Genomic DNA, 144,179 nt, shown 5'->3' on the forward strand with positions numbered 1-144,179 from the left:
AATAAATAAATAAGCGAGAGGACATACAAATGGCATATACATACATACACACTCATACCTATATATATACATACATAGACATGTATGTGTGTGTTATTATAGGAGATAACTTATTCATCTTTCTTACTGGCAAAAATTTAAGACTGCTAATACCAAGTGTTAGCAAAAGTATGGGGAATTGTCCAAGGTATTCACACAAGTTGGTGGGAATATAAATCATTTTAGGGCAATTTTAAGTACATATTAAAATTTTAAAAGTACATATCCTTAAACCTAGCAATTCACTCTTTGAATATTTATTGAAGAGTCTCAGTTGGTTAAGCATCTGACTCTTGATCTCAGCATCTCAGCTCAGGTCTCAATCTCTTGAGTGATGCCTACTTAATTTTTTTTTTCTTTTTTTTTTTTTACCCCAAAGAGATACTCCTGTATAGCACTAAGAGTCATAAAGAATTTTCAATGAAACATTGTAATAACCAAAACAAATGGAAACACTGTGTGTGCAACAAGAGACTGGTTAAACCATTACCTCCATACTACAGGCCACTGTTTGGCAGTTATAAAAGGGAGATGGCTTTATTCGTACTGATGTGAGAAGTTCTCTGTAATGTGTTAATGTGAAAAAAGATGTAGAATAGTACAAATCATTTGATACATTTATGTTTTAAAAATCTTACAACTACCTATTTCCACATGAAATATATATCCATGTAAAATACACAGGAAAAAAGTCTGGAAGAATACATAACCAAAGTGAAACAGTATGTATCCCTGGAAGGAGAGGACTGGGATTTGGGATAATGGTCAAAGGAAATTTTGGATTTGTCTGTCATTTTTTTAAATGAAGATTTTGATCTCTATTATTTACATGTTTTATAAAGTAAATGCATTCATGTTATTTAAGAAGTCAAAACAAATGAAAACAACCCCACCTCACCCCATAATTACACTTGTAGGTTTTATGTAGTATCAGTTTTATTTCATTTTTTTAAAAGCTTTTTATTTTTTAAAGCTTTTTATTTTTATTTTAAAAGCTTTATTTTTATTTTATTTTATTTATTTTTATTTTTTATTTTTTAAAAGATTTTATTTATTTATTTGACAGAGAGAGAGCACAAGCAGGGGGGAGCAGTAGGCAGAGGGAGAGGGAGAAGCAGGCTTCCTGCTGAGCAGGGAGCCCAATGCGGGGCAGAGCCCAGGATCCTGAGATCATGATCTGAGCAGAGGCTTAACCCACTGAGCCACGCAGGCGCCCCTGTAGTGTCAGTTTTTTTTTTTTTTAAAGATTTTATTTATTTATTTGGCGCAGAGAGAGAGAGAGAGACAGAGACAGAGATCACAAGTAGTCAGAGAGACAGGCAGAGAGAGAGGGGAAGCAGGCTCCCCACTGAGCAGAGAGCCCGATGTGGGGCTCGATCCCAGGACCCCGAGATCATGACCTGAGCCGAAGGCAGCAGCTTAACCCACTGAGCCACTCAGGCGCCCCTGTAGTGTCAGTTTTAATGAGTCAACAGTGTGCAGCACCTGAGTGGCTCAGTTGGTTAGGTGTCTGCCTTCGGCTCAAATGGTGGTCTCAGGGTCCTGGGATCACAGTCTCCCTGCTCAGAGGGGAGTCTGCTTGTCCCTCTGCCCCTCCCCCTTCTGTGCTTTCTCTCCCTCTCTCTTTCAAATAAATAAAATCTTTAAAAAAATGAGTCAGAGGTGTGATAGGGTAGGCAGTGAATCTAAGGATGCCTAAGGCTCTCCTACAGTCCAAGTCCACAACCAACCAAGTGATGTTTTAGTTCTCCTTGGCTCAGTCAGGCCACATCTGGACCAAACTTAGGCACACTGACATATTTGAGCTCTTCTAGAAAGCAGCCAGAGTCATGCCAGGAATGCACATCATGTCAAGGAGAAATAACTGAAGGAAGGGAGATTGTTTAGGCTAATGAAAAGAGATGTAGAGATATGTAGAGCATTTGATACATGAATAGTTCTAAAGATTTATTTGAGAGAGAGAGAGGGAGAGAGTGCGAGTACATGCACATAAGCCGGGGGAGGGGCAGAGGGAGAGAATCTTCTAGCAGAGTCCTGGCTGAGTGTGGAGCCCCACATGGGGCTTGATGTCACAACCCATAAGATCATGACCTGAGATATTACCTTTCCAGTGGCAATGTCAGCTTTCCTGACATTGAGATGATGCATTCTATTTCTATGGCCACCACATCTCCTCTCATTCTTTTGTTTTCCAGAGGTCCATTCTATGCAGAATCCTTTGCAAAGAATTCCACTATGCTTCCACAAAGTTATTTTGAGGATTTAAACTGGCTCCATACTTGCAGGACTAATGTATATTTGACATTTTGTCAGAAAGGAGTGCAGTTACTATCAAGATGTAACTGTTTACTTGGTGATCCCAGGCTTTGTTGCTAGCCAAACTTTGCCTTGAATTCTCTCTGCCATGAGTTATACTCAGTCTAATGAACATCCTCTACCCAGAGACAAATATCAAATGCTTCAGTGGCCCCTCAAGGCCTCTCTTTCTAGGCTTGAGGAGAAGAGAGAGGTGCCTCTGACTGCTTCTCCTTGGGGTTTGGTGCAGCTCACAACAGGGCAGTAGCTGTCTCCAAAGAAATCTATTATATCTTGGTACCCCGCCTAAAACATCCAATTTAATTTTTTTTTTTTTTTAAAGATTGATTTGAGAGAGGGGCGCCTGGGTGGCTCAGTCAGTTAAGCATCTGCTTTTGGCTCAGGTCATGATCCCAGGGTCCTGGGATCAAGTCCTGTGCAGGGCTCCTGCTCAGTGGGGAGTCTGCTTCTCTCCCTCTGCAGCTCCCCACCCTCCACTCGTGCTTGCACTCTTTCTCTCAAATAAAATCTTTATTTTTTTAAAAAAGACTTTATTTATCTGACACAGAGAGAGAGATCCCAGGTAGGCAGAGAGGCAGGCAGACAGAGAGAGACAGGGAAGCAGGCTCCCCACCGAGCAAAGAGCCTGATATGGGGCTTGATCCCAGAATCCTGAGATCACGATCTGAGCCGAAGGTAGAGTCTTAACCCACGGAGCCACCCAAGTGCCCCTAAAATCTTTATTTTAAAAAGATTTTAGTTGTTTATTTGACAGAGAGAGATAGAGAACCTGAGCCGGGGGAGTGGCAGGCAGAGGGAGAGGGAGAAGCAGACTCCCCGCAGAACTGAGAGCTGGACTTGGGGCTCAATCCTAGGACCTCAGGATCACAATCTGAGCTGAAGGCAGATTCTTAACCAACTGAGCCACCCAAATGCCCCTAAATAAATCTTAAAAAAAAAAAAAAAAGATTTGAGAGCCAAAGTGTGCAAGCAGGAGTGGGGGGAAAGGCAGAGAACTTTAAGCAGACTCCCCACTGAGGGTGCAGCCCAATGTGGGATTTGATGTCATGACCCATGAGATTATGACCTGAGCCAAAACCATGAGTCAGGTGCCTAACCAACTAAGTCACCCAGGCATCCCTCAATTTAAAATCTTACCAAGGGGCACCTGGCTGTAGAGCATGTGACACAATTTTTTTTAAAGAGTTATTTATTTATATGGGGCAGAGGGGCAGAAGGAGAGGGAGAGAGAGGCTCCAGCAGAGACTCCCAGCTGAGTGAGGAGCCCGATGCTGGGCTGGATCCCATCAACCTGAGATTGTGAACTGAGCCAAAATCAAGAGTTGCATGCTTAACTGACTGAGCAACCAGGAACCCTGAGCATGTGACTCTTGATCTTAGGGGCATGAGTCAAGTACTACACTGGGTGTGGAAAAGATAAGAAAAAAAGAAAAAAAAAAAAAAAGAAATGAAAAGAGGCACCTGGGTAGCTCAATCTGTTAAGCGGTTACCTTTGGCTCAGGTCATGTTCTCAGGGTCCTGGGATCAAGCCCCACATTGGGCTCCCCGCTCAGTGGGAGTCGGCTTCTACCTCTCCTTCTGCCTCTCCCCTCAGCTTGTGTGCACCCTCTCTCTCAAATAAATAAAACCTTTTAAAAAATTAAAAAAGGAAAAAAGGCACTCTAAGTGCTTTGTCAATAAATAAATAAATAAATAAATTCTTATTAAATATAGGGACCCCTGGCTGGCTCAGTTGGTGGAGTGTGTGACTCTTGATCTCGTGGCTTGATCTCGTGGTTGTGAGTTTGAGAGCCACACTGGGTGTGGAGATTACATAAAAATAAAATCTTTTTTTAAAAAAATATTTTATTTATTAATTTGACAGAGAGAGAGATCACAAGTAGGCAGAGAGGCAGGCAGAGGGCGGGGGCGCTAGGGGGGGGGAGCAGGTTCCTTGCTGAGCAAAGAGCCCGAGCGGGATGCGATCCTAGGACCCTGAGATCATGACCTGAGCCCAAGGCAGAGGCTTAACCCGCTGAGCTACCCAGGTACCCCCAAAATAAAATCTTATTAAATATAAAACATAACTTGGTTTGTCAATTCTGCTTTACAGCCTTCCCTGTTTCCTCCCTGGGGTCCATGTGATTCAGTCATACTTCACAGGCCGACTCATAGAGTAGTCAGCAAGTTGTTCTGACATGGTCTGGGCATGTTCCCCTTTAGCAATTAAAAAAAAAAAAAAAAAAAGGTCAACCCAAGGCCTAGGGCTATACAGCAATTCCACTGGCCATGAGATGGAAAGTTCAGGACTCTCTCCTGGCTCTAAACCTAGTTCTCCATGAAGGTTGAACACAGGCTACTGTGGTTTCGTAGAACAGCCATGGACTTTGGAGTCTGTCAATTACCAAGTGACCTTAGATAAATTACCTTTTCTGAGCTTCATTAAAGTTTTATAAAATATAAAATAGTCTTTTAATTCAAAATTTAATTTTTAATTACACAATTAATACATAAATATTCTCCTTGGAAAAAACAAAACACGACAGATGAGACTAAATTTCCTTGGATCACCACCTTCAAGCCCACTCCTTAACCCTCTCCCCAGTGGCCTCCCCGAGGTCACCACAATTCTCAGTTTAGTATTTATCTTTCCAGGCTTTCTTCTTCTTCTTCTTCTTTTTTTTTTTTTTTTTTTAAGATTTTACCCATTTATTTGACAGACAGAGAGATAGAGATCACACATAGGCAGAGAGGCAGGCAGAGAGAGAGGAGGAAGCAGGCTCCCTGCAGAGCAGAGAGCCTAATGCAGGGCCCAATCCCAGGACCCCGGAACCATGACCTGAGCCGAAGGCAGAGGCCCCAACCCACTGACCCACCCAGTTGCTCCCAGGCCTTCTTCAATCAAACTTTTTTCTTTCTCTTGCCGGGGGTGTGTGGTGGGAGGGCCAGAGGGAAAAGGGGGGAGAGAGAATCTTAAGCAGTCTCCACAACCAGTGTGAGCCTGACACGGGGCAGGGCTGGATCTCACAGTCCGGAGGTCATGACCTGAGTGAAAATCAAGAGTCAAAGCTTAACCAACTGAGACACCCAAGTGCCCCTCAATCAAATCAGTTTTACCTGTAAAAATAGGATAGTAATATCTATTCCATGAGCTAGAACAGTGGTGAAAATGCAAGTCCATGTTTTCTTCTTTTTCCTCAGTGTGTTGGATGGAGCTAAGACCTCCTGCAGGAAGAGAAATCTTACCTATTTCTTGGGGGGGGAACTGCCTGCCCTCTATGTGGTATTAGAAAATACCAATTTTTTTTGTCTGTCTCCCCTCTCCCCCAAAATTCAACAGACATCATGCACAGAATCTACAGTAGGAACAAGCCTTGGCTTGTTACACTGACAGAGCCAGCTGCCTCTTGGATAGAGGTCTGCTGGAGGAGGGTAGCCAGAGCCTAAGGTCCAGAGAGCATTTTACCTTTTTTATTCTTCCATTTTAGCCAGGCAAGGATAAGTTATTGTCTTGTGTCTTCTCTTCCCTGTGGCTTTCATTTTAAATTCCAGAAAGGAAGAGATCATACGCCCAGAGTTTTTCCTCCGGAATAGCTTTCTGACTACAACAAAGACAAAAAACAAAGCAACCCCTTCCCCCTGCCCCCATTCTGCTCTTCTGTCACTCCACAGGACAAGGGGTACTCCCACAATCGCTTTTTCCTACTATCAGGGAGGAAGCACAAGCCAAGATTTCCAAAGGCACGAATGGTTTGTTCCCAGGTGCCCCAGAGCAGGATTTTATTTTAGTGTAAGAACAAATTCCATTTATTGAGCATCTTTTTTTGCCAGCCATGATACAAGTTTCTTTACATATATCTAATTAATTCTAACAAAAGCCATATAAGTTTTGTATTATAATTATCTTATTACAGATGAAGGGATTGATGCTCAGAAAGGTTAAGTACTCTGTTTTTCGGGGGAGGAGTGGCAAAGGAGAAGGAGAGGGATAGAGAATCTTTTTTGTTTTTCTTTTTTTAATTTATGACAGAGATGTGAGAGAGGGAACGCAAGCAGAGGGAGCTGGAGAGGGAGAAGCACGATGTAGGGCTTGATCGCAGGATACTGGGATCGTTACCTGAGCCAAAGGCAGATCCTTAACGACTGAGCCACCGAGGTGCCCCAGGGATAGAGAATCTTAAGCAGGCTCCGTGCTCAGTGTGGGGCCCAATGCGGGGCTCGATCTCATAACCCTGACATCATGACCTGAGCCAAAATCAAGACTCGGACGCTTAACCCACGGAGCCAGCCAGGTGCCTCCCCCACCCCCCGCCAAGTGATTCTGTTCTGAAACTGTGACTTCCTGAAGCAAAGGAGATATTTAAGAATAGTACTTGTCAGTTAAGTGGTATCTGGAAGCAGGAATAAGAAGCATGGAAATCTGTGGAGAACAGAAGAGGTAGGGTAATAACAAATTAAGAAAAATGCGTGCCCCGGCAAGAACTGCCACTCACCCCTACCACTAAGCCTGGGCCATGCTTTTGGGGTGTGTGTAAACAAATCTCTATAGTAACCATCTGGTTTCTGTCTTTCTACGATAACACAGGCTTGCATGTGTCTAAATATGGGCACTGGTGAGGATGAGTGTGGCTGGGGAGGGGATGTCGACGGCTGAGTCAAGAGAAAATTGTGCAAAAAAGGCAGATTCCTTTGGTATGCCCTCATCTACCTCTCCCAGCCCAGCCCCAAGGTAGGAAAAGGGCTTAATGCCCCGATCTCTCCTTGATTCACAGTAGTCACAGTTAAGAGCTAAGGTCTGCATAAATTTTGTCTTATTTTAATCAAGTATGTAAATTCTCATGCAGTCAGGGGGATCCCCTTGGTGAAAGAAGGGGAGGGTAGAAACTTTTGCTTCCCTTTCCACCCCAGGTGCCACTTTCGGGGCCACTGAGGGTAGAAGTTGGAGGATCCCATCTGTTGAAGGGATGGTAGCCCCAGAGGGAAAGGTGAAGGAGAAAAGCCAGGCACAGGGCTAGGGGAGTAAGGATAGGCACTGGTGAGAGGATTAAATGGGACCAGGACTGAGGTACAAGAGCCCCTCAAGTCAGCACAGCAGATCTCAACCACAGGACCCTAGGGGACATTTGGCAATTTGGGGGGACTTTTTTGTTGTTCTGACTGAGCATCTAGTGGGCAGAGGACAGAGCTGTTAACATCCTAAAATACACAGGACAGCCCCCATAGCAAAGATGTGTCTGGTCCAAAACATCTAGTCTCAAGGTAGGGAAACTCTGAGTTAGAAGAGCCCTCTCGCTGGTCCGCAGCAGGACACCAGCATATATTACTAGGAGGGGATACCACGGACGGCAGCTTGTTCGCCTGGACCCTGAGTTCCTCTCAGACTTCCAACCCAAGTATTTAGTTTGTTTACTTCTAATTAAAGTAAATGAAAACCAGAGTCCCAAATTTGCTGTGAAACCATCTTCTATTTTTTCTAATATTTTATTTATTAGAGAGAGAGAGGGAGAGAGAACGTGCACAAGCAAGGGGAGCGGCAGGCAGAGGGAGAGGGAGAAGCAGGCTCCCAGCTGAGCAGGGAGCCCAATGCCAGGACCCCAGGATCATGACCTGAGCCAAAGGCAGCCACTTAATCAACTGAGCCACCCAGATCCCCCTGAAATCAGCTTCTAGAGAAGAGAGCTTTGGGTATAGGAAAAGCTGCCTGACAGAGGCTGTGCAACTGGGCAAAAGGTACCATCTCTTGGCCTCAGTTTTACCATTGGTGAAATGAGCACCCTGAACACAACTTGTTCCAGAACTTGTCCTTCTGACTATTTCCCATAGTTGTACCAGTTTGGGTCATTGGAAAAGGAAATGACTCAGAAATTTGAGGAGGGAAGTCTGAGGGTGACTCAGACTTTCCTACTCATAAAAGGTGGTCCAGACTGGACCTTAATGCTGAGCCAGGACTCCCGATCACTGAATGATGCCAGGACTTCCCTTTCTATGTTGAGTAGGTGGTCTCATTTTAGGTAATTTTAACAGTAAGTTGCTTCTGCCAACCAACCCCCCAACTCTGCCCTCTGCCAACAGGTCTGCTAATGCATGAGCACTTTCTCTCTAGTTGAAAATATAAATATTCTAGCATAAGAAAATATAAATATTCTAGTGTAGTATCAGTTTGATGTTACTAACTGGGTTTGAGGCTGTAAGGGAGGTAGCTGGCAGTAGGTCAAGAATGGTGCTTGTTCGTTGGCATGGAGCCCTAGCAGTTAATTTGAATACTTTGAGAAAAGTTCATATACTGTGTCAATTCTATTTAGTTTGAGCTTTACAACTAATAATAATAATAAATAAATAAATAATAATAATAAAGATTTAATAGCCAAGAGTTCATATTTTGTATTAATCTCTTATATCTACTTATGATAAATATGTCAAAACAAAGTTCAAAAAAAGCCCATCTAAATACACGAAGCACCTCTGTCACCAAACTTCCATTTATATCAAAACCTTTTTTTTTTTTTTTTAACCTGAAGGGGCCACTTTACCACAGTGTGGTTATCAGTATTGAATGTTCTCTTCCTGTCATGAGGAGACGATTTTAATGTCTTGAAGAAAAGCTATCCTTGGTTGGTAAGAGTATTTGGCTCTTATTTGTTCTTAGTCATGTGGTTCATCTAAAAGTTTTCCAAAAGAGAGGCCCAGTTCTGTCTGGGGAGTAACCTTCCCATGTTGTTCTCTCAGTAGTTTCATCTCTCTGCTTATCCACTATTGCTGAAAGAGGTCAACTCTTGGTAATTTTTTCTGAGTATTGATAGACTCACAATGAGCAATTTCTTCAACAGATAATACTTACTGAGCACATATTATGTGCCATTCTTGATGGCGGGGATATGCCAATAAATAAGACAAAGTCCTGGTAGTTCAATACGTACTTGTGAAATGAGTGAAGGACCCTCTTCCAGTTGTCTGCTTTAGTCTAGCCTACTTGTTCCTCTTTGTAATCAGTTTAAAACTACTGCTCCACTCCCTTTTTTCCCCTAGAATGCCTTCTCAGAGCTGGCATGTTTAACTTCCCACTCAGCACCTGTCACTCAGGCAGGCCTGAGACTGGGCTTTATAACCCACTGGGGCCTTCAGTCAACATGGATACCAAACAACTTTTAAACCAAAGCTGGGAACCTTAAGGTTAATTCATTGCAAAAGGGGTTCCCATCTCTCTATAACCTTTGGATTCTGCCCCAGATGCAGAACTCTCCCACTCACTTATACATTCACCTCTGGTCTATGCATTTCTCTGATGCCTCACACAGAAACTCTTTAGAAAATTTCCCTCAACCCACTCATTCAAATTACATCTAGGTTTCCCCTAAGACACTGCTTTGTTTGCAGCCCTAGAGGTTTTTTTTTTTTCTCCCTTCCAATATCAGGAAGTGGGGAAACTGAAGTACTGTTAGCTCCCTAAGGTCATTTTCAGGTCATTATTCTTCCAAGGTATTTACATGCCATTCCTCTTGCTTTGGAGTTCATTCCATCAGGCTAAACTCTCCTTTATGATCTTTGCTGATCTGGTCACTTCTATACCAGGATGGTACTAGGCCTGATCTTCTCCCTAATCCTGCATAATTCTGGATTCATTCCAACAACCTGATTTACTGATCCAACATTCCACACCCATAATTCTTCTTTGTTGTTATTTTCTAAGCTAAATGCTTTAATCTTTTATAAAAAAAAATACAGTTGGGTTTAACAAAAGGTAACAACAAAACCACAAATATATGAGCCACCTACCTTTGCAGCTGGATGTAGGAGCTCCCTTGTTCTTTAAACATTCTAATGACCTTTATTTTTACTCCACTTCAGACCCCCGTTCCTACTACCCATGTCATTACATAGAAGAGTTCCAACTCTAAAATCTTCAATTTTTAACGTCATTCTACCAGGTCCCAAGCTTCCAGCTTAATCACTTCTTTGACTTCTAAATCACCAGCTCTTTGACCTTATCACGACTCTTCTTGACCAGAGTTGATCATACTTTCTTTAGCCTGCCTTCTTACCCGGTCTGAATCAGGTGGATTTCTTGAACTCTCCTCCAGCACCTTTCATCCCCTTTTTCCCTTGTGAGTCCACTCCCTGTGTCTACAAATCATGATCCAGGAGCTAAACGATAATGTATCTTCTCTGTTTTTGTACCCAGGCAGCTGGGTGTTGCTAGAGAAAGTAGCAGAAATATATAGAATGGTTACCATTCCAGTAGATTACACATTCCAAGCGTTATACAGTCATGGTTTCCAATCTGTTAGGCCCTCAACACTGTTCCCTAAACCTTTTACTTAGTAGTATTGTCAGCTGTCTTCCATTCCCTTCCCTTTCATCCTCTCTTCTAAACTATGGACACTCTTCTTAAGTCCCCTAACTCCCACCTCCCTGTCAACTAGGAACTTTACATCTCCACCAAGAACAATGAAGTTGTCAGACAAGGACTCCCATCCATCAGCAACCCCCAGTCACAAATGCTGTGAGTTTACCCATTGTTATATTTTCACTTTGAGTCTCAAGCAGGCTGCAGTATACATCTTACTACTCGAGACCAATTTCCTACTTAGCTGGCTTTCCGCTAGACTAACCCTAGCACCTCCCCTTGCATAGTGGTTGGTGCATAATAACTGCTTAATAAATGTTTGTTGAAGTATTTAATTGACCACATCCACCTGAACTCATTTTCATCTACTCCTTTCTCTTCAGAACCCAAGTTATTCTCTTCTGAGCTTCACCTTTTATTTGTTCCTTTCACTCAGTCAGTAAATGTGCCTAAATCATGCCCATCCTAAAACAACATCAATCTTCCCACACTACTCAGTTCGATAGACAAGATTCTACCTCTACTGATCCACTGACACTGGTGGATCAAAATGGTTACTAACTGCCAAATAAAATGGACATCCTTTAGTCCGTTTCTTAAAAAATTTTTTGAGATTTTTATTATTTTTAGAATTAAAGTGACCTCTATCAAATATATGCTCATTGCCAAAATCTTGGAAAGGGAGTCCAATGCCAGGACCCCAGGATCATGACCTGAGCCAAAGGCAGCCACTTAATCAACTGAGCCACCCAGATCCCCCTGAAATCAGCTTCTAGAGAAGAGAGCTTTGGGTATAGGAAAAGCTGCCTGACAGAGGCTGTGCAACTGGGCAAAAGGTACCATTCCTTCCATCACAGGAAGTGGACATACATGTGGCACATTTCTTTGACATTTTTGGGCATTTTTTATTACAGAGGTGAGACAGTCTAATTTTTTGCTTCATCAACCTCCAGTAGCATTTTACATTATTGACTGACCCAGTTCTTCCAATAAACTCTGCCACTGCGCACCACCATATCTTCCTGCTTCTCCTATTTTGTTGGGCCCTTTTATTCCCTTCACATGTTAGCTTTCATCAGGGTCAGGCCTCCAGTCTTTCTGCTCTTATATGCTTTCACTTCCATGGTTTTACTAAATAGATCTTGAAATCCAAAGAATCTACATTTCCTATTTTGACTTCTCCAACCTCTAGACTCATAAATCCAATAACTTCCCAGTCATCTACTCTTGGATGTCCTAGAGGCACCTCGTAACATCCCTTCTGCAACACTGAACTCATTATCTTCCTTGTTAAACGTGCCCTTCCAGTAGTGGTGTCTCTCTAAGGTTATGGTAGCATCCTTTACCCAGTAACCCAGGCCAAAAACCTAGGAATTTTTTATTAGAGTCCCGTCTCTTCTCAAGTCACATGCCCCCATCAAGTTCTGTTGATTGTACTTTCCGTGTATTATCTGTTGAATTTGTCCACTTTTCTTCATCCCCACTGTCTTTACCTTTTGTAGTTCCCCAATCATACCTAACCTATAACGCTATAGCGACACAAGAGTCTGTCTTACTCATAACTAGCCCATGGTAACAGTTAACTAAGTGGAGTGTCTGCACTTGAGTTTCATTGCTGCTTCGAATTTATTCTGACACCAATTGAATCAGTGTCTTTCTCTTCACAACAACCATATCCCTTAACTTTAACCTCTTAACAGCACCTCTAAATACATCGATTTTACCCTCTCCAGTCTCTTGCCCACACTGTTGTCAGAAAGATTTTCCTCAAGAGCCAATCTGATTATGTCATTCCCTTGCTCAAAATCTCAGCAGTTTCTCATCACCTCCAGTATCAAGCCCAAAGGCCCCTTTGTGATCGGACTCTCGCTTTCCTCCACCCATTTCTCTGCACCCCTTCTGCTGTTTGGTATGCTACAGCTACTCCCAATTATTATTATAATAATTATTATTTTTTAAAGATTTATTTATTTATTTGACAGAGAAAGATCACAAGAGACAGAGAGGCAGGCAGAGAGAGAGAGAGGAAGCAGGCTCCCCGCTGAGCAGAGAGCCCGATGCGGGACTCGATACCAGTACCCAGAGATCATGACCTGAGCCGAAGGCAGCGGCTTAACCCACTGAGCCAGCCAGGCGCCCCTTATTATTATTTTTTAAAGATTTATTTATTTTAGGGAGAGAAAGAGAGTACACAAGCAGGGGAGGGACAGAGAGGGGAAGAGAGAGAGAGAGAGAGAGAGAGAGAAAATATCCAGCAGATTCCCTGCTGAGTGGGCCCAGACTCTTGGCCCTGAGAACATGACCCAAGGTGAAACCAGGAGTCTGGACACTCAACTGGCTGAGCCACCCACACGCCCCTCAGTTATTTTGGGGTCCCAGAATGCAATACCTCCAAATCTTTTCACATGCTGTCCTTCCATTTGGAAGACCCCCTTTCCCAGTCTAACCCCTTTACATGACTACGTCCTACTACTCCATATCAGCTTATAAGCCACTCTCTGTGAAAGGATTTTCCTGACTATTCTTCCACCTCCAAATTAGGTGTGTGCTTTCAGAGCATTTTGTGCTTATCCCCTCTTTCCCATTTGTATTCTAATTGTCTGCCTACCAGGCTTTATTACATCCTCCTACAGTCTGTGAGCTCCTTGAGCGCAGAAACCACATCTCATGTGCTGTTACAATCCCTGAAGGGCTTTACATGCCTTATTTTGTTTAATCAGCACAAACACCCTTTACGGTAGGTACCATATCATTCCTATTTTACAAATGAACTGAAGCAAAGAGAGTTGAGGAAACTTGTCCTGAGTTACCAAAATAGATAAAAATCAGAATTTAAAAACCAGACAACTTAACACTAGAACCAGTCGATTGCTAAATCCTTCACCTTTAATTTAAATCCCTTCTCCACACAATTTGGCAGTAACCTCCCTGAAACACAGATCTGACCAGGTGTTTTCTTTGCCATCCCCTCAGTGGTCCCTAGGACTGCCTGCCTGCCATATCCTCCATCATCTGGCTCCTGTCTACCGTCTTGGCTGTGGATCAGCCCCTCCCTAGGACTCAATCTTGTTGCTGAAGCACCACCATTCCACACTGTCTCGTTCTTCTCTAAGCGTTGGTCTATCAAAAATGCCCCTTATCTCCTTATCTTTTTGGAGAAGCCCTGTTCCTCTCTCAGAACTTACTTCATGAAAGTCTTCCTGATCACTCTTTCCCCAGCCCTTTGCAGCTATTGGAGTGACTCGTGCCTCCACTCTCAGAAGCTATGGGACTTGGGCAAGTTATTGTTTTAGTTTCCTCATTTGTGTAATGGCAGCAGGATGACCGCCTACTCAGAGAACTGCTGTGAGGAATAAATGAGAGGATGTAAGTTAAGCACGTAGCATGGGGCTTGACACATCCTAAGTACTCAAAACATTTAGCAATTACTTACTCATCCCTCTATCTCTATGTAGCTAGGCCTCTACAACCCAAGTGTAACACTATAGTGTGGTTTCTTCAGGTGGAAAAAGAAAGTACCCACATATCACTTTTATTTTAGCACAGTGACTGGCATATTTTGGACTTTTATTAAGTAATTGAACTGGGCCTTGAAAGACGGGTGGTACTTAAATAGTCCAGTTCAAGGGGCACCTGGGTGGCACAGTCGGTTAAGCCTCTGACTCCTGGTTTTGGCTCAGGTCAGGAGATCTAGCCCCAGGTCAGGCTCTCTGCTTCCTATCCCTCTGCCCCCACTCTCTAAAAATAAATCTTTAAAAAATAATAGTCCAGTTCAATTTCCATTTCCACCAGTAATATTTACCTAATGATTCTAGCCCTTTGGATTTTCCCTTCTGAGAATCTGTTTTTATTTTTTAAGATCTTATTTACTTATTTGACAGAGAGAGAGAGTGAGAGGGCACAAGCATGGGGAGAAAAAGGCAGGAGAGGGAGAAGCAGACTCCCTGCTGAGCAGAGAGCCCATCCCAGGACCCTGGGATCATGACCTGGGCAGAAGTCAGACACTTAACCAACTGAACCACCCAGGTGCCCCTGCAATTTTTTAAAAAAAGATTTATTTGAGAGAGAGAGAAAACCCAAGCGGACTCTGCCCTGAGCGTGGAGCCTGATGCAGGGCTCAACCTCATGACCCTAACTAAGATCACCACCTGAGCGGAAACCAAGAGAATTCTTTTACCACAGCCTGACAGCATGATGCTATGGTCTTGCATCATATGTTGAAGTGTTGTTTCAGTGAAGCTCCAAGTTCCTCCAGGGCAGACACCATCTCTTATATTGTCTATCTGCCCAACAATAGCTGATGTTTCTAATTGCAAAGTGAGTGTTCAACAGTTAGATGTGAATGAACAGATTGGCCCAAGCATTGGATGCCTCTACCTTATCATTAGTGAGTCCCCCATCTCTAAGAAATTTCAGCTAGCAACTTATCTCCTGATTCTCCTTCCCTTGGCTCTTGGCATTCTGCTTAGAACATGAATTTGCATTTATTTTTGTGCTTCCGTCCTGGCTTAGCTTCCCTTTCCTTGGTAACTTCCCTCAAGGCCCAGTAGAGGGCACTACGCACCCCAGGGCTGCTTGTGTGGGTGCTGCTCGCTCACTGCAGATCTTCTGAAAGGCAGCTCTCCAAGTTATTTGTCTTTTGCCCGAGTTTTTCCATGCCCAGGCCACATCAGCTTAAAATAAATGCTGCTGGACAATAATCATGGTGACTTCATCCCTGCCACCCTGTGTATCAGATGGCTGAGAGGCTTGTCAGCAGAATCATCACTCAGCCATGTTGGAGGGAACTCTTGACTCCATTCTTTGGAATATGGGCAGGAATTGCACTTTGAAGCAGTGCAGAGCAGTCTGTTCTGGTTGCATGGCGGCACAGTGTGGGAATGAGGGAGAAGGGATGGCAAGGTTTTATACTGTAACAGAGACTATCACAATCCTTTCTTGGCACCCCAGGATTCCTAAGACTACAGCTTAAAACCAAGGACCAGGAAAGCCAGGTCCTTGGTTTTAATAATGGAAAAGTCATATAAAAGCCTAGATAGAAGGCGCCTGGATGGCTCACTTGGTTGAGCATCTCGGCTCAGGTCTTGATCTGAGAGTCCTGAGTTCAAGCCCAGCACTGGGATCCATGCCCAGCATGGAGCCTATTTAAAAAAAAAAAAAGCCTAGATACTATCTCAAGCTCTTCAGTGAACTAACTCTGCCACCTTATAAGTAATTTATCTTTATACTTCTACTTATCTGTATTAAAAATGAAACTGCACTGAATGATCCCACATTCAGCCTCACTGATCTCACTCCCCAGCTGTATCCACCTGGCAAGCATACACTAGAGATGGCATGCTCAAAAAGTCATGGGACTGGTTTAAGGGGAATAAGGATGAGAAGACTCGCTAACCCCACCACAGTAAACATTCTACAGTGTGTGTGTGTGTGTGTGTGTGTGTGTGTGTGTAGCTCCTAGTTTTGAGTTTATAACTTCTGAAGTAGTATGTGAACTTCCACTTAACTTTTCTTCCACAAAGGCAATAAACCCCACAAAGGCAGGGAATGTTTTTAATGCATCTCCATACCACTAGCTTACTCAGAAAGGCCAATGGTTGGGAGGCATCACAATCCCCTGGCTAAATCAGGAGAGAACAAGTCAGTAACATCCTGAGTAGCTGAACATATTTGGAAAACTTCTGATTAAGGAGAAAGAATGAGTTAGATGCTGAGAACAACATTCCTAGTCCGGTTTGGAAGTATCCTTCCCCCTCAGTGAGCTCAAGAGTTGTCTGGAATATCTAGGCCTACTGGACCTTGTTTATCTTCCTTGGTGCATACTCATTTGAGAAGCCAATCACATTTGGGAAAATATACTCTCCTACTCAAAGCTGCATAAAATGGGCAAGTAGACTACCACATGTGAATGTTGTGTGTGTCAGGGAGACAGAGGTGAGTTTTTTGGTATCTTTCTTTTCTACAATACATTCATAAGCAGTTTTTAAATTCTTAAAGTGGCAGGATTCTGGCCATGCTTGGGAAGTGGTGAGGAAAGGAGTCACTCTGCCCCGCGCTGGCCACAAGCAGAAAGGCTTGAGTTCCTTTGGGCTTATTACTAGAGGTCACATTTCTCCTTCACAGACAGAACTTATGAAAGAATGGAAGACTGAAAAGGGAAAAAGCGAGAGTGGGCTTTTCTTTTTTGCTTAGCCTGAACTAAACTCTAGGTGTTATAAACTATTTAGATCAAATCCTTCATTTTGTGAGCCAAAACCTGAGGCTGATGCATCTTCTACATTAGCTATAGAAACAAAAGGACAGAGAGGAGTCAGGAAAAGTTCAGATTTATATGCTAACATCCCTAATTCCTTCTCCCCGAGTGATGGAAGCAGGGAGCCCAGTCATATCCCATATTAAGGGCCCCTATTCCTTAGAACTCAAGGCCCCACACAGCTTCTTCCCTGAATGGTGTCTTATTTTCATTTTCTTCCCTTTCCCCAAACCCCAATAAAACACACCAACTGCTTCAGAATATTTCTGGGTTGTGTTTTTTTGTGGGTCGTTGTCTTTTTTTTTTTTTTATTTCAAATACTGAAAAAGTCTCCTGGGCTCTGTGGGGCTCCCCACGCTCATGGCCCCCTTTCCCCACACTCACTGCCCTTCTCCCCACAGCAAATCTATTTCAAGGACAGCACTTTTTTCAGTGAACAATTAACATTAACTGTGTTCTCAGCTTGCTCTGCAGAACCAGAGGAGCTGTTTCCATCCGTCATATATAGATGGACAGTTTTTTTTTTTTTTTTAATCTGACACCAGATCCCCAGCCACATCCAAGCAAACAAGGCATTTTTCTACAGAGCTAAATTAGAACTCCTCATCTGGAGTCTATGCCATTCCTCCCCCTCACACCCATCCCACACCAGCCACATGGTTAGGAAGGATAGTCAGGAATGTTTTTATCAACTCCAAGCCCTATTTCATATCCCCCACAAATTTCCCACCCCACCCTCTCAAACACCACACCCACACCCCCCCCCCCCCCCCCCCCCCCCCCCAGGATTTCACTGAGATTTCTCCCAACAGTTATTTGGAAAAAGGTAAAACAAAAAAGGTTCAGGGTCTTGGTGCTCAGCCCAAGGGGCTCCATGCGCTGGGACACCGACGGGCAGGGGCTTCTGCCTCTCCAGCCCGCACCCGAGCCACCTCCTGACCCCTGGCTGCAAAAGCAGGGAGGGGGAGGAGCCAGCACAGGACCCAGGAGGGCAGCGTCTCAGGATCTGGCGGAGCCCCGGGCAACATCATTCAACTTGGCCACTGCGGACGAACACAGAAGAAGAAAAAGAAAACACTGTCAAGTAATAGGGGAAAAAACCCGATGTTCCATCCCAGTCCCTACCCCATGACTCTTCCATACTTAACAATCATTAGGCTACCTGGCACAAGCCTGAATCCAATCCACTGAGAGTTGAAGAGAAGACAGAGAGACAGAGGAGAAGGGAGAGGGAAGAGGGAGAAAGAGGGCCGAGGAGAGGGAGAGAGACGGAGAGAAGAGGAGAGAGGGAGAAAAGGGGAGGGGAGAGAGAAAGAGGGGGAGAGAATTTCAGTTTTTTTCTATCCGCAAAACAAAGTGTTCTCCATCTTTCTGGAAATACCCATGAAAGCAATACAGAAAATTCTTTAGACAAGATCAAAATAACTCGAGGTGTGCAGGAGATTAAGCTGCCTGGCTTAGGGCAGGCTTGGTTTCACAGGCATGGCACAGCCAGCTGCAACAACAGCAGAGGATAATGGGGACACACACACAGTGATGAGGAGGGGACAGCATGGAAGCTGGGGCCTGGCAATACACATGTTGTTCTGAGTGGATTTAATAATCTAGGTTTAATCGAAGTGATTTGGATTTGGATTTGGGAATGACCCTTCTTTGCCATGAAGTGATGTATTTCATACTGTAGAAACAGGTGGCAAATACACAATGTGGCTCGTTTCTTTGTTTTCTTAGCCTTGAAGACGACCAGGTACAGAGAGCAAGCAAGACCAACAGTTTCTGATTTCCCTATTTCCTCTGTTCCTTCCTAAAAAAACAGACTCGTGACCTCAGTCTTGAGGATTCAAATGACCAATAGAGAAGGCAGCTCGGACAGAAAAGAAAAAAGTACAAAATTCGAGAGGATCGGAGATGAAGAAAATGTACAAAATTATATATATATTTATATATATAATAACATGACATATCTATATGTACAACATGGCTGCGACAGTTGAGGAAACTATACAAGGATGTTCAGCAATTTCCCCTTCCCACACAGACTTTAGACTAAGGAAGACAGCATGAGGAATGGAGCAAGAAACACAAAAATTATATACAAGTGACAGTCAAAGGAGTCTGGGGGCCAGGGAATACAGGGATCCTGCTCTCTCCATTCCTTCCTCACCAACTCCCTCCTATCCAATCTGAGTGACAGCCTGAAAAGTGAATGGCCAGTCAGGAAAGAAGTATACACACCTGCCATCACCCCACATGTGCATCAGCAAGTTCATGGTCATTCTCATCAGGCCAAATGTTTGGCGTATCAGAATTTATGAGGTGAGAGGGCAAGAGAGGATTACAGAATCTTGCTCTCCTGAACAGTTGGTTCTTTTCCTGGCTGTCTCTATGCTAACCAGCAGTAGGATTCAGGCCAAGTTAAGTAGGTTGAAGGTGCCGGCCACTAGCACCACTCTCCCCCACCTGCTCACGAGTCCGCATTGCTGCTACTCATTGCACAGGGGCTGAGTTACCTACCTCTAGGATGGCAGAGCTTTCTCTCCCTGATCACCTTCTTAAGGTGAATCATCTTCCTAAGAACCTGCTGCTCTAGCCTTGCCACAGTTCCAAGGCCTGGAGGCTGGCTTCAGCTTGTCCCTTTTCTTTTGTTCTCCCTAACAACACACCTGGCATCTGACTACATCTGAAACGTGGAACTCCACCACATATGTGTGACTGAGCATGTGTCCTCAGGCCCACAGCTGGGCTGCCACAGCAGGTTTTTGTAGCAAAGGTTCAGACTGGAGGCCAGGAGAGTGGGTGGGGCCAGAGGCAAGAAGCTTCCATAGAAGCTAGCTAGCTTAGAACTTTTTCCTTGACCCTTAAGACTACGATACTTCTGAGGCCTTCTTGACTGAATCTGTACCTCCCAAATCTCAATGTCCTCTCTCCGCATGCAGTCCTCAAATGGTTCCCCTCTGTGGGCTCAGCCACAGGTCTTCCTCATTTAGTTTTACAAAAATAGCAAAGACTTTTTTTTCAGCTGGCAGTTAAATGAATTTTAAATTTGAATCAATCCTATCTATATTCACTTCTGTTACAGATGAGGAAATAGAAATCCATAGAGGTTAAATGACTTGACCAAGTTTACACACCAGTTCTGCTCAGAGGGCAGCTAGAACCCACATATCTTAACTCCAAACCCAGTGCTCTTTCCACTACCCCATACTTGCAAAAGCAACATGCTGGAAGAGAGAGAGAAGGTACCCATTTCATGTAAATGATGTGCTCCAATCTTTACATTATGTAAGAGCCAGGGCCAACTGTCAGAGACTCTCTGAGTAAGGGAGGTTAAGTGGGCACTGCAGTTTTAGGCAAGCAAACCACTTTTTCTTTTTGAGGATTCTCTAAACCTGCCATAATGGAAACACGAAGCAATAGCAGCCTAAGGGAAAAAAACACTTAGAAGCACAGAAAACAGATCTCATTCACTCTACCTTTCCCAGCTATGTCAGGTTAGCCTCTGGATGTAAACCTACCGAATTATTCCCAAGACTTAGCCCAGCCAATTTTGGGATAGTCTCTTCCAAAAGGAAAAATCACATCTCCGCAGTTTCTCATACAAAAGAAAAAAGAGCATTTGCAGCAATATCCAATCCTAGTCTCTCACTCCTGGCTCCCTACCTGGGCTACAGTGAGGGTGTGGAAATGTCAATTTAATCAAAGAAATGAACTCAGAACCCCTTTCCAACCCACATCACCTTCTTAGCAGCCCCCAGCAGAATCACAGTCATTTCTGGCTAGCAAGCTGAGAAGAGCTAACTAGCGCTCATTCCATCCCTGCTTAGGATATATAAAAGTCCAGTGGGTGAGGAAGGGGACAGAGGGGGGGCCCAGGTTACCCCGCAAGCTTGCTGGTGACGAGAGAGGACTTTCTCTGGGGAAGATCCTGTGGGGTGGGGATGTGGTCGCCAGTCACGAGGTTCTTGTCTGGTCCTGCACTTGGCAGCTGCTTATTCTTCATCTTGGCTTTGGCCATGTTGTAGTCTCCTGAGTCAAAGTACTTTTGCTAAGAGACAAGAGGGATGTTTTAAGTGAGTGAGGAACTCTGGCCTACCTCAAAAGCAAGGAGACTCACATCCATTATAAACCCTCATCATCTTAGATCTTTCCAGTCTTCCTTGATTAACCTCATGCACACAGAGTTTAGCATTAAGTACATGTACTATGTCTTCTCCCCTTTGTGTTCTGACCTTTTCAGGTATGTAAGTAGTTTCCTTGCTACAGTATAGATTTTAGGAGTTAAGAGATAGCCCCTACATCCTTTATACACCCATCAGTACTGTATGGTTCAACCAAATTACTGACTATTCATAAAGGCTTACTGAGGACCGGTCAGTGTCCCAATGATCTGGTGCCAAGGAAATAAATAATAAGATATAAAGAAGCATCAATCTGGCAACCTCAAGTCAACAATCTCAAAATTAGAAATGATTCCCTCAGACCATGAATAGAAACTGGGCTTATTCATGAGGATAATGTACTTTTCCTCTGACTCCCACTGCTCCCACACATGTTCCATGGCTGTGACAGCCTGCCCACGCCTGCCTTGCCTACAGCAAGGTAAACTGCAAATCAGCATCACATCATCATCTGTGACTAAGACTCAATAACTAGGATTCTCCACAGGGAATCTGTTTTACTGTCCATTTCATCCATACCTAGGAACACACTCCAGTCTAATGACTTATAATCCCTCAGTTAGTTTTAGGTACCTCTGGGGACAGAGAAACCTGATCAGGAGCTATATGGCTATGAAGGCGCACCCTCTCTTGGTGAGGAGGGCTTGGTGAGGAGGGCTACCCTGGATGAAAAAATGTCTCTTGAGGGAGTACAGTTAATGACTGGTACTAATTTCAAGGGTCTGAAGAAATCTATTCATTTCAAGTTGAAGAAGTCTAGAGGACAGATGGTATGATCTTTTTTTGAAATCATGCACCCCAAAATTTAGCTCTCATCTTAAAAAGTACAGTCCTAAAACTCCCACCATCTAAACACACATATGCCTGGGGAAGTCAGCATTTCAGTTTCTAATGTCCTTCTTTCCCTCAATCCCCTAATGCCCCTATACCCAAATGTTTCAACATTAAGCCTTAATATCCTGTTTGGTACCATATCAGGGATTTATAATCATTTGCCTTGCTCTTTACAAGTTTCTAATTGCTCTCTACTACTGCCCAACAACAAAACCTCCAGATAAGCATTTAGGAGAAGCTCTACAGTTGTCATCCCAAAAACCCCCTTTGGCTCCAAAATTCTTATAAGAGATTGTGTCCCATACCCCTTTCTGGAGTCTCTTCATGAGGAAGTCAGAGCCTCCAGGCTTTTGTCCTAGGCTTGGATATTTGGCCTTTAGCTTTGCCTCCTCGGCTCTCTCAGGGAGAATACCTTCTTTCTCCTGTGTGTCCTGGAGGAAACAAATGGGCCAATTATATTAAAAACTGAGAAGCAACTGCTTCTAATATCTAATAACTTTTATACTATTAACTTTTCCTAGTGATCCACCTCTTGTAAACATTGTTTCTGTTCTGCTCCCAAATAAAGCTAGAACTTTGTTCAAATCCATGAAGTTCAAAATGACTGTATTGTGAGGAAACCCAGTGCCCCCCCCAAAACCAGCTGCTTCTCACACTACACCTAAGGAACCACCCCGACCTGGGAGTATTGGATTAAAGATAACAGCTAAACAAAATACTTCAATCAAGAGCACACTATAGCTCATTAAGCAGAGAAGCTAGGGAAGACAAAGAGAGAAAAATGCTAACCAGGGCTTCTGGTAACCCAAGATGAATAGGAAAGTTCCCTGGCTGTCCCTAACACGCAGTATAGGTCAAACATAAAATTAAATGGGATAATTCTACTGAGATGTTCTCTTTTCCAGAGTCTAAGGTAGTCATCTGATGAGTCTCTCTATGGAGGAGACTGGAGCTATGTGGCCTCCAAAAACCTCCACCTTAGTAATGGAACAACATTGCTTCAGTATTTCCATAAACATTAGGTAGGAAGGTGACAGGTAGACAGAGATGAAAATGACACTATTTTTAAGCTCAGGAAAATTAAGATATAGGAGGTTCACTAGTATTTACTCACAGTTGTTGCCAAAAAGTCAACACCTTCCCAAGTGGGGCAAGTGATGGAAATTTGGGGAACATGCCAAGAGCATTCAATTGGTTTGCAGGAGGGTCACACTGTTGTTATTACTCTTTTGCTTTTTGTGAGCCCCGATGCTCTTTTCTTTGATGGCTTTTTTTTTTTTTTTTTTACAAGAACCTAAAGCCAAATTTGTGGCTCTTTTAATGCAATTATATTCCCTTCCCTTGACAATCCGGCAGTTATAACCAGCTGCCTTTCACGAACCTCTGAGCTCCGTACTAAATGTTGTAAGTCAAATACAAGCCCCAAGAAGAGATTTACTTGGGGTATTTTCATCAGAGAATTGTGGGTGAACTAAGTTCCACCGCCCTGGAAGTCGGGGTGGTGGTGGAAAGAGGGTGGCGTCTTTCTTGTCACGACTCTTTTGCTGTCTTTTCTAGGTTTAACCTCCATTATTCTTTATGGAACTCTAGTCCTCTTCAAGCCTATTCGTTCCTGACTTGAGTGTGGGCAACCGACCATCCCTAACCGTCAAAATAGGTCTCTCGAGAAAGTTGCCGCCTTAAACTAGCCATAATAGTTACTTCTTCTTTCTTTTCGGTGCCGATCTTTTAAACATCTTTACCTCCACCTCTAGCTTTCTGATGCTAGGCCCTGGCCCGGGTTGTTGGGTCATTTACCCCCACTGACCAATAACACACATCGCTTCCCAATACCACCGGCCCCCTTTCATTCACCCAGTGTTTCCAAACACCCGCCCCGTGCCCAAGCTTGGCCAATGACAGCACAGCTTCAATAAATAGAGCGGTAGGCTTATTGGCCAATCAGAAAGAGCAAGGCACTGACTGACAATGGGCCCAACCAATCAGCGCCAGAGCTGCAAGCTGTGTTGAAGCTCACCCGGCGTGATGCAAGTAGTGGCCAACCCCTGTAGAGCTTGAGACCATGGCGACCAATCCGCACTGGTGGGAGACCGTCTCCCGCCCCTCACAGTCGCCCCCGACTCGCCCGCCCGCACCCCCTCCATTTCACCTGCTTCTCCTCGCCGGTCTCCTCCGCAGGGTTCTCCTCTTCTTGTTTCTGGGACATGGCGGGACCAGGACTGTGGAGTGTAGGGGGCCCGGGAAGTCAACCGGAGAAGGGAAGGGGGAGGGGAAACGGGGACAACCTGCGCTGCTTCTTCAGCTCCTGTCACTAGGGTTGCTCAGTCAAAATGGCGGCCCTTGCCTGTGACGTTGTGTCCGCCCCTTCCAATGGGAGCCAATGAGAGTGGGGTAGCTGGGACAATGACGTAACGATCTACCAATAGTTACTGGCTAAAGGTGGGTTCTTTGGAGGCGAAAGGCAAGCTGGAACACCAATCTGGAATGAGAGTGAGCCCCAAGGACCAATTGGAAGCCCGTGGGGGATCCTAGGGGCGGCGCTGCTAGCCTTGGCATTTTTGCTCCTTTGGTGGGACCAGATTTCCATCAGCTCTAGCGCTTGGTGCCCGGAAGGTTTTGCTGGGCTTCGAATTGGAGAGCGGAAGGATGGAGACCGTTTACTTTCAGATGGAGAGGATTAAGCTTTGCGCAGTGTTAGCAGAAAATTATCAATCTCCAGAAAATAATTTGGAGGTCAGGGTGCACCTTAAGTTGGTACTGATCACTATTGCGGATGTACTTGGCGTGTGGTACGGAGAGACTGGGACCCCCAAACCAAGTTGTCTTGCACAGATGGCTTTACGTTCCATGATTTAACTCATCTGTACAGTTTTATACTTGTTCAAGGTCAGCCCATGGAGAATAAGTTCTTGAAACGGAAAGCACAGTTCTAGGTACATGGTAAACATTTAGTAAATACAGTTAACATTAGTTAATGTATCCTGAGTCACAGTTCAACAGTATTTGAGTGTTTGTGTGTAGATGGTAATGTATTAGTTTTACAGCGGTACATACAGAGTAAGACAGTCTCTGCCCTTAGAAAGCTTAGTTTAGTGGGCATGAGGGGAGGGTTTTCACAGTGTGCCAGGTGTAGCCTAAATCCCTAAGAAGAGATTTTAGACACGTCTTACTGGAGCCTTAGTCCACAGTTTTATATTAAAAACAAACATTAGTTTAAGACTGATAACACTGCAAAAATTCATACTAAAATTTAATTTTCCAGGCAGCTTCTTGTGACAGTCTTGGGGCTATCTGCTCAATTTTCTGTATAATTAGGTGTACTTCTGGAAAAGTCCGGAAGCACTGTAAATCACAGATTATTATAAAAGGCAAAATCTGGTAAGCATTGAAATAAAAGTGTTAAAGTGCTTATAGGGGTTCAAAGGAAGACTAATTCAGTTTAGATTCCACACCCCCAGCCCGCAAAAAGACTTCATGAAGGGGGTGGTATTTGAAACAAGTTTTTTTTGTTTTTGTTTTTAAAGAGAGAATGTGGGGCATGGGGGAAGAGGCAGAGAGAGAATCTTAAGCCAGCTCCATACCAGTGCAGAGCCTGAAGTGTGTTGGGGGGTGGAGGCTCCATCCCATTACTCCAAGATCATGATTGGAGCCAAAATCAAAAGCTGGACCCTTAGCCAACTGAGCCACCCAGGCACCCCAGAAATAAGTTTTAAAGAACTTAGCAGTTTGCTGGGTAAAGATGAAGGCAAGAAAGGTATTCTAGGTACAGGGCTCAAAATGAAGGCCAGAAAAACAGAACTGAATGCAGATATGTAGGGCTTTAAATGCCAGGATAAGGAACTTGTGAATAATTTAGTAAGCCATCTGAGACATTTAAAATTTTTAGGCCAGAGAGTGGCAGATCAGAACTGCCCTTTAGGAAGATTAATGTGGAGGTAATGAATAAAAATAATTCAGAATTCCAGGCAGAAAGACACCAGAGACCTGGCCCTCTAGCCAGGGGTGTACTGCAATATTCTAGGTGGGAGATAATTGGGATTTAAACTAGAGAGTGCAGTGCTTGCTTCGGCAGCACATATACTAAACTAGAGAGTGTAGAAAACTCTGAATCTAACTGAGAAAGTCTTTGGCAATGGAGTATTTGGGATTAACAGCTGAATGCATATAGGTAATTAGGACCCCATGTGCTTCAGGATTACTACAGAAACAATAAATTCAAGAAGAAGGGTGCCTGGGTGGCTCAGTCATTAAGCATCTGCCTTTGGCTCAAGTCATGATCCCAGGGTCCTGGGATCAAGCCCTGCTTGGTGGGAAGCCTGCTTCTTCCTCTCCCACTCCCCCTGCTTGTGTTCCCTCTCTCGCTGTGTCTCTCTTGTCAAATAAATAAAATCTTAAAAAAAAAAAATTCAAGAAGAGGAGTCAATGTGGGAATGGAATTGGAAATGGACATAAGATGAGGTATTTCATTTTGACTTTTTAAAACCAGTGGGCCATTTTGTGGAGATATCCAGGCAATGAAGCCTTAGATAAAGACTTCTGAGATCTCCAGAGCTAAATATTTCGAGGTCTAGGAAATGTAGACCTAGAGTTTGGGAGAAAAGTAGAAGGTAATTATGAATAAAACTTCTTCACATAAATGTAAATAAAGTTGTGGAAGCAGATGATATCACCAAAGGAGAAAGAGATAAAGAGCCCCAAGATGGAAACCTGGGCAAAAGGTGGCAAAGGGACACAGACACACAAGATCAAAGGGGTAAGAAGAAGAACGAGGAAAAAAGTGACAGAGAAATTAAAGATGGAGAGGACAGGGGCACCTGGGTGGCTCAGCTGGTTAAGCATCCAAGTCTTGATTTCCCTTGGGTTAGATCTCGAGGTCCTGGGATCAGGCCCTGTGTCACCCCCAACTTCCGCTGAGCTCTGTGCTTGGCAGGGGCTCTGCTTGAGGATTCTTTCTCTACCTCTCCCTCTGCCCCTCCCCACAGCTTGTGTGTGTGTGTGTGTGTGTGTGTGTGTGTGTGCTCTCCCTTTCTCTCTAGAGTGAATAAATAAATCTTAAAAAAAAAAGATGGTGGGGACATAACTACTTGCATGTGGTTAAAGAGTGAGGAAGTGGTAACAGTATTGAACAGCAAGGCAAAGAAGGGAATCAGAGCAATGAATTGAAGAGGGAGCAGTAGAGGATTTTCTTTTTTGGAAAACAGTAAAGATTCAAGCACGTTTTCAGAAAAGGTAAGGATCTAATTGAGAGAAACTAAAAATGTAATTATCCATTTTAAAGAGGAGATAATGAAAGAATTAAAGTCTCAGAAGAGATCATTAGATCAAGAGGGAGAGAGGCAGACAGGCTGGAGGGGAAATGTACAGAGAGATCTTGAAGTAGCTAAACATTTAGGGAGGTTACATTGAATGGCCTTGCTCTCTGAGATCAATCTTTGGAGAATAAAAAGGATGGAAGGGTGGGATAGAGAATCTAGGGAAAATGGGGGGTAGTAACAGCACTATAGAAAATAGCAATGGTTCAAAACAGCAAGAAAGATCTGAGATTGGATGGGTCTGCATTTGTAATAGTCCTAATCACCGGGGCTTTGGTCACTAACTCCTGACTGCCTTGGAATGGAGAAAACAGACATCCTGTTAACAAGGGCAAAGGACTGCAAAAGAAGGAGCAGTGGAGGGAGGACAATGAGGAAGTCTAGATTGCTTTGCTGGTTTGTTGGTCATCTAGGCTTTTCAGGAAAGACAGAATAGAAAGGAGATGAAGAACTAGCCATGACACAGGTGAAGCTCAGATTTGGTGGGAATGACAGGAGGAGGCAGAAGAGTAGGAGGTTGCAGTGAGAGGGGAATTTCACTGTGTATCTAAGAAGGTGGAGAAATTATAGGTTATGATGAGCTCTAGTCTATAATTATAATTGATGGCAGATATGGCATGGCTATAAAGTCACTGACTTTGATGTGATCAAGTAAATGTGAGGTCACAAATGTGGAAGTCTCAGAGCATAATCATAGGGAAGGAGGTTAGGATGGGGTAACTGTGACCTCTATGTTGAGAATGAGCTATAGGTCTCCAACACATATATGTTATTTAAATACATAAGGCACCACATTGTAATAGGTAAATATCTATGACATTTACCAAATAAGTTGTATTTGTGTTTATTATTTATTTATTTTTAAATATTTTATTTATTTGACAGAGAGAGAGATCATAAGTAGGCAGAGAGGCAGGCAGAAAGAGAGGGGGAAGCAGTCTCCCCATGGAACAGAGAGCCCAATGCAGGGCTTGATCCCAGGACCCCGAGATCATGACCTGAGCCGAAGGCAGAGGCTTTAATCCACTGAGCCACCCAGGCACCCTGATATTTGTAAGTGTTTAAAAGAACATCTCTGGCTGAGCTGGTCAAGGAATGTTTCAGACAAGGTAGAATCTAAACTGGGACCATAAGGATGAATAGGAAGGTTGGAGATTGGTAGGCAGCAGGAGGGAGGAAAGGAAGACAATTTAGAAGACCTCCTTATCTTATAAAAGATTAGAGGGTAAATGGGGACAATGGGAAAGGAAGAAAGAAACTATAGCAAGAATAACAACTTCCTCGGGGAAGAGAGATCCTACTAGCCCAATCTGTATTTTTGAAAAACTCCCCAAAGAGAGTCTACAGATAAGGCTGATCTGGGAACCTGTGTAGAAACAGCAAAACACGAAGCTGTTTAGGTCGCTGGGGTCCTGAGGAGATTAGTAAGTCATGCTAAAGTTTTGGTGTTTCATGAAGACAAAGGAGAACCCAATTTCAAGCAGGAAAATGGTACTGTTATTTTTTTTAAAGGTGGCATTATGAACTTAATATTTTATTTATTTATTAAGATTTTATTTATTTAATTTTTAAAAAAGATTTTATTTTATTTATTTATGAGAGGCACAGAGAGAGTGAGAGGCAGAGGCAGAGGGAGAAGGCTTCCCAAGGAGCAGGGAGCCCTATGTGGGACTTGATCCCAGGACCCTGGGATCATGACCTGAGCTGAAGGCAGATGCTTAACCATCTGAGCTCAGGCTCCCTATTTATTTAACGGACAGAGAGAGAGGGGAACACAAGCAGGGGGAGTGGGAGAGGGAGAGGCAAGCTTCCCGGTGAGTAGGGAGCCTGATGTGGGGCTTGATCCCAGGACCCTGGGATCATACCTGAGCCAAAGGCAGACGCCTAACAACTGAACTACCCTGGTACCCCAAGAAAACAGTATTGTTAGACTTGGGATTTGGAAAGATTTAACTGTGGTAGCTGCATGGAGAGTGGTCTGGAGGGAGGCGGGAGACCAGCTTGACCTCTGACTATGGTAGCCCGGGCAAGACTTGAGAGGCTTGATCAAAGACAGAGGCCATGTGAACATAGAGGAGCTAAAGAGACAAAGGATATTGGATGTGGGGAATAAAGATGAGGAGAGAACCAAGGATGAATCCCAGGTTCCTCAGTGAAGTGCCATTTACAGAAAAGCAAGAAGAGCAAATTGGAGGAAAGGAGTAGGGAGAGAAGGGAACTTGAACTTATCTTTCAGGATTTTTTTCTTGTCTATGTCTGAATTTTTCAAGTCAGGACCTAAATCTGTTCAGAGTATGAGATGGGATATCTGGGAATAATACTAAAATTTGTCAGTGCTTTAGCTACATGCTACAGAAGAATGGCCAATAAAAAGAAGTGAGACTGCTGACATATCTTGGTTTAAGACCTATGCTGTTTGCGCCCTCTGATGGGCTAAACTGGGAATAACAGGAAATTAACCAAGCTATATCTTCTTGCCTCCTTTACAAACTTATATACTTAGAATGGGCCTGAAGTGTAGCCTAAGAAAAAGTAGTGATCAGAATAGTACAGAGCTAAAGAAAAAAAAATTTTTTTTGAAGATTTTATTATCTGACAGAGAGAGAGAGAGAGAGCACAAGCAGGGGGAGCAGCAGGCAGGGGGAGAGGGAGAAGCAGGCTCCCACTGAGCAGGGAGCCCAATGTGGGGCTCAATCCCAGGATCATGACCTGAGTTGAAGGCAGACGCTTCACGGACTGAGCCACCCAGGCATTCCCTTTGCTCATTTCAAAGTCTTTTATAATTTTTTCCCTGAAAACAAAAAAGCCCCTCTTTTCATAAATACCTCATCTTGGCCTTCCATTCCATTGAAGTTCCATTGAAGTTGCATTAAAGTGCCAACATGTTACCCAGAAGATACCAAATCAGTTATCAGTTGTCATTGTAAATTTGGATTATCACATAAACTTTAACTAACAGCTACAATGTGAAATATTGGCCCAGGGAAGGCCCTAGAGAAAATCACAGAAAAGGAAGAAAATGTACCTGGTGTCAGCTACTGGTAGTAGCTTTCTCTTTGTTGTAGTTTTTGTATTTAAAAGAGTCTTCAACTGAAAGGGGACAATTATAACCCCAAGAATGGATCACTAATGAAACTTAATGTGCTACCCAAGACTTGTAAGGGAGTGAAGCAAAGGGCTTTCAACCTTAAAAGGCTGTCAGTGGAGGTGGGGTGGGTAAAGAGGTAGGAGGCTGGAGCAGGAGAAAGAAGGTTTATTTTTATTTTTATCTGGGGGAGAGGGAGAGCGAGAGAAAGCAAGGGAAGAGCAGAGGAAGGAGTAGACTCCCCCTTGAGCAGGGAGTCCAACACAGGGATTGATCCCAGTACCCTGGGATCATGAGCCTGAGCTGAAGGCAGACACTTAACTGACTGAGCCCAGGCACATGAAAGAGAAAAGCTTAAGAAGAGTATCACTGTTGGGTTTCTTGGGCAGCCAAGCAGGTAGATTCTCTTTCTTCAAACCTCTGTTTTCCCTCCCTCCTCATCCTCATTCCCTCTTCTTCTTTCCCTCTTCCCTTCTCCTCTTCTTTTTTAGATTGTCTGGACCTCTCCTTTCCAACTTCTTTTCCTCCATTAGGCTTTTTCCATTTATCTGAGAAACACCGTTAAGGTAAAACTGGTCAGTGCTGTTGGAAGTTACCCTCAGAGGATAGTAACTGGGAGGGAGCACAAGGCCAGTTTCTGAAGTGCTTGTAATGTTCTGTTTCATAATCTTGGTGCTGGTTACATGGGTGTGTTCAGTTTGTGAAAACGGAGCTGTACACTTATTACACGTGTACTTTTCTGTAAGTGTATTTCAATAGAAGTCTTAAGCTAAAGCAAAACAAACACCCCCCACCCCGGCCCCTGCTGCTTGTTTCACTTGCTTCAGGTAAGTGACTGGATAATAAAAGGGGGTATAGAGAAGTGTACAAAGTGATCTGCACATTTTTGCCCACAGTCACCAGCCACTGTTTCCAAGGTCTCATGACTCCAGTTTTGGCTTATTGACAAGGGGCAGTGGCAGTACTAATGGAAAATCACGGAAGAGCCATCCTCATTACCTTAAACAAACAGACAGACAAAAAGAATCAAATACACAGAAGAAACTGGGAGAGGTTTGGGGAATAAAGAAGTCATGGGGTGAAAAGTACAGCGTAAGGGGGCGCCTGGGTGGCTCAGTCAGTTAAGCGTCTGCCTTCAGCTCAGGTCATGATCCTGGAGTCCCAGGATCAAGTGTCCCATCGGGCTCCCTGCTCAGCGGGGAGTCTGCTTCTCCCTCTCCTGCTTCTTCTCTCCCTGCTTGTGCTCTCTCTCAAATAAATAAAATCTTAACCCACTGAGCCACCCAGGCGCCCGCAAATAAATAAAATCTTAAAAAAAAAGAAAAAAAAGTACAGCATAGGGAATATAGTCAGTATCTTGTAATAACGTTGTATGGTGACACATAGTGACCACCCTTACGATAAGGAGCACCGTGTAATGCATAGAATTGTTGAATCACTATGTTCACCTGAAACTAATATACATTTATGTCAACTACACTTCAATAAAAAAAGTCATCCTTTTTTTTTTTAAAGATTTTGTTTTTTTTATTTTAGAGAGGGAGGGAGGGGGAGAGAGAGAGAGAGAGAGAGAGAGAGAGAGTGAGTACCAGGGGAGGGAGAGAGGGAGAGGGAGAACTCTGCGTTGAGCCTGGAGTCAGACTCGGGGCTCAACCCCAGGACTCTGAGACCATGACCCGAGCTGCAACCCAGTCAGATGCCCAGGTGACTGACCCACCCAGGCACCCCCCAAAATCATCTATTTTTAAAACATGTCTTATATTGCCAAAAGCATTTTAAAATAAGCATTTGCTCAGTTTTTTAAAATGTTCATGATATTCTTAAGAATCTGGGGTGCCAGGGTGGCTCAGTAGGTTAAGCACTGGCTCTTGATTTTGGCTCAGGTCATGATCTCAGGGTCCTGGGATCAAGCCTGGTGTTGGGCTCTGCACTCAGCGGGTAGTCGTCTCTGGATTCTCCCTCTCCTTCTCCCTCTGCCCCTCCCTACTGCTCGAGCTCTCTCTCTCTCTCTCTCTCAAATAAATGAGCGAACCTTAAAAAAAGAATCCATTCAGCTATTCTGCTACCTTCTGTACTTTTCCCTCTTTGATCATAACCATCTCTCTCACACCCAAACAAGTTTAATTTAGTTGTTGTTGTTTTTTAAGATTTATTTTATTTGAGAGAGTGAGAGAATGAGAATGGGGGTCAGGAGGAGCACAGGGAGAGGGAGAAACCCAAGCAGATGCACTGAGTTCAGAACCTGACACAGGGCTTGATCTCACAACCCATGAGGTCATGACTGGTGCTGAAACCAGTCTGACGCTCAACCTATAGGCACCCCTAATTTAGTTTAATATAAATCAGTTTAACCTAAGTTATCTAAGAACTTCTTGGCCTCCACCTGGAGTTTAAGAAAAGCTGAGGTGACAGAGCTGGGGAGAAATTTTTGTTTTTAATTTTAGACTAACTCAGAAATATTTTGAGGTATTATGACTAAATATCTGGAAATCTTTGAAGAAGTACTCAACATGTGAGTGGGAGGAATTTCAACATCTCTGAAATGCAAGAAGAATTTTGGTTTTGAATTTTTTCCCCTCAAATTAGGAAAATGACGCACATCTACTGGGCTACTTATGTGGCAAAAACATGTAGATTTGGTCAAGAAGTCCTTCTGAAGGGGTAAAAGCCCCTAGATTCCTGATTTCTCAAGTAAGTCCAGATAAAATATGGTATTTTATCTGAACTTACCTCTCTGGCAGAGAGGTTCAAGTAGGTTGAAAAAACCCAAAGTAGTGGACAGATTATTGATATTCAGGGAAAAAAATCTACACAAAACATGTCTATTTGAAGAGCTCTTAGGGAATAGTTGATACCCCCCTTCCCAGTTGAATCTACTTTTTTTTTTTTTAAGATTTTATTTATTTATTTGACAGAGAGAGACATGGAGAGAGAGGGAACAAGCAGGGGGAGTGGGAGAGGGAGAAGTAGACCTCCCACAGAGCAGGAAACCCAATGTGGGGCTTGATCCCAGGACCCTTAGATCATGACCTGAGCCAAAGGCAGAGGTTTAACTCACTGAGTCACCCAGGTGCCCCTACTTTTTTATAATTTGGAATGTAAAGGGAACTAATGACAGTAAGTTGGACTGCTAGAAATGGGAGATTTCTGCCAGGAGGTGATCTTGCTTTGTCTGACTTATATTCTGAGATAATTAATCTGCTTGCTGGGAGAGATGGCTCCCTTTCTCGCTTAATACACAGTTATGTCTGTCTCTTTTTACTGGAACTCAATGAAGAGAAAAGGAAGACAGACCAAAGCCTGGGGAAGAATTGGGGACAAAGGAACAGAGATCCATGTATACATGTAATAGATAACAGGAAAAAAAGTTCTACCTAATTTATTTCAGCATTAAAACAATTATTTTTATTATTTAGGGAGTAAAACATTTTTAGAAATCATGAATATGTGTCTACAGGCATTTTAGTTATGTGGAAAAGTGGAAGAACAAATTTTTAATCTTTTTTTTTTTTTTAAAGGTTTTATTATTTGACAGAGAGAGAGATCACAAGTAGGTGGAGAGGCAGGCAGAAAGAGAGAGAGGAGGAAGCAGGCTTCCTGACAAGCAGAGAGCCTGATGCGGGGCTGAATCCCAGGACCCTGAGATCATGACCTGAGCTGAAGGCAGAGGTTTTAACCCACTGAGCCACCCAGGCGCCCCCAATTTTTAATCTTTTAATTAGAATCTTCTTCACAGTTTTTTTAAAAATTTGATGTCAGAAAAAGGGAGAGAGTAAAATATTTACTGTTATAAAAAACAACCTTTTAACTTAGAATTCTATATTCAGTGAAATTATCCTTCAAAACGGAAGGATAAATACCTTCTCAGACAAAAACTGAGATAATTCATGTGCAGCAGATATGCCTTGTAGGAAATATATATATATTTTTAAAGATTTTATTTATTTGACAGAGATCACAAGTAGGCAGAGAAGCAGGCAGAGAGAGAGGAGGAAGCAGGATCCCTGCTGAGCAGAGAGCCCAATTCGGGGCTTGATCCCAGGACCCTGGGATCATGACCCAAGCCAAAGGCAGAGGCTTTAACCCACTGAGCCACCCAGGTGCCCCACCTTGTAGGAAATATTAAAAGCAGTTAGAAGCAAAATGATATGTCAGAAACTCGGTTTTATAGAAAGAAAAGCACCAGGGAAGGAATAAATGAAGATAAACAAAAATAATTCTCTAGTTTCAAAAAACTTTTAGTTTACAACTTAAATATATTCCCTTAGAATGGTATCTTTTAGAAATTTAAAGACATGTGAAAAGCACACATATTCACACACAAATTCCAGCACATGACAAATTATTTTGGACATACTGTTGTCCTGCCTCAAATAGTTCAGCTCTTCCTCCTCAACCTGGAAAGATTCTTCAAAACCGAGTTTAAATGGAGGCAGGAGAGAGTAATGGTTAAAAGCATGTATTTGAATTTACACTCTGCATTGTGTCCTTAGGCAAGCCTTATTACCTGAGTTTTCTTTAAAACAACCTTACGGGATTTTAGTGTTGTGAGGAATAAATAACATATAAAGTAGCATAGTACCTCACAAATGTGCAGTACATGAAAGCTACTATAAATTAATACAACTCCTCTAAGTCTGTCCTACTGGTCCCAGGAAGAAGGTCACTTCTTTCTTTGTGTGTCCAAATATTAAGATTTGGGGTGCCTGGGTGGCTCAGTTGGTTGGGTGTCTGCCTTTGGCTCCAGTCGTGATACCTGTGTCCTGGGATCAAGTCCCACACCGGGCTTCTTCTCCCCCTCCCTCTGCCCGCCTCTCCTCTTTCTTATGCTGTCAAATAAAAAAATCTTAAAAAACACAACAAGTATTAAGTTTCTATTAGAGCACTAATCAAAAAGTTTCCTATTTGTCTACTTTAATGTGAGTTTTTGGAGGTGAAATTGTGTCCTATACAACTTTTTATTGTCAACACCTAGCAAGTGCCAGTTATTGGCAATTTTAAATGCCAAATTTGTAAGTACTCAATATTTTGGGGATGAATGAATTACAGCAATAAAATATCAAGCAGTGGTCTCAAAATTTAACATGCAGCTTTTGGAGACCGTGTTTAAAATGCAGCTTCCTAAGCCCGTAACCTACCAGAGATGGATTTACTACAAACCTGCTAAATATTAGCAAGGTAAGCCTCACCCCAAGGTGATTTTGGTACAGTACTCTTTGCACCACATTTTGAAAAACATTACATAAAGGTAACAATGCTTTGTTTGAAATAAAATAAACAAGTATAAACAATTCTAGTAAATATATTTCTTACTGTCCCCTGTGCTGTAGACATTATAAAGAAGGGAAGAACAATAAGCCAATTATAAGCACGATTATCTTTTTTTTTTTTAAGGATTTTATTTATTTATTTGACAGAGAGAGAGATCACAAGTAGGCAGAGAGGCAGGCAGAGAGAGAGAGAGAGAGAGAGGAGGAAGCAGGCTCCCTGCCGAGCAGAGAGCCCGATGCGGGATTCGATCCCAGGACCCTGAGATCATGACCTGAGCCGAAGGCAGAGGCTTAACCCACTGAGCCACCCAGGCACCCCACAAGCACAATTAGCTTTTTGTAGATGCCACTTTTAGGCAACAGGCTTGAGCAATGGAAATTTGAGCAAGGCAGAATGGCCCACCATTACCCCCTGAATACAGACAGGCCCATCTCAGGTGAGCCACCTCAAAATATCCAAAGGCCCTAGCTAACCAATGGGCTACTTACAACCAGGCACAATTACCTAAAAAGGGAAAATTCCCTATATCCATACCCCCTCACCTTCTCCCTTTAAATACAGTCCCCACAGTCTCTGCTTTGTTGTCCTGCCCACCACTCCCTTGCAGTGTATTCAGTAAACTTCTATCTCCTTTGTTCTGCTTCAGGTGAAATCCTTTCACCACATGCAACCCCAGATTCCACCCTATTAGGCTGCCTCACATTCGGGGGCTCCATCTAATTGGGAGAGACACCATACTGTTAACTCTGTCACAGTGAGGTATGTTACCTGTGTTGCTAATTTAAGACTTCCAGCTCTTAGGTGAGCTTAGGTATCACTTGCAAGTAAAACATACTTCTTTTCTTCATGATAATAATGTTATAATTGGGTAAATTATTTTGATTGAGAAGAAGACACTATTCAGACTACAACATTAGCTGCTCTTCAGATTAGCCTTGATGTGCCCTGCCCCCCAGCCTATATATGTTACAACTCTATTTGTGTATTCCTAATTTTCTAAACAGGATGAAACAGGATGGTCTCCTGGTGTAAAGGGATAGTGTTACTGGCCTTGTGTGGAATGTTCTTATTTCCAATTAAAATGACTGAAGTAAAAAAAAAAAAAATGACTGAAGTAGTACAACCAGAGAACCAATAATTGATATTTATTATATAGAAATGTGAAGGCCATATGCATTAAAGGAGAAGGTGTTTTGCAGTGAATACAGATTCAAACTGAAGATATCCTCATTGAGATACAATATAAAAATAAACACTGACCAAGAGTTGCAAGAAAGAACTCAACTCAACTTCTACTCCCCACCCCCCCAATCAAGCTGATACTTTCCACAGGAAAACCTGGTTTCAATTCGTGCTGAATTGTTCAAATGGAAAGGAAAACTAAGTCAGGTAGATACAATACTTGGACTGCTTTTTGTACTTTCAAAGAACCACATGGAAACTCTACTCAGGCTCACATTTAGAATTCATTTCACACTAAAATTTGTATCTCTAGTCACATAAGCAATACCTGAAGTGACAAACTTAATTGAGTTAATTGAGTTGGGGAATTCTGTGGGGCTAAACAAGTTTAGGGGAGATGAAAGTTACAATCATTCATTCAATTACTGAAGATCTGATATCAGGTCTGGGTTGGCTGTATTAGCCCTCTGACAATCTGTTTCTATGTAATGGTCAAGAGGCATGATTCATTAAAAAAATTTAGCTTAATAAATGCTTTCCAAACACTAGGACGTTGCATCCGCAAGCTTTTGACACCAAATTACTCTTCCAATAGGATCTGTCTTCATCTTCTCTTTGCACTCACCACTGAATTGAAAAAATTGAAACTTTTTAGAGATTTGGGTAGATAGATGGCTGTGTTGAAACAAGACTAACAACTAGGAGGATAACTGTGGATTATATATGGACAAAAATACTCTTAGGACGCTTAAATATAGACAGAATCTATCAGTTTACAAAGTAAGTTGAAAATAGGGAACAAGAACATCTTGAATTTAGATGGAGTTTCTGGACTCGGATGCTGCTATTCAGCAACTGAAATTTATAACTTCCTCAATTCAGTCAGAGACATGTAGAGTAATCTGGAGGAATCAGGACAGTCATGTGCTAATGGGTGGAAATTCTCATGCTGCCTCCCTCGTAAACCCTACTGCTGACTGAAGGACATGAGATACATGGACATGAGAGATACATTTTTTTTATTATTATTCAGACTTTGTCCTAATGAATGAGGTGGTAGGATAATGCTAAGAGAGAATATAGAATATATTTCTGATTCTAGGCTGTGAGAACAGGCAATCAAATTTGCAATATTCTCATTAGGTTAGAAAAGGAAAAATGAAAAAATCATTAGTGGGACATACAATCCCAGAGACCAGCTGCTCCAAATATTACTATTATCTCCACTGCCCCTTATTCAAAGAGACAGTTATTACAATAACTACATTACTTAATAGAACCTGAGAGACAAAGGCTGTGAAAACATGTATTTAAGGTAGAAATCAGGGGCGCCTGGCTGGCTCAGTTGGTAGAGTATGTGACTCTTAATCTCAGGGTCATGAGTAAGCCCCACATTGGGCATGGAGTCTACTTTAAAAGAAAAAAAAAAAAAAGGATAGAAAACAAACTTTTTTTTTTTTTTTTTTTTTTTAACAAACTTTAAAAGATTTAATAAATGGTTTGCTCTAGATCTCATTCACATTTTCTGACTGGAGAACTCCCAAATCCCACTTAGATATTCCTGCTTATCCAAAAGCATACTGATGGAAGTAAACCAAGAAATGAGAGAAAATGATTATTGGATATATGTGGATTGACCTAGTTTATTCACCTCTGTAGTGGAAAAATAAGGAGAAATAAAGTATGTTTACAATGGCTAAAGTTTATGGAGAAGCGCTGAAGCTGCTATCCCCAAATCACAAGTCTGATTCAAGAGAAGGAAAAAAGAAATGATGAAAAACATCTCATCACACAAAACTCAGTGTGGTGTCTCTGACAGTCACCAGCCAGCAGGGGAAAAAGAAACCCATCCACTGGCTTTAGGATTTATTAAAGGCTGCCAGCACAGCCCAGATCATCTCTGTGGCACTGTGCTTTGTCCCCTCCACTTCAGGGTCCAGTTCTACTAGGTCCTTGGCTCGATTCATTGCCACATCATACTTGTCATCTGTCAGAGAGGAGAAGACATTCTCTAGCACGTCAGAGGAGTGGGCTAGCACCAGGAGTGCTAGTGTTCGCTTGTCCATACGCTGAGGGTCATTTACCCACCGCTCTAGGACACTATCTTGAAGTTTTTTCACTAGTCGCTGTTTCTCTGTTGTATTGGTCACTGGATGAGTAGTCATGTCAAATAGGAGGAAATTCTGCTTCTCAGTGGTTAGAATACCCTTTTCTACTAGGTTCTTTGCAATTCGCTCTCTTACATTTCTCAGCTGGTACTGTAATTTGAAGGGGTTCCATGTCTCACCTTTGGGGAAAAAAAAACAGAAGACTTGAACAACCCTATAAGCCAACTAGACCTATCAAGACATCTACAGAACATTCCATCCTAACAGCAGAATACATACCCTTCTCAAGTGCACATGGAACATCCTCCAGGATAGACCATATGTCAGGCCATAAAATCAGCCTCAATAAACTTAAAAGGACTGAAAGCATCCAAAGAATGCTATCCAACCACAACAGAATTAAATTAGAAATTAACAGACAAAAATTTGGGAAATTCAAAAATATGGAAATTAAACAACATATTCCTAAATAACCAATTGGTCAAAAAAGAAATACAGGGAAATTAAAAAAATACTTTGAGTTGCATGAAAATGAAAACACAACAGACCAAAATTATGGGCTGCAACTTAAAGCAGTGCCAGAAAGAAATTTATGACCCCAAAAGATATATTAGAAAAGGAGATGTCGGGGCACCTGGGTGGCTCAGTCGGTAAGCATCTACTTTCAACCAGGGTCCTGGGATCAAGCCCTACATTGGGCTCCCTGCTCAGAAGGAAGCCTGCTTCTCTCTCCCACTCCCCCTGCTGTGTTCCCTCTTTCACTGTGTTTCTCTCTGTCAAATGAATAAAATCTAAGAAAAAAAAAAAAAAAAGAAAAGAAAGAAAGAAGAGGAGATGTCAAATCAATAACCTAACTTTCTACCTTAAAAAGGTAGAAAAAGAAGAGCATATTAAACATGAAGGAAGCAAAAGAAAGGAAATAATAAAGATTAGATAGGAGATAGACAGAAACAATGAAAACGATAGAGGAAACCAATAAAATCAAAGTTGTTCATTGAAAAGATCAACAAATTGACAAACCTAGACGGACCAAGAAAAAAAGAGAGAAGACTCAAATTACTAAAATTAGGAATGAAAGAGGAAACACCACCACTGACCTTAAAGAAATAAAAAAGGCAGTAAGAGGACACTATAAACAATAGTATGCCACAAATTAGATAACCTAAAAGAAATGGACAAATTCCTTGAAACACACAAATTACCTAAACTGACTCAAGAAGAGAAAATCTGAATATATCTATAACAGTAAATAGACTGAATAAGTAATTTAAAACTCCCCCCAAAAAGTGTAGTTAAGATGGGTTATTGGTAATTTTATCAAATGTTTAAAGAATACTTATAAATAATCCTTCACAAACTCTTTCAAAAAAAACAGAAGAGGAGGGAACACTTCCTTAAGTATTACTCTGATATCAAAACTAGACAAAGACATCACAAGAAAACTATAGACCAATATCCCTTATGAATATAGGTACAAAAATATTCCACAAAATACTACAAAAAAAAATCCAGCAACATATAATAAACACCATGTAACAAAATTAGGCAGGACTTACCTAGAAATGCAAGGTTGTTTTAATATCCAAAAATTCAATTATGTAACACATCATATCAATAGAATGAAAAGCAAAAACCAAATGATCATCTCAATCAACACACAAAAAGTATCTGACAAAATCCACCATACATACATGATAAAAACACTCAACAAACTAGGAATAGGTAGACACTTCCTCAACCTGACAGAAGGCATTTACAAAAAACCCGCAGCTAGTTTCATACTTAACGATGAAAGAGGCACTTAGCAGTGCCTGCTAAGATCAGGCACAAGACAAAAAATGCTATTTTCATCACTTCTATTTAGCACCATACTGGAGATTCTAGCCAGGGCAATTAGGCAAGAAAAAGAAATAAAAGCATTCAGATCAGACAGGAAGAAGTTAAGCTATTTTTATTTTCAGATGACATGATCTCGTATACAAATCTTGTATACAGAAAAATCTAAGGAATCCACTTAAACTACTGCAACAATTACATTCAGAAAGGTTGCAGGATACAAGATTAATATACAAAAATCAACAGAATTTCTATTCATTAGCAACAAATAATCTGAAAATAAAATTAAGAAAACAATTACATTTATAATAGCATCAAAAAGAACAGATATAGGAATATATTTAACAAAAGTAGTGTAAGACTTATACAATAAAAAATTACAAAATATCATTGAAAGAATATAAATGGAAAGACATCCCATGTTCATGGATTGGAAAACTTAATATTATTAAGATACCAATACTCCCTCAAATTGATCTACAGATTCAATACAATTCCTATTAAAATCCTACCTTGCTTTATTACAGAAACTGACAAGCTAATTCTATAATTCATATGGAAATGTGAAAGACCCAGCATAGCCAAAAAATCTTGAAAAAGAAGAATAAAGTTGGAGGACTTGTACTTCCTGATTTCAAAACTACTGTAAAACCAATATGAAAAAAAAAAAAAAACAACCCAAAAAACAAAAGCTGCAATAATCAAGACAGTGTGTTACTGCATAAGAATAGACATATAGATCAAAGGTAGAGTCTGAAAATAAATCCATACATTTATGGTCAAATGATTTTTGACAATGGTACCAAGATAAATCATAGGGAACAGAACAGTGTTAGGACAAACAGTGCTAGGACAACTGTATTTATATCTTCATGCAAAAGACTGAAGTTGGAGCTCTACCCCATACCATATACAATTAACTCAAAATGGACAATAGACCTAAATGAAATACACAAACCTATAATTTCTTAGAAGAAAATGCAGGAATAAATTTTTTAAAAAGAATTTACTTATTTATTTGAGAGAGAGAGAAAGAACACGTGTATGCAAGAGAGAGTACATGAGTAGGAGGGGGAGGGGCAGAGGGAAAGGGAGAACACTCCCTGCTGAGCCGGAAGCCCAATTCAGGGCTCAATTCCCCAACCCCAGGATCATGACCTGAGCCAAAGGCAAATGCTTAAATGACTGAGCCACCCAGGCACCCCAGGAATAAATCTTCATGATGTTGGGTTAAGCAATCATTTCTTAGATATTACACAAGTAATAAAAGAAAAAAAGATTAATTGTAAAGTACTAAAATTGAAAACTTTATGCTTTGAAAGACACTCTCAAGAAGTAAAAAGATAAAGAATGGAAGAAAAGTTTTGCAAATCCCATATATGATGAGATTTGTGTCTAGAATATATTTGAAAAGCACAACTCAATAGTAGAAACGGTAAACCTAATTAAAAAGTAGGTGAAGTATTTGAATAGACAATTCTCCAAAGAAGATATACAAATGGCCATAAATACATAAAGATGGTCAACATCATTAGTGTTAGGAAAATCCAAATAAAAATCACAATGATATACTACTACTCTTTAGGATAGAGAAAATAAAAAAGACAGAGAGTAACAAGTATTGATGAGAATGTGGAAGAATGAAAATGCATACATTGGTGTGGAAATATACAATGGTGTAGCCACTTTGAAAAACTGGCCCCATCCCTGTCCTTAAGGTGTTTAAAATCTAGTATGGGGTGATAGTGGGGAGACAAAAATAATATTTGAAGTGGGCCCTAATGACAAACTCAACAGGACATAGATGATAAGGTTCTTTAAATTGTTAATAATTGAGGTATGACATCAGGGATGATGACAGAGTAGGAAGTGCCAGACATTCATCTCTTCACCTAGACAACAATTATACTAGAACCTAGAATCTCTCTCTTTCTTTTTTAAAAATTAGGCTCCATGCCCAGGGTGGAGCCCGACACAGGGGTTGCACTCACAGTCCCGAGATCAAGACCTGAGCTGAGATCAAGAGGGGAGGCCTCACTGACTGAGCCACTCAGGAGCCCCTAGAATATATCTTTTTAATAACTATTTGGAACTCTGAATCTATTTGAATGCTTAGAGGTTCCAGGCCAAGGCCTGAGTGGCAAAATGTGGTTTATATTGGCCAATTTCAGCTTTCAGCACAATAGTGGCTACTTAGCCCCTACCTCCCAGCCCCGTGAAAGGAACCCACAGGGAGAGCAATCTGTGGTTTTGGTGCAGCTTGCTGGAATCAGAGTGGACAATAAGAACCTTGTCCTTGAAATATCAGGATCTGTGTTCTGATTATGGACTGCAGTTTCTCATGGCTGACGTGAAATTAGAAGCTGGCTGCCACTGTTCAAATCCCCACCAGCAAAAGGTGGGGGGGATAAAAAGGATATAAAGGATAAGCACTGTGGGGTTGTTTCTGTTTTTACATTAAAAAATGTATCCTTGCTCAGGATAAGATGTAACCTCACAAAAAACCCGAGTCTGAAGCTTTCTCCTCAGTCTGATCTATAGCACAAAGACACTGTGCAACAGCAAACACTGGGGAAAGGGGAGAATCTGATTTCCAAAATCACCACATTGTAAGAATCAAATGTTCCATTTTTAAGAAAACAACAACAACAACAACAACAAAAAAAAAACCACACGAGGCATACAAAGAAAGAGGAAAGTATTACACATTCAAAGAAACACAAGAAATGGACATAATATGTTCCTCAGAAAGTATAGATATCAAATTTACTAGATAAAGACTTGAAAACAACTGTCTTAAGATGCTAAAAGAGCTAAGAGAACACATGGATATAGACAGGGAAATGACATATAAACAAATGAGAATATTAATAAAGAGAAATCATGAAAAGGAACCAAAAAGAAAGTCTGGAGCTTAAATAATAGCTGAAATGGAAAATACATACATAGGGCTCAAAAGCAGAATTAAGTAGGTAGAAAAAGAATTAACAAACCCAAATATAGGAAACTGAAATTATATAGTCTGGGGAACAGAAAGAAAACAAATGAGAAAAAGTAAACAGAACCTAAGGGACTTCTGGTACATCATCAAATGGACAAATATATGCATTGTGAGAATCCCAGGAGGAGAATAGAGAGAAAAGGTGCAGAAAGACTATCTGAAGAAATAACGGCTGAAAACATTCCAAATTTAACAAAGGACATGAATCTACAAATCAAAGAAGCTTAATGAACTCAATGTCAGATAAAGCATCCATACTGAGACATATTATAATCATATTTTCAAAAGCCAAAGATAAAGAATCTTAAGAGCAGGAAGAGAGAAGTGAGTCATCATATACAAGGGATCCTTAGCAATATCAGCAGATTTCTCATAAAAAAATTTGGAGGCCAGAAGGCAGTGGGCTGATATATTTAAAGAGCTAAAAGAAAAAAAAAAAAACCCATCAAATGAGAATTCTATATCCAGAAAAACTGTACTTCAAAAATGAGGCAGAAATTAAGACTTTCTTAGAGAACAAAAACCCAGGAAGTCTCTTACCACTAGACTTACCCTGAAAGAAATACTAAAAAGCAGGGGCTCGGTCTTGCTTTAGGCTCAGGTTGTAATCTCAGGATTGTGAGATCAAGCCCTACATCAGGCTCCATGCTCAGCACTGAATCTGCTTCTTTCCCTCTCCCGCTGTCCTTCCTCAGCTCATGCCCGCACTCTAAGACAAATAAATAAATCTTTAAAAAAAAAAAAAAAGAAAGAAAGAAAGAAATACTAAAAAGGAGTCCTGCAGGTTGAAATGAAGGGAAGCCAGACAGTAACTAGAAGCAGTATGAAGAAATAAAGATCTCTGATAAAGGTAAATACATGTATAAATATAAAATGTGGTATTGGTTTGTACACTACTTTTAATTTTCTCTATGCTTCTTTTTTTTTTTTTAAGATTTATTTTAGAGCGAGAGTGCAAGTGAGTGAGCATGAGCAGGGGGAGGGGCAGAGGAAGAGGGAGAGAATCTCAAGCAGACTCCCTGCTTAGCATGGAACTGACTTGGGGCTTGGTCCCACAACCCCAAGATAAAGACCCAAGCTGAAATCAAGAGTCGGACACCCAACTAACTGAGCCACCCAGGCGTCCCTATATGATTTAAAAGATAAATACAGGGTGCTTGGGTGGCTCAGTGGGTTAAAGCCTCTGCCTTTGGTTCAGGTCATGATCTTAGGGTCCTGGGATTAAGGCCCGAATCAGGCTCTCTGCTCGGCAGGAGCCTGCTTCCCACTCTCTCTCTGCCTGCCTCTCTGTCTACTTGTGATCTCTCTCTCTGGCAAATAAATTAATTAATTAATTTTAAAAAATAAAAGATAAATACATTAAAAACACTTAATCTATGTTATCGGGCACACAGTGTATAAAGATATATTCTGTGAGATCCAAATATAAAGAGGGTGGGATGGAGCTTTATAGGGGCAGAATTTTTTTTTTAAAAGCTTTTATTTATTTGACAGAGAGAGAGGTCACAAGTAGGCACAGAGGCAGGCAGAGGGAGCAGGGGAAGCAGGTACTCGGCTGAGCAGAGAGCCCGAGGCAGGGCTTGATCCCAGGACATGAGACCATGACCTGAGCCGAAGGCGGAGGCTTTACCCACTGAGCCACCCAGGTGCCCCAGAGCAGAGTTTTTATGTTATTAAAGTTGGTATAAAATCAAATTAGGTTGTTAAAACTTTAGGATGTTAAAGTCTACGGTAACAATAAAGAAAATACCTACATGAAAGAAAATGAGCGGGAATACAAATGTTTCACTACAAAAAATCGCCTAAACACAAAAGAAGATAGTAATGTAGGAAATGAGAAACAAAAGTTATAGGTCATATAGCAAAGAAACAGCAAAATGCCAGAAGTATCTCTTTAGGAGTAATTATTTTTATTTACTTATTTAAAAAAGATTATTATTTATTTGAGAGAGACTGAGCAAGAGAGAATGAGTGGGGGGAAGGGGCAGAGGGAAAGAAGAAGCAGGCTCCCTAAGCCCAACATGGGGCTTGATCTCAGGACCCTGGGATCGTGATCTGAGCTAAAGGCAGACACTTAACCAAATGAGCCACCCAGGCACCCCTTGAGTAATTATTTTAAATGTAAACAGATTAAGCAATTCAATTACAAGACAAAGATTGGCAGAATGGGTTAAAAAACATCAACCAACTATACACTATCTATAAGAGACTCACCTTAGTCACATTATAGACCAAAACCCCTTATGAATATAGATGCAAAAATCCTTAATAGAATATTAGCAAATCGAATACAACAGCATATTAAAAGGATTATTCACCATGAGCAAGTAAAATTCAACCCAGGAATGTAACGTAAGAAAATCAAATAGGGAAAGGATCAGAATACTTTTTTCAAAGAAAATATAAAGATGGCCAACAGACACATGAGAAAGTGCTCAATATCACTAATCACCATGGATGTGCAAATCAATTCACAATGAAATATCACCTCACACCTGTTGGAGTGGCTGTTACCAAAAAGACAAGAAATAACAAGTGTTAAAGAGGATGTGGAAAACAGACAACTTTTGTGCACTGTTGGTGAGAATGTAAATTGGTGCAGCCACTACATAAAACAGTATGGAAGTTCCTAAAATGTTAAAAATAGAAGTATCATGTGATCCAGCAATTCCACTTCTGGATATTTATTCAAAGAAAATGAAAATGCTAACTGGAAAAGATACATGCACTCTGATGTTAACTGAAGCATTATTTATAATAGCTAAGGCTATTGTAAATGTCCATCAATGGATGAATGGATAAAGAAAATGTGTGTGTATGTATATGTATGTACATATACATACAGGTATATACATACATATGTATGTATATGTATATATATATATATATATATATACACACACATACATGTATATACATACACCACACACAATGAAATATTATTCAGTCATTAAAAAAAATCTTGACATTTGCAACAACATGGATGGAACCTGAGGGCATTATGCTAAGTGAAATGAGTGAGACAGAGAAAGACAAATACTATAATGATCTCACTTATATACAGAATCTAAAAAACAAAAACCCAAATGGGGTACCTGGCTAACTCAGTCAGGGGAACACATGACTCTTGATCTCAGGGTTGTAAGTCTGAGCTCCACAGTGAGTGTAGAGATTACTTAAAAGTAAAATCTTAGAAAAAAAAAACACAAAACACAAAACCAAAAAGCTCACAGATACAGAGAACAGAGTGATGGTTGCCAAAGCAAGGGATGGGGGGCAAAAATGGGTGAATGTAGTCAAGAGCTACAAACTTCCAGTTATAAAATAAATAATTCCTAGGGATGTAATACACAGCGCAGTGACTGTGGTTAATAACAATGTATTGTATATTTGAAAGTTGCTAAGAGAGATCTTAAAATTTCTCATCACAAGAAAAAAATGTGTAACTATATGTGGTGATGGATGTTAAGTAGACATATTACGATCATTTCACAATATACACCAATCCTGAATCCAGAATCAATATGTTCTAAACCTTAAATGAATATAATGTTCTATGTCAATTATACCTCAATAAAAAAAAATCAAATAATGTAATATATCACATTAATAGAGTGAAAGAAAAAAGCCATATAGTCATCTCATTGACTCAGAAAAGACATTTGGCAAAAATGAAGACACTTTCAAAGAAAAAAAAAAAGAACATTCTTTCATGATTAAAAACTCCCAGAAAACTAGGGATGGAAAGGAAAATTTCTCAACATCATAAAGGATATTTATGAAAAATCCATAGCTAATGTCACATTCAATAGTGAAACATTTGTCACATTCACATAGTGAAAAACAGTGAAAAGCTTTTCCTCAGAGGTCACGAACAACGTAAGGATGACGGCTTTCACCACTGCTAGTCAAACCTGAGCTATTAGAGAAGGGAAAAAAGATGAAAGGCATCCAGATTGGGAAGGAAAAGCTAAAACTATATTTGCACAAGACATGATCCTATCTATAGCTGACCCTGAACAACCTGGGAGTTAGAGGTGCCAAAACCCTGCACAGTCCAAAATCTGTGTGTAACTTTTAATTCCTTAAAAACTTAACTACTGAAGCTCCTGGGTGGTTCAGTGGGTTAGGCCTCTGCCTTTGGCTTGGGTCATGGTCTCAGGGTCCTGGGATCGAGCCCTGCGTCGGGCTCTCTGCTCAGCGCAGAGCCTGCTTCCCCCCGTCTCTCTCTCTCCCTGACTCTCTGTCTGCTTGTGATCTCTGTCAAATAAATAAATAAAATCTTAAAAAAAAAACCCACAAAAACTTAACTACTAATAGCCTAGACTGAAAGCCTTATTGATAACATAAACAGTCAATTAACACATATTTATATACGTATTATATACTGTATTCTTATAATAAACTAAGTTACAAAAAATGAAATACTAAGAAAATCTTAAGGAAAATACATTTAGAGTAATGTACTGTATTTATTGAAAAAAAAAAAATCCATGTATACATGGACCTGCATGGTTCAAACCCATGTTGTTCAAGAGTTAACTGTAAAGAAAATCCCAAAGAAAGCACAAAAATGCTACTAGAGCTAATAAACTAATTCAGCTAACATACAGGGAACAAGAAAAACACAGAAATATCAGTTGTTTCTACATACTGGTAAAGAACAAAGGAAATTAAGAAAGCAGTTCCATTTATAATAGTGTCTAAAAGAATTAAATACTTAGGAATAAGGCTCACCAAGGAGGTGACAGATTTATATGCGGAAAACTATAAAATATTGCTGAAAAAACATTAAAGATGACCTAAATAATGCAAAGAAAGACATCCCATTCTGATTGATAGGCAGAGTTGACATTGTTAAGATATCAATATCACTCAAGGAGATCTACAGGTTCAACATAGTCCCTAACAAAATTCCAATAACCTTTCCCACCAAAATGGAAAAGCCAATTCTCAAATTCACACAGAATTACATGAGACCCAGGGTAGCCAAAATAATCTGACTTTAATTTAATTTTATTTCTTAAAAAGAATTTATTTATTTGACAGAGAGATCACAAGTAGGCAGAGAGGCAGGCAGAGAGAGGGGGAAGCAGGCTCCCTGCAGCACAGAAAGCCCAATGTGGGGCTTGGGGCTCATTCTCAGGACCCTGAGATCATGACCTGAGCCAAAGGCAGAGGCTTAAGCCACTGAGCCACCCAGGCTTCCCCAAAATAAACTTAAAAAAGAATAAAGTTGTGGGACTCATACTTCCCAACTTCAAAACTTACTATAAAGCTATAGTAAGTAAAACAGTATGGTATTGGCATAGGACAAACATAGATCAATGCAACAGAACAGAGAGCCCAGAAATAAATCCTCATATCTATGATCAACTGATTTTCAACAAGGCTGCTAAGACTATTCAATGGGGAAAGGGCAGTCTTTTCACGGATATGAGGCCAAAAGTGCAGGCAACAAAAGAAAAAAATAGATAAACTGGATTTCATAAAAATTAAGAATTTTTATGCATCTAGGACTACTATCAAAGAAGTTGAAAAGACAACCTACAGAATAGGAGAAAATATTGGTAAATGACAGATCCGATAAGGGATTAATATCCAGAAAATATAAAGAACTTCTAAAACTCAACAATAATGTCAATAACAGGGAGCCATCAGGGTGGCTCAGTTGGTTAAGTTGTCTGTCTTTGGCTTAGGACATGATTTTGGGGTCCTGAGATTGAGTCCTGCCTTGGGCTCCCTACTCAGTGGGGAGTCTGTTTCTCCCTCTCTCTGTGTGTTTGCTAATGTGCACACACTCTCTCTCTCAAATAAATAAATAAAATCTTTAAACAAAAATAATAACAACAGAACCCAATTTAAAAAAATGGGCAGGGCGCCTGGGTGGCTCAGTGGGCTAAAGCCTCTGCTTTAGGCTCAGGTCATGATCTCGGGCTTGGGAGCCCTGCATTGGCTCTCCACTTGGCGGGGAGCCTGCTTCCCCCTCTCTCTCCCTGCCTCTTTGCCTACTTGTGATCTCTGTCAAATAAATAAGTAAAATCTTTAAAAAAAAAAATGGGCAAAGGACTTGAATAGACATTTTTCCAAAGAAGATATACAAATGGCCAATAACCTATGAAAAGATGCTCACCATTGGTCATTAGGGAAAATGCTCATCATTAGTCATTAGGAAATGCAAATCAAACCAACAAAGAGATATCCCTTCATGCCTACTAGGGGAGCTACGATAAAAAACAAACTAAAACAAAAAATAGAGTAAGTGTTGATGACAATGTAGAGAAACTGGAACCCCCATGTAAGGCTGGTAAGAGTGTAAAAGGGTACAGCCTCTATAGAAAATAGTTTTGTGGTTTCTCAAAACATAGAACTATCTTACTACCCAGCAATTCTACTCCTAAGTATGTATCTAAAAGAATGGAAAGCAGGGACTTGAATAGATATTTGTATATTAATGTTCATAGCAGCATTATCCACAATAGCTAAAAGGTAGAAACAACCCAAGGGTCCATCAACAGATGAATAATAAAAAAAAAAAAGGCAGATCCAAACAATGGATTATTATTTGGCCATAAAAAGGAATGAGATTTTGATATATATTACAACATGACCAGGTAGTGAAAACATTATTCTTAATTAAATAAGACACATATAAAAAGACAAATGTATGATTCCACTTACCTGAGTTACCTAGTACAGGCAAATTCATAAAGACAACAAATAGAAAAAGGATTGCCAGAGAATGGGGGTTGGGAAGAAAGAAGGATGTTTGGGATGATATGAAAGCTTTGGGTATAAAGAGAGGTAATGGTTACATAAAACCTTGATTGTATTTAATGTCACTGAATTATACATTTATTAATGGTTAAGACAATAAAGATTATGTTATGCATACTTTACAATAAAGTTAATTATATACCCAAAAGAAATTAATACACATCCATAAAAAACATGTCTGTGAATGTTCATAGTAGCATTATTCATAATAGTCTAAAGGCAGAAATAACCACATGTCTATCAACTGATTAATCAACGAATAAATGTGGTACATCTATACAATGAAATATTATTTAGTGATAAAAAGGAATCAAAGTAAAACTGGGAAAGTTCTAATAAGATTGGTGTAGAGTAACAATGTCAACATCCAATGGGTCATATTATACTACAGTTTTGTAAAAAGTTTTCACTGGGGGCTTCCGGGTAGAGTGTATAAGGGATCTCTCAATATTATTTCCTATAACTGCGTGTAAATCTATAAATACCTCAATAAAAATTTCAATTAAAAAAACTGTCACAGAAGGTGACACTGGCTGTTATCTCAAAGTGTCTTGCTTTCTCCTAAAATTTTATGCCACAGATCTACTTATTTATATTAAAGTTTTTGAACTTGCCCTTAGAAAAAAAAGAGGATAAAGTACTGGTACATGCTAAAACATGGATCAACCTTAAAACTATTATATCTTAAGCCAGTTATTAAAAAAAAGCTGAACATTTAATTTATATGAAATATCTAGAATAAGCAAATCTATAGACACAGAATGTAGATTAGTGGTTGCCTAGAGCTGGACAGGAGGCTTGGGAAAAACTGCTAAGAAATATGGGGTTTGTTTTTGGGGTGATGAAAATGTTCTAAATTTAGATTGTGATGATGGTTGCACAATTGTGTGAATATACTAAAATCCATTTAATTGTGTACTTTCCATGGGTCAACTGTATGGTATATGAATCATGTATCAATAAAGATGTTAGAAATTTTTCTTGTGAAGAATACTGTTAAGAGAGCTTACGGGGTGCGGTGGCAGAACTAAGATGAAACTTTGGAAAACTCTATGTATTGATTAACCATGCCTTTTCTGTCCCTCTTTAATACAGTTACACAGTGAACCATATACTTCCTACCCAGCAGCTTGAGTTCCTGTACTCCTTTTCTTGAACTAGTAGGATAAAGATTATAAAGTGTGGGATTTTTTAACCATTTTACCTGTGAGTAGCTCTATCCACGTCTGGACGGTTTCTGTGGGTTCAGTTGCTTTGATGTGTTTGAGAGTTTCATCCAGCAAAACATCCCCTGTTGGGCTATCTGACTTTAGAAGTACCTTTAAAGGAAGAGTCAAGGGACCCTGGTTCATTTACTTAATTCAAATGAAAATATTTCAGTATACCATATATAGATTATTGGTTAAGTGTTGTAGGAAATGCAAAGCATTCAAGAAGTTTAAAATCTAGCATGGCGTAATAGTAAGAGGACAAAAATAACATTTGAAGTGGATCCTAGGAACAAACTGGATATAAATGATCATGGAGAAAATATGCAATAATAACTCTCTGGGTCTGGAATACCAACTTTTTAAAAAAATATTTTATTTATTTATTTGAGAGAGACTGAGAAAGAAAAGGAGCAGCGGGGAGGGGCAGAGGGACGGAAAGAAGCAGACTCCCTGGTGAGCAGGGAGCCTGATGCGGGGCTCCATCCCAGGTCCCCAGGATCATGACCTGAGCCAAAGGCAGATAACCAACTGAGCCACCCATGTGCCCAGAGCATGTGACTCTTGATCTCAGGGTTTTGAGTTCAAGCCCCACACTGGGGATAGAACTTCCTGGTGATACCTAAAGAATGTCATTTTGGTAGAGTTCTGAGTATGACAGTGACGTTATGAGTGGAAAAAATAAGTAGTAAAAAATGGAAACAGGAGTATAACTCATATGGTGGACTCGACTCACTATAAACAGAAGGAGAAAAATCTAATGGTTATCTGAGCATGACTAGGGTTAAACAAAGACTCACCTGACCCATATGTCTGCCCTCCTCCTATATAAAACTCTATTTCATAATGTTATAGTTATAGAGGGAGTAATAACAGCATCCTAAAGTGATTTTTCTACATAAAAAAGATAAAATCATAACCTCCTTCTAATTTTTTAGATGATGGATATTTGAATTTCTTCCTCTGCTATAGGTTAACTAAAACTGTTAGATAATGGGACAACTGTCAGTGATACTTATCTTGTCTCACTATTCAGATCTTCCCATTCCCCCCAGGGGCACCTGGGTGGCTCAGCTGTTAAGCCTCTGACTCTTGGTATTAGCTCATGTCTTGATCTCAGGGTCATGAATTCAAGGCCCTCAAAAACAAACAAACGAACAAACAAACAAAACTTCCCATTCCTCCAAAATGACCATTGGTATCTGCCCTTTCGTAAGTTAGGAGGATGTCCACAAAGGTGCCATACCTTTCTGTCCAGTAGTCGCTTCTTACGCATTGTGGGGGGTTCCAGATAGATTCGACCCCGCATTGCCAGCTCTATCAGGATACCCCCTCGCAGGCCAGATGATATGCAGTCATTCCAGAAAGATGTGTAACCCTAGAAAAGGCAAAAGAGAAGAGAATGTTCTGAAAGGGTTATGGACTTGCAGCAAGCACCTTAAAGATGGTTCACCTTTTTTTTTTTGTTTAAAAGATTTTATTTATTAATTGACAGAGAGCGAGCGAGACAGAGAACACAAGCAGGGGGAATGGGAGAGGGAGAAGCAGGCTTCCCGCTGAGCAGAGAGCCCGATATGGGGCTCAACCCCTAGGACCCTGGGATTATGACCTGAGCCAAAGGCAGATGCTTAACAACTGAGCCACCCAGGCACCCAATGGTTCACCTTTTTGTGATTCATTTCATGTCACATTACATGAACTCAAAGCATAGAATAAGAATGGAATCTCTCTTTAATCCCCTTAATCTAAACCCCGCAAATAAGGTTTTCTGTCTGACTTTTAGCTCTTTGTGAATTCCCATGGTTCAGTTGTTAGTTGATAACTGACAAGTCAAATTTTAATTTTTGGGAAGAATTTTGGCTTCTTGGAAAGCTATTTTATTGGGTAGTGTGGTAGAAATCCAGCTCTGCCACTGACTGGTTAAGTGCCTTGGGTATGTTATTTAACCATTTTCAAGTGTGATGTCCTCATTTGTAAAACAGGGACACTAATATCTTTCTTTCTAAGTTTGCTGTGAGGAATAAATTGGATGTTACATATAAGAAGGCATTTAGTAGAGTGCCTGGCATATAGTAGCCGCTTAAATTACTACTTTCCCTTCCCTAGAAGCTATACAAAGACATAGAAGAAATAACCACTGTCTTAAGGAACCAAAAAATCTAACTGGAAATACCATGCAAATGTGAGGAAAATTCTGTGATAATATAAATTTTAAATAAAAGCTCAACTGAACAAGTAGCAGCAGAAGGCAAAAATTTGGTTTAGAGGATAGTTTTTCAAATTATAAATCACTTTTGGGCTAGTCAGAAACTTTTATGGGATTTGAACTGGGGTTTAAAGAATAGGCTGAATTTTTCAGAGAAGGGAAGGTTTTCTGGATGAAGATGAAGGAAGTCGTCCAAATTCTACTATTTTTCAAAAGGGCATTCTAAGCAAAAGTTTAAAGGAAAAAGACATCAAATATGTTTAGAGATCTAACTCAAGGACATAAGATCAAGTTGATTGGGGCCAGGCTGTGGCCTTGATGTTCTGAACTTTTACTAAAGGCAATATTGAATCCTGAAGGTTCTGAGCAAGGAGTTACAATTAACACAAGAAGAACTGTTAAAGAGTTATTAGACTAACTGTTCAACACTCCAACCATCTTTAGGTGTAGCACTCCCTCTAATGGAAGAGAAGCTGGATGAGATGTTGGCAGGGAAGTTCTAGCATGGCTTTAAAGTATCACCTTTAATGGTTACTATATAAATCACTATTTAAAACAAATTTTATTTACTTATTTACTTAATTTTTAATTTTTTAAAAAACAAGCTCCACGCTGAATGTGGACCTTGAACTCATGACCCCAAGATCAAGGGCCTCATGCTCCACCAACTATGCCAGTCAGGTGCTCCATAAATCACTATTAATAGTAGTAATATCTAATATTTATTGGATACTTATTATACAGATTTGCATTCAGCTTTTTTGTATGCATGATCTGATCACATCTTCACAACAACCATATAAGGGAGGTACTACTGTCCACATTTTAAAGATGAGGAAACTAATGGAGGTTCTGTGACACGGCAGGGGTTACAAAGCTAAACAGTGGCAAAGAATTAAAAACATTTTTTTAATACTACTTTCCTCTTTATTGGTTTAGAAGTTATGCACTCTCTTCTCTTTAGCAAAGTTATCCTTGAAATTTTAACATGCATGACAATTTAAAATTAATACAAAATCTAATTAGTTTTAAATGAATCAATATTTAACCAGTCTTCCATTTGACCAATATTTTATCTTTTACCTCACGTTAGACATTATTATTAGCATTATCATTATATTATACAGGTAGCACTTGTTTAGATTTACTCAGATGCTTGTCAATATCTTTGCTCACCATTCCTACCTGCATCTTAGACCTCCTCTCTGGTACCATTTTCCTTCTTCCTAAAGCAGAACTTCCTTAAGTGAAAGTCTGTTGGAGACAAACTATTTTATCCGAAAGGTCTTTACTTAACATTGGTTTTTTTTTTTTTTTTAAGATTTTTTTAGATTTTATTTATTTGAGAGAGAGAGAGAGAGAATGAGAGAGAGAGACTGAGCATGAGGAGGGGGTAGGGAGAAGCAGACTCGCACTGAGCCGGGAGCCAGATACAGGACTTGATCCCGGGACTCTGAGTGGCCTGAGCCACCCAGGCACCCTCAACATTGTTTTCTAAAGATAAGTTCCTTGGGGTACCTGGGTGGCTCAGGCATTAAGTGTCTGCCTTCGGCTGGGCTCATGATCCCAGGGTCCTGGGATCAAGCCCTGCATTAAGCCCCACGTCGATCCACGCATGGAGCCCTGCATTGTGCTCCCTGCTCAGCGGGAAGCCTGCTTCTCCCCATCCTACTCCCCCTGCATGTGTTCCCTCTCTCGCTGTCTCTCTCTCTCTGTCAAATAAATAAATAAATATCTTTAAAAAAAGATAGTTTCTCATGTCAAAATGGATTAAAGATCTGAATAGAAAATAAAAAATAATAAATATGGTTTTTCTGGACATAACAATCCAGGCTGATAGTTTTCTCATAGCACACTGAAGATATTAAGCCCTCCTCTTCCAGCTTCCATTGTTGCAGTGAGAAATATATCATTCTTTTGATTATGGCTGCTTGTAGGTGATTTGTCTTTTTTCCATAGGTCCCTTATGATCTTCTCTCTTGGTGTTTTATAGTTTGACGATGGCATGACTGTGTGTGAATTTACTTATCCTGCTTGGCATATGCTTCCTGTATCTGTAGGTCCATTTCTTACTCTTCAAAAATTCTCACTTCTTATCTCTTAAAAATTTTAGCTCTCCTCTATTTTCTTTATTTTTCCCTTCTGGGACATCAGTCTTTCTGTCTTTTAATCTTTTATATTTTCCATTTCTTTTGTCTCTAAATTGCTTTCTGAAGAGTTCATATCTGGCTTCCAATTTACTCTCTCCATCTGTAACTAATATGCTAAACTAACCACAAGATTTTGATTTCAACTTTGATTTTTTTCATCTCTAAAAGTTCTATGTAGTTATTTTTCACATTTGCTTGGTCATTTGTGATCATTTCTTTTTGTTGTTCATTTTGTGATTCTTTTATTTCTTTAAAAGGTCATAGATCTTGGGGTGCCTGGGTGGCTCAGTGGGTTAAGCCTCTGCCTTTGGCTCAGGTCATGATCCCAGGGTCCTAGGATCGAGCCCCACATCAGGCTCTCTGCTCAGCAGGGAGTCTGTTTCCCCCTCTCTCTGTCTCTGCCTGCCTCTGCCTACTTGTGATCTCTGTCAAACAAATAAATAAAATCTTAAAAAAAAAAAAAGGTCATAGATATTTTATGTTGTCTGATCATTTTAATATGTGAGGTCCATGAATGATCTATTATTTGTGATTTCTGCTGAATCTTTCTCATGGGTATTTGATTCTTTGTATGTTTGATATTTGATTAAGAAGTGGCCCATATTTGGGCGCCTGGGTGGTTCAGTGGGTTAAAGCCTCTGCCTTCAGCTCAGGTCATGATCCCAGAGTCCTGGGATGGAGCCCCACATTGGGCTCTCTGCTCAGCAGGGAGCCTGCTTCCCTTCCCCTTTCTCTGCCTGCCTCTCTGCCTACTTGTGATCTTTGTCTGTCAAATAAATAAATAAAATCTTAAAAAAAAAAAAAAGAAGTGGCCCATATTAAATTTTTTTGTGAATCTCTGAGATCCTGAAGGCCTAAATTAAAGATGCCTTCTTTCAGAGAGGAAGATCTGTATTTGCTTCTGCTGAGAGTCAGGCATGAGGAGATTGGGGGACTGCTACACAACTGGGACCAGAATTTTATTTTTTTACAAGATTTTAAGTAATCTCTACATCCAGCCTGGGGCTTAAACTCACAAGATCAAGACTCTCATGTTCCAGTGAGCCACCTGGGTGCCCTCTACTGGGACCACATTTAAACCTAGCTTCCCCATTTTATCTTAACTCTTGAGGTTTATTCCTGACTATCCAATTCCCAGATCTTAGGACTGATTTGATAATTTGTCCTGGGGCAATCTGGATTTCATGTTTGTTTATTGCTCATCTCTACGATTTTAAGTTTCGTGTTTGTTTGGGGACCCTGAAGATTTCTTACTTTCCAAAGGCCCAACAGTACTTAGAAATTATGTTTATTCAAGACTCAATATCTGACCACTATACTGCCAGAGATAGTGGTCTTCTAATTCCAGTTTTCCCATTATAACCAGGATGATCTTTATGCTCAAATCTAATGATATAACTCTCTTTCACTCTACTTAAAAATCTTTCAAATACTCCTCACAGTCAAGTCCAAATTCCTTAGTATAATGCTCAAGCCAAGAGGCTACTCACTGGTCTCTCCCTGGCCTCTTTCCCGTAGAACACTATGTTCAGTTTTCCAGAACTATTTTTAAGTTTATTTTATTAGTAATCTCTAAACCTAATGTGAAGCTCAGACTCAAGACCCTGAGATCAAGAGCTGCATGCTCTTAGACTGAACCAGCCAGGGACCCCCAGAATTATCTTAAGTATTCTTAATGTATCATTTTTGCCTACTGGCCTTTGTCCACATTGTTCTCTCTGTCCAGAAGAACCAGTACCCTTATTTCCCCAATTCTTCCCTGTTCTTAAGGATTGTGTATAGGGATCATATCTTCTATGTACCTTCTCGAACACCACTTTTCCTTCTAGTCCACCCTCCAGGTTAGGTTCCTCGCCTGGGTGTGCCTATATATACTTCTCCTTTATTTCTTTTATCACACTGTAATCAGTTGTCCTCAGTAGAGTATAAATTTCTTAAGGGAAGAATATTTGACTAATACATAGTATTTCTCAATGTTTCTTTTTTTTTAAGAAAGATTTTATTTTATTTATTTGACAGAGAGAGAGAGTATGAGAGGGGAGAGGTCAGAGGGAGAAGGAGACTCCCCGCCGATCAGGGAGCCTGATGTGGGACTCGATCGAGGGACTCCAGGATCATGACCTGAGCCTAAGGCAGTTGCCTGACCAACTGAGCCACCCAGGCACCCTCTCAATGTTTCCTGACAACATAAATTTATGATTGGAAATAAACATGTTGGGGTGCCTGTGGGTGGCTCGGTTGTTAAGCATCTGCCTTCAGCTCAGGTCAAGATTCCAGGGTCCTGGAATCAACCCTTGCATCGGGCTCCCTGCTCAGTGGGAAGCCTGCTTCTCCCTCTCCCACTCCCTCTGCTTGTGTTCCCTCTCTCGCTGTCTCTTTGTGTCAAATAAATAAAATTAAAAAAAAAAAAAAAAGAAATATGCAAACCTGGCAAAAGCTCAATTTGAACCATAAACATTCCTTAAACCTATCCACATTTCCTGTGGGCCTGATTTTAGATACAAAGCTCGGATTAGTTCCATCTACTATCTGCCTCATGGCTACTTTGGAAGAGTCACGTTTATAACCCCTCTTTAAGGAGGGAGTAGGTTTTTTTAAAGATTAATCCTTAGTTTTATGCAACTCAGCTGCCTAATTAAGGTTAAACTATAACTTTTTTCAGGACACGTAATTTATTTAGGCAGAACTTTTATATAATCTTGGTAATTTTATAAATCTCAACAGGTGTGCAAACACCCATCAGCCAGTATTAAAACAAATAGAGGAAACTAATTTGTTTTTTTATTTCTTCCTGACCATGTAACTTCTGTTACAGTAACAGTGATGTCAGACTGTCAACAGAACTGTAAATGAAAAGCACAGTAAATAAAGAAACAATGGCTAGCAGGATGTAGAAACTATGTTTTTTAATATCATTCCCATCATAGCATCTTATGTAAAACTCCCCAGGAGTTTTTTTAAACTTTCTTTTTATTGAGTCATGCATCGTAATAGAAAAAAGCTTGAAAATATACATGTGGAGTTTTAAAAAATAATTATAATTCTAAGTTCCATATCCCTCTAAATAAATATATCCAGCTATACTGGTGGATTCTCAAATCATCTATAATAAAGATTCTGTGTTAAAGGGCCAATGGTTCAGTATGCAGGATGATCTAATACATGCATATTAAAGTTCCCCATTAAGTCATTAAATTTAGTTATCAAAGGCTATACACATTAGGGAAAAGAGAAAGAGAAAAATTTTAGGATCTACTAAAACAAATGGAATCGCACATTGCTTCATGACCAACAAAGAATCCTGAAGGCTTGCAGAATGAGATCTTTGAATAGCGGACCTTGTTTTGTCTTAATTAGAAGTGTAATAAATGACTATTAAAAAAAAGGAAAAAAATCACATTATAGAAATGTATAAAATTACAGGGGCGCCTGAGTGGCTCAGTGGGTTAAAGCCTCTGCCTTCAGCTCAGGTCATGATCCCAGGGTCCTGGGATTGAGCCCCGCATCGGTCTCTCTGCTTGGCAGGGAGCCTGCTTCCCCCCTCTCTCTCTGCCTGCCTCTCTGCCTACTTGTGATCTCTGTCAAATAAATAAATAAAATCTTTAAAAATAATGTACTGTTTTTCTTTGAAGTGCTCTACTGAAATATTAGCTTCCAAGGTTTGAATTAAATTCCTCTTTTATAAATTAATGTGATTCATTCTAACTCCAATTAATATTTCTATGTCCACACAGCCAATGGAGACATTTCATAAAAGAGATTAAGCATTAAAAAGTCACTCTGCTTAAAGGGGCGCCTGGGTGGCTCAGTGGGTTAAAGCCTCTGCCTTCAGCTCAGGTCATGATCCCAGTGTGCTGGGATCGAGTCCCACATCGGGCTCCTTGCTCAGCAGGGAGCCTGCTTCTCCCTCTCACTCTGCCTGCCACTCTCTCGCTCTCTCTCTCTCTGACAAAAAAAAAAAAAAAAAGTCACTCTGCTTTATCATAATGGGTAATGAGCAACTGTGACCTGGATGTTATTCCGGCTTAACGCATGATTTCGGCATGACTAAGGATGGGCTATTAACCTAAACAAATGAACAGAACTTCTCAATCAACTTCAGGAAGGTTATATCCTTTCAGGCTTATTCATAAGGAGGTTGGATGAAATATACAAAGCTAGTCATAATGATCAGTTTATTAATTTTCTCAACTCCAGTTGAGTTTTTTCTAAAAATAAAGCCACTATCAAAACTTCAGGGGGGAAAAAAAAACATGATAATGCCTTATCAGTGAAAAAGAAATTCAAAATAAAGGAAAGCAACTGGTAATCTTTGGATACTCCTACATTAGCTTTAAGTCTCATAGTTGGCAACAAAAATATGCTTAGTTTTTTACTTTAAGAAATTTAAAAGTGATTATAGCATTAAAACCAGTAACTTAGGGGCGCCTGGGTGGCTCAGTGGGTTAAGCTGCTGCCTTCGGCTCAGGTCATGGTCTCAGGGTCCTGGGATCGAGTCCCGCATCGGGCTCTCTGCTCAGCGGGGAGCCTGCTTCCCTCTCTCTCTCTGCCTGCCTCTCTGCCTACTTGTGATCTCTGTCTGTCAAATAAATAAATAAAAATCTTAAAAAAAAAAAAAACAGTAACTTACACGTCTTTCTTTCCCCACAGTTTGCTAGTTACGGGAAAAAGGACAGTGCTACACACTATCCAAAGAGGAAATACTTGAGAAAAGGGAGTAAAAATCTGAATACACGTATGTAGCTCTATTTCCCCACAACTCTCAAATAACTTAAAATAGATTCAGAAACACTTTAAGGTAATTATGGCCTCAAACCTCAGAAGAGCAAAACTTAAGTAAACGCAGATTCACCTTGTTTTCAAACAGCTTTTTCTCCCTGATTAAAAAGTAGTATAGAGGTATTTTAGAAAATTTGGAAAGAAAGAAAATAATAAAAAATTAAAATTACTCACAAATTTCATCATCCTATTATCTTTTGGGTATATGTAAAACCAGAACTTTTCTTTATACATACAATACACATTTCTTCTCTCCTAACCATTAATTTTCCCATATGCTTCTTCTCCAACTTCAATTTTGGGGCTTTCCTTCAGAAAACAGCATTGTGTGAGTTATGAAATGACAGAACGTATACATTACAAGTTTTCATAAAACACTGGGGAATAGAAGTAGAACAAACTGAGAGTGGTGATTTCATCATCTTTCATAACAGGGAATCAATAAGATATTGTGTAAAATGGAATCACGTGGTTAAGAAAACGTCGTTTTTTCTTTTTAACATTTTTGGCTTAAGGTTCCCAACACACATGAAGTAGAGAGATTATGAACCTCTATATATCCATCATCTAGCTTCAACAGTTACCAATACAATCATCTCTCTTTTATAACTCTCTGTGCTCACCAGATTATTTCAGTACAAATCCAAGTTATTTTAACATATCATCTATAAAATATTATCATACTCTCCCCAAGGCAGGAAGACTTAAAAAAAAACTGTAATACTAATATCACACCTAAAAATTAATAAGAATTTTAAAAAATTAACAAGAATTCCTTAATTTTATCAAATATTCAATAAGCCTTCAAATTCTACCAATTGTTTTATATATATATATATAAAACAATATATATATATATACACATATTTTTTTTAATTTAATTTTTTTTTTTTTTTTTTTGAGAAAGATAGATAGCATCCTCTGGGGGGATAGAGGGGGAGGGAGAGAGAAACTCAAGCAGACTCCGCACTGAGCATGAAACCCGAAGCAGGGCTGGATCTCACAAACCTGAGATTATGACCTGAGCCAGAACCAAGGGTCAGAGACCTAACTGTGCCTGTATATATGTAATACATATAAATACATATTTACATATATACATACATACATATATGTATATCTTTTTTAAGAGGGTGGGGAAGGACAGAGGGAATGAGAGAATCTTTTTTTTTTTTTTAAGATTTTTATTTATTTATTTGAGAGAGAGACAGTGAGAGAGAGCATGAGTGAGGAGAAGGTCAGAGAGAGAAACAGACTCCCCGCGGAGCCGGGAGCCCGATGCGGGACTCGATCCCAGAACTCCAGGATCATGACCTGAGCTGAAGGCAGTCGTCCAACCAACTGAGCCACCCAGGCGTCCCGGGAATGAGAGAATCTTAAGCAGACTCCATGCCCAGCATGGAGCACAACTTGGGGCTTGATCTCACAACTCTGAGATTATGACCTGAGCCAAAATTAAGAGTTGGATGCTCGCTGACTGAGCTACCCAGGTGCCCTGTTTTACCCTTATTTTGTAGAGATAATATTTTATAGAGATAATAGTAATTTTTAAAAAAAGATTTTATTTATTTGAGAAGGAGAAAGAAAGAAAGTGCAAGAAGGAGGAGCAGCAGAGAGAGGGAGAGGCAGGCTCTCTGCTGATGTAGGGCTCTGTCCCAGGTCCCTGGGATCATGACCTGAGCCAAAGACAGAGGCTCCAACCCACTGAGCCACCCAGGCGCCCCCCTTCCATGTTCTTATAGTACTTTTTGTACCTTTCTTATAGCACTTACATATCTAGTACTATTGTTATTGTATACATATCTCTTCTCCCATATCAGATTCAAATGCTTCTTGAGGAAATAAAAACGTATCATCTTAATTACTTCTCTTTTTCCTTATTTTATTCAGTGTCTTGGACAGAGCAGGTGCTCAATAAATGTTGGCTGACTGGAACTGAAGGAAAAATCACATCATTATTTAGTTTAATGACACTTCCTGAGGATGAACTGCACTCCAGGTGCATATAAGTAAATAATTACAAAATTATCTCCAAAATCTTTCTATTTCCTTTAAAACCTTTCTAAATCATTGTTATGGGGTGAAATGTGTCTTCCCAGACTCCATATGTTGAAACCCTAACCCCTAATATCTCATAATGTGACTGTATTTGGAGACAATGCCTTGAAACAGGTGATTAAGTCAAATAAAACTGTTAAAGTAGGCCATAAACCAATCCGACTTGTGTCCTTTTAGGAGGAGGAAATATAGACACAAGGACACTAGTGATACACGCACAGAAGAAAAACCACATAGAGACACAGTGAGAAGATAAGTAGAAAGGCCTTAGGAGAAACCGAATCTTGGACTTCAAGCACCCAGAACTGTGGGGGTAAAACAGTTCTGTTGTTTCAGCCACTCAGTCCGTGGTATTTTGTTACAGCAGCCCTAGCAAACTTAATACAACATAATACTCCTGCTGAAAAACCTAGAAGAAATTTGTTTTTAAGTTTTAAAATTAAAGAAAAAAGTATACTAACTACTTATTTATATCTTTTTAGTATAACAGTCTCCTCCTTCTGTAATGAAGATATATGACATGGGTTGTAATCTATGGCTGGCATTGTGAACTGAGGAGAAAAATATAAAATGACTATTTAATTATACATTAAACTTTCTGAAGATATGGTTATAATAAATCAAATATTATTTACTACTTAAAATTTTTTTTTTATATTTTTTTTTAATTTTATTTTTTATAAACATATATTTTTTTCCCCAGGGGTACAGGTCTGTGAATCGCCAGGTATACACACTTCCCCACACTCATCATTAAAAATTTTTTTAAAAAGATTTAGTTGTCAGAGAGAGAGAGAGGAGGCAGATGGAAAAGCAGACTTCCTGCTGAGCAAAGAGCCCGATGCCAATCTCGATCCCAGGACCCTGGGATCATGACCTAAGTCAAAGGCAGAGGCAAAATTTTTCATTTTGCAAATTGGGTTCTCTAAATTTCCTACTTGACTTATTGTTCCTTATGACCAGAATATCTTGTTTGATGAAAGAAAGAAAAGAGAAAAAAGTCTGTAAGACTTTCTTATTTCCTCCTTATATTGTGATGGGATGAAAAATAAAGCAAAACCGTATCATTCAGACTTGCTAAGCAGTACTTTCCCTTATTTTGCCATTATTGATGTGAACTTAATATTTTTTATGGGATCCCAAAATCTTTAAGAGTGAGCTTTGCTAAAGAAACAAAACAAACAAACAAAAAAACACAAAACAGAGTAAGCTTTGCTGGAGTATTGAACATTGAAATAAGAAAGCTGTGGATAAGACTTGTAAAAATAACTGTGCCAAATATTACTGCAGAATGTAATAATCTTTTATCTTACTAGGAGATATAAATTAAGCTCTATATGAAGCTATCCTAAGAGATGAAATTCTTGGGTTTCCACTAAGCAATAGCAATCCTGAACAATTAATTCTCCTTGTTCAGCAAGAAATTAAAAAAAAAATATGTCATACATGCTTTGGAAGCATGTCCTTTTAAAAACTGTCCGAGTCAGTCTGAACATAAATTCCACCACTTATTGACCAATTAACCATCTAACTTTGCTTTCATAAAGAGAAGACGATATCTGCCTTGTAGAATCAAGAGAAAGTAAAAAAGTACAGTATGTTTTTAAAACTCTAAGTTACACAAACACAAAAAAAAAACAAAGGACATGAAAGACATGGAATGGCTTGCATCAAATTTATAGATTCAATGGCTACGGCTGAAGGTCGGAATATAAGTGGTTTTTATTTTAATATCTATGCCAGGAATTTTGGAAGAGAACAGTGTGCAACTAGGGGTTGGGGGAAGGGAGAGGCAAGCTCTCAATGAAATAGCTTAAACTATTATTTCCTACTGTTAAAATAGGACTTTGGTCTCCCAGTTTATTTCCTTTTGTACCCACAGTAAATTGGGGGTTATATGAATGGATATAATAAAACAGAAGTTCTTTTTTTTTTTTTTAACAGCCTATGTTAATAAAAACCAGAAAACCTGACAAACAAGTCCTTCTGATACACTTGCCCTATTCACTATGGCAATAACCACTGACAAGGGATTTATTGTTCATTCTGTGCAATCAGGAAACTAAAAGACGAGGCAGTGACCTAAATGAGACTTTTAATCTTTTGATTTTAATAAAATGGTTTAGGACTGAGCAACTTTTTAAGAGGAGTAGTTCTCTAAATTGATAGCCAGTCATCAACAAGTTGTATACTGACTTCTTGTGATTTTTTTTTTAAGTTTATTGATTAGTTCACCAGAATTTTACCAGCTTTAAAAAAGCTTGTCCTTCTAATCTCCCATTGCTAATAAATTATGAGTGAATTAAAACTGATGGATGATCATTAGTAGCTTGAAAAAGCAGAGTATTAACATATTTTATATTTATAATGTGTAAATTTTATCCAGTCTGATTTATCTTTTTTTTTTTTTTAAGGTTTTATTTATTTGACAGAGAAAGAGCACAAGTAGGTGGAGCAGCAGGCAGAGGGAGAGGGAGAAGCAGACTCCGCACTGAGCTAGGAGCCTGACAAGGGGCTCAATCCCAGGACCCCAGGATCATGACCTGAGCAGAAGGCAGACACTTAACTGACTGAGCTACCCAGGTGCCCAATATCATTTTTCTGTATGTATGAACAGTGGCATTGTTTGAAAGAACAAGAATAGTCTTAGCAGCACCATTTATAATGGACTCCTGAACATCTGTTAACCAGCAGATTGAATGAATAGTGGAATAGTGATATAATTGAAATTCTATATTGCATAATATAGAATTATGTTTTATTTTTTTAAAGATTTTATTTATTTATTTGACAGACAGAGATCACAAGTAGGCAGAGAGGCAGGCAGAGAGAGGAGGAAGCAGGCTCCCCGCTGAGCAGAGAGCCCAATGCGGGGCTCAATCCCAACACCCTGGGATCATGACCTGAGCCGAAGGCAGAGGCCCTAACCCACTGAGCCACCCAGGTGCCCCTAGAATTATATTTTAAAATATAATTTTTAAATTATATGCAGCAACATAGGTGAATCTCAAACATCATACTGAACCAAAACATACATAACAGTATCAACCTAATAACATACAGTTTAAAAAAAGGCAAAACTAAATATATTGTTTAGGAATATACACACATGTTAGAAGTGCTGGGAGGCGAGGCAGGATGTGGTTAGGGAAGGGCACAAGAGGATGACCCCACAATGCTGGTAATGTTCTTTTGGTGGTGGTTACGTGTTTGCTTTAAAATTACTTGTTAAATTGTACATATGTGTTTTATAAATTTTTCTACATATGCTATATTTCACAATTTTTGAAAAGTTAAACAATAAAATACATGACTGAATACTGAACGTCCAGCTAAGTTTTGGTAGTTGAGTTTCAAAACATCTGAGTTAATTTAAAGAAGATGAGATGTTTTCCAATATCTGTGGTTATTCCAGGTGCAAATCATTGAAATTATCATAAACATTCAGCTGATTTTTTCCCCTCTAGACTGTGTTTCTTTTCACAAACTGACTTTTGCTCATATTCAGAATTCAGCTTAAGAGTTATCACTTCCCAGTATCTCTTTCCTCTCCTGTCCCACTAGCACTTTCCACCACTGATCTGGGTTAGGTATTTTTCCTTTGTTCCCTCAGCAGCCAGAACGGTCACACACACATCACATGTACTGCAATGGTCTGCTAACATTCCAGAAGCCCTTTCCAATCTCTCCAGCCACTCTCATCCCACTAGACTATAAATTATCTCAAAAGCAGGGACAATTGTCTTTGTTTTCTTTCAGTATCTATTACTTTATACATATGAGACATTCAGTAACTTTTTGGTGACCAAACAAATTAATGAAAATTTATTTCCAAAATTCCAATGAGCAATACTTCTTGCCAATTTTGACTTGAGTGACATGAGAAATATGATTAAAACCTTTTTTTTTTTTTTAAGACTTATTTATTTGACAGAGAGAGGAACAGCGAGAGAGGGAACACAAGCTGGGGTAGTGGGAGAGGGAGAAGCAGGCTTCCCGCCGAGCAGGGAGCCCGATGTGGGGCTTGATCCCAGGACCCTGGGATCATGACCCGAGCCGAAGGCAGACCCTTAACGGCTGAGCTGTCCAGGCACCCCTGATTAAAACCTTTTATGTCACAGCACATAAGTAGTCAATAAATGGGATTACTAGGAGAAAGCTTGGAAGGGAAGAGGGTTAAAACACTATCCACAAACTAAAAAGATTACTGCCAAAAGTCAAAAGCATTAATAGGCTCATTCCTCTTACAAGTAACTTAATTTAATAATAAAGATTTCATAAAGAAGACGTTTTAAATATCCTAGCAATTTAATTAAAGTATTAATTGTCCATGAGTCAATAATATCTATATCAAAACTCCTACCAAATGCAATAATGACAAATAAATGGGATCTTGATTTCAACAGAAAATAAATCTGTATTATTTTGGTCAGGTTGGGGATCAAGTTTAATTTTCTCAGTTGAGGGCAGTGTTACTGAACTGAGATTTTTTTTTTAACTTTTATTTTATTTTATTTATTTTTATTTATTTTATTAAAATAAATATTATTTTATTTTATTTTTTTAACTTTTATTTTATTTTATTTTATTTTATTAATGCACAATGTGGGGCTTGAACTCAAAAACTTGAGATCAAGAGTCTCATACTGTACCAACTGAGCCAATCAGAGGTCCTTGATAACATCTAATTTTAAATGTACTTAAAAGGTTAGACTCTTCAACATATACTTAGATTTCTTGATTATTTTCACAAGACAGTGAAGCTTAACACAGTTGACCCTTAAACAACTGTAGGCTATTTGTAGTTAAGTTTTGGGAGAGCAAAAAGTTATACATGGATTTTCAACTGTATGGGTATTAGGCACCCTTACCCCCCATGTTTTTAAAGGTCAACTGTATTTTTTTTTAAGATTTATTTATTTGAGAGAGAGAGAGAGAGAGCGTGTGGAACACATGGTGGGGAGGGGCAGAGGAAGAGAGCCTTAAGCAGACCCTTTGCTGAGCCTGGCACCCCAGGCAGGGCTTGATCCCATGACCCTGAGACCACAGCCCTACGATCTCGACCGGAGCCAAAACCAAGAGTCAGACACTTAACTGAGCCACCCAGGCACCCCTGCCACAGAATAGTTTTAAAACACAGCTGACCCTTCGGGCACCTGGGTGGTGTAGTGGGGTAAGTATCTAACTCTTGATTTTGTCTCAGGGTTGGGATATTAAGCCGTACTTCAGGCTTTAGGGTCTGGGCTCAGTGCAGAGTTTGCTAGTCCCTCTCCCTCTGCTTCTCCCCCAGGCTCTTACACTCTGTCTTTCTTGCTCTCTCAAATAAATAATCCTTTTTTTTTTTTTTCCAGATTTTATTTATTTTTCAGACAGAGAGAGAGAGAGAACAAGCAGGGGGAGGGGCAGGCAGAGGCGGAGGGAGAAGCAGGCTCCCTGCTGAGCAAGAAGCCCATGTAGGACTCAATCCCAGGACCCTGGGATCATGACCTGAAGGCAGATGCTTAACCCACTGAGCCACCCAGGCCACCCCATGTTTTCAAAAATAGATATAATTTTAAGAACTGTAGTATTGGGTTCTAAACAAAGAATCTTACGGAAATCTTAAGCAAAAGTTAACTTTGGGACTTTGGGATACAAAGTTTAACCCTTAGGATTTTTTTGACATGTCACAAACCTTAAGCCATGTGAAAACAAGAAATTATATTACATATTAGAACATATATTCACAAAGAACATAGAGCAAAAATATCATTAAGTCCTTATTTTGGACACAAAAATGAAATGGGCTTTCCTATTTTCATTAGGCTGATCCCTTTATTTAAAGGAAGAATCTATAACTATAGAGAACAAATTGATCATTATGAAGGGAGGTGGGTGGGAAGATGGATGAAATAGGTCAAAAGGACTAAAAGTACACTTATAGTCACGAGCACTGAGTAATGTGTAGAATTGTTCAATCACTACATTGTACACCTGAAACTAATATAATACCGTATGTTAACTACACTGGAATTAAAATAAAAATAAATAAGTAAAGGAAAGAGTATGAAAGTCTCTGCCTGACACTCAAAATCTGCCACTCTCTAGTCTGAATCTAGTTTGCCAATTTTGATTCTCATTTTTCTCCAAGAAAACACCTACTTCAGTCACAGTGGTTAATTATCTCCCAAACTCATCAAGCTCATAATAATTTCAGGTTCCCTCATCCAGAATGTGTTTTCTTTACTCTGTTTATGTTAATCTTACCCGTTCTTAAAGGCCCAGTTTGGGGGAGCCTGGGTGGCTTAGTGGTTAAGCATCTGCCTTCAGCTCAGGTCATGATGCTAGGGTCCTGGGATCGAGCCCCTTCATTGAGCCCCTTCATCAGGTTTCCCTGTTCAGCGGGAAGCCTGCTTCTCCCTCTCCCACTCCCCCTCTGCTTGTATTCCCTCTCTCACTGTCTCTCTCTGTATCAAATAAATAAATAGAATCTTCAAAAAAAAAAAAGAAAAAGAAAAAGAAAAGAAAAAAAGGCCCAGCTTGTTTTACTGCCTTCTATTCTTCCCCAGATTATTTCAACCCATTATGTTCTCTCTTCCTTCCAACTCTCTTGGCTCTTACTGTTCTAACATGGAAAAACTTGCTGGATTTTTACTGTTGTTTACCTATTTAGAAATCTTTTGAACTGTGAAATATAATGCATACACAGAAAAGTGCATGAAACAAAAGTGAAAAAAGCTCAATGATTAATGTCTCGGTAAATATACATGAAACTTTCCCCAAGTACAGAAACAGAAAACTGTTAGTACCCAGAGAGCCCCCTCATGTTCTTTTCTAGTTACTAATACCCTCCTCTTATCTTCCCCCCTACAAAACGGTAACCACTATGTTAACAACTATGGTAATCCCTTTCTTGCTTTTCTTTGTAGTTTCAATCATCTAAATATGTAACCCCAAACACTACAGTTTAGTTTTCTTGAATTTTATATACATGGAATCATATAGTATGTCTTTTCTGTCTGGCTTCTGTTACTGAATATTACATGAGAATCATACATGTTTTATAACAATGTTCATTTTCATTCTGTATAGAAAAGATTTTTATATTCATTTAGATAAATGGACAACTCATTTTTATCCATTCCACAGATGATGGATCTTTGGGTTACTTAACTTTTAGAAAGTATGTATGTTTTGTCTCCCCAGCTGGAATCCAAGTTTCATGAGGGCAGGGGCCATACAAAGTATCTTATAGTATTTTATATTTACTTTAGTATTGCATAATGCTAAGCACACCATGGGTGCCCCCAATCACACTAAATAATGATTAAATAAATCTATGAGTAGTTTAGGAGGTGAGAAGAAAATAATTAGTGCTGGAAATCAATGTTTTTTAAAAAGATTTTACTTATTGGGGCGCCTGGGTGGCTCAGTGGGTTAGAGCCTCTGCCTTCAGCTCAGGTCATGATCCCAGGGTCCCGGGATCGAGCCCCGCATCGGGCTCTCTGCTCAGCAGGGAGCCTGCTTCCTCCTCTCTCTCTCTGCCTGCCTCTCTGCCTACCTGCGATCTCTACCTGTCAAATAAATAAATAAAATCTTTAAAAAAAAAAAAAAAAGATTTTACTTATTTATTTGAAAGTGAGTGAGAAAGAGAGAGAGGAGAGAATGAGTGGGGGGAGGGGCAGAGGGAGAAGCACACTTCCTGCTGAGCAGGGGGCCCAACACAAGGTGTGATCCTAAGACCTGGGATCATGACTTGAGCCAAACACAGAGGCTTAACTGACTGAGCCACCCAATAGAGCCCCACCAATTAATATTTTTAGAGAGAGTTATATAACCGGCATTTTGGAATAGCACTACTGCCTTAATAAATCAGAAGGTTTGACCTCTCCTATTTATTTATACCTAAGAATTTATCATTTCTTGATCTTCCTGAGCCAACTGAAAGCTAAAAATGTAATTTATTAACTATTTTAAAAAATAAAGTTAGAACTCAAAAGGTAATTATTCAAAAGGCTAATTCTCTATTCATCTTTGTACAGTCTCACCTAGTACAAACTCACCAGAGTTTCTTTATTTCTTGTTCTATTTCCTTGTATTTATATTAACTATTATAAATTTAAAAGCACACGAAGAGAAGTCCAAAGTTAGAATCTCCACAAAACAGAAGCAAAAATTCTAGTATCTAAGGTTAGCAGGAAATTAATCATTCCTATTCATAAGTAAAACAAACCAAATAGCTTTTTAGTTCTAATACGCTCTTCTACAGTCAGCAAACGCATCCTAGGTACTGTGTAAACATCTCAAAACAGTATTTATGCCGCCTATTCTTCAGACCTACTCTGATAGTCTCCTGGAGAGTCAGTTTTGCATTTTCATTTGCTTAATTTTCATAAAACTAGAGCTTCATCAACTTTCTCAGCAAACAGGAAAGTACACTTGCGGGCAAGATTTTCTGATATATCTGTCTTGGCAAGTACATATGTGCATGTCTCTAATATTAGTTTTAACAATACACAGGCTATAAGAAGTCTTGTAAGTTTTGTTCCAGTCTGTAATTTGACGTGATTAAAAAATAGAGAAGGGAAACGTGCTATAGAGAATGTAAAGTCTAAGAAACAAGAATAATCCCAAATTGAGGAATCAATGCAGAAAAGAACAGATGGTACTAGATGTTTGTAGCCAATTCATTACTAGCTAAGGATAGTTATTAAAGACAAATTTAGTCTTTTTTAATGTAAAGTAACATTTTAATTTGTTAAGTTTTCAAAATGAAGGCCAATAATATATGTGCCTTTATTATCATTATTATTATATTACTAAAAGCTTTCTTGGAAAAGAAATGGTTGTTTAAAATATTAAGTTAAATTTCTTCATGAGGGAAGAAAGTGAAACACAATAAAAAGTTAAATTACAAATGAAGGTTAATGTATTACAGTAGAAGAACCAGCAAATATGTGGTTATACTCTTAAGACCTGCTTTTTCAAGACTAATTCTATTATGAAGTGTTCTATTAACAAGGGACAACTTAGAAAGAGAAATCTGCAATTAATTTAAAAACATTTTCTGAAATTAAAATATTTATCAGTTGTTGATACTTAATTTCTAAAGATCCACAGAATAGAATTTTTAAAAAGTTATTTCTACTGCATTGCAAGTTGAAACCTATTCACTGTTTATTTTTATAAAACAGCTAATCATACACGTTTCTTGTCTTGTCATTTAAAAGATTTTCCTCCTCACAGTTCAAGACAATTTCAATGTGTGGGCCCTCTTAGTTTAATAGGAGGCTATTTCACCATCAATGTCATTTGGGAAACTACAAGTACAAAAATTTTACATGTGTTCTACTCTCTCCTATCTTCTAAAATTTTGGAGGAATTTTGTAATTAAATTACCCTTTAAGTAATTATACTTCCGGATTTTACCCTCCAAATATTAGCTATCCTCCCAAACTCCCCCACCCACCTGATGGCTAGAGCACAATTCTAAGGCCAACTTAGCATTAATGAAAATATTCTGTCATATTACTTCTTAAAAACATTCCAATATTCAAGAGTCTTTGGGAGAGACTAGTAAACCCAACTGTGTTACCTCTTTATCTTTTAGTCCCAGGAGCAATACTTCTTCCATAAGTGTGAGGCGAATATCCTTAGAGTCACCAGAATCTTCATTGTCTGGACTCCTGTCTTGATTAGTGTCTTCCTCACTTTCCACCTTCTTTTCAGAGTTCTTGCCTACTTCAGTGCGACGGGCCCGGTGAGTTAAAGTGGTCATTCTCAGCTGTTTCTGGAGAGGGTGATGAAAAAATATCTATAAGTAAGCTTATGTAAACAGAACATATTGATATTCATACAGACCTACTACAAATGTATACAAATAAGAAATATATATAAACTTAAATAGAGAAAGGAGTAAAGACCAGAAAAATTAGGCGGGTAACACAATATGTTTTCCAAAGTACAATAGCTTGAAGGTACACAGAAGGCATTGACAGAAAATCAAATCAGTAATATTAAAGACCGGTACAAATGATTGCTCAATCTTTCTTTGCTTCTTTCTTTCTTTCTCTCTCTCTTTTTCTTTCTTTCTTTCTTCCTAGAAAGGATCATCTTTTAACCCTGCTGATTATTATTATTATGTGCATAATCTATAATCCAGGAGTATATACACATCATTGTAACTTGTCTTTCATAAAATGGATTCTCCCCAAGTTAAATAATATGGGACAGCAAAAAATTGTGAGAATCCAGGCCCCAAAATCCATGTAATAATCTACATGTAACTTCTATAAACATTTAATGGCACATCATAAAATACAAAAAACAGAGAAATTAAAAAAATAAGAAAAACTAAATATATATATTCTCATATTTTCTTCCCATAACTCATCTCATGCACTCCCTTTGGGAACTGCATCTACAGAATAACACTCAGAAGATCATGTGTAGTAATTCCATATACACAGAAAACTTTCATCTCTATCCCTAGCTAGCCATCTTGCAAATACTCAAATAGCTGCCGACAAAAAGCATCAGCAAGAGAATGTTAAAAGATTAATGATCTCTTTCTCAATTGCAAAAAAAAGTCAAAGCACATGCCCTCTTATACCATGTACTACAGATGTTTTTAAAAAAATCTAGTCAAGAGAAATGGCACTAAATCATGTATGATATAAAGTTAGCACACTTTATTTTAAAATAAATCTGAATGTCAGTTTTTGAAATGACACACAAATATTTTTAATCAGTAATTATTTAAAAGAATATCTTATTCATGTTCAAAAGAATGCATTCAAAAGCCTCTGTGACTGGATCCCGTTCTAGCGATATTTCCCATTACATTACTCTCAGTTACATATTGTTAACAACCACTTCTCAAACAGGTCCCATGCTGCCATTTCTGCTCCTTTGTCCATGTTGGTGCTCTCTCCCCTTTCCTTTCTCTTTATATTCTACCCATTTTTCAAAGGCCTATTGAGGATCCAGGTAAAGCCTTAAGTGAATACCCTTCTCCATTACCCTTATGTCCCATGGCCAGAATTGGTCTCTCTCTCAGCTATACTTCCACAGAACTTTATTTATACTTACATCCTTTAAAGTATTTATTATAGTCTTTCTTTTGGTATGGCTGTCTCTCAACTGTAAACTTCTTGAGGGCAGGGATATTGTCTTCTTGGGTTTTTATAGTCTCCATAGCAACTAGCACAATGTCTTTAACGTTGTAACTGCTCAATAAATATATACTGATTAAAATGAATACTCAGAAATGCATGTGAACATTTTTAAATAGAAATACAAGTAAAGTGACTTACAAATGATTCTTTGTACAAGGCTATATTTCAAATACAATTCTTGGTGGGAGGTGGGAAGTGGGAAGAAGGGTGAAGGAGGAAAAAACCCCTGTGATATATATGCTTAAGGGCATTAACCCTATCTGGCACTGTGAACAGGGTTTATTTGCTAACCCAATCCAAGAAACTTTAAGTCTTCAGAGAAAAAAAGGGAGGGGGGGGGACTTTGAGGAACTAATACCCCCTGGGCATTTATTAGTTAAAAATCCTATTTGGGGAAAAAAAAAATGACCAAAAACTAACTGAATAAGAACCTCCCTCTCCCCATAAAATAAAAAATCTGTAGGCTTTTTTTGTACATTAGGAAATGTATATTCTCCGTTGCTTACCTGACGTTACTCCTGGGTTACAGCCGGACACAAACAGCAGCCTGCGCTCTATTTTAGGGGTACACCTGTTCCCCCAGGTCCTAGTAGGTAAAAAAAACTTCTCAGCCACGCAGAGATTACAAACTTCCTGATCCTTCGATGCAGAGAAGGAATAACACATCAGCTTCCTCAGGATCCCTAGGCAACCTACCTTGGTGTTTCTTCATTGGACCAATCAGAAACCGCCAAGGTTGAGTCCAGCCAATCGGAGCTTACAAGGGGAGGCTCTCCTCGGGCTATTGTGTTGCGATCCCGACAAACACCACCAAAAGGAGGCAGGTTTGGGTCAACCTGACAGCTGGTCAATCCAATGAAGTAACCTTCGTAGAAGAGAGGAAAGGGAGCTGCGCTCCCCACCCCCATTAAACTGGCCAATCAAAGCGTTCAGTGAGCTAGCGCAAGCTGCTGTTCTACAAAGGTTTTTGTTGGTCAGTCTCTGTAGCAGGTGTGTTAACTGTACCAGCGTATACTAGGACAATTAGGTGAGATGTGCTAGGATCCAAGAAAGCTAAGGACAAATAAACATTTTAAAATTGGTTGTTTTCGAAAATTAGCTTGTCCTCAACTTTCCTGTTCCAGAAAAACCTGATCTGGGTCAGTCTGTGGACGTTTATTTGGTTTACATTAAACAGGTTAGGTACATTTCTACCATTACATATACACCAACTTTCTCTATTAGCGCTTCTCAACGGCAAACCTATGGATAATCTATGTTTTATAATGCGGCTGCTAAACTGCAAGAAGCAAACAGACCAAGTTTTAAGTCTTTCTTTTTTACGGCAAAGGAAATGATCAAAGCTGAAACCAGGTCTCAGGTTTCTCCCTAAACGCACAGTATCTTTCACACTACCACTCAAAGGTTCTGGGAAGTGTGCTCAACTCTTGTAAAGTATTATTTACCAAAATGATCTCAAAATTAGTACCCAAACATTTTCTGCTAATTAAATAAAAATTAGAAGCCATGAAAGAGTCTAGATGCTGAAGAATATTTTATTTATGCTGCCCAAAATGCCAGACCTTAAAAATCAGTCCTCATTTTGCCTTGAAGTAAAAAAAAAAAAAAAAAAAAAAAAAGATAAAAAAGATAACCAATTTTTAATGGTATGTTATATATTACCATGTTAGTACACTCTATCAAAGCACCAAAGCACATTGTTTTAATGACACAGGGACAAATAACCAGTTAAGTGTTACAGTTTTACCATAAGTAAAAAGTAAATTCCTACCAAAATTTAATAACAAAATGAACATTATTTGTTTTTAAAATTGGCTCTAGAGTACCTTAAAGGTTAATATATGTTTAAAGGAAGTATCTACCAAAATGGAAGATAGATCAATATTGAGTAGATAATGAGCAAATCAGTTATGACACTGGTACTTTTGGTTTTATCCAAAAGTTCTCTTGCATTGTCTCAGATAAGATTAAGGATCACAATATGACAGCTAAAAATTTGTTTTTGTACTAACTGCTTAACACAATGTATAAATTTTCACATGGCAAACACACGTTAAAATAGTAATACATTGTCCAGTAGTTGAAATGTTGAGAACTTCACAAACATGCAGAAGAAAAAATTAATTTTTATATATGCTCCTTTGGTTCACTAAACTTTCTTCTTTTTGGCACTGACTCTTGACTAGAAGAATCAAAGTGATGAAGGACCTGTCAAAAGAAAAAAACTACTAAGGATACTTTTCAGCTTACATGTCTTTACTTTCAGATTTTTTTCATGTCTCTGAGGTTTGTTTGTTCCATCCTTCCCTTTCTTTTTAAAATTATATATGGTATGACTATTTCCTACTAAGATAGAATACCTGCGTTCTTTAAAAAGTAGGGTAAATTTTATTACTGATGTGTCTTCTGATGGCTGCTGTAAGTATATACTTATAAAGTGTAAGGTCTTTATCCAGGTTGTTGGAGAAGTCAAAAACATAGATCTAACACTATGTCCTCAAAATAGTAAAATATTATGGGGCGATAAGAAGGAAAAAAGATTTTAAAATGAGCTACAGATAATGAAACATTGTACCTTGGCACCATGTAAGATTTAAATCACATATTATTCTTTTCGTAACCCTGGTACTTAGCAGTGTCTGACTTAAACTTCCTTAAAGTATTCTTTTTTTTTTAAAGACTTTATTTATTTGACAGACAGAGATCACAAGTAGGCAGAGAGGCAGGCAGAGAGAGAGAGAGGAGGAAGCTGGCAGGGACTCGAGCAGGGACTCGATCCCAGAATCCTGAGATCATGACCTGAGCCGAAGGCAGAGGCTTAACCCACTGAACCACCCAGGCGCCCCATTTTTTTTCTTTTTTTAAGATCTTATTAAATTAATAAGATTAATTAATTAGAGAGGTACAGTGACAGAGGGAACACAAGCAGGGGGAGTGGGAGAAGGAGAAGCAGATTCCCCTGCCCAGCAGGGAGCCCAATGTGGGACTCAATCACAGGACCCTGGGATCATGACCTGAGCTGAAGGCAGATGCTTGACGACCGAGCCACCCAGGTGTGCCCCTAATAGTATTCCTGAGTAACTCAACTTTGATTTTTCTGGAAAAAAAAACTCACTAATGATACAAATTGGATGATTTTGCTAAAAAAAAAAAAATCAAAGCTTAATACACTGGGAAGACAATAAATTATTGAAGTGTCAGGTTATTTCATTCCCTTTTTGAGTTATGTAAATTGAAAAAAATATTAACTATATTTTTGAGAATATTCCTTTAACGTTTGATTTTTTTTTAAAGCAGTCTTATTCAGTTGCCTAAATGTTAACCTACTAATTATACTAAAAATTCTAGTTGAAAAATATAAATATTTGGGGCACCAGGTGGCTCAGTCATTAGGCATCTGCCTTAGGCTCCAGTCATGATCCCAGGGTCCTAGGATTGAGCCCTGCATCGGGCTCCCTCCTAGGCAGGAAGCCTGATTCTCCCTCTTTCACTCCCTCTGCTTGTGTTCCCTCTCTCGTTGTCTCTCTCTCAGTCAAATAAATAAATAAAATCTTAAAAAAAAAAGAAAAATATAAATATTTATCTCAGAAATGACAAATACAAGATCTGATTTGGTAAAATAAGGTCCCAAATATGAAACAACTGTTAAAAAAATGTAGGTCAAGAAAATTTTTCTTTCGGGGTGCCTGGGTGGCTCAGTGGGTTAAAGCCTCTGCCTTTGGCTCAGATCGTGATCCCAGGGTCCTAGGATAGAGCCCAGATTGGGCTCTCTGCTCTGCAGGGAGCCTGCTTCCCCCTTCTCTCTGCCTGCTTGTGATCTCTGTCTGTCAAATAAACAAAAAATCTTAAAAAAGAAAAAAAGATTAAAAAAATTTTTAAAAAAGAAAATTTTTCTTTCTCTTCCTAAGGTACTAAGAGAAGATGCTATTTTTTATGGAACAAGTTGATTTGGTAACTTATTTATACTTCACTTTTGTTCTCTCAGAAGCTGAGATCAAATTTGTGGCCCAATTTTAGCTCTATGTAAATAAAATGGCTTAAATGGTCTTATACTCTCATTTTCTCATTCTATTCATATTTTTCTGGACATACTGATTTTAATTTTTTTTATAAATTCCTCCAACTTCTTCAAATCATTCATAGATCAGTAAATATTTACATAGAAAAAACTAATAAACCTCACACATCTTATTTTAAAATCACCTCATTTTTTAGAAACAATTACATATAAACAAGATTTGGATATCAGTACTTTGAGGTAATATCCAGGGATATTATCACATTTATCATTTAAAATTTAATCTAGGGGTACTTGGGTGGCTCAGTCCATTAAGCATTCCAACTCTTGACTTTGGCTCATGTCAGAGCTCAAGGTTGTGAAATTGAGTCAGGCTCTGTGCTGGGAATGGAGCCTGCTTTAGATTTTTTTCTCTCTCTCTTCTCATCCCTCTCCCTCTCTAAAAAATACATTAAAAATAAATAAATAAATAAATAAATAAATAAATAAAATTTAATCTATAGTAATTATGGTCTGATACTTGCCATTTTATTCAACCTGTATATTATCATAAGACTTACTGTTCTTCCAGGTTCAAGTTGACTTCTCTTCCGATTTTCTTTAGAAGATTTTACTGGTTGATTTCCATTAGCCTCCATAAAGATGGAATAATTACTAATTGGTTATTTCTCAAAGAACAACCAACACTTGATTTTTTTAAACTACAGGCAACTATATGCAGTTTTTAAAAAAGGTTTTCCTAAGATATAATTCAGATGCCATACAATTCATTTATTTAAAAGTTTACAGTTCAATAATTTTAAGTATCAGAGTTGTGCAACCATCATTGTAGCCCATTTTAGAACACTTTCATCGCTCCAAAAAGAAACCTGAGGCTGGTTGATTTGTTTCTTCCTTCATTCTCTTCTTTCTTTTTAAAATTATACCTAGTGTAATTATTTCCTACTAAAATAAGATACCTGGGTTCTTTGAATTTATTACTTCCTGATTCCCTCCTTCTCCCACTAGCTCTAAGACTTTCTCTCTCTCTATAGAAATCCCTATTCTGGACTTTCAGATAAGTAGGATCATATAATATGTAGACTTTTGTGACTGATTTCTTTCATTTAGCATGTTTTCAAGGTTTATCCCTGTTGAAGCATACATTAGTACTTCATTCCTTTTGTGGCTGAATAATATTCCATGGTATAAATATACTACATTTGTTTATCCATTTGTTTATTGATGGATATTTAGGTTTCTTCCACCTTTTGGCTATTGTTAATAATGCTATCTATGCAATTTTAAAAGTGAATATTGGATGATGACACATTATTAGCTGTCTATTACTATTCTCTAAAAGGACATGCTTATTTTTTGATGTCGAAAATATACTTTTGAATAACTTTCTTAGTGTACATACTATTAAATATTTTCACTTCTTGCCACTTCCTAACAATCATTCAGCCATGATTCTCAAAATCAGGAGTACTGTGGCAGAGAGTTCATATCCAAAAACATAAGCAATTTCAGAAATTAGTTTACGTCCCCAAAGTATCTTAATGTCTTATTACAAGAAAATCCTTCCTAATAATTTTTTTTTAATTCTTGCTTTTCTCCCCATATCCTAGTAAAGGATACTCATCCTAAATAGAAGCTGCCTACAAGGCCATTTTGCTGCTAGCTGTACTAATTTTTGAAATTCTTTTATCTCTTGCTCTTATCAGCATACTAGTTTGAATACTTTCTTCTACCAGTTCAAACTTCCTATGGAGAATGTAGAAAAACGGGACCTCCCGGCTCAGTTGGAAGAGCATATGACTCTTGATCTTGGGGTCATGAGTTCAAGCCCCAATTGGGGATAGAGATTACTGAAAATAATAAATAAAAACTTAAAAAAAAAAAGACTGTGGGGAAAAAAAAAACACCGAAAAATGGCACTATAATCAATAGTGTGCTGGTAAATGTTTAACAACCAGTTCTCTAGGAGTAACAAATCCTGTGTTGAGGCATTTGCTGACTTCCACGCTGTGAATATTCTCATCATGTCCAATTTCAGACTACCAACATGATGTCACTGAATGAGGAGTTGGAAAGAAATGTCACTATACCACTCTTAGAGTGTGCTGTTTGTTTCCTAAATTTAGATATAATATTTTACAGAATGCTTTTTCTTCATCTTGGAAAGTTTGAGTAACTTAAAAGTCTAAAATAAAATACAAATATCCATTTAGCAAAAATAGGAAACTAACATAAACCAGTGGGTTTTTTGCTTAAAAACATGAGATTCATTTTATGCAAAATATATACAAAACGTTAATTTTTAATGTCTTATTAACAAGACAATTTATATTTACAAGATAAAACATGAGAATATTTTGGCATTCTAGGCAATGTCCTTGGAATCTGGATGATAGTGTCATTTCTCAAAGCCTTTCCTGAATTCTCCTCTTTAATGTACTTTCAGTAAAATTCACCATTCTTTCCTTTGTTCCATGTAGCCTATTCAAACTGCTGTCATGGCCCCCTATCATTGTTTGTTGACCTCCAATTACTAAACTTTGAGCTAAGAGCAGGAACTGTGTGTTATTCATGTTATATCTCCAGCACCTAGTAAAGTACCTGACACATAATAGGTACTTACCAAATATCCGTCTATAAAGGAAGGGTTAAGAAGCAAAATAAACTCACATGTAGGAAAAAGTTATAAGGTTAGAGTGGAAAAAAAAATCTAAAGGTACACTTACCATTTTATTCTGAAAGATTTTTCCACTTCTTGTTTTGCTTTCAGACACATCAAGTTCAGATGTTTTACAGACTAACTGTTCAACCTAGAAAATAATAACACAAAATCACATAATAAAAACTTTCTATAACATAATAATGGGGCTCCAAAATTCAGGAACTTAAAATCTAGGGTCTTATTATGTTAATGAAAACCATTAATTTTAAGTAGTTCTTACTGTCACAAAAAGTGCAAAGGCAAAGATAGTGAAACTGATACTGTATATGATTGATCATTCACTGAACTGAAAAAAATCCCAAATGATCATCAGGCACTACACTACTCTCCAAGAGATAAGAACTTAAGCTCACTCCCACTGGAGAAAAGGGAAGTGCAGAGGAACATAGACAATAGTCAGTCCCATTATTTTCAAGTTCTTTTTATCTAAATGTTATATCAAGATTTTATTGTCTATGGAAAACAAAATTAATCATGTCTGCTCCAGGCAACAAAAAGTATTATATACTCCATTTGTAAATACAAAAGGTGGTGGAATAATTACTTAAGATTCTACCTAGCTCTGAAATTCTGAAATTTTATGAACAGTATTTAGGTTTATTACTAAATAAACTGAGAGTAATATACTTAAAACTTTCCAACATATACTCTTTTTTTTTTAAAAGATTTTATTTATTTATTTGACAGAGATAGCGAGAGAGCAAGGGAATACAGCAGGGGAATGGGAGAGGGAGAAAAAGGCACCCTGCCGAGCAGGGAGCCCTACTAGGGCTGGATCCCAGGACCCTGGGACCATGACCTGAGTATTAGGTAGACGACTAATGACTGAGCCATCCAGATGGCTCAGCATATACTTTTCAAATTTTGTTAAAAAGCATTCTTAAGACCTAATTTTCTTCTAAAAAGACCTTGAATATAATAAGGAAACCTGAAAATTAACTGAATAAACATATTCTTCTGAAAAAAAGCTAAAAGTGAGTGGAATTACCAAATTTGTACCTGAGAATGAGAAATTGAAAGATCTAGACTTTCTTTAGACCTCATAATTTCATCTTCCTCACAAACTAAATTTGGTTCTGTTAAAAAAAAAAAAGAGTTAAAATGGTATAAAATTGAATTGGAAGTGAATCAATCTACATTTTCATTAATTTCTTACCTCCAAGTTCAGAAGATCCGGGGTTTTTTTTCTGCTCTTCCATTTTAGTGTCAAGGTCAAAATCATCCTATATAATTACATGAAGAAAAAAATGGACTCATTCCAAAAAGCAATTAAAACAACTGGGTAGAAGTATTTATGAACAAATGTGTTTTACATGAAGGTTAATATAACACACCACTACAACTGTCTTACACTTGGTAGAAATAAAGTCCTATAATTACTAAAAAAAGGTACCATATTTATCCAGACAAAGTAAAAACTACTACTTTACGTTGCAGGGTCATTTTAGGGACAAATATACAATTTTCTCAAAAAATACATAATGGTTCTAAGAACCCTTAGTTTTTACTACTGTTTGAGGGCAATGAATTAGACAAGTTCATACAACTACTACTTCTATATCTCCAGAATTTTTCTACAGATGTTATCACACACTTGAATAAAAAATGCCCCAACCCTTTTCAGGCAGTTAGTAAAGAATAAGATCAGTCATAGTATGGTAGAAATAGTAACAAGTTTAATGTCTACTTTATAATTATTTTTCTCTTTGTGACATACATCAACAAGCTTTAAATATTTAAAGAATGCTACATAAATTCCAGCTATACTTGTTTATAAACCATCACTGGGATTTAGGTTTTGAGAAGACTTCTTTGACTAAACTGGTTCAAAACTGAATTTTCTATTTGTTAGGATGTGGCAGAGCCTGAATTAAAAAAGAAAACTCTATACATAAGTACTGAGATTATAATTTAGAATAAAATGAGGTAACAGAACAACAAAGATTAGATTAAGAAACAATCATGTTAATGTGAAAGATTTCCTGGGATTGAGTAATTACAGCTAAAAAAAAGACTTTTTTAATATTTTTATTCATCCATTCATTTAGCCAATATTGAGAATGCACACTATACACTGATGTGGTAGGCACAGGAGGATTACAAAGAAGAAACACAATTTTCCTGCCTTCTGGGAACTTCCAGGCTGCTTCAGGACAGTGACTTTGCAGGCCCCAAGAAAGTTCAAGCACAGGTCTAAAATGAGCACCTAATAGGGGTATTGGTAGAAAGGATTTCAACATTAGTTAGGCAATTAGAGTAGTTCAGTGGTTCAAATTACGCTCCAGTCCAAAGAGTTTCCTCAGAGTTCACTACAAGGGTAGTTGAGGTGATGAGAGTCTGGGCCTCCAGTACCTTTCCCTGCTTCATTCAGAATAGTTGTGCTTTTAAACTTCTAATAGTGTTTGCACCAAGGGAAAAATTTTGTAAATGAAAAGCTTACACCTTCTTTAAGGTCCCTACCAACCTTGAATTTATGATTATAATACAGTATTTATACAAATATCACTGAGAACTATTAGTCTTCAGAATTGAGTCAAACATTTGTTACTATTATACTTTATAACTTTAAAATGTACTGACACTTATATAATGCTCCTGTCCATCTTCTATATCATCTTTGTCCATGAGAATTTTTTGAAGTGGTGTTTTTAATTGTTTTGGTGATAATATAGCTGAATCAATATTTTCCATTCGTTCTTTTTCAGTAGTTACTTTTACTTTGAAGGTGTGAAAAGGTGTTGGGACTTCTCCCACATTTAAGTACATAGGCTCCCCTTCAAATATCACTCCTTCACAATCACCATCCTTAAAACCAGGAGGTTGGTAGTCTGGGGGTGTAACTGTGAAAAGTAAGTATAAGCTGTGATGTTCATGAAGTTGAAGAGAACATAATAATAATAGTAATAATAATAATAATAATAATAATAATGATATAATAAGTACAGATTGAAAACATTTCAAATAGTATAAAAGGCAACCTTTTTTTTCTTCACTTGACTGACTATTGACCTTGAATAAGTTATCTATCGTCCTTGATTTGGTTTTCTCATCTATGAAATGGGGATAATAATAGTACCTACCCCATTGGGTAGGGTATTAAATGAGTTAGAGTGTGTTAAATCCTCAGACCAGAATTGGCACAATGTAAGTAGTCAATAAATGTTAGTTGTCATTATTGTTGTTGCTTTATGTTCTTCTAGAAGATACTACACATGTAAAATACATATTTCAGATATATGTATAATCCTTAACAAAACACAAATAAGATCATACTGTTCAATACCTAGCTGTTTTTTTTTTTTTTTAAGATTTTATTTATTTGAGAGAGAGAGAGAGCATGTGTGTGGGCGTGCATGTGTGCCGGGGAGAGGGTTTGAGGATGGGGAGAAGCAGAGGAAGAGGGACAAGCTGACTGGTGCTGAGTGCGAAGCCCAAGTGGGGGCTCTATCTCACAACTCTTGAGATCATGACTTGAGCCAAAATCAAGAGTCTGAGGTTTAACTGACTTACCCACCTATGTGCCCTATACTTACCTAGCTGTTTTTAACCTTTCCTTTTAATCCATTTTTAATATTCCTTGGATAAATTAGGAGTGCATTCTTTTTAATAAGTTGCATGGTATCCTTATAAACATATAACATTGCATGTTTGTGTTAAGTATATTCCCAAGATACTTTTGATTTTCTGGATTAAAGAAAACATGCATCTGAAATTTTGATACTGCTAAATTGTCCTCTAAAATTGTTGCACCTATATACATTCTCTCAAGAATTACAAAAGTGGGGGTGCCTGGGTGGCTCAGTGGGTTAAAGCCTCTGCCTTCAGCTCATGTCATGATCTCAGGGTCCTGGGATCGAGTCCTGCATCGGGCTCCCTGCTGAGAGGGGAGCCTGCTTCCTCCTCTCTCTCTCTCCCTCTCTCTGCCTGCCTGCTTGTGATCTCTGTCAAATAAATACATTAAAAAAAAAAAGAATTATAAAAGTGCCTGCTTTCTTCCACACCCTTGCCAATAATTGGTTTACAAATTTTATTGCTCTGGTAAGTTGAAAAGTGGCATCTCAATTGTTCCATTTCTTTAATTATAAGTGAGGTTGTACCTCATATGGATATGTTCATATCACTGGAAAAGTTTGTGCATATTCAGAAGTCTCATTTTCCAAATCTTTCTTTTTTTAAGATTTTATTTATTTATTGGAGAGAGAGAGCGAGAGAGAGAGAGCACACAAATGGAAGGGCACAGAGGGAAAGGGAGAAGCAGACTTCTCGCTCAGCAGAAAGCCCAATGTGGGGATCAATCCCAGGACCCCGAGATCATGACCTGAACCAAAGGCAGGATTAACTAAGTCGCCCAGGTGCCCCTGAATCTTTCTTTTTCAAATGCTGATATTAAATGAAATTTTTATAATTTCAAAAATTATATTACAGTTTGAGGTGCTTAAAATCATTTAGGATGGGGGCACCTGGGTGGCTCAGTAGGTCATGATCTCTGGGTCCTGGGATCGAGTCCCACATTGGGCTCTCTGCTCAGTGGGGAGCCTGCTTCCCCTCTCTGTCTACTTGTGATCTCTCTCTCTCTGTCAAATAAATAAATAAAAATCTTTAAGAAAATCATTTAGGATGGAAACTAATTGTTTCAATAATAAAACATATATGTAACAACAGAATGTATTATAAGTGGTACCTTCATCGTAGTAGAAAAGTTTCATGGTCAAACAAACATCATTAGGTAAAGGTCCCAGATTTTGCATTAGAATATAAATCTTGCGAATCAGGAGAATACTTGCTTTCTTGGTGTCAGCAGATGACATACTAGATTCACTGTTTTGGTTTTTACTATAAGAGAATCACACGTTAATTTCTTTTATGACACCCATGGCTTCTAATAACAACTTTACATCATACTATTTGAGATTCTTATTCCTATTATATCATTAAGTTTTTAAGTTGAAAGTCACCATAAAGTGTGTTTTAATGTCACTATTATTAAAATTTAATATCACTAATATCATTATTAATAATGTTATAAACTAATAATTTTATTTACATTAATATGCATTTTATATCAGATGTTTAAAGGAAATGAGTGAAGGACTTTAATTACATTTCTAATCACTCAAGCATACAATAGCTTTCTTACTCTTTGGCTCTGTTTCACAATTAAAATAGTATATAATTAGCCACACAATCTGGGCTTGCAGCTGCTCAAAAGATATTTTGTACAGCCATACCTCAATGATTAATTGAGGATGTTTGAGAAGTTTCAGAATTAATCTTGAAATTTAGCAATATAGTATTAATATAAATAAGTGGTAATCTGTATTACAAAAAGGAAATGATAAAATACCTGATGAAGTCCATGATTGGTCCATTACTAGTGTACTTGAATTTAAATTGGTAACATTCTGAAATTGTCTTAAATAGAAAACATTACAGTTATGTATTTGATATACAGTGCTGGTGGCCAAGTAGCTAAATACAGCTTATGTATGACTCTTAATGTTGATTTAATAGTTTTTTTCTGCAATGTTAATCCTTAATGGTCAAATGAAACTTTCAAGTCCTAATAGTAAATTTCCATGATTTGGGATTTGGGGCTTCAGTCTCAAGAGAGATATATATTCTCCCACTAATTGCAATGTATATTATATATCCCAGAGGGAAGGAACTCCTTAGGAGGCAGGTAAGAGGGGCAGTATTATCTCTTACTCAAGCAGAATGGCTTTAAGCACAGAACTTAAAATCCTTGCTATATGTAACCAGAAGCAAGTTATTTAAGCCTTCTAGGTTTTAGTTTCCCCAGCTAATAATAGGGCCTGAAAATAGTACCTATGTCATTGGTGGTTGAGAATTTTTAACAAATAGGATAATTTATATAGAGCCCTTAATAAGTGTCTGGCACACCAAACAATCAATAAATATTAGTGAATCAGCAAACTGCTCTTGTAAGAAAAAATGTTGAACTATATAAAACATCTGAAACTAAAAGAATATTTTCTGAACAATTAGTTAGCTTCTGAACAATCAACTAATTCACAGCTCTTGAGATTTTCTTTGTCACCATGGACACACATGCTTTCTTTACATATCAGTGCTCTCACAGGAAGGGGAATCAGCTCTCTCTCTCTTAAAAAAATCTGCTTCTCCATGACTGAATGAATATATTATAATAATGATAGTGCAATGTTTAAAGCACCAAGATCATGCGCTGGCCTTCTTAGGTCCAAATTCTGGTTCTGCCACTGTGACCTTACACAAGAAACCTTGTATCTAGGTTTCCTTACCTATAAAGTGAAGATGATAATGGTAGCAATCCCTTCTTTAATTGTCAGATGAACAAGTGGATGTGACAGGATTGGATGAATATTCAAAGTTCAAGGATAAGTATCTCATTTTTGTCAAACTCAACCCCTTTCATAATTTTATAAAAAGAATGTTACATAAAAGCATAAATTAGGAGACTTAGGTTATTTCTAAGGGGTTTTGGATTTGTGGCCCAGGATCAGTCACCCAATCTCTCTGGTAGCAAGCATATTAATCTGTTTAAAGATAACAATACAAACATTGTCTTACCTCAAAAAAGACTTTATGAGGTTCAAATGTGAAAATACATGTGAGAGTGAATATCATTAAAAGCATAAGATAAAAAAATTAAAAGGAAAAAATAAAAGCATAAGATATTATTGTAACTTATGTTATTTTTAGATATTAGAGATATTGTTTCTTTACTAACTTAAGAATACCTACCTGAGGGTCTTCTGGATTGGTGTATACCTATTTAAAAATAATTTACAATTGAGTTATGTAAGTCTAAGTATTCAAGGAGAACTAAATTGGATATTTAGACTAAACTATTAAATGGATTCAGCAAAACAAAATACAAAATGACCACCCAAAATATTAATTTGTTACTTTTTTCCAATAAATAGATCATTTGTTTGAATAAAGTTACACATCAATTGCTGGTTTTAGTGTTATTTAAATAAGCAAGGACAGTCTTCAAGAAAGAACATACAATTTAAAAATACTTACAGCTAGAACAACCATCCTTAGCTGAAATAAAAGAACAAAAATCTTACTTTTACTCTATGAAATATTTTTTCTTGATGGATCACAAGAATTCTTTGTCCTATTTCAACATTTATTCCTACTAAGAAATAATCTTGCAGAAAATATGATTTATATAAAGCAAAACCTTGGATGTCCTTCCTTATTCCCCCAAATATCTATTTCTAGTTGACTTACTGAAGGTTGACATTCATGTCACTGACATAAGAAAATACATGCATTTCTGCCAGTTACAAGGAAAATATATATTGTGAAATAACATCAAACCCTTACAATGTAAGAACTGATCTTGAAAAGAGAAAGCAGAGTTCAGGATTCTGCTCCTTTTTTTTTTTTTTAAGATTTTATTTATTTATTTGACAGAGATCACAAGTAGGCAGAGAGGCAGGCAGTGTGTTAGGGGCAGTAGACTCCCTGCTGAGCAGAGAGCGGAATGTGGGGCTCAATCCCAGGACCTGAGATCACAACTTGAGCTGAAGGCAGAGGCTTTAACCCACTGAGCCACCCAGGTGCCCCAGGACTCTTTTCCTTTGATAAAGGGAAGAGGCTTTGGAGACCATTCGAATAGAGAATCACAGGAAATAATCCACTCAACTAATCTGCCAAAAATCTGAGTCATCCTTGATTTGGATCTTTTCCTTACACTTTACAACCAATCTATCAAGTCTAATCAGTTTTACTGCCAAATATATCCTGTAACTTTTCATTTCTTTCCTTCTCTGCCATGCTAGTCTAAGCGCTGGTGATTTTTTACCAGTACCACATTAACAGATTAAGCACCATTCTCCTTGATTCCAATCTTATTCTCCTTCCACTGTATATTGCCTTAACAGCAGCTGGAGTGATTTTTAATTTAAAATATAAATCAAATGATGTTACATTTCTATTCGAAACTTTCAAATGTTTTTTATTTGAACTTAAAATAAAATCCAAACTCCTTACCTATACACACTTCTGAATGCTCTGGCCCTGCCTATCTCCTCAGGCTCCTCTAAAACTATTCTCCCTCCCTTACTACTCATTGCATTCTATTCCCATTCACACTGTTCCTCTTTGTTCCTTGAACTCTCTCAACTCCCCCTTCAACTCTTTGTATTCGTGTTCTGTCAGGAATATTCTCTCCCAAAGTCAATGCCTGGCTGGTTTCTTCTCAATCAAGTTTCAGCTTAAATGTCACCTACTCAGGACCACCCTATTAAAAGTTACCCTACCTCTCCACCTGCAACACACTTTCCTTCAATATTTTATTGGCCTTTAACACAATTGGAAATTACCTGAATTACTTGTTTTATTGACTGTTTTCCCACTACAGAAGAGATCCTCTTTGTCTCGTTGACCACCTGGAATATGTGTCTAGCACACAGCAGTCACTCAATATTTAATTAGTATTAAATATTTAATGCTTTAATAAGGGAGGTTAGTGACCAGGGATAAAATTTTCTTTTTTACAATTTTGTTTAGAGCTTGACTTTTTTATATGTGCTGATATAAACACGCTAATAGTCTACAGTAAACACTTTTTAATTGGAATTTCCTTATTTAGAATTTGTGACAATTTAACCTAGATTACACAGAAATTTATTTTTGAACTCTCACGAAGAAATAATTTATTAAATTATTAGTATAAACAAAAAAATTGTAGGAGGCATGTGAAACTAATAAATGAATTATTTTAATTCATTAAGTTTTTGTAAGTTAATATGCATTACTAAAACAAATACATGTTAACAATTAAAACTGGCTTGGCAAATTTGTTAAGTATTAACTCTATTGGTTTAAAATGAGTTGAATATTAGTCTTTAAAATGTTCAAATGTTCAAACTTTTGAGTAATTTGGACTGTCCTATGCACAAGTTAGTTTAAATTAAAGTTTTACTTTGAGGTAATTGCTGTTACATTTGTGGAGTATAAACTGTAGGAGAAAAGATAAGGAGATGCTGACTTACGTATTTTTTTTGCAAAGCATCATAGCAACCTAGCATCCTAAAAAATAAGAAAGGATTCATTTTTAGACTGAATGCACTTCCAGAAAAGAATTCTTTTAATTCTTTTAATAAGTTTCCATGTTATCTCATTACTAACATAAATTTTCTTGTTATTCTTTTTTTAATAAGATTTTTTCTTTTAAGCAATCTCTACACCCAGTGTGGGGCTCAAACTTACAACCCTGAGATCAAGAGCCACATGTTCTAATGACTGAGCCAGCTGGTCTCCCTAAAGTTCCCTTCTTATTAACCAGCTTAAAATAATAAAACAAAACAAATAGTGGCAGAAATATAAAATGTTGATAGAGGATGGTTCGGGATAGGAGGTAAAATATCTGACAGCTACTTGTGGGGAACACTAATAGGAAAATGAATTCTGTTCACATGGAGCATAAAATAAAGGAAAATTTTAAGGCAAAAATCCAAAGACCTGCAAAAATGGTATCTAGTATTGAAAAGGGAATTACTAAAATTAGGTTAAACACTGAAAGGTATCCAAGGTATAAAAAAAGAATGTGATTTAAGAAAAAAAATAATTTAATATCATTAGGTATTCTTTTACTTACCACTTCACTAACTGTGTAGATCCTGGACAGTTTTTATCTTCTCTCAGAATTTTGACACAAAGATCTAAACACCAAAATTATATAAATATAGAGTTGCTTAAGATTAGTAAATGACTAGAAATTTAACTGAAGATTATTTTCTTCAGCTGTGTATTAGAGGTATATTATATTATTAAATAGCAATGAACTTCCAGATGATTGATATTAATATAATTTAAAAGAAGAAACGTTTTATGGAAACAAAGAATATTTTTTTCCTTATTATAAAATGACACCATAATGACTAGGAAACACGTTAATGGGTAGAAAAAAAATTCTTAAAAGTTATAAAATATTTAAAGTCAGATATAATGCTTTCAAACCATCATTATCCAAGAGTCTTAGTATTTGCAGGCCCTTATTCCAATTAAATACTTGCAAAAGACCAAGAATTTAGCTACCAGAGATAGAGACCTGCAGGAAAGAACAGGTAATACAATGGAAAGTACTGAGATTTTTGTCTCAGGTTCCTTATCTGAAAAACAGGGATAATGTCTAACTCATAGGCCTATAATATGAATTAACAAGATATAATACATAACATAGCACTTCACATATTGCCCAGCACATAGTTAGCACTCAGAATTAGGTACATACTATGCCCTGGGTAATGAATGATTACTGTAGTATAAATAGACTATATTATTTTTACTTCCTTAAAATAACATAACATATACTAACTACCACTGTACAAAGCTACTAATAATAGTATACTTTTATCTACATATTCGTCATTGTAAGAGTAATGTCAGATAAAATTAAATTTGAGAAACTGAGGAAAAAATATTATGATTAAGTGCATCCAAAGGTATTAAATATTCTTAAAAAAGATTTATTTCAGTAAGAGAGAGAGTGAGTGTACAGGGGGAGGGGCAGAGGGAGAGAAATTCAAGCAGACTCTGCTGATTGCTAAGCCCCTAGTGGGAACAATCTCATGACCCTGATACCAGACCTGAACTGAGACTTAAGAGTTGGATGCTGAACCAACTGCACCACCCAGGCACCCCTTGAATATACTTTTTAAAAACCACTTAACCCACACAAAAACTTGTACATGAATGTGACATTATTTATAATAGCCAAAAAAATTGGGTGCCTGGGTGGCTCAGCTGGTTCAGCGTCTGACTCTGATTTTGGCTCAGGTCATGATCTCAAGGTTGTGAAATCGAGCTCCATGTCTGGCCCCAAGCTCAGTGTGGAGTCTGCTTGAGATTCTCTCCCTATGCCCCTCCCCGCTCCTGCTCGTTGGTGCTCTCTCTCAAATTAAAAAAAAAAAAAAAGAAAAAAAAGAAAAGAAAAGAAAAAGAAAAAATATAAATAGCCAAAAAGTGGAAACAACTGAAACAAAGGTTCTTCAACTGATGAATGAATAAATGAAATGTGGTATATCCATATAATGGAATATTATTCAGCAATAAAAGAGAATGAAGTACTAATTCATGTTACCATATCAATAACCTTAAAAACATTAGGTGAGAGAAGCTGATCACAAAGGACTACATATTGTATGATTCCATTTACATGAAATATCCAAAATAGGCAAATTCATAGAGATAGAGAGATTGGTGGATGCCTAGGACTGGGGAGGTAGGGGAAGTGGAGAGCCATTTAGTTGGTTATGGAGTTACCTTATGGGTTAAAGAAATGTTCTAAAATTGACTGCGGTAATGATTGCACACCAATTTGAATACACTAAAAATCATTGAACTGTGCACTTTAAATGCATGAATTGTCAGGTATGTGAATCATATCTTAATAAAGCTATTATTAGAAAATCTCTAAGTAAAAATTAGTTTTATCTATTATTTTTTCTTACTTTATTTAAAGTTGATTAACATAAATATTATTAGTTTCAGAGGTAGAGTTCCGTGATTAATCAGTCTCATATAATACGCAGTGCTCATTACATCACAGTGTGCTCTCCTCAATGTCCATCACCCAGTTACCCCACTCCCCAACAACCTCAGCAACCCTCAGTTTGTTTCCTATTTAAGAGTCTTATGTTTTGGGGCGCCTGGGTGGCTCAGTGGGTTAGGCCGCTGCCTTCGGCTCAGGTCATGATCCCAGGGTCCTGGGATCGAGCCCCGCATCGGGCTCTCTGCACGGCGGGGAGCCTGCTTCCCTTCCTCTCTCTGCCTGCCTCTCTGCCTACTTGTGATCTCTGCCTGTCAAATAAATAAATAAAATCTTTAAAAAAAAAAAAAAAGAGTCTTATGTTTTGTTTCCCTCTCTGATTTTCTTATTTTTCCCTCTCTTCCCCTTTGATCTCATTTTTTAAAAAAATATTTTATTTATTTGACAGACAGAGATCACAAGTAGGCAGAGAGGCTGGCAGAGACAGAGAGAGGGGGAAGCAGGCTCGAGCTGAGCAGAGAGCCTGATACGGGGTTTGATCCCAGGACCCTGGGATCATGACCTGAGCTGAAGGCAGAGGCTTTAACCCACTGAGCCACCCAGGCGACCCTCATTTTGTTTTTTAAATTCCACATGAATGAGTTCATATGAAATTGTCCTTTTCTGATTGACTTATTTCACTTCACATAATACCCTCTAGTTCCATCCATGCTGTTGCAAATGGCAAGATTTCATTTTTTTTAAGATTTCATTTTTTGATGGCTGAGTAGTTTCTACTGTGTGTGTGTGTGTGTGTGTGTGTGTGTGTGTGTAAAGACTGTTGCTCTGTTGATATCTTATTGGAAACACAAATGCACTCTAAATTCAAGGAAAATTTAAACATATCATTTATCTGTCAAGGGACATTGGGGCTCTTTCCATAGTGGTTATTGAGGATACTTCTGCTATAAACACTGGGGTTCAGGTGCCCCTTTGGATCACTACATTTGTATCTTTGGGGTAGAAACCTAGTAGTACAATTGCTGGGTCAAAAATACTACAGTTTTAAAGCAAGCCAAAATAAAAACACATTTAAAGAAAGAGTTTTGTGTATGAATGGTTTTTAAAAATAGGCTCCCACACCTAGCAGGGAACCCAACACAGGCTTGAACTCATGACCCTGAGATTGAGACCTGAGCTGAAATCAAGAGTTGGACACTTTAACCCACTGAGCCACCCAGGTACATTCAAAGAGAGTTTTAAAATAAACATTACATCTAAAAAATTGAAACAAACAAAATATAAACATGACATTACCATCTAGGTATCTTGTTCCATAAGCACATTCAGGAAATATTCCTCTCAAATATGTGATACAGGATACTGAAACTGCTAGGAGCCTCTTCACTAACACTAAAGACTGTTGCTCTGTTGATATCTTATTGGGAAACACCAATGCACTCTAAATTCAAGGAAAATTTAAACATATCATTTAGATTTATTAAAAATAACATCTTCCTGAACTTTGAGTAGATCTAATTTTGCATAAGTATGATACTTTCCCAAAGAATTCTAACAATTAAAAAAAAAAAAAATCCTAGCCATAGTGGTTAGTAAACCCCAGAAAGTCAGGGTGGCTTCTAAGATGTGAGGGTAATTCCAGGGTTGCCGCTTAAAGGTAAAATGCAAAAAGTAGTTAAAAATCATGTCAAAAATCCTCCTGCAGTTGGCTGCAAGCACATGATAGATAACACTTCTTTTCTCTTTAGTTGCCAACTAGGTTTGACACAGGTAACTATAACACAAGAACTGTGCAACGATGAGAATTTTATCTTTGTGAAGCATGTACATTCATTTCCTAGGAATGGACTGCTAAATCGCTTCTTGGCCTTTTGGCTAAGATCAATTGTAGGAATGGACTGCTAAGAATGATAATTTCATCAAAGCAAGAGAATAGCATTTATTCACCTTATCTAAATTGAATATGAACCAATTATTTAATTCACTGCATCAAATATCTACTATAATTCTCCATTGACTCTATAAAGAGTTTAGTAAATATCTTCAGTTCTTAAAATAGAGAATTTCCTGATCTCATTAAACCCTCAAACAGTTGATTCTAACTTTAGAATATAAAAATAATTGAGACTTCAATAAACAATAAAATTAGCTAAATTAACATATATTAAAGTATACGAAATCATACCATGGAAGTTCTTTGCAATTGTGCAGTGGCCATCTTCGGATAAAGTTTTTCTTTAATTCAACCTTATGACACAAATAAAAGCTTTAACTTCAGATTTTATTTTTATCCCTAACATTCTAGCTTATTACATGTAAAGTCAGACTTTTTTATGTGAATAATTTCATGTAAATAAATTTTACATAAACAAATCGATGTATTCAAGCATTGACTACATGGTTACAGTTAGGTAGGTATTAAGTAATGAAAACTACCCTTGCCAAACTCTTTAAAGTAATCTTAAGTTTTTTGTTCTGGGTGTGTCTGTGAGGGTGTTGTGGATGAGATCAACATTTGAGTTGCAGGACTGAGCAAAGCAGATTGCCCTCCCTAGGGTTAACAGGCCTCACCCTGTCAACTGAAGACCTGAATGAAACACAAAGCCTGAGTAAGAAGGAGCTCCTCCTGCCTGTCTGCTATGCTGGGACGTCTGTCTTTTCCCGCCTTTGGACTTAAATTGAAACTTTAACTCTTTCTTGGGTCTCCAGTTTGATAACTGCAGATCTTGGGCCTTTTAATTGTGGGACTAATTCCTTATAATAAAGATCTTTCATATATGTATACCTAAAAAAAAACAAAAAACAAAAATAAAACAAACAAACAAAGGGGGGGGGGGACGCCTGGGTAGCTCAGTCCGTAAACTGTCTTGTCTTCAACTGTCTTCAACTCAGGCTCCGGTCAGGATCCTAAGGAGCCCCTCTCTCCTCTAGCTCCCTGCTCCCTTCTATTTCCCCCTCCTCCCTTCTCTGCTCCCGCTCTCCACTCTCTGCTCTCCTGTGTGCTCTCTCCCGCGCTATTTCTCTCAAATGAATAATAATACCAAAAAAAGTCTTAAAAAAACCCAAAAAACAAAAACAAGAAAGAAAGAAAATGGAAAAAAAAAATCCTGAAATTTTTGTTTTATATTTGTAGTTTCAAAAGGACCGAATCAGGTAAAGATCCTTTACTGAACTTCAGCATGGCTCTCAGGATAATAACATACTGTCCTACTCTGTGGAACAATCGCAAAAGAGGAACAGAAAATATTCCAGATTTTGGCTGATTCTGATTTCTCAATTACGACTGATGTTTTCACTAAGTTTCAATTTTTTTGGTCCCAGTTTCACTTTTCTTAATCAGAAAATTCAACTGGAAGAGGTCCCAGAAGAGACAATTTACTGTTTTAACTGATCCTGACGAAAACTGGACGAGACGCTAGAGTTAACCTCGTCTCAAGAACCTCTCGTGAGGAGTTAGTAGGTCTACATTCCACACCCCACCCCACCCCCCCGCGCCATGTTTCACCATTAAGACTTTAAGGAATTTAAAAGTAGTTGGGAGGTTTCAGAAAAAGAGATTAAAAAGCAAAAAACAAAAACAAACACGAAAGAAAACAAACAAGCAAACAAACATAGACATTACGGAACGTCTGAGGACTGGCACCAGCGACCACGAAACCCGCACCACGCAGCACGCGCTCTGTGGGATGCGCAGGCGTCTTCCCTCAACCGTCGCCCTCACAGGCGCGGCAGCAGCCTTGTGACCTCCAGGCGTTTCCCCGCCAAGAGCCGCGCAAGGCGCTCTGGGAATCCCGAGAGGCTGAAGAGCCAGTCTCCATCAGAGAAATGCCAGATTGCCAGTAGGCAAAGCTTAAGTAACGGCATGTGCCAAGCCTTTCCAAAATACTTAGCTTTCCTATGGTGACTAGTGTTCTCAACCGCCGTTTAATTAACCCTGTTAATTTCTGATTGTTTTCTATGATTTTCTTATTGGATCTGCCACAAATGCATTCCATTCCCACCTTAGTCTCCTGTGTCTTCAGGAAACCAGGTGCTCTGGCAGTCTCTACTTAGATATTTCTACTTTGCTGTCTGTGGGGACAGTGGAGAGCTTCGAGGGTAGTTAATATCTCATTTAGAAACAATGATAAAATCAGAGCTGGTCTGTAGTTGGAGATTGCTGAAGAGTATAAGCTGTTTACAAATTGTTTTATGTCCGAATAAGTTGTGTTAGCAGTGTAAACATAATTATTTATTAACTTCGATATGTCTGCATGACCAGTTAGAAAACAGCCACCCCAGTAAGAAAAGATTTGCCCAGTGTCAATCAAGAGAACCTTTTTTTCAGTCAAAAATTGTGAAAATCCCCTGGTCTAATAATCATTTTGCTTTATAGTTCTCTCATGCCTGAAGTTCACAAGCTGCTTTCAAAATTCACTTATTCTTCTATCTTATTCCTACTTTGGTTCTTCTAAGACCTTTATCTTAGGAGGAAAACATAGGTATTTCTCCGATTTTTAGAGATGAGGAAACCGTTTCAGGTAAACTTGGTTTCCTGATACCAAAACCAATTTCAGCCTTGCCAGAGGGGGAGACATGACACCACAATAATGACACGTTAGGTTTATGATTTGGTACTTCGTATTAAATTTACTTTTGAGTTATTAACAACTATAGAAAAAAAAGTGAAAAAGTAAATAGCTTATCTAGAATCACAGAATCAGAATAATGCTCTAGGGGATGAATAATTTCTATTTTCTTAGGGTCTCTGACTGGACCTATGAATTTAACTGACAAAAAAACAGATTAATAGGAGAAACCATACAAATTTTAATTATATCTTCGCACCTGGGAGTTTTCAGAAGAAAAGTTAAGACCCAAGGAAGCAGAGCTGAATGCTTATATACTGAGTTGGACAAAGAATAGTAAATTGTGAAGATATGATTAGGTGATGGGCTTGGGCTGGAGCAGTTATATGAGTGAAGTAACTAGAAAGATAGGGATTAGATTAACAAGGTTGGTTTGTATAGATTTATCTTGGCCTTGGCCTCATGCCCTTGGTGATGAGAATTTCTCTTTCTTTCTGATACAGGGAGGATATTTTTCACATGGGAATTTTATCTCCTGCTTTTAAGAAAAGGAAGGAGAATCAGAAAGTCCTCCTCACAGCTGCTATTTTTCAAGTGCTTTTAACTCAAAATAGTATGCTAAAACCAGCATTCTTTGGGTGCTGTGTTCTGAACTCCTTCAATACAATCAGTAACTACTGATTTAACTAACTATATCACTGACTATATTTTGAGGATGAGAGTGGAGAAATGGGTGGTGTTGATGCAAGACATCCAAAACATCGATTACCATAGATACCATTAAAAAGAGCAATACTAGAAACCTGAAGGTAAATACTAAAAGAAACAGCTAAAAGTATTTAAAAGTATTACTGATTTTAAAAATAATTGGTTAAGGGATGCCTGGGTGGCTTAGTCAGTTAAGCATCTGTCTTTGGCTTAGGTCATGATCCCAGGGTCCTGGGATCTAGTCCTGTATCAGGCTCCTTGCTCAGCTTTTTCCTCTGCCTGCCTCTCCCCCTGCTTGTGTGTGAGCTCTCTCTCTCTCTCTCTCTCTCTCTTTCTCTCTCTGTGACATAAACTCTTTAAAAAAAAATGGTTAAGAGAATGGGATGTTAAGCTTTTACAGATACTCACTATAAAACAAATAGTTCAGTTATGCATAGTGTTAATCACAGTACCATTCTGAATGTGCCTCTGAATTGTTGATAACAGCTACGAGGTACTTACTGTAGAGAATATAACATTTTTGCTGTCTAGAAATTGGCAAATTCTTGGTTATATAACACTGCCCAAATACACATATCTATATACTGTGGATCAGTGTTTGTACAATTTATCATTTGCTCTTTGAAATTGTTGAGGAGGAAAATCTTTTCCTGTATCTTTTTAGATTTTGTACTTGGGGGTCTGCAAGTTAAATGAAGGACAGACAAATTGGCAAGAGGGAAAAACAATTTTAAGTATGAATATATGCACAGGAGTTCACAAAGTAACGTGACTCAAGGATGTGGTTAGATTTTGGAGTTTATATGCCGTCTTAATAGGGGATGGCAGAGGAGCAGAGGGAAAGTTATGAGAGAACATATGACTTATAGGAAAAATGAATGGGCCATTAGGAGAATAGGTGGGATATGTGATAGTTTTATGACAATGTCTCTTTAGGTGATTTCTTATCCAGGTGCTGACTTGTGCTGACTTCTTGTCTTTGTAAAACTCTTTGGGAGGGGATTCAGGACAATTGAATTCTTTTGGGAAGATTTGCTTTCAAGAAAAAGGAATGGAAAAAAGCCTCTTCATATAGTCATTGATTTGCAAATTTCTTCACTTCAAAATAATCCTTATGATACTGGGGCATAGTCTGGACCCCTTCAAATTAATGATTAAAAAAAAGTAATATTCATGCATATTTAAGTTACCTGTATATGCATAATAAATTCTAGAAAGATACTCATAACTCATAATAGTGGTTACTTCTGAAGAGGAAAGATCTAAGCCTTTAGGGGAAAGGAGACGGATAGAAATTTTTCAGTGTTTTATATAGTCAATCTTCATTATTCACAGCCTTCATAGAAGTGAATCTGCTCAGTAACTAAAATTAATTTGTAAACTCCAAATTAAAAAGCAATTCAAGGAAACCACAACAAAGTAAATCCATGGAATGGAGCTCTTCTACTGGACTACATGGAATCCCCCAATATCATGAGGACACACTAGAATTCTGGGCTAATAAGTCAACACATATCTGAAAGAAAATGCCAGTAGGTAACTATTAGAGCAGTCATTTATGTGAGCCAGCTTGTAGTTCTGGCAGCCCAATTATAAAAAGTGACATATTTACAAGTTGCCAATCTGTCAAATAAATGGAGACAAAAAAAAAAAAAAAAAGGCAATGCAATATAGCATTTTTAAATTCATTTGAAGACATATGCAGAGTGGCAAAAAACATTTGCATCTCTCTACATACATATTCCCAGCCAAAATTGAACAAGATGATGTTCAGCCTTCTTGTTTCAGCTCTCATATTGTAAACAAGTATCCTTTTCGTGGACTGTTTAGTACCATGTTTTTGCATTTTTTTTTATGTTTTTGCATGGCTGTACCTTTATTTTCCACTATAAAAATAGGTTTCTTTTTTTTTTCTTCAAGATTTTATTTATTTATTTGACAGACAGAGCATAAGCAGGCGGAGCAACAGAGGGAGAGGGAGAAGTACGCTCTCCACTGCAGGTACCCCAACGTGGAGCTCGATCCCAGGAACCTGTGATCATGACATAAGCCCAAAGATCATCACCTGAGCCAAAAGGAGATGCTTAACCAACTAAGTTACCCAGGCACCCCGCCTCTTTTTTTTTTTTTTTTAATTTTACTGTCTAAAATGGATAGTGCTTAAGTGCTATCTTTGACTTCCTTCTTTTCCTATGAAGCATGTCATAAGGCCCTCATGTGAGAGGTGCTCTCCTTGTACCTAAAGGAAATAAACAATCCTTATCTCTATAGACAAAGTGGTGCCAAGAGAAATCCAAATAAACAGGCCTTAGTAAGATTCCTGCAGTTTGGTACCTTTAGCTTATACCCTTCTGTCCTATCACATTTTTCCAGAAAAATTTTTTTTGAAGATTTTATTTATTTATTTGCCAGAGAGAGAGAGAAAAAATAAGCAGGGGGAGAAGCAGGCAGAGGGCTAAGCAGGCTCCCTGCCGAGCAAGCAGTCTGATGTGGGACTTGATCCCAGGACCCTTCAATCATGACCTGAGCCAAAGGCAGATGCTTAACTGACTGAGCCACCCAGGCATCCCCAGGACTTTCCATTCTTCATCAAATGTAGTATAAAAACAGTTAAGTTTATTCCCTCTTGTCTTCATTTCCTTATGAAGTCTCCTGTGTCATGTAAAACTTATATTAAATATGTATGCTTTTCTATTGTTAATCTACCCTTTGTCAGTCCAATTTACATGGCTCCAGTGACAGAATCTAGTAGGGTAGTAGAAAAAAGATTTTTTTTCCTCCCCTGCAATCCTTTTTAATTTTTGAGCCATGTGAATATATTAGCTGTACTAAAAAAAAATTAAACAAGTAAATAATCTCAAGAACTGATAGCTACCTGAATATTATAAAATTTTAGCTTACTGTTTTATTAAGGCAATCTCATTCATTATCTTTATCTATTTTATTAAGGCAATCTCATTAATTATCTTTATCTCAATGAAGCAGAAAAGAAGTGGAGCAAAATCCAGATCAAAGAAAGGCCTAGGAGGGGTAAGAAAGAGAGGGAAGCAGGAAAAGAAAGTTTTGAATAATAGTTTCCTTTAAATTTTAATAGACATTTTAAAAGTTTCTACAAGTGTTAGATTTCTATTACTATGAAAGAACTATTAGGACATAGTTTAACTTCTAACTCTTACAATGTGCTGGTCATTCATTCGCATTTATCCATCACTCGTGTATTTTCTCCTTTCAAATAAATAGTGACAGACTACTTTCAGGCAGGCACTGTTCTATGTTCTAAGTACAAAGTGGTAAGTAAACAAGAGTCATGTTTTCTGCCCTAGTTCAGCCGATGATCTAATGAAGAAGAGAGATGTTATACAAATAAGTATATAAATAACATATATAGTTATAATTTGATATAAGATTTGAAAGAAAAGTACTGGATTCAATGATAGTCAAAGGAAAAGAAACAATTTACATGAGAAGGTGGTTCATGGAAGGCCTCTGTAAGGAAATGACATTTGAGTTACAACCACAAGGATGAGTGGAAATTATTGGAAGAGTGTGGCTGGAAAACTAGGTCCTAATATAAGAAGTGCTTCAAAAACTGGAGGAAGGCCAGTATGGATTAGCGCATAGCAAATGAGGAAAACTGACTCCAGATAAGATAGGAGAGCCGGGATATGCAGAATTTAATAGTCAATGTTAAGGAATTTGTGTTTTACTTTAGGTGTAATGGGAGCTATTGAATGCTTACAATTGGGAAAGATATTATCAAATTTATATTTGTGAATGAACACTTCGGGGTCTTGGTTGGAGAACAAATTAAAGGTTGGGTAGGGGGGCAGGCATCAACAAAGATACACTGATTCATCTTGATTCATTTTCTTTTTTTCCTTAAATATTTATTTATTTGAGAGAGAGTGTGAGGGTAGGGGAGGGATGGAGGGAGAGACTCTTAAGCAGACTCTGTGCTGAGTGCCTGAGGCAGGCAATCTCATGACCCTGAGATAACAACCTAGAGATGACCACCTGAGCCAAAACGAAGTAGGACACCTAACCAGCTGTGCCATCCAAGTGCCCCAGAGTAGTTATGTCCTTTAAGGATTGCTTTCATTTTTAAAGATGGATGGATGTGTCTCTCTGGTAACTTAGAGTTGATCATCATCAAGATTCTCATCTAAGAACAGTAAGAAAAGAATAATTTTTTTCAAGGAAATAGTTTCTGCCTTCATATTTTTCTTATATGTTCATAGTGGCATTGTCCAGTGGACTCCTAGTTCTGCAATGTTTAAATCCTTGTTTACCTTTATTATGCAGTTAAAAGATTTGTCAGCTCAGGGCACCTGGGTGGCTCAGTGGGTTAAGCCTCTGCCTTCGGCTCAGGTCATGATCCCAGGGTCCTGGGATCGAGCCCTGTGTCGGGCTCTCTGCTCATCGGGGAGCCTGCTTCTCCCCTCTCTCTCTGCCTGCCTCTCTGCCTACTTGTGATCTCTCTCTCTCCATCAAATAAATAAATAAAATCTTAAAAAAAAAAGATTTGTCAACTTTTACTCTATAATGACTCCCAAATTTGCTTGTTTCTTTTTCTTTTTTCACAGCTGCTTAAATTGTCCAAGGTTTTATATCACCTCACATATGTACTTTCTATAGTACTTTCTAGCTAGTATCCTTTTTATTTTCTTCAAACCATCCCTGTATAGAGGTTCCACAATAAGTTTATTCTTTTCTTTTTTGCTTTAAACTTTTAATTTTTTAAAAAGCTGTTTATTTCTATAAGTTTGAAATTATTTATTGCTAAAAATTTCCCTTTGTGTTGGAAATAGAATAAAGATCTTTGTTAAATATTTCCCTACTCTGTTTATTTATTTCAAGGGTTCTTCCCCTAGGATCCAGAGTCCATGGATAGAATTCAGATAATTTGTATGGGAAAAAAATTATAGCTTTATTTTCATTAACCTCTAACTGAAAGTTATCATTTCCTTCAATTCTGAGTATAGTCCATAAAACAATATTAGCAATACTTGTAATTTTATCACCAAAAGTCAGATATTTACACATATATATATCATTATAGTTTTTCCAGATATCTGTCAAGTATCATTTATACTCATCACTATTTCAAATTTAAGATGGTTATTAATTCTCATTATAAAGAAGTATATGTATTACTGTGGCACAGATATATATTTTAACATTTTTAAAAATATATTTTATTTATTTATTTTTAAAGATTTTATTTATTTATTTGACAGAGAGAGATCACAAGTAGACAGAGAGGCAGGCAGAGAGAGAGAGGGAAGCAGGCTCCCCACCGAGCAGAGAGCCTAATGCGGGACTCCATCCCAGGACCCTGAGATCATGACCCGAGCTGAAGGCAGCGGCTTAACCCACCGAGCCACCCAGGCGCCCCTATTTTAACATTTTTTAAAAAGATTTTGTTTTTTTGACAGAGAGGGAAAGAGGGAGCACAAGTAGGGGAGTGGCAAGCAGAGGGAGAGGGAGAAGCAGGCTCCCCGCTGAGCAGGAACCCAGACTCCGAACTTGATCCCAGGACCCTCAGGTTCATAACCTGAGCTGAAGGCAGACACCTAACCAACTAAGCCACCCAAGCGCCCCTATATTTTAACATATTAATAACTGTATTTCAATAAAGTTGGCTTTCTTTGCATTCCTATATATTTTATTTTATGTATTTAAAAACATTATTTTGAGAAAGAATTTATAAGCTTCATCAGACTTACAAAAGTTAAAACCTACCTATGTTTTTGTTCCATTTACAGTGCTTAAAAAATTGTGGGCAAAATAAAGAATAATCAATTAAATATTTTTTTTAATAAATACTTTCATTTTTCTTCTTTTTCTTTTTTTTTTTTTAAGTAAGCTCTATGCCCAACATGGGACTTGAGCTCACAACCCCGAGATCAAAATCCCATGCTCTATGAACTGAGCCCAGTTACCCCTTGACTAAATACTTTTTTTTTTTTTTAAAGATTTTATTTATTTATTTGATAGACAGAGATCACAAGTAGGCAGAGAAGCAGGCAGAGAGAGAGGAAGGGAAGCAGGCTCCCTGCTGAGCAGAGAGCCCGATGCGGGGCTCGATCCCAGGACCCTGGGATCATGACCTGAGCCGAAGGCAGAGGCTTAACCCACTGAGCCACCCAGGTGCCCCCTAAATACTTTTTGATTACAATGTTTCTCTACACTTTTGATGGTAGTCACATATTATGTTCATGTTTTTATAGTTAGCAATTCTTGTTCTTTAAAATATTCTTTATGGGGTCACCTGGGTGGCTCAGTTGGTTGAGCATCTAACTCAGTTTCGGCTCAGGTCATAGGGTCGTGAGATTGAGCCCCTCCATACTCAGTGCAGAGTCTGCTTGGGATCCTTTCCTCATTCCTCTCCCCTCCCTTTTACTCCTCGCCCATCTCACGCACTTACCCTCTCTTGCAAATAGATAAATACATATTTTTTAAAAAATAAAATGTTCTTTATAGTGAAATTAAGTTCATTTTAAGATCAACTAATTACATCATCCCTCACATTTTCATGTTGTAGGCATGAACTGATTAAAATTTATGCATTTACTTTTTTAGAGGGGGAGGGGTGGAGGGAAAGGGAAAGAGAGAGAATCTTCAGCAGGCTCCATACCCAGCAGAGAGCCTGTTGTAGGTCTCCAACTCAAAATCCCGAGATCACAACCCGAGTTGAAATCCAGGAATGGGTCGTTTAACCAACTGAACCACCCAAGTACGCCAGTAATGGAATATTTTAAGAGAGACGCAGTTTGGTTATTTTATTCAGGTTGACTTAATTATTTGCCCCCAATATGTTCTGGCCAAATTGCTAATGACTAGGTAAAAATAATTTGTATTAGTATATTAACTGTTGATCATTAAAATGATTCTTCCGAAGCGCTTGAAAACAGATTACGTCTTAAGTATTTGCCTACCTTAAAAAAATGATCTAATCCTTTAATGTGCAAAGATACCATATCAGCCCTCAGGACATTAGTAACCCAGTAGTTTCCTCCATTATATTTGCCAAAGCCCTTCACCAGCATACTACAATTTACATCTTCATGATAGATTATAATAGTTACCTAAGGATAAGAAAGGAATGGTATGTGGTACGAATACAAAGTTGAAAAGAGATATTTATTCAGCATTTATATGCCATCATATTACAAAACAATACCAGGGAACTAAAAAGACAAAGCATGTAAAATAAGACAGTGGCAAAACAAACATGACAGATTTCTTAGGTTGACCTATTCTCGTACAGATAGTACATTATTTTTTTTAAGATTTTATTTATTTGACAGAGATCACAAGTAGGCAGAGGCAGGCAGAGAGAGGAGGGGAAGCAGGCTCCCTGCTGAGCAGAGAGCCCGATGTGGGGCTTGATCCCAGGCCCCTGGCTGGGATCATGACCTGAGCTGAAGGCAGAGGCTTTAACCCACTGAGCCACCCAGGCGCACCCAGACAGTACATTATTAGTTTATGTAGCAAAATTTTTCCAATATCTGCAAAGCTAAAAAAATAGTCAAACTACATATTCTATTCATACAGTAAATGTACGTTGATCATGACACACTTATTTCTACAGGTTATAGCAGGTAAAATTAAGTTAAGAAAAAGTGTTATATTTTATGGACTTGTTATGAAATGAAGAGATCCTCTAGATTTCTGGGTAAGAGGGATAACTAGCAATCCCACAGTGATTTCCACTGTTTCTTGCCATCCGAATATATCCTTGCTCACCAAAGTTGAGGCCCCAGCTTTAGAAAAAGAAATAACACAAAATTACAAATGAATATAATCAAATCACATATCAACTTTTTATCTCCTAGATTGTTTTTTTCCTAAAGTGATTATATATGAAAAGCTATAAAACAAAATTAGAGCAAAATAATATAATAATTTCCCCAGGGGTTTCAGGCAATTTTCAAAGGAAGTTTGGAAGGCTTTAGTGCTGTATTGATGAATAGACTTAATACCTAAGGAAAACAATATAAACTCCACCCCAAAGCTTTAATCCTCCTACTTTGTAAATACACCTCCTGCAGGGAAAGGGTATTATCGTCCTTTCCAAGGCCCCATCATTAAATGTTTTTGGAGGATCATAAATTATTATTTTCTATCAAACTTAGATTCCTTTAGAGAATGTCAACTAAGAAGTATTTTTGAATGACTACTATGGAAAAGGCATAAGGTAGGAAATTCCAAAGTAAGAAATAAAAAGGGCCCCCCTCAAACAGCTTTTTGATCTTGAAGTGGAGCTGAGGTAAGACTTTCTCATAGGTAAAGCTGTGAAAAAATGGAATATGCTATCTTAGGAGAAGGTGAGCTCACTGGCTCTGGAAGTGTTCAATCAGAGGTTTGCATAACTTGTTAGAGATGTTGCAGAGGGAATTTGTAGGTCAAGTAAGAGTTAGAAGAGACCAATGGTCTCTCGCTTTTTTGATTTCATGAACTTTGAGAATTTTGCAAATTTACATAAAGTTACCAATATTTTATAGGTATTTTAGTTTTTTAAAGGTTTTATTTCTTTATTTGACACAGAGAGAGAGAGAGAGAGAAACAGAGAGTAGCAGAGGGATAGGGAGAAGCCCGCTCTTCACTGAGCAGGGAGCCTGATGTGGGCCTCGAGTCCAGGACCCTAAGATCATGACCTGAGCCGAAGACAAACACTCAACTGACTGAGCTGCCCAGGTGCCCTATTTTATAGTTATTTTAAAGATTTCATTTATTGATTGATTTTTAGAGAGAGACAGAGAATGAGAGAGAGCAAGTGAGCAGGGAGAAAGGGAGAGGAAGAGAGAATCTCACACAGAACACGGAGCCCAATGTGGGATTCGATCCCATACCCTGATATTATGACCTGACCCAAAATCAAGAGTCAGAAGCTTAACTGACTAAGCCACCCAGGTGCTCCAAAGTTACCAATTTTTAAATTAGCAAGTACAGACATTAAAAAATGCTCTTTATATCACCATCGTATTGTAAAAGAAAGGATGTTTCTTTTTCTTTTTTTTTTTTTAAGATTTTATTTATTTGACAGAGAGAGCTACAGTGAGAGAGGGAACTCAAGCAGGGGGAGTGGGAGAGGGAAAAGCAGGCTTCCTACTGAGCACAGAGCCCGATGTGGTCTTGATCCCAGGGTCCTGGGATCATAACCTGAGCCAAAGGCAGACGCGTAACGACTGAGCCACCCAGAGACTCCAGAAAGGATGTTTCAACACCAAAACAAAACTTAAGAGGACATAGTCTCTACTTTAAGGATAGTCCTTTGAACCAAATAAATTTGTATATTTATGAAGGATACATCAAAATATTCATATTTTCTCATTTTGTCACAGACTAGTGAAAAAACTGACAAGATTTTTGTAAGATAAATATTTTCTTAAGTTTTTTTATGATTCTGAGATTTTTGTAATTGTAGATATACAAATAATTATACTCTGAAGCAAATTCATTAAGTTCTATAACTAGGATACAAATAAAAGCATGAATTTGAGAAAGTGCCTACTGTTTTTATATTTGGAGAGCAGCAAGACATTTAGTTGAAAGGAAAATTACACGTCTTTAGGGTAGAAGGGGACAAAGAGGATAGAAAGTTGGGTTGGGGCTATGTTGTGAAGAGCTTAGAACAATAGGCTATGGAACCCATAATTTAATTCCATAGGCAAAGGGAAACAGTTGAAAATTTTTGCTCAGGACTCAAAGGAGAGGTAGATTGTGTCTTTGCATGCAGTGGAGAAACTAAGAAATGTGGCTTTATTGCAAGCAGACAGATGGCATCATTTAAAATGGCTATGCTCTAATAGGCCTTAACTGTTCTCTGTATCAGCCATTCAGTGGACACTTTGCAGGTCTTATTTTTCCCTCTTGTATCATTTAATGAGGTTGTCCCCACTTCTCTCCTGGCCTTAAGATAATACATGCCTTGATATTTCCCTTCTCTCTCTGCTCACTCCTTCTTAAAATCTTTTGCGGCTTCTTTATTGTTTCCTTTCATTTATTACCACTTTGCTGATGAAAATACTTTAATGCCTCCCCAATATCTTTAAAATAAAACCCAAACTCCACTGTCACCTCTTATCAATAGATGGAGTATTCTTTTAGTATCCTAAAATAATTATGATAAATTCAGGTGAAGCTATTATTACTATTAATAGCCACCATTCATTGAGCACCTAGCTCTGTGCTAAGCACCCTAACCTATACTACCTCACTTAATTATCACCCTGTGAGGAGGAAAATGGTCAAAGTGGCAAAATGGCTTGCTAAGATGGTTAATTATGAAGCAAGGGCACAAATCTAGGATTGTTTTACTCCAAAGCCTACTAGCCCTAACCCTACATTATTCCTGTGAGTGAGGTAGCATGAGAGATGAAATTCAGACCAGAGCATCCAGGACTTTATATAATTGATATCTTCCTATATTTTGTTTTGTAGTTATTTCACTGCCTTAAAAAAGTAGGTAAAAAATTAAAGAAAAACTGAGTTTGGACTTAAGTTCTGGTAATGGAATTTTTTTTTTTTTTTAAGATTTTTATTTATTTATTTGTCAGAGAGAGAGAGAGAGGGAGAGAGAGCGAGCACAGGCAGAGGCAGAGGGAGAAGCAGGCTCCCTGACGAGCAAGGAGCCCGATGTGGGACTCGATCCCAGGACGCTGGGATCATGACCTGAGCCGAAGGCAGCTGCTTAACCAACTGAGCCACCCAGGCGTCCCCTGGTAATGGAATTTGAACTGAGTTGTAATTACTAGCAGTATGAACTCAGTCAGTGAGGTCCTATTCAGAATCTGGAGAGCTCACTTTCCCCCGCTTCGCAGAACAAGATCAACTATCACAAACTTTGTAGAAATCCCAGACCTCTTTTGACTGAGTCCTGCTAACCTTCCCTTAAAGAATAACACTGATTAAAAAATCTCAAGCTAAATGAATACGAGGACAAATTCTTTCCTTCGGAACTGTTTAAAGTCAGCTCCAAATGTTGATTCAGGTCCTTACCAAGTTGTTTATTTTTACTGGTTCTATAGTCCTTTCATTCAAACTGTTTACCTGCAGGCAAGTTTCTTAACTCTGTCAGTACCAGGAGTTTCCTATTCTGTATTATGGAGATAAAATGCGTATCCCTTAAAAATTCTGGTGAAGCTAGGATTTTCTTACCAGAAGTACTTGCACAGTGTCTGTATGTAGTAAATAGTGAGTAGAGGTGGCTATGTTTGTTATTATCCAAGTATGAGTCCATTTGATTGGACTCAAGTAGAGTTCATCCCCTTTAAAAAAAATACAGACTTTTTCTAGAGTAACCAACAGTCCAGCTTGCCTGGGACTATTCTGGTTTCAAAAAAAAAGTCCTGTGGACTGGGAAACCCATAAGTCTTTGATATGGTGAGATGGTTGGCCACCCTACCTTCTCCCTGCATATTGTAGACTACTAACTTGTAAGACATTCCTTCTAGAATGTATGCCAGTTTCCTTTGTGATAAACCGTAGTTCTGAGCTTCCTAGTCTATGCCAGATACTACTGTATGCATTAGGATTATGGAGGTAAATGAGATAGACAAAGTCTTTTCAAAGCCTACATAAGAAACATACAGTAAACAAGTAAATAATATGATAAAATATAAGTACTATGAAGAAAATTAAAGCAGAGTAAGGGGATATGGAATGTTGGGAATCAGGGCTACATTTTAGGAGTAGTCAGGGAATGCTTCTCTGAGGAAACATTTGCTCAAAGACAGTAAGTGAAGGTGCAAATGATGCAAAGATCTGGAAAAAGAGCTGGAATAAACTTGATATGTGAGAAATTACAAGTGTCTCTTGAGAAAAGTTACTGAAAAAAAGCTAGTGTTCTTGGAGCTGAGAGAGATGGGCAGATGTAGTGGGAAATGCCATTGGAGAGACAGGCTGAGGCCAAAAATTGTCATGATTTTATAGGTCATGGATTTTATTCAGAGTGTGAAGGAAAGCCATTAGGGCATTTGGGGCAAGAGAGTAACATAACCTCCTTTATGCTGTAGAAAGATCATCCTGGCTACCATATAGAGGACTGATCGTAAGCAAACAAGAAGGGAGTGACTACCAGTTAGGAGATTATAGCTATAGACCAAAAGATGGATGGTAATTTGAACTAGAGCAGTAACAGCAGAGATATTGAGAAGTGATAAGATTTGGGAAAATTTAATGATGATAGAAATGACAGAATTTGCTGATGGTTTAGGTGTGAGATAGCAAATGAAGAAAGGATGGTTCCAGTATTTTGACCTGGGGTAAATGCTATTGGCATATATCGAGATGGGAAAAATTGGAGCAGTTGCAGGAAGTCAAAAATTCTGTTTTGGATGTGTTAAGTTAAAGAGGCCTATGAATACTCCAGTGGAGAGGTCAAATAGTGGGCTTTTGGTCACGGAGTCTGGAGCTCAGAAAGGAGGTTAGAGTTGAAGGTACAAAGCTGAGAGTTACCAGCTGTTTGTTGTTTAAAACTGACACTAAATGATATCATCAAAAGAGTATATATAGAGAAATTGAGGCCTGGGGATTATAATATTTAAAAGGAAGGAAGATTAAGAGGAACTACAGAACTCAGGAGACTGAGAGGTAAAGTAGGAAGAAAACCAGGGTGGAGTATGATCCTCTGAAAGTCAAATAAAGAGTTTCGGAAAGCAGAGAGTAACCATACATCAAATGTTAAGAATGCAGGAAGATGAGACCTGAAAACTATTTAATGAGGCAAGATGGAGGTGATTGCTGATCTTGAAAAGATCGATTTCAGTGGAGTAGTGGGAATAAGTTATAAATTGAGTTATAAACCAAATGCACATTCTTAATCTCTCTGTAGAGAAATCTCTAAATATATGAAAGAAAAATCATTAGATTGTAACTTTTTCCTTTTTTCCTTTCCAGCCTTTGATTCCATGGAGAGGAGGCAGTACATATGAGTTTAATGTAGACCCCTATCATGTTTAATGTAGAACATTAACTGTAAGAGTCAGGATCTCTTGAAAGATCAGACAGTAGCTTTCACTGAGGGAAAATAGAATATGTTCTTTTTTCCAACTTGTATTTTCCTAACTTAATCCCATTTATGAATGAAAAGGAGGCATTTCAGCCTCCCATTCATCAGCTCCACTGACTTACTTCATTATCTAGAGGCCCATCTATTTTGCAACTACTTATCTTAGAGAGTTCACCAGATATCTCTTAAAGGTGTTCTGGGTACTTTCCTAGTTTTGGGGAAGTGTGTGTGTGTGTGTGTGTGTGTGTGTGTGTGTGTATTTAAGGTTCTCATGATCTAATGGCTAATGCCTTTAATTTTTTTCCCCAGGCTAAAATTATTCTATGCCCAGTAACTTTGGGCTTCCATTACTCATTGATCTGTAGATTAGATTAAACTCCTCCCCAACCTTTAAAAAAATAAAAAGCATAATTGACATACAATATCCTATTAGTTTCAAGTGTGATTTCACAGTGATTTGGTATTTTTATACATTACAAGTGATCCTCATAAGTCTAGTTACACCTGTTACCACACAAAGTTATTACAATATTATTGACTATATTCTCTATACTGTACATTATATCCCCATGACCTATTTATTTTATGACTGGCAGTTTATACCTCTTAATGCCCTTTACCTATTTTTCCCATCCGCTCAAATCCTTCCTCTTCTGGTAACCAATAGTTTGTTTCCTGAATCTAGGAGTTTGTTTCTGTTTTATTTATTTTTTAGATTCTACATATAAGTGAAATCATATGGTATTTGTTTACCTAACTTATTTCATTTAGCATTATGCTACGTTCATACATGTCACAAATAGCAAGATTTCACTGTTTTTCTATGACTGAGTAAAATTCTGTTATATATCCCATCTTCCTTATCCATTTATCTATCGATGAACATTTAATGATTTTATTTATTTATTTGACAGCGGCACAGAATGAGTAGGATTTTGAGTCAGGGTTTTTTTTTTTCATTTTAAAAGTAATAAGGTAATTTTTTTAAAACTTGGTATTTCTTTTTTTCTTTTTCTTTTTAAAAATTACTTATTTATTTATTTGATAGAGAAAGAGACAGCAGGAGAGGGAATATAAGCAGGGGGAGTGGGAGAAGGAAAAGCAGGCTTCCCACTGAGCAGGGAGCCTGATGTGGGGCTCAATGTGGGAGATGATGTGGGGCTCAATCCCAGGGCCCTGGGATCATGACATAAGCCAAAGGCAGACTCCTAACGAGGGAGCCACCCAGGTGCCCAAAAGTAATAAGGTACTTGTTGAAGACTTTTGAAAATACTTAAAGGTAGACAAAGATAACCATTATTAACATTTGGTATAATTCTTTCTGGTCTTTTAGTATAACATAAATCAGAGAAATTGGGCATACAGTCTTAAACTTAATATTTATTTTATGTTTATATCTATTCTCCATTTAAACATATATTCAAGTATTTTATTAGGTTATTAATAATAGTCTGAGTAAAAATAGTTTCTAATACATGTGCTTGGTTTAATATGGTCCCTATTGTTAGACATTTTGGGTTTACTGGTTTTCACTATTAAAGAAGAAAAATGAATGCTATAATTTGCATAAATTGGATATGAAGCTTTCCTCATATTTAAGATTATTTTCTTCATTTAGATTGCAAGAAGTGAGAAAAAACTGGACAGAGAATGTGAACATTTAAATAGGTTTTGATTCATATTATTGAATTGCTTTCAAGGAGGACTGTAACAATTTATTCTTCCACTGAAATATATAAGAGTGCCCATTTCACCACAGACAGGTGGGATTTCTGTAGGCAGCAATAGGCTTTAAGGGCATTTCAGAAAGATGAAACAGCACAAGTAAAGAAAGAAATAGCTAAGAGCCTATAAACTTAGGGAATGATGAGTAAGTAGTTCACTGTGGCCAGAGTGTAAATATGGGTGCATGAGAACCTAGGGAAAGAAAAGTCTAGAAAGCTATGTTGGAAACTGGATAATGGAGAATCTTGAGTGCCTGGCTAGGAATCTGGACTTCATTATGATGGCAATGGTAAACTATTTAGAATTTTTGACTATGAGTTTACATAATCTACATTTTAAGAAGGGTACTTCCATAGCTAGGTGAGAATAGGATCTGAATTAGAGCAGGAATAGAAAGAAATATAAAATCTGATTCAGAGGCCGAATGGACAGGGCTATGTGGATTGAAGGAGAGAAAGGAGAGTCCAAGATGATACCAAAGCTTTGATAACCTGAAGATGGTGATGCATTACTCAAAATACAGAATTATTCTCCCTTGGGCTTATTCTAAAATACTTTTCAGGGGCAGACAGTGAAAGGGGCATTTAGATGGAAGGAGAGAGAGAATTTGAATTTAGACTTTTTGAGAAAGACAATGGGTGTGTTGTGAGTAGCAGTAGGGTAGGCAGGTGGGAAATTTGAATTTTTAAAAAGATTTCATTTATTTATTTGTGAGAGAGAGTGAGCAAGACAGACATAACACAAGTGGGGAAAAACAGAGGGAAAGAGAGGAACAGATTCCCTGATGAGCACGGAGCCCAGTGCAGGGCTCCATCCCAGGACTCTGGGATCGTGACTCAAGCCAGTGGCAGAAAATTAACCGACTGAGCCACCCAGGTGTCCAGAAATTTGGATTAAAAAAAAAAAAGATTTATTTATTTATTAGAGAGAGAGCACACATACATGGCAGGAGGGGCAGAGGGAGAGAATCTTCAAGCAGACTCCTTGCTGAGCGTGGGGGCAGTGAGGGCAGTTGGGGGCCCGAGGCTCTGATCTCATAATCCATGAGACCACAGCCTGAGCTGAAACCAAGAGTCAGTTGTTTAATCAACTGAGCCAACCAGGCTCCCCAGAAATTTGGATTTTTAAGCAAAGCTGTCAAGTTGGAAGTTGGACATGGAAGTCTGTTGCTTAGTAGAGAGATTGTTTTTAGAGACTATGAATTGGGTATCATCCACATAATGGCAACAGTTGAAACTCAAGTTGCAGATGAGTTTGCTTTAGTATAACTGGAGCAAGAGCATGAGGGACAGGTGGAAGAAAATAAGAAATGAGGCTAAAGCTGATATTGCAAAATGAGTCAGGATAGTGTTACATCGTAGATGCCAAAGAAATAAGTGTAGTACAGAGTTTATAAAGCAGAGAAACTGTTCACATTTCTGTGCCATTACATATCCTTTATAGGTGACTGGGCCATTTATTTTCCTCCTCTAGAACATGAGCAATTCCACTCATCTGAAAACTTAATACAAGGAAGTAGTGCCTTCTCTGTGAAACTTTTAGGCAGTTAGGCATCTCCTCATCTATGGCCCATAGCCATTGAGACATATATCATTATACCATGATGTTTTGTATTTTATTGTTTTAAAAATATATCTAATTCCCCACTGGACTCTTATGTGAGCTCTTTTGGGACAGGATGATTTCTCGTTTATTTTCGTATTTCCAGGGCCTAGATAACGCCCATCGCATTGTAGATCCTTAATAAATGTTCATTGAATGAGTAACTGTTAAGAAGGGGTTTGGATTTAAACACTAAAAGATATAAATGGTCTTCCAGAGGAGCAGTTTCAATAGAGAAGGGAAGTTAAAAAAAAAAAAAAATAGAGAAGTTAGAATATACGTTGTAGGAAGTCAACAAGAAAAAAGATATAAGTGAAAATATTGCTTCATATCCCTGGTAGAGGCCCAAGCTGATCAGTGCTGTGAATAGGTTACAAGTGAACAAAGATGTTGTTTCCCCCAACTACTTCCCAATAAGCCATACAAATACTACCATCTTCTATGTGTGCCATGTATTGTATTAGAGATACAAGAACAATACAGATCTTTACCCCAAAGGTGCATCCCGAATACAATATAAATATAATGCATAAAGTACTCCAGTATGCATAAGACATTTTTGGAGCATAGAAAGAAGACATTTTACCCAGCTCAAGGATTTAGAGGGAAATTTCTGTTATAGAGAATGCCTTAGCTGGTTTGAAGGAAAAGGAGAAATAAACCAAGTGAGGAGAAAGAATGTTCCTGGCAGAGGGAACAGCATAACCAAGGTATGAAGATATTAAAGATAAATGCTATGTATGGGAACTCTGTGCATAGTTAAATGTAACTGGAATAAAAAGTGGGAGACATGTGCCAGCAATTGAGCCTGGTCAGACAGGCAGAGACCACAACCATAGATGACTTGTCTTCCCCACTGGGAAACATGTTTTTTAAAGATTTTATTTATTCATTTGACAGAGAGATAGAGATAGAGAGAGCACAAGTAGGCAGAGCAGCAGGCAGAGGCAAAGGGAGAAACAGGCCACTCGGTGAACAGGGAGCTGGATGCAGGGCTTGATCCCACTATCCTGGGATCATGACCAGAGCTGAAGGCAGCAGCTTAACCAACTGAGCCACCCAGATGCCCCCAATGGGGAACATTTATACCAAAGGGTACTCTGTAGAATAGTTATAACCCCAGTTTGTCATATTTGAGACACACCAGTCTGGAAGCAGCACAAAAGATGGATTAGAGAGTAAAGAAGACAACTTTGAAGGCTACAGGAATAGTTCAGGCAAAAGATGTCTGAAGCAAAGCAATAATGGAAGAAATGGAGAGGGGACAGAGGCAAGGACAAATATGTGGGAAATTAGATTGACTTGATGCTTGATTAGATCTTGAGGAGCCTACAATAAATCCATAGTATCTTGTTGGGTGACTGTGTTGTGTGTGGTTGCCATTTAGTGAGTTAGGAAGTTCTGGAGAGGACAATATGGTAGAGAGGATACTGAATTCCTTGGACATATTGAGTTTGGAGAAACTAAGATACATGGAAGTGGGTATGTCCAGATAAATAAGTCCATATTTCAGGGCAGAGGATAGAGCTAGGGCTTGAGTTTTGGAAACTATCAGCATATAGGTTATAGCTAAAATCATAAGAAAAATGTAGGCTAAGAGGAGTAATGAGCAAAGGATGGAGCCCTGGAGGAAAGACCAACATTTGGGGGCTAAGCAGAGGAATAGATATTTATAAAGGAGACTGAGAAGGAATGATCAGAGAAGTATTGTAGAAGATAAATCATGAAAACTGCTGAAGCCAGAACAGGAAGTGAAGAAATGGGAGCACTGAGTAATTAATTTTGAATGTCACTTTATAAGAAGCTATAAATGTTTATCATTGTTGTTATTATCATTATCATAATCACGGGAAAGCACTGGTTGAAGCTCCATCAAATTCCTTATTTTAATTAAATATACACTTAAGTGCAAATATATTACCTGTTTTTCACGAGCCAGTAGTCTCTTCCATTAAGGTTACCATAGCCAACCACTAATACACCATGATTCACATTCTGAGTACAGGATGGGTCGTAGTAGACACCTGAGAATAAAATGTGGGTGGAGAAAAAGAGTGAACCATATGTGGCAATGAAGCACATTTGAAAATGCTATTGCTTTTAGTAGACTGTTTTACATACATAGGAAGCAAGTTGAATTATAGTTTTAGGAACATATACTCTCATCAAACTAATCAGAGTTAATAATTCTTTGCCATCAATGCTGCATTTGTCAGTTTTCTTGCCAACTTTGGCATCAATCCAATCACAGTTCCCTTGGAAATCTTTGATAAACAGCTACCTTTTTCTAATTTTTTTTTTAAAGATTTTAGAATTTATTTGAGAGAGAGAGACCACAAGTGAGTATGAGCAGAGAGAGGGACAGAGAGAGAGAGAGAGAATCCCATGCAGACTCTGCACTGAGTGTAAAACCTGACATGGTTCTCGATCCCACAACCCTGAGATCACGATCTGAGTTGAAATCAACAGTTGGATACTTAACCATCTGAGCCACCCAGGTGCCCCTTTTTCTAAAGATTTTTAACTTATATCGTGTCAGTTACTGTATTTCTTTTTATATATTCCTAAATTGTTTATTCCATATATTTTTATCCTTTACGATATGAAATGATCTTTGGGTGAGTTTGTTTGCTTGTTTGTTTGTTTTAAATAAAACAGTAGTCATTTGGTTTAACACAATGTTCTAACATTGGCTGGTGCTCTCCTTATATTCCGCAGTGCTGTACCAACAGTGCACAGTGGCTCCAGCGGTTAGGAGCCCAGGCTCTGGAGTCAAAGTAGCATGGTTTCTAATCCTTGCTGACCACTTCCAGACTGTATGACTTTATGCCAATTAATGTGTGACTTGTTCATCTGTGAAATAGGGCTATTGTGAGGATTAAATAAGATAATTCATGGAAAGAATTTATCATAGTACTCAGCATGAAGTATTATAAATTTTGATGAGTATTACTTAACTAATTAGAACTGGATATAAAAAATATATATGAAAAAGGGCCGCCTGGGTGGCTCAGTGGGTTAAGCCTCTGCCTTCAGCTCATGTCATGGTCTCAGGGTCCTGGGATCAAGCCCCACATCCGGCTCTCTGCACAGCAGGAAGCCTGCTTCCCCTTCTCTCTACCTGCCTCTCTGCCTACTTGTGCTCGCTCTCTCTCTGTGTCAAATAAATAAATAAAATCTTTAAATATATATATATATATATATATATGAAATGGAGGATTATGTTTAACCTGAACACTCGGAGGTGGGGTGATGGGGAAGGATAATATTCTTTCTTATGGTGCAGGGGCAGCATATAACAAGAAGATAGCATATCTGAGTTTTTACCACTTTTATACAGGAAGAAAGAAGAGTGTTTCGCATCAATAGCAACAGACACAGGTCCTTTATTGGCCACAGCTTCTTTCAAGGCATCTTCACTGCCAAAGGGAAGTTCAGTATACTTTGAACATGTAGCAGCTCGATGTTTTGAGTCATACCTGCAGTTTCCATCCTGCAAAAAAAGGTTATAAATCAAATAAATAAGTATCCTTCAGCTTCTTTTATATTACCAACATCCTAAGTCTGGATTTCAAATGTTTTCTTTCCTCATTTAGTCTTTCAAATGTCTAAGGTTCCTTCCTCATTTAAAAGAAGAAAAAGCAAATCTCCCAAAACCTTAACCCTTCCATGTTTCACCAGTTAACAGAGGAAATACATAACTATTATATTGTTTTAAATTGTGAACATCTTTATGCATGCAGAAGTTGCTGGATAATGTCCTTCAGATTCTCAGGTGGATTGGGGAGGTATACTATGTAAAGATCATAAACTCTAACTAGAACTTTAAAATCTTTTTGATGATCTAATGCCTACAAGATGATCTGTAGTTTAAATGATGGTTTACAAAGACCATATAATCTGAAAAACACCTAGAGTGTATATTTTAGTAGGAAAAGAGAGGTTACAAATTCACTTTTGTTGTGCATATACATATGGTTTTTTAAATGCTTAATAGGACAAAGAACTTGAAAGAAATAAACCAAATTAATGGTGGTTAGGGTAGGAGGTTTTAGAGTGGTATTTTCTTTATCTTTTCTAAATTTTCTGTAAAACAGACATATTAATTCATCTAACAAAACATGCAATGAACTTGTGAGGAGGAAGAAGAGAGCATTATTTAGCTTTTTAGTAGGTAGGAGAATGGTGTGACTGATGATCTGAGAATAAGGTTGAGCATGGGAGGCTGTAGGAAAAACAAGTTGAAATACCAGGCAGATGGACAGAAGGAATTCTAAGGCTTACTGAAAATCCATTTTTTTGTGAATTCTACTTGCTTAAAACCAGTGTGCCACTGATGAATTAAGAAGACTACTGAAAAAGAAAGTGAACTCTTAAAAATTTAAGAATTCCTGACCAGGATTTTCATACACTGCTTGGTTGTGGGTTTAGTTCAGTTAGTCAAGGGATAGCATAAGGTCCCAGGGCAGCACAAAAAGTTTGCTTGTGACACACCATGGCTTTGTAAGGATAGGAAACTTCCGAATCGATGCCGTTGTTATCAATGATATACTGGAAAGCCTCTGTCATGAAGCCACCATTGCAGCCTTTATTTCCATATCTTTCAGTTGAGCAATCTACCAGGTTCTGTGCACTCAGAGACACCAGATTTCCTGTTTTCAGCTTCAGCTGTGCTTCCAGGGCCCCCACAGCACTGAATGCCCAACAAGCACCACAAGCACCCTAAAACAGAGACAAGGGCGCAGAGGTAATCATAGAAAGTCAGGAAGGAGGACTTCCATCCCACGAACTGTGTACCTCCCAACGTGTCAGTTCTGTCGGTTGTTACAGGAACAGCTCCCCCCACTACAATTTCTTCATTTCTTAGACATGGACATAAAGACTATATATACTTGATTGTTCTCTGAGGAAGGTCCAATATTAATAGAGATTTGCAAATGGCCAAGCTCAGAGCATAATTGCCATAGTCAAATATATAAAGAAACGGTACCCCCTGAGCCTGCACTAGATCCTAGCTATCTTCACCCTTAAGTAAGGTAGATAGTCATCTACAGTATAGTGATTTTGAGAGGAGCTAAGGATGATTCTCTTGACCTTAAATACCCTTTCTCCTATCAAATAAGGCCTGAAAACATAAGGTAAAATTTTTTCAAACATTTTTAGCTTCATAATTTTTGGATCAAAGATAGTTTACAAGGAAGCATAAACAAACAGAAAACACAAAGCTGCTTTAGTTAAAAAAAAGTCCAGAGCCCTATCATAATTGTTCTTTCTTGCTTCTTCCTTCAGTCTACCTTGCTCTCTACCCAAAGGAAGCAAACTGAATTTGCTTTTGGTTAAAGCAAAATCACTCATTAAAATGCAATCATCCAGGGAAAGGAGCTCATTAGATTATTTATAGTTAAGACCTAAACATGTACTTTATTGGATTGTCCCAAATTTTATTTAATTTCTTTATTTTTTTAAGTAGCCTCCATGCCCAACATGGGGCTTTAACTCATGACCCTGAGATTTAGTGTCCTATGCTCTACTGACTGATCCAGCCAGAAGCCTCCAACTTTTATTTTAGACAAGCTCTAGTAAGAAACCTAAAACCAATTACAAGAAAAATATCCAGGAAGAAAAGAATAAGATATTAGCAGTACCGTTTACTTCTTAATTTTTACTTTTGGGGTGCCTGGGGGGCTCAGTCTGTCAAGCGTCTGCCTTCACCTCAGGTCATGATCCCAGGATCCTGGGATCGAGCCCTGCCTCAGGCACCCTGCTCAGCAGGGAGTCTGCTTCTCCCTCTCCCTCTGTCCCTCCCATACTTGTTTTTTCTCTCAAATAAAAAAATAAATAAAATCTTTAAAAATATATGTTTACTTTCTTCTTTGGTTACCAGCTAGGGCAGCTGCTCAGAACACTCAGCTTCCTCTCCCTTACCCTGACTTCTAAGGTGATACATCTGTTTACCCTTAGTTACCCCTAACTAATTTAGGATTTTTGCTGCCTTTTTTTTTTTTAAGTAGTCTCCATGGCCCGTGTAGAGCCCAACATGAGGCTTGAACTCATGACCCTGAGATCGAGACCTGAGCTGAGCTCAAGAGTCAGATGTTTAACTGACTGAGGCACTCAGGCATCCCTTAAAGTGAACTAAAGGAAATACAAAAACATAGGAACAAATTTATAAAAACCCATACTGTACTTCTTACTGTAACAGTGCCAGCCTAGTCATGAGTGAACTAGACTGGTACAATTTCAGCTCTAGGTTTTTCCTCTCCTTCAACCCTGAAATGGAGGGAGAGATTTCCTGATCGATATTCTCTCTCACACACAATACTGTTTCCCAAGCAATTGGCTTAGTAGAAGATCCAGTGCAGTTGATCAATAGCATGAACACTAGAAATCTGTCTGAAAGAAATATATTTGCTCAGTTCACAGTTTTGTCTAATGGAGTTCTAACCATTGGTATTCTAAGTCTAATAATCAGCTAACATTTACGTAAGTATGGGCGCCTGGGTGGCTCAGTGGGTTAGGCCTCTGCCTTCGGCTCAGGTCATGGTCTCAGGGTCCTGGGATCAGACCCTGCATCGGGCTCTCTGCTTGGTGGGGAGCCTGCTTCCCCCTCTCCCTCTGCCTGCCTCTCTGCCGACTTGTGATCTCTCTCTGTCAAATAAATAAATAAAATATTTAAAAAAAAGATTTACATAAGTATGCTAACTTACTCTAAAAGATTGTGAATAATCTTTAGACAATGCTTTCTATAATTAATTTTAAAAACCAAAAGCAATAGTACCCTGCAAGTTTCAAGTGTTCCTCTAAAAAATTTGTTGAAGAAAGTGGTTACAGTAGGACTAAACAAGAACTAAACCTTGGAGAATACAAATAAAGTATTATATGTGGTCGTTGTCCCCAAGGAGCTTAAAATTTAATTGGGAAGACGAGAATAACAAAAATCATTAGAAATAACATCAGGGAGATTCCACTGCCCAATTATGTAGCTAGACTAAGTATTGACAGAGGAGAAAGCTCTTCCTGGGGTACAGAAGCCTGGGATGACAATACTCACCTGGTATTTCACTTCAGTAACACACCCCTTCTCTCTCCAGTCCACAGAATCAGGCAATTTCTGATTAGAATTTGACTTGTAAGTGACATTTGCCTGCCATTGGCTGGGAACTCTCAGGGAACTCATCAAAGATGACACTTCTTCACTGGTCTGCAAGACAAATATATATATCTCCTTTCACTTATGACCTTCTTTTCAATAGTCTAATAACTGTAACTGTGAACGTATTTAACAATTGAGAAAAAACAGTGGTAGTTGTGACCAACATAGGTACTGCTAACTATCGGATAGGTGAACTATCTGGGTCTCTTTCACACTTTGTCTTAGCACCCATTTAGGCATTGGGAAGAAGAAGAAAGTGGTAAAAACTAAAAGTCACAGGGAGGCAGATTTTTGTTTTAAAGCAAGGCAGAATTTTATTCAAGGGCTGTCTAAAAAGTGGACTGAACTGGGGCGCCTGGGTGGCTCAGTGGGTTAAAGACTCTGCCTTTGGCTCAGGTCATGATCTCAGGGTCCTGGGATTGAGCCCCGCATCAGACTCTCTGTGCAGCGGGGAGCCTGCTTCCCCCTCTCTCTGCCTGCCTCTGCCTGCTTGTGATCTCTGTCTGTCAAATAAACAAAATCTTAAAAAAAAAAAAGGTGGACTGAACTGGTTTTCCTTGTGAGAAAGAATTACAAAGGAGATGCCGCATTTAAGTAGAAATTTAACCTACCCAGTGTATTCTCTTCCAAGAGGTACTACGATTCTTAATTTCGGCCTCAACAGTAAAGTTTTGTAGGCAGAAAAAAATTAAAAAACTAATGGGAGAGTATTTGTGATATTAAATACCCACACTCCCTCATTAAGAAAGCAGGTAGACTATATTGAATTATCAGTCTAGACATACAGAAGTATGGTAACTTACTCTAAAAGATTGTGAGTGATCTTTGGGCAATGCTTTCTAGAATTAATTAAAAAAAAAAAAAAGCAATACTAGCCTGTAAGTCTCAAATATACCTCTAAAAATGTTATTAAGGAAAGTAGTCACAGTAGGATGAAACAAGGAATCTGCAAATTCTTACGTCCTTAAATTCTACTGTCTTCTAACTTTGCATATGTACACACACACACACACACACACACACACACACATTCCTTTGCTGTTTACCTTCAAATTGCCTTTGGGGAGATGGAAATCATACATACACAGAGATGAAAGTAGGATTATTTGTAATTACCATGTCTGCCAGATGGTTCATGCCTAGATCATATGAATGCATTCCCATTGAGTATTCCAGATTGTGAAGCATCACAGACTTTAGATTCTTTTCCCAGATAAGACGCCTTGCTACTTCCTCATTCTAAAATGTAAGGAAAAAGAACATAGTCCCAGCCATTTCTTAAAAGATATTGTAGGTTCATAAAAAAAAAAAAAAAAAAAAAAAAAGATATTGTAGGTTCAGTTCCAGACCACTGCAGTACTGCAGTAAAGCAAATATCACAGTAAAGTGAGTCAAATGAAGTTTTTGGTTTCTCCATGCATATAAAAGTCACATTTACACTATACTATAGTTTATTAAGTATGCAAAAGGATTATATTATTTGAACTTTGAGATAAATTATCAAGGAAGAATACTAATCAAAAGTAATTTTCATTCCTTCCAAGGGACTGGAATCATTAAAAAGAGAGAGAGTATTCATTTAACCAGATAGTGGTGCTAACTGAAAATCTTACTCTAGTTTAAACTTGAAATTAGAGCCTTGTTTCTCAAGGCACTCGGATGAGGGTAAAATTCATCACTACTAAGAAAACAACTCAGTGCACATCCTACTAAAAGTGTCATTTTTATACAAAATAATGTATCAAATAAATTAATACATAATTCTTGCTTACAGAGTCAAAATATACACACACACACATACACACATATATCTTAGAGAGCTTTTTTTAAGATTTTATTTATTTGAGAGAGAGTGAGAGAGAGCACAAGAGCAGGGTGGGGGCAGAGGGAGAAACAGATCCCTGGAAGAGCAGGGAGACCAGTGTGGGGCTCCATCCAGGACCCCAGGATCATGACCTGAGCCAAAGGCAGATGCCCAATGGACTGAGCTACTAGCCCCCCATAAATATATCTATATCTATCTATATCTATATCTATCTATCTAATCTATATATATATATCTTAAAGATTTTATTTTTAAGTAGTCTTCCATACCCAACATGAGACTCTAACCCACAACCCCAAGATCAAGGGTTACATGTTCCACTGACTGAGCCAGGCAGCTGCCCCTCAAATATTTTTTTAAAGTCTCCACGCCCAACATGGAGCTTGAATTCAGGACCCTGAGATTGAGTTATGATTAAGAGTCTCCTGCCTAAGCCAGCCAGGCACACGCAAATTCACAAATATTATATAGATATAGGACTTAGTTATTTGAGGCCCTAGGGTTAAAGTCTTAAAAAAAAAAAAGATACTATTTATTTGACAGAGAATGAGCAGGGGAGAGGGGTAAGGGGGTAGGGAGAAGCAGACTCCCTGTTGAGCAGGGAGTCCAACACGGGGCTCGATCCCAGGACCCCTTCCAGGACCCCAGGATCATGACCTGAGCCAAAGGCAGATGCTTAATTGACTGGGCCACCCAGGTGCCCTGGTTAAAGTCTTAAAAATCAATAAGTATATGGGGCGCCTGGGTGGCTGTTGGTTAAGCGTCTGCCTTTGGCTCAGGTTAGGATCCCAGGGTCCTGGGATGGAAACCCACATCAGGTTCCCTTCTCAGCAGGGAGCCTGCTTCTCCCTTTCCTCTGCCTGCTGCTCCCCTGCTTATGCTCTCTCTCTCTCACTATCTCTCTCTGTGTCAAATAAATAAGCAAAATCTTTTTAAAAAAATCAATAAATATGCATTGAAATAAAAACAAAAGTACATTGTGGGAATTCAAAGTCAAAAAACAACATCTGGTAGTGCTTCTGTGCGCTAGGGACTGAAATAGGTCTTTTTGTTCTCAAACATGTACCCTACCTCCCTTGACCTGGAACCTGCATTCTAGTTACAACTTTGCTTCCTGGCTTCTATGAATTCTCAGCTCACATGTCACCTTCGATAAGGGTACTTCCCTGAGCTTTCTGTTACATATCAAGAAAAATCACTCCCAACCCCTCGCAGCCGTCTCCCAAAGCCCTCCAGCTCTAGGTCTCACTAGATCCCCCACACTTTGTTTTTTTCTACTGCACTTATCACCACCTACCATACTATATTCTGCTTATTTATTTACTTAATTCCTGTCTCCCCTGCTATGATATGAGCTCCACAAAAACAGGAACTTTGCTTTGTTTCCTGCTATATCTCTGGTACCAAGAATAGAATCTGGCAAGAAATTAGTGCGTAAGCATTTACTGAAATCATTGCTTGTACGAATATCATTTTGAGGGGGACAAAGTACAGGATACTCGAGCAAAAGCAAATTGATCAAGTGATGATCCCACCTACCTTTTCCTGGTATTGTCTGCCATAGGTTTTCTTCCAAAGATTCCAGTGATGATCCAGAGTGGGATCATTCTGTACCTGGGCTACTGCATAGGAGCTCGCCAGGAGTCCCCACACCAGCCATTTCCTTTGGTTAAAGGAAAGGTAACAGAAGAAGAATGGTTATTAGCTGCATATATTGTGGCCAAATTTTTACATTAAAAAAATCACACTGTAAAGTCTGTCGAAAGGACAATACAAATCAGAACTAAACAGGAAACTTCCTGGGATTTATTGTCACAGGGAGGTAGTCTGTAGATTTATGACTGGAATACCACTTCTAATACTTAGTAGCATTTTAAAAAGTGATTTTCAGAAATTTCCTGATACCTGGCATACCAAACTTTCATCCAAGGTAGGAGGGATTGAGTAGTGTGAGGAGGCAGGGACTTTACAGGATTTGCCAACAAATCTAACCAAGGGACATCACCCCCTACCATCTTTAAGAGGAGGGAAAGCCTTTGAAAAATCAGTTTAACTTCATAATTTTTGAATACCTGGGCTTTTCTTAACTGGTCTATTTAAATATCCACAACATTTAGAGGTAGTTGAAAGACAACTCCCATGTATTGCTTTCAAAACCTAGAGTCATTTTATTTTTTTTTTAACTAGTTTTTCCAATAATCAAAACAGCTATTTCAAAGGAAGCACTTATGGGGCGCCTGGGTGGCTCTGTGGGTTAAAGCCTCTGCCTTCGACTCAGGTCGTGATCCCAGGATCCTGGGATCGAGCCCTGCATCGGGATCTCTGCTCAGCGGGGAGCCTGCTTCCTCCTCTCTCTCTGCCTGCCTCTCTGCCTACTTGTGATCTCTGTCTGTTAAATAAATAAATAAAATCTTTAAAAAAAGAATAAAAAAAAAAGGAAGCACTTATGTACTTTTGAAAACACCACTTTGTGTTTAAAACAAAGATTTGAACAGTAATTCAGTGACTACCTCCCTCAAACTGGATTCTTCTTCCTTTTCTGTTTCTTTTAAATTCAAAACAGCTTCAAATTATATTCCAAAGAAAGCTACGTTTTAGCCTCAGATTTAGATGTGCAAACAGACATTAACTTTTAGAAAATAGATTCTTTCTAGTCAAAGAAACAAGAGGCAAATTGAGTGGCATAATATTTTTGTTTACTTCCTGGAACCAATGGTTTAAAGCCTGGCAGGCACAGCACACTAAAGGCACAAAACGGAGGGTTTAAAGACTAAAGAGTAGAAAAAGACCAGAGAGTACGTACATGATAGAACTGGCAGGTGCTCCCATAGTAAGCATGCCTGAAGACGAGCCCCCTCCAAAGGTTTGAAGGCAGCAAAGAGACCTCCGTTAAATTGACTTTAAAAAGATACTGGGCTTGTCACATGAGGTACCCACAATGAGGAAGTGAACTTTCATTTCAGTTTCATTTAAAATCTAACCACATCAGCTATCTCTGGCCCTCACCCCTATAGTTTTAGAGTTAATGTGGGTATAGTAAGCCATCAAAAACCACCCCCAGGGGAGCCAATCAGTAGAACAAACTCAGTAAAATAGGAGCAGCTCCAGTTTACCTTTTAATCCCTCATCATTTGGATAATTCACTTCAAAACACCAACTTTCAGATGGAAAAATTTAGTTATGAAGACAATAGGATTAAGCTCCTGAAATCCGAGTTTCCTCTAGACTCTCCTACAAATACCTGTAAACTTCTGTGATTACTGTTGTCTCATTCTTACTCAACTATTCCTTGATTCATAATTAAAATATCTTTTTTTTAATTATTTATTGGGCACCTGGGTGGCTCAGTTGTTTGGGTGACTGCCTTCGGCTCAGGTTGTGATCTTGGGGTCCTGGGATTGAGTCCTGCATCTGGCTCCTTGCTCACTGGGGAGCCTGCTTCTCCCTCCTCCATTCCCCCTGGTTGTCTCTATCTCTCTCTTTCTCTCTGACAAACAAAAAAATAGAATCTTTTAAAAATTGAATAACTGGGCACCTGGGTGGCTCGGTGGGTTAAGCCTCTGCCTTCAGCTCGGGTCGTTATCTCAGGGTCCTGGGATCATGTCCCGCATCGGGCTCTCTGCTCAGCGGGGAGCCTGCTTCCTCCTCTCTCTCTCTGACTACTTGTGATCTCTCTCTGTCAAATAAATAAATAAAATCTTTAAAAAAAATTGAATAACTATGTAGATAATTCCTGTACATGGCAATGCAAATGAATTTTGTCTAGTAGATTCTACTGAATAGAGAATGTAAATGGCTGTCACTTCAATTTTTATTTGAACCAGTTTTAATATCTTACTGATCCCATATCAATTGATGACTTGAATAAAATATTGATACATGTTTATTTTATATTTGCACAAGTCATATTCTTAAATTTTTAGAAACTATACTTTAGCAATTAAATCCTGAAATAACTCCACATTAGTATATACATGTTCTCATTTATTTTTTATGGCCATTTAGCATCTTTTGAATAATCTTTTTATGTTTGGAGAATTCCCCACATTATAAATTTTTTTTAGGCTCTAAAACTGTGGAAAATAAATTCTGTTGTTATAAACCACCTACTTTAGGGTATTTTGTTACAGAAACCTGAACAGACTAAGTCATCTATCCTCACATATGAACCTCATACTTAAAGCAACTAGTTTTTTTCATGTTTCTAGAACATCTATGTTTATCATCCTCTGCACTTCATACTCACTTTATTATTATAACAGTCCCCAGCTAACATTTGCTGGATGCCAGTTATATGCCAATGTATGCGCTATACTCTTCATGTAATATTATTCAATCTTCACAATACAATGAATTAGGTACAATTATTGTCCTTGTTTTACCGAGGGGAAATTAAAGTGCTGAGAGGTCATAAAACTGTCTGCTCTCAAGAGGACAGAACTGGTGGCTGACCTTGGAATGAACCCAGTTTTAAAAAGTAGTCCTTTCCCAACTTGATGCAGGGCTCAATCCCGGGACTCCAGGATCCTGCCCTGAGCCAAAGGCAGACAGACCTTAATTGACTGAGCCATCCAGGCACCCCTAGAACAGATTTTTAACTTTCAGCCTCTGTTGCAGTCAAGCTGGTCTTCTGGGCTTCCCACATTGTGTGGTCGTTTGTGTCTTTCTGAAATGGCTCTCTCTATTCCTTGGCCTCTCTGTCTTGCAAGACCTACCTCAAGTACTGCCTTCAAGGGAGCCTTCTCTAACTCACTCATCTTTCTTTTCTATATACTTTCATGACACTTACAAATCATACCACCCAGTTTGAACTTACTCTATACTTATTACATACGGTAGTTTCATCTCCCCAGCTAACTTGAGAATACAGAATCCTATATTACTCATCTTTGTGCTGTTCTGTGGCTTAACACATGTTTAGGCCTTAACTAATCAGTATTTGTTGGATTACTTTTCATAATTACAATCTTCTACATGTTTTGTCTTCATTTCTGATTCATACTCATTTGGCATTGGCTCCTAAGGCTTTTCTTTTCTCTCTTTCTCCTGAGGCTAACAGCCTCAGGTTTCTCTGCTGCTTTTGTTCTCCTGGTATATAAAAGTCTATAAAAAAATATAGTATTTATTTTTTTTTAAGATTTTATTTATTTGTTTGTCAGAGAGAGCACAAGCAAGGGGAGCAGCAGGCAGAGGGAGAAGCAAGCCCGATGCAGGACTCAATCCCAGGACCCTGGGATCATGACCTGAGCTGAAGGCAGCCGCTTAACCAACTGAGCCACCCAGGCATCCCCCCAAAAATACAGTATTTGAATACATTGAGGGAACATGTTATTACATAGTCTACCCCATGTACACTAAATGTCTTTTATAAAATTAAAAATCATCTCGCAACACTCTACAACTGTAAATTGGGTCTTTCTATGGTAGCTTCCTTTGAAATGGGGCACCCTTGCTGTTGCAAATTTATTTAACTACAGATGGCCTGCAACTTAGAATTTTTGAACTTTATGGTGGTGCAGAAGTGATACACGTTCTTTAGAAACCTTACTTCAAATTTCGAATTTCAATCCTTTCCCAGGCCGGTGATATGTGGTATGATACTCCCTAGTTGATGCCGGCCAGCAGCGGGGAGATGCACCTGTGTGTCAGCCACACGGTCACGAGGCTAATAACCAACGCACTTACAACTATTCTGCACCCACACAACCATTTCATTTCTCACTTCCAGTACAGTGTTCATTAGACATCCAACACTTTATTAGAAAACAGGCTTTGTGTTAGATGTTGTTACCCTATTGTAGGCTGATGTGTGCATCCTGAGCATGTTTAAGGTAGGCAAGTCCAAGCTATCATGTCCAGTAGGTTAAGCATATTAAATGCATTTTCAACTATAGTATTTTCAACTCATGATAGGTTTATGTGGATGTTTCCCCATCATGAGTTGAGGAAGACCTGTAGAGAGATTAAAACCAAACAAAAACCAAGGAAATCTGCAGTGGTACGATTCTAAATCTTATCTAAATCTTAGAATGTTACCTCCCTTCTATCGCAGGTGATCATAGATGAAGAAACATCTGAATGATACGGGAAAGGGAAATGAAAGCAGAATAAGGAAGCTTAGTGCCTTCTCCAGGTTTGAAAATCACCCTCTTTTAGCCTCACACACCCTCAAAATTAGCTGCTTCATGTTTCTTTGAGGAACTGTCTTACTAAGGGCTCTGAATTTTAGGATGATATTGATGTTTAATTCAGTGCTCATTTGCCCCCAGGTGATTAACTTTGTGCTGGAAATTTAATAACAGACATTATTTCCATAATTATAATAGCTCACTTATGAGGCGCCTGAGTGGCTCAGTTGGTTAAGTGCCTGCCTTTGGCTCAGGTCATGATCCTAGAGTCCCGGATCGAGCCTCACATTGGGCTCCCTGCTGAGCAGGGAGCCTGTGTCTCCCTCTGTCCCTCGGCCCACTCATGTTCTCTCTCAAGTAAATAAATAAAATCTTAAAAAAAAAAAAATAGCTCACTTATTACTGACCCTTCTGCCCAAGAAATACCAAAAGATGAGATGAATACCTCTAATAGAATATAGGAGACTAGAAAATTAATTACCTTTACATTAAAATTATCCAGTTTACACTTCAAGGAATGAAAACAGGCCTTTCATCTCCTCTCTGTTTGACAGACAGCTGTATCTTTTGGGACGGTGCCAGCTGCATCCCTCCCAGAAACACAATGGTGTAGGTCAGAGTAAACGGATTTGGCTATATTTGGCACCTGGTCACCAGGGCTGCTTTTAACTCTGGCAAAGTGGATATTGTTGCCATTAATGACCCTTTCATTGACCTCACCTACATAGTCTACATGTTCTGGTATGACTCCATTCAATAGCACAGTTAAGGCTGAGAATGGAAAGCCTATCTCCCATCTTCTAAGAGTGAGATCCACCACCATCAAATGGGGGTGATGTTTGTGCTGAGTATTTTGTAGAGTCCAATGGGGTCTGGAGAAGGCTGGGGCTCACCTGAAGGGTGGGGCCAAGAGGTTCATTATCTCTACCCCTCCTGTTAATGCCTCCATGTTTGTGATGGGTGTGAACCATGAAAATTATGACAACTCTCTCAAGATTGTCAGCAGTGCCTCCTGCACCACCAACTGCCTGGCCTCATCACTGGCCAAGGTCATCCATAACAACTCTGGCATTGTGGAGGGACTCGTGACCATAATTCATGCCATCCCTCCCACCCAGAAGACAGTGGAAGGCCCTACTGGAAGCTGTGCCATGATGGCCAAGGCCATCCCTGCTTCTACTGGTGCTGCCAAGGCTATAGGCAAGGTCATCCCTGAGCTAAATGAGAAGCTCACTGGCATGGCCTTCTATGTCCCCACCCATGACATGACAGTCATGGATCTGACCTGCCACCTGCAGAAAGCTGCCAAATACGATGACATCAAGAAGGTGGTGAAACAAGCATTGGAAGGCCCACTCAAGGGCATGGTGGGCTACACTGAGAATGAGGTTGTCTCCTGCAACTTTTAACAGTGACACCCACTCTTCCATCTTTGATGCTGGGGCTGGCATTGCCCTCAATGACCACTTTGCAAGCTCATTTCCTGGTGTGACAATGAATTTGGCTACAGCAACCAGGTGTTAGACCTTATGGTCCATATGGCCTCCAAGGAGCAAGAGCCCCCTGGACCACCAGTCCCAGTGACAGCAAGAGAGAAAGGCCCTTAGCAGATGGGAAGTCCCTGCCCCAACTCAACTCCCAACATGCTGAGAATCTCCTGAACTCTACACAATTTCCATCCCAGAACCCCTGAAGAAGGGGAGGGACTTGGGGAGCCCTACCCTGTCATGTGCAATCAATAAAGTATGCAGTACCCAGCCAATAAATAAGTAAGTAAATAAAGGATTCTTGAATCATTGGGAAAAATAGAAGTGTTACAAATTAAAAATATGTTGGGGCACCTGGGTGACTCAGTCTTTAAGTGTCTGCCTTAGGCTCAGGTCATGATTCCAGGGTCCTGGGATAGAGCCTGCATCAGGCTCCCTGCTCAGCAAGAAGCCTGCTTCTCCCTCTCCCACTCCCCCTGCCTATGTTCCCTCTCTCACTGTCTCTCTGTGTCAAATAAATGAATAAAATCTTAAAAAAAAAATCTATGAAATGCTTTAAAAAATTAAAAAATAAATTAAAAATATGCATTAATTCTAATACTTTATAGATTATCAGTTTGGTGCATTTTTCACTGAAAATATTTGATCCCAGTGGACATTCCCCATTATCCTGGGTACTTCTTTGCTTCTTTCTGTCACCTGGCAATGTTTGCTCTAAGGAGGAAGGTTAATTTTACCAAGAGATCATCTTTTTTTTTTTTTTTTTTTTTTTTAGGTAATCTCTACATGCAACATGAGGCTCAAACCCACAGCCCCAAGATCAAGAGTCGCTTGCTCCACTGACTAAGCCAACCAGGTGCCCTGATTTTACCGAGATCAAAACAAGACACAACTAAAGAGCACTTGGGGTGCCAAAGATAAGATCCTACCTCCAAGTGTATAATGGCTGTGATATACTTGATGTGTTAACAATCAATTGCAAAGTAAGTCACAATAATAATAATAATAATTTGTTAGTAGTAATAAAGTAGCATAATTTGCAAGCAATATATTTAAGAATTAGAGCAGATTCAGGTAGTGCATTTCAATATGTGCATAAGTGCATTTCAATATGCCTTCTGGGAGAGGAAAGGGGAGAGTTTATAGGTAGCTACCAGAGACTGACATTATTTTGTGAATGTATCATGAAAATGTCATAGATGTGAAGAGCATCTGTCTTCTCTGCAGTGGTGAAGAAAAGTTGAAAATACCTGAGCCAGGGCACTTGGGTGGCTCAGTCAGTTAAACTTCTGCTCTCAGCTCAGGTCATGATCCTGGAGTCCCCAGATGGAGCACTGCCATCAGGCTCCTTGCTGAGTGGGGAGTCTGCTTCTCCCTCTGCCCCTTACCCCACTCGTGTTCTCGCACTCTCTCTCTCTCTCAAATAAAGTCTTTAAAAAAAAAGAAAGAAAAAGAAAATACCTGAGCCAAAGGATGTCTGACAGTGTAAATTATTTTTGCCAATTAGCTTCCATTTTCACTTCTTGTGGCAATAGAAGGGGATTTTAAAATGGGGACCATCCCCCAAAACACACACTCCTGGACTTCAGAAGCAACTTTACTCCTAGTTCCAGGGATGGGTGAATGCCAAGATTAGCCTGTCAAAGGCTGGGAAAAATTTCCCTTTGGCTGGGAAAAGTTTTGTTTTTTTTTTTGGTTGTGGTAACTAGTAGAAGGAACTGAATCTTTTATGGAAACTACGTTGCCCAAGAAACCCAAGCCTAACAGTCTGTTGCTTGTCTAGGCTCCCAGCTTGTACCACCGCTGAAGTTGAGTAGTTTCCAGAAAGGGCATTTTCCCAATGCCCACCTCTGGCATAGCCGTGAAGAATAAGGACAAGCAAGATCATCTAGCAGGAAGAGCCAGAGGTCATGGTGGAAAATAAGGAAGATCTTTATGGACAACAGACCTAGAGATTCCCAATTGGCTGGCCAAAAAACTTACTCTACCACCAGGCAGAATCTTCCACATTCCTGCCTAGCAGGATATAATATATGGTGTAGGGGTGCCTGGGTGGCTCAGTGGGTTAAACCCTCTGCCTTTGGCTCAGGTCATGATCCCAGGGTCCTGGGATCGAGCCCCGCATCAGGCTCTCTGCTCGGCAGAGAGCCTGCTTCCTCCTCTCTCTCTGCCTGCCACTCTGCCTACTTGTGATCTCTGTCAAATAAATAAAATCTTTAAAAAATAATAATATATTGTGTAGAACAATGATACCTTTGTGCTATTTTCCATCCATTCTCTCCTTTCCAGAGTTAGACTTTTCATTGTAGTTACCCTGTTCCTTCTTCATCATCATTTTTTAGATATATTAGATACTAGATAAGTTTTAGGTTGCCAAGCCTCAAGGGGGCATTTCCAAATTGATGAAGACTATATACATCAGCCAAAATATCCTGGTCTTATAGCTGAGCGCAATAACCAGATAAAGCCCTGGGTTTTCTCATTGGGGAGGGGACATTGGTAAGTACTCTTTTATATAGGCATGAACATTTAAAAGAAAATATCTATTAAGTAATCGCTAACCCCCAATGTGGGGCTTAAACTCTCGACCCTGAGATCAAGAGTTCTATGCTCATCTGACTGAGCCAGCCAGGTGTCCCTAGACATGAAAATTTTTTTAACAACCATTTACCCCTTACTTCCTTTTCAACAGAATTCTTATTTTGTTTAGAGAAATACTCTTCATAGGGCCATGGAATGAAACGAAGTTAGAGAGGTGGCCTAAGTCTAGATCATATTAAGAATTTTGTATTATATTCTAAATTCACTAAAATATAAGCTCCGTGAGGTCATGGATTTTTGTCACTGCTGAATTCCCAGAACAGTGCCTAGCTTCTTAAATGAAAGTGTAGTAGGAGGGCTTTGCATAGGGCAGTGATGTGATCTATTATACACAGAACAGACTATAGTGTGGGCTACAGTAAAACAGTGTTACAATGGGAGTTGGGGGTTAGGGGGGCTACCACAGAAGCCCAGGCAAGAAATGATGGGGGCTTAACCTGGGAGGTCATGTAGAGGTAGAGGAGTGGCCAGATTCACGTATTTTGAAGATGGAGGGAAAGAATCTGCTAATATAGGCCATAATAAAAGCAGAAAAGACAGGAATAACAACAAACAGTGATAGAGTTATGTTTAGTTCAAAATTATATGGCTGGATAATAAAGTTTTCAGTAGTCACTAGAACTTCTCTGATTCTTTTTAAAAAACGTGATAAAATACACATAAAATTTCTCACTTTAATGATTTTTAAGTCTACAATTTGTGGCATTAAGAACATTCACAATGTTGTGTAACCATTACCACCATTTAGTTCTAAAACTTTTTTAATAGATGATTTTTTAGAGTTCTAAATTCACAGTAAAATTAAGCTGAAAATACAGAGAATTCCAAAATATTCTTTTTAAAAAAGATTCTATTTATTGAGAGAGAGACAAAGAAAACACAATCAGGAGGAGGGGCAGAGGAAGAGAGGGAGAAGCAGACTTCCTGCTGAGTGGGGAGCCCGATGTGGGGCTTGACCCCAAGACCCCAAGATCATAACCTGAAGTCAGATGCTTAACCGACTGAGCCACGCCGGCACCCCCCAATACATTCTTTGTCTCCATAAACCCACAACCTCCCCTACTTGGAACCCTTTCATCATTCCAAACAGAAATGTTGCACCCATTAAACAATATCTCACTATTCTACCCCCGATCCATCCTCTCCAAATAGCTATAGCCCATTCTACTTTCTGTCTTTAAATTTGCTTATTTTAAATGCCTCATATAAGTGGAGTAGTTAGTCCTTTTGTGTGTGGCTTATTTCACTTATCATGTTTTCAGTGTTCTTCCATGCCATAGTATGTATCAGTTATCATGTTGTAGTATGTAGTATCTATCATTTAATTCTTCTTGAAGGCTGAATAATACTCCATGTGGTACGTATATACCACATTTTCTTTATCCGTTCATCTGTTGCTGGAGACTTGAATTGTTTCTGCTTGTTGGCTACTGTGATTAATGCTGTGAAGAATATTGGTGTACAGATACGTTTGAGTCCCTGATTTCAATTCTTTTGGATATATATCTGGAGTGGAATTGCTAGATCATATGATAAATCTGTGTTTGAGAAACCATCATGCTGTTACACAGCAATTGCACCATTTTACATTCCTACCGGCAATGTTTCAGAGTTTCAATTTATCAACATGCTTGCGACACTTAGTATTTTGTGTTTCGTAATGGCCATTCTGTTTTGTAATATTCATGTGAAATGACATCTCATGGTTTTGATTTGCACTTCCCTAATGACTAGTGATGAGCACATTTTCATGTGTTTATCGATCATCTATCTTCTTTTGAGAAATGTCTAGTTAAGTCCTTTGCCTAGTTTCATACTGGGCTGTTTTGTTGTTGTTGAGTTGTAGGAATTCTTTATATATTCTGGACATTAATTCTTTATTAGATACCTGATTTGAAAAATTTTCTCCCATTCTGTGGGTTATCTTTCACTCTCTCAAGTGACAGTTTGATGCACACTTTTTAATGTTGATGAAATCTATTTATCTGGGTTTTGTTGTACCTGCAATTTTGCTGAGCTCATTTATTAGTTCTAATAGTTTTCCCATTAATTCCTTAGAATTTTTCTGTATGTACAATCTTGTCATCTGCAAGGGCATAGCATCTTTACCCTGCAAATCTATACATAGAGTCAGTCTCAGGAAACCAAGCCTTTAGGCTTAGGTTTCACCCAGAAGTGAAAAACTAGGCTCCTGAAGTCCTTGGACAAACTCAGCTTATCAGTATTATGAAGCCTATCAATGATTCATAAAAACTTTTCAAGAGCTGAAGAGCCTGAAGATTCAGTGAAAAGGACATGTACTGTAAAAAGAATAAAACTGCCCAGGATTTCTAGAATATCTGTGCCTCTACAAGTTTAATGGGCTGTCACTTGTAAGTTTCCTTTCCTCGTCACGACATCTCTAAAGGACAGTGAGAAACAGGGCATACTGCAGTAGTTAAGCACACTAGCCCCTTAGATTCAGAAAGAACAAGCTATCAGCCAAATCTAGAGTATAAGGCATTCTACTGGGCAAATGATCTGCTTTTTCCATCAAATCAATTACAGGAAGATTAAAAAAAAGAAAGTATGTGTGTTTGGGGGAGTACATTAGGGATGTGACTGTCAAAGACTACAATATGCTTAGTAAGAACCAAGTGCAACGTGTAAAACTGTTTGGATACTGATCTGAATAAACTAACAGTAAAAAGATCTTAAAATAACTGGAAAATTTTTAAATGGGCTGAATAGTAAACGATAGTAAGAAACAATTGTTACTTTTGTTTGGCATGCTAATGGCATGGTGATTATTTAAAAAAATCCTCAGAGATGTATAAGGACTATGAGTGAAATGATATCTGGGGTTTGCTTTAAAATACTAAAATTTAAAAAGTGGAAGAGGAATGGATGACATAAGATTGGAAAATGTTGATAATTATTCAAGATGGATAATGGGTACACGAGGCTTCACTCTGCTACTCTCTCTCTTTTGTATGTTTAAAATGTTCTATAACATAAAGTTAAAAATAATACTGAAATGTATAAAAGGAGACAGAAGAACAGAAGACCTGGGTATGAGTCCTGGCTCAGCCATTGAACTAGCTAGCTTATCTTGGGCAAGTTATTTGACATCTGTAAAATGCCAATAACAAGGGTACTATGTGTAAGGCATTTAACATAGTATGAGCTGCATAGTAAAGCTCAATAAATGTTAGCTAGTATTGTTTTTATTAAAGGAATAAAAAATTACATAATGACAGATTTAAATGTATGATCACTTTAAAACTTTTTTGTGTTAACATATCAATCATTAATTGCAGTCTCTTTTGTAATTGAACACTGGAAATACAAATTTTGACTTATTGGAATTCAGTTAAATTAATTGGAATTTCATGCATCTAAAAAATAGTAACATTTTCTAGGTAAGGCTATATCAACTCTAACCATCATTTTGTAAGTTTTACCTAATGCAAGCAGGCTGGAAGAAATTAGAAATAAAAATCAGAAAGAAAGGGGTAAAATTTACCTCTGTGGGTGAAAAACTTGTGCATTCAAAAAAATCCAAGAGCATCAACTGTAAAATGTATAAACAAAAAGAGAATTTAAGGTAAGGTATCTGAGTATAAAAACTAAAATAACAGAAATCAACAGCTTTCAAACATACATCTAATTAGAAATTATGTTGGAAAAGACCCCATTTAAACTGCAAAAGTTAAAAAAAAATCCTGCAAAAAAAATAATAAAAGGTAAACATCCTGGGTTGCAAAAAAGGTTAGCAAGAAATGAGCAATATCTTTAAGGGCACAAAAGAGTACTTTAAAAAATATAAAGGCATTTCTTATTCTTACATAGGAAGTGTCAGTAGTATACGGAGGTCAGTTCTCCCTAATTAAGATATAAATTAAACGTGATCTAAATAAAAATACTAGTGGGGGATTTTTTTTTTTTAAAGATTCCATTCATTTATTTGACAGAGATCACAAGTAGACAGAGAGGCAGGCAGAGAGAGAAGAAGGGAAGCAGGCTCCCTGCTGAGCAGAGCCCAATGCAAGTGGGGCTTGATCCCAGGACCCTGGGATCATGACCTGAGCCAAAGGCAGAGGCTTAACCCACTGAGCCACCCAGGTGCCCCACTAGTGGGATTTTTGAGAGATTGACAAGCTGATTCTATAGAACACATGGAAAAAGTAAAAAGCAAGACTATTCAGGAAGAATTCTAGAAGAGGAGGGTGATAGGGGAAGACTAACCCATTAGATATGAAAACACAGTATAAATGTGTGATACTGGTCAAGTATAGATATACGTATAAATGTACCACAATAGAAAATCTAGGTATATATTCAAATACATACAGGAACAGAGTAAATTTGTTGTCTACATATCTGTACAAAGGGAAATTCTGAAGGATGTTCTTTAGGCCTAAGGAAAAAAAGAATCCCAGAGCAAAATAACACAACAGTGTGGATTTGCTCAGTGGGGAGTCAGACATCTCTCAGGCTCATCTTTAGCACTTTCAAAGCTCAACAAAAACTTCTTGCAGATTGCTGAACGTTCTCTCTCATGCCTACACATTGGAGATATGCTATTCTTTGGGCCTGGAAGGGGCCTTTTCCCACCTTCCCATCTGTCAAACTCATACTTAACCTTCGAAGTAGTTCAGGAGTCATTCTTCCATGCAGTATTTTTTCTTTGAGAAGAAGCAGAATATGTGCAGTGTCTCCTAAATGTTGACTTTTCTCTACAATTTCTTGCATCTCCATTTTGTTCTCCATCTGTTATTTGTTCTTTACACCACTGCCTGCCAGAAGGATGTTGCTAAAATACAGATCTGATCATGTCTGTCTCCTGCTCAAAAATATTTATTGCCTACTACATGCCCATGTATTTATGATATGAAGTTCTTGAAACATGGAAGGCATTCAAGGCCTTCCAGGACTTAACTCCAATCCACTTTGCTCACCTCAGTTCTACTATAGATGCCTTCACACCCAACTCTTGGGTCACACCAGGCCTCACCATTCCTGCAGCTCTCTAGGTGGCTCTGTTCACCCAAAACTTTCTGCCTGATATTCCCTCCTTCCCTCCACCCTATCCCCACACCCATCTTTTCTGTCCATTCAGATCTTTCAAAGCTCTGTTCTCATTGAAGCCTCATCTAAAATCCTGTTAACAACTAGTGATGCATTCCTGAGCTTGCATAATTAGTATTTATTTCATTATGGGTGGTGTTAGTTGTTTATATGTCTGTTATTAGTCTATAACATTCTTGAGGTCAGAGCCATGTCTTACTAATTTGTTTCATCTTCCTACCCTTAAATACACTGCTTACCACAGGGTAATAAATATTTATATACAAAAATAAATAATTTTTGTGTAGAATGAAACAAAATAGTACCTGACACCTGATAAGTATTGCATAAATGTGAACTCTTTCTAGTGCTGATAATAGGTGCTCAATAAACATTTTGTGAAAAATGGCAAAGCTGGATGCACTGATTTATTATTAGCCACTTTCTCTTAGAGTTAATACTGTTTGGAAACCATTATAAAGAGTTTTAGTTTCCTCTTTTGATGACAGCAAATGTTGAGGTTCTAGAACCTCAGAAAAGGCCTTAAGATATTTTTCAAGACCCAGGTTTATATGTCACTTAATCTAGTTCCCCTACAGATAGAACTAAATGCTGAAGTCTCCTTATATCCATGGAATCCCTGAAATTTAGAAAGCTCTTAGTATATAGTAAGCACTTCATAAATGTTGGTTGAAAAAGTGAACAAATAAATGAGTTAGGATGAACTGTTTTTGTGAGAGACTCTCCAAGCAAACTGGGAGCACATCAAATATAAGGAATGTATTTTTTGTTTCATTTTGTTTTAAAGTTTTATTTATTTAAATAGCCTTTACACCCAACATGGGCTCAAACTCACAACCCCAAGATCAAGAGTTGCACACTCCCCTGACTGAGCCAGCCAGGTGCCTTCGATATATGTTTTTTTCCCCATCTTTCTGTCTCCAGCACCTAACAAAGTATCTGACACAAAATGAATGTTTACTAAATAGGTATTTATTAAATTAGAGATAAGAGATAAATACTTGACTTACTTTAAAAATGCAAAGAAGGAAAAAGAAAACACATTTCTTGTATCACATAAATTTGTACCAAAGATCTATGAATTGGGTGGAAAACAGAAATTTCTATCTTCAGGATATAGAAGAAGTGAACTTGGAGACTGAGAGGTGAGGTCACCTTAGTCTTCTAGGTGGTTAAAGCTAATTACACACTATGAATGAGAATCTTTCTAGGGAAATTCCTACTGTGGCCACAGTGAAAAATAAAGGCCTTGGATGGAGAGAAGGAGAGTAGTAGGGGTGTCCCTTGAAGCACAAACAGAGAAACTGAATGGACAATCTCTATATTGCTACATCTGCTTCAAGAAATGCACACCAACTCCCTTCCAAAGTACATCAGGATGTCGCACCATCGTGGAAGGAACGGGAAAGCAGGATGAGGTTGGCTGGCTGAAGTCACATCTTGGGGAAGCTGGCCAGGTTGGCAATGCCACAAGCGTTGTTCTTATTCCGAGCCATGAGGATATAGCCTTTGTTTCCCCAGTTTTCTCCCCAGCTGTAGGACCAATGAAGGAAAATACTTAGTACCCTCAGTTTATTTATTCATTAAAACACTTATTATTGTGCTAGGTACTGATGGTATAAAAAATGAATAAAACAGTTTTTACCTTTGAAGAGTTTAAAGTAAAGGAATGGAGAGAAGGCATAATGCTATAGGCCTCAAAGGAGAGATTGCTTATAATCAAAAGATCAAAAAAGGCTTAATTCAAGAGGTAGCATTTGAAGTGAGCCCAAAGACTGGGTAGACCTTCACAAATGGGATGCCAGCAGAGGAATATTAAATGAATACTAGAGGCAGGAAAGTATGGGACACGTGTTAAGATCATGTGGCTGAAAAATAAGGTGTCTGACAGGGTATAGTAGGAGATAACGTCTGGAAAGGTAGGTTGAGATCGGCCTGAAGAGTTTGGATCTGTGGCCCATCCTAGTGCAGGAGACACTCAAAGTTTCAGATTGGGAGTATAATATGGTCCAATTTGTGTTTAAGGAAGCGTGATCTTGAAAACATGAGTCTAGAGCATAAGAAAGGGTGATCTTGGTCTTAGTGGGTAAACCTAATAGGAGAGATGAATGAAACTGTGAGAGTGATTTAGATTGCTAAGGAAAGAAGTAGAGAGAATGGAAGATAAGGGGGTGTGGACAGGAGACTGCTCTATGTATCTTCCCAAATTGTTTTCATGAGTTTTCTTTTTCCCCCAACCAGCAAATTCTCCTAGCCCAACACATTTTACTTAAGACCTGTACCCTACTCCTAATGCCCTTCTCTAGGGGTCTCCAGTGATGCTGATCCTGCTTAAATATGTCCCTTCTTCCTCCCAGCAATCTTAGATGAAGGCTCTACCCTTGGCATCTGACCAGGAAAGGACAGAATAAGTACTTGGGGCTGGGAGTCGAGAAAGAGAGGACATAGGACAGAAGCTGTGGGAGAAGGAGCACCTTCTAAGAAAGGTACTCAGGTTCAGCTTTAGTTGGGACTGTGGTCTAGACTGTCTACCCTGCCAGTCCTCTAGGCAGCACCCCACTTGCTTACAGCACTGTTTTGGCCTTTGAACACCCCAGCATCTAGGACTCCTATCCCCTGGAGGCACCAAGGACGGAAAGTTTAGTTTGTTGTTGCTGGGCTGGTACTGGCCAGTGAGGAAGCAAAAAGTATGATTTCTCATTAAGTCTGCCCTCTAAAGTAACAAGGGGCTAAAGAGAAATGGGGAGCCAAAGTATTGGGTAGTTTTATTTATTCCTAATAATAGGGAAGGAAACATTAATTTTTGTTGTTGTTATATCTATTTTCCAAAAAATGTTTCTCTTCACAAACTTCAAAATCTGTGGGCAGATTTATATATATAAACATATAAATACACACACACACACACACACACACACACACACACACACGTATACTTATCCTAAGTATACTTGGACAGGCAAAAAGTTGCACAAGAGGATACTAAACCTTTACATTGGTTCCCTACTGCTTTCAAACAGACTGATGATGGAAAGCTTTCTAAGAAATTGATCACTTGGGGCGCCTGGGTGGCTCAGTGGGTTAAAGCCTCTGCCTTCGGCTGAGGTCATGATCCCAGGGTCCTGGGATCGAGCCCCGCATCGGGATCTCTGCTCCACGGGGAGCCTGCTTCCTCTTCTCTCTCTGCCTGCCTCTCTGCCTACTTGTGATCTCTGTCAAATAAATAAATAAAATCTTAAAAAAAAAAAAAAGAAATTGATCACTTTATAGAAAAAAGAAAGAAAAAAACTACCTAATTCCAAAGCTCCTGCTGGTTTCTTGGTGCTATTGTATGTTCTGGTTAGTTAGGTCTGTCTTTCTTAGGGGGCTGTGAGATCACTGAAGGCAAACATTCTGTTCATTTCTGTACAACTAAGCACCCTGCATGTGGAGCAGCCACCCAACACATACTCTAAGTACTACTGTCCAGCCATTAAATGCTAGAATTAATAGCCTCTAATTGGGAAGGGAGAACTAAAAAGGCTGAAACAACTTTCTCTTGAAGTGAGAGAAATACTGGGAAGTTGCAGTTGAGGTTAAGTGTTATGAGGGTGACTGCGTGACAAACTTAGTATGCCCATCATTACCTGTTTTTAATGATCCAGTGCTTGTTTCCTTTCTGGACGCCATATCCCACTGCCAACACTGCATGGTTTAGGTTATCGCTATTACAGTTTTCATCGTAGTACACACCTAGGAAACAAACTATCAAGGTGAAGCTTTCTGCAGTTCAAGGGCCACCCAGTAGAGTCCTGCCCTCAGGAGGACCTGTGACAGAGAGATGTGCTGCACTGTAGCAGCAGTTCCATTTCCCTAGGCCAGACTCAGTCTAAATGTGGAAACCAAGTACTGCAAATGCTCAGTGGTCTTCGAGAAGCTGCCAAGCCACATCATAAGAGAGGGTTGATTGTGCTCTCTAGGAACAGCTCCTTACCTTTGCTGTAAAACTGGAAGGAGGTCAGGCTTGCATCAATGGCCACAGAGATGGGTCCCACTCGGGCCACTGCCCTCTTCAGGGCCTTCTCATTCCCTTCAGGGATCTCTCTGTACCCTCTGCACTTAGCTGCCTTGCCTGTTGGGTTGTACATACAACTTTCATCCTGGAAAAAAATGAGGTTAAAACAGGACTAGGACAAAGCAGCAGGCCAGGAACTGGTGGCGGAGAAACTCCACCAATGCTTTAAGTGATGTCAGTGAACTGACAGCGGCAGTACACCTAGAGTTTTTATAGAAGGTCTGTTCTCTCCTCACCATTTTAGACAACTATAAAAAAAGAATATGAAAACTGAATACCTTGCACATACACAAAAATTAGCTCTGGGTGGTTTTAACCAAATGTGAAAGGAAACACTGTAAAACTTAATAGAGAGAACATTTTTATTCCCTCAGGATGGGAGAGGGATTTCTGCAACAAGGTGCTTTTAAAAGCACAGATCATCTTCTGGCCATGTAGTATGTGTAAGCCTCAGATGTGAGGGAGTCACCAGCTGCTTGGTGGGGAGGAGGCCAAAGCCAAGGCCCTGCTAGAGGGAAGATCTGGGCCCTCTATACATACACCAAGGGAATTAGTATGAGGCAAAGAGTTTTGGCTTGTGTTCTTGAAAGCATGTAACATGACATTAAAACAAATTAATAAAGAACTTAGCAATTTAGCCTGTAGATTTCCAACATTATGTTTCGGAGATCCAGTTAACAGTAACATGTTTCGTTGGCAAGCCACAGTTACGAAGTCTTATGGCAAACCATGTCAAGGTATATTTTTTTTGGCAATTTATTTTTCTACAGACTACCCCTTCAAAACCCTAAAGTTGAATCTGTAAGAACATATTATCTAACTACTAACAATAATGGCAGCATTTGATATGATTACATGATTATAGTAGTCTCTTATCTTAATTTCTCAGGATTCTTTTGTTTTCTGCTATCTGATCCAAATCATGATGCCTCCTAGTGCCAAAAATTGTACAAATCTAAAAGCAAATAAAAATATCTCAGGAATGGATTTGGAAGAATGTCATGTGATGATACTTTAAAGTCAGAATAAGCTGCATTATGGCTAGAATGAACTTAACTTACTGTATTACCTGACTGTTGCTCTATCAGATCTCTTTTCAAGTTTTATTTTTCTTTTCCTCCCTCCATTCATTCATGTGTTCATATGAGAAATTCTTTTAGTTTTATATAACAACTGCTTTTAAAAAAGTAGACACATGCTATAAAGTAGATATACACTCAAGATACAGAATATTAAAAAAATAGAATATGGGTGTGCCTGGCTGGCTCAATCAGTAGAACATGGACTCCTGATCTTGGGGCTGGGAGTTCGAGTCTCATGTTGGGTGTGGAGATTACTTAAAAACAAAATCTTAAAAAATAATAAATAAAAAAAATAAAAATGGAGTATGTGTCTTATATGGCTCATTCTTCACTTTAATTGATTATGAGACCAAAATCATTCCACATTGCTCTCAAATGCCGAAGAGATCATTTGAAGGGGCAAGAGAATAGAAATTAGAAGTCAGATGTCACTTCTCTTCCAAATTAAGGTTTCAGATATTATGTAGATTTCATTTAAATTATTCAAACTCTCTGAGCTATTAAACTCTCAACAGATTGATGAATATAATACCATTTAATTGAGATAAGCTGTCAATGGATGAGTAATCAATTATTAGTTCTGATGGTGTTTAATTTCTTTTTCTTTAACATGGTTATATAATCCTTTAAATTGGCTGCCTGGATTAATCAATATGGAAAAAACTGTAAACACAGACCTGGTTTGGGGTGGGGTTTTTCTGTATATACTATTGGAATTTAATTTTTTTAAAGATTTATTTATTTGAGAGAGAGAGAGCATGAGTGGGATGGGCAGAGGGAGAGAGAGTGAAAGTCTCAAGCAGACTACACGCTAAGTGTGGAGCCCAATGTAGGGCTCAA

At 38.6% G+C, this 144,179-nt stretch overlaps 5 protein-coding genes and 1 pseudogene across 13 annotated transcripts in view; 1 reads left to right on the top strand and 5 right to left on the bottom strand.

The window, feature by feature from the left end:
* Positions 1-17,696: 17,696 nt before the first annotated feature.
* Positions 17,697-24,299, bottom strand: ENSA (endosulfine alpha). The gene is made up of 4 exons (XM_032843616.1): positions 24,093-24,299; positions 22,249-22,374; positions 20,810-20,976; positions 17,697-17,974 (listed from the first exon to the last, which is right to left on the bottom strand). The coding sequence occupies exons 1-4, from the start codon at positions 24,147-24,149 to the stop codon at positions 17,959-17,961; spliced, it is 366 nt and encodes a 121-aa protein (XP_032699507.1). The 5' UTR covers positions 24,150-24,299; the 3' UTR covers positions 17,697-17,958.
* Positions 24,300-38,246: 13,947 nt separating this feature from the next.
* On the bottom strand, positions 38,247-74,794 carry GOLPH3L (golgi phosphoprotein 3 like). 3 transcript variants are annotated; one of them, XM_032843539.1, is made up of 6 exons: positions 74,579-74,779; positions 73,987-74,123; positions 72,491-72,685; positions 52,970-53,101; positions 51,720-51,834; positions 38,247-39,104 (listed from the first exon to the last, which is right to left on the bottom strand). In XM_032843539.1, the coding sequence occupies exons 3-6, from the start codon at positions 72,671-72,673 to the stop codon at positions 38,653-38,655; spliced, it is 882 nt and encodes a 293-aa protein (XP_032699430.1). In that variant the 5' UTR covers positions 72,674-72,685; positions 73,987-74,123; positions 74,579-74,779; the 3' UTR covers positions 38,247-38,652. The 3 variants fall into 3 exon arrangements, with proteins under 3 accessions (XP_032699430.1, XP_032699431.1, XP_032699429.1); XM_032843540.1 differs by lacking the exon at positions 73,987-74,123 and having other exon boundaries at positions 38,247-39,080; positions 74,579-74,794; XM_032843538.1 differs by lacking the exon at positions 73,987-74,123 and having other exon boundaries at positions 74,579-74,794.
* A 219-nt stretch (positions 74,795-75,013) lies between these two features.
* HORMAD1 (HORMA domain containing 1) lies at positions 75,014-96,284 on the bottom strand. 7 transcript variants are annotated; one of them, XM_032843532.1, is made up of 17 exons: positions 96,000-96,284; positions 94,507-94,568; positions 93,618-93,762; positions 90,429-90,492; positions 89,824-89,860; positions 89,152-89,230; positions 87,842-87,862; positions 87,557-87,583; positions 87,383-87,393; positions 86,157-86,224; positions 85,494-85,645; positions 83,393-83,652; positions 81,969-82,035; positions 81,812-81,888; positions 80,817-80,900; positions 78,651-78,722; positions 75,016-76,280 (listed from the first exon to the last, which is right to left on the bottom strand). In XM_032843532.1, the coding sequence occupies exons 2-17, from the start codon at positions 94,537-94,539 to the stop codon at positions 76,200-76,202; spliced, it is 1,278 nt and encodes a 425-aa protein (XP_032699423.1). In that variant the 5' UTR covers positions 94,540-94,568; positions 96,000-96,284; the 3' UTR covers positions 75,016-76,199. The 7 variants fall into 7 exon arrangements, with proteins under 7 accessions (XP_032699428.1, XP_032699425.1, XP_032699423.1 ...); XM_032843533.1 differs by having other exon boundaries at positions 95,933-96,284; XM_032843531.1 differs by having other exon boundaries at positions 95,944-96,283.
* An 8,744-nt stretch (positions 96,285-105,028) lies between these two features.
* CTSS (cathepsin S) lies at positions 105,029-125,852 on the bottom strand. Its single transcript, XM_032843530.1, has 8 exons — positions 125,721-125,852; positions 124,457-124,580; positions 122,209-122,331; positions 120,991-121,140; positions 118,434-118,661; positions 117,267-117,432; positions 115,861-115,963; positions 105,029-105,363 (listed from the first exon to the last, which is right to left on the bottom strand). Exons 1-8 carry the CDS (start codon positions 125,753-125,755, stop codon positions 105,264-105,266), a joined length of 1,029 nt encoding a protein of 342 aa, XP_032699421.1. The 5' UTR covers positions 125,756-125,852; the 3' UTR covers positions 105,029-105,263.
* Positions 125,853-129,649: 3,797 nt separating this feature from the next.
* Positions 129,650-130,652, top strand: LOC116858782 (annotated as a pseudogene).
* Positions 130,653-139,153: 8,501 nt separating this feature from the next.
* The window catches only part of CTSK (cathepsin K), a 14,772-nt gene continuing 9,746 nt past the window's right edge, over positions 139,154-144,179 (bottom strand). Inside the window, exons 6-8 of the mRNA XM_032843588.1 lie at positions 142,177-142,342; positions 141,830-141,935; positions 139,154-139,736 (exon numbers count right to left, since the gene is read on the bottom strand). Coding sequence (XP_032699479.1) covers positions 139,637-139,736; positions 141,830-141,935; positions 142,177-142,342 — 372 coding nt within the window. The 3' untranslated portion in view covers positions 139,154-139,636. The remainder of the gene's footprint in view (positions 139,737-141,829; positions 141,936-142,176; positions 142,343-144,179) is intronic.

This window comes from Lontra canadensis, unplaced genomic scaffold (assembly GCF_010015895.1).
Source record: "Lontra canadensis isolate GAN:19392208 unplaced genomic scaffold, GSC_riverotter_1.0 scaffold142, whole genome shotgun sequence".
Classification (NCBI taxonomy): Eukaryota; Metazoa; Chordata; class Mammalia; order Carnivora; family Mustelidae; genus Lontra; species Lontra canadensis.

What these genes read in the sequence shown, in the direction of transcription:
- ENSA (XM_032843616.1), bottom strand. Translation starts at nt 24,149, where the DNA reads ATGTCCCAGAAACAAGAAGAGGAGAACCCTGCGGAGGAGACCGGCGAG. An exon ending in AGACCGGCGAGGAGAAGCAG is followed by an intron (nt 22,375 to 24,092) that starts GTGAAATGGAGG and finishes TGTTTCCTCCAG; the next exon opens with GACACACAGGAGAAAGAAGG. An exon ending in TGAAGAGACTCCAGAAAGGG is followed by an intron (nt 20,977 to 22,248) that starts GTATGGGACACA and finishes CTTGTCTCTTAG; the next exon opens with CAAAAGTACTTTGACTCAGG.
- GOLPH3L (XM_032843538.1), bottom strand. Translation starts at nt 72,673, where the DNA reads ATGACCACTTTAACTCACCGGGCCCGTCGCACTGAAGTAGGCAAGAAC. An exon ending in TGGGACTAAAAGATAAAGAG is followed by an intron (nt 53,102 to 72,490) that starts GTAACACAGTTG and finishes TGCCTTTTCTAG; the next exon opens with GGTTACACATCTTTCTGGAA. An exon ending in AGCGACTACTGGACAGAAAG is followed by an intron (nt 51,835 to 52,969) that starts GTATGGCACCTT and finishes CTTCCTTTAAAG; the next exon opens with GTACTTCTAAAGTCAGATAG.
- HORMAD1 (XM_032843532.1), bottom strand. Translation starts at nt 94,539, where the DNA reads ATGGCCACTGCACAATTGCAAAGAACTTCCATG. An exon ending in CCAATCATGGACTTCATCAG is followed by an intron (nt 85,646 to 86,156) that starts GTATTTTATCAT and finishes ATTCTCTTATAG; the next exon opens with TAAAAACCAAAACAGTGAAT. An exon ending in ACTTTTCTACTACGATGAAG is followed by an intron (nt 83,653 to 85,493) that starts GTACCACTTATA and finishes TACTTTTCACAG; the next exon opens with TTACACCCCCAGACTACCAA.
- CTSS (XM_032843530.1), bottom strand. Translation starts at nt 125,755, where the DNA reads ATGCTTACTATGGGAGCACCTGCCAGTTCTATCAT. An exon ending in TGAACCATCTGGCAGACATG is followed by an intron (nt 121,141 to 122,208) that starts GTAATTACAAAT and finishes TTTGTCTTGCAG; the next exon opens with ACCAGTGAAGAAGTGTCATC. An exon ending in TTTCTTCCTGTATAAAAGTG is followed by an intron (nt 115,964 to 117,266) that starts GTAAAAACTCAG and finishes TTTTATTCTCAG; the next exon opens with GTGTCTACTACGACCCATCC.